General features: G+C 36.7%; 1 protein-coding gene across 3 annotated transcripts; it reads left to right on the top strand.

The window, feature by feature from the left end:
• Positions 1-37214: 37214 nt before the first annotated feature.
• CPEB4 (cytoplasmic polyadenylation element binding protein 4) lies at positions 37215-112514 on the top strand. Of its 3 annotated transcripts, XM_027841801.1 has the most exons (11): positions 37215-37445; positions 37585-39812; positions 62313-62394; positions 84493-84543; positions 98907-98930; positions 101492-101665; positions 105323-105412; positions 106234-106352; positions 108742-108856; positions 109542-109723; positions 111801-112514. In XM_027841801.1, exons 2-11 carry the CDS (start codon positions 38682-38684, stop codon positions 112026-112028), a joined length of 2196 nt encoding a protein of 731 aa, XP_027697602.1. In that variant the 5' UTR covers positions 37215-37445; positions 37585-38681; the 3' UTR covers positions 112029-112514. The 3 variants fall into 3 exon arrangements, with proteins under 3 accessions (XP_027697602.1, XP_027697603.1, XP_027697604.1); XM_027841802.1 differs by lacking the exon at positions 98907-98930; XM_027841803.1 differs by lacking the exons at positions 84493-84543; positions 98907-98930.
• Positions 112515-144179: the final 31665 nt, after the last annotated feature.

Here is a 144179-nt window from a genome sequence, read left to right as displayed (position 1 = left end):
GATCAAGCACCGTAACAGAATGATGTGGACAGTCTGCCCAGTCTGGAGTACAGTGGGGAAGAGTAGGTCCCTCCTTCAAGGGATTCTAGGGGCTCCTTCTTGTCACATGGCTCCAGGACCTCTCCATGCTATAGGTTCTGGCAAGGGTCCTTCCTCCCAACACACCTCTGGGCTCAGGAGTTACTCCAAAGCTGGGTTTGACCTGCTGTCAAACTGTGAGATTTCCCTATCTGATCAAACTACCCTATACTTCTTTACCTCTGCTTTGATTGTCCCAAGGCTAATCTTTGTTCTAACTACAACTTCCAGTCACTCTATTCTACTGTTCCTTCAATGTATTTCTCTATCTCTTACTTTACTTTTCTCTCTTCACAGTCTTGACTCTGTATTTAATCAGTTTAGCAATATGCTTTCCTCCACTCTTAAATCTCTTGCCTCATCCTCTTGCCAGACACACCTTGCCAAGCTTCAACCTTGAATAACCCCCATAGCAGGGGGATGCTGGTAAATGTTTAACAACTGGCTCTCCAAAAAGCACAACACAATTTATTCTGCCTCATTAGTATTTTCTCCATCACTTTCTTAAGTTTAATGAATGAAATAATGAAACAATAAATCAAGACCTGATTTGTGATTGATTTCTGTGATGTAAATATTCACACCGGAAATTTAACAACCAGCTCTTCCAAGCCAGTACAACTGCTTCCAGCATATCAATTAAGGCATGCAATTATGCATATACCAGAAATGCTGGTACAACCTGAGGAAGTATTTCCATTAGTCCTTTCCCTGGGGACATATTCAGCTATATCCTGGCCTCTTTTCTCTTCTCATTCTATTTCTCTCTTTGTGTTCTCACCTGCTTATATAAATTCAATTATAAATTCATCCCATATGACTCCTAAATCTATATATCCAAGTGTATATTTTCATTCCATGGCCATCTTCTCACCAATCACCTTACCTCCCATCCCCAAAACCATTCTCTGTTGGACCTTAGCTCTTTCATCCCCAGAAATTCCCACCTAGGGTATCACTGTCCTAATTGGCAGTTGCCTACTTCTAGGCTAGGCTCCAGCCACATTTTACTTCACTTCACAACCACCTTCTTAGCAGCCAATTTGTCCTAAAAGTGTATGTCAATCTACTCCCCTATGGCTCTAGTTATCATCATCCCTATAACTTTCCAAACCAAAATAACCCTCTATTGACAAAATTCCCCTATATTTATTGTTCCTTCCTATTAGAATGTAAGCAAATTGAATGCAGGCACCATCTTCACTTTTGTATCCCTATGCTTAGAACAATGCTTAGCACATACTAGTAATCACTTAGTAAATGCTTTTTTTCGTTCATTCATTCACACTCAGCCCCAATTTTTCTCATGAGTTTCTGGTATTCATTACCAACTTGTCTGTTGGTTATCTTTACCCATATGTCCTATCAGCATTTCAAACTCAACACATACAAATCAGAATTCATTGTCTTTACTCCTAAACTTTTCCACCTTTCCAAACGTCCCTATTCCTGTCTAGGGTATGAACATTCTCCAAGTAGTCAGATTTATAATCTTGGAATCTTTCTTGACTTGATTCCTCTTCTTTATTCTCTACATATAAAAAATCAGTTGGTCTGATTTTATTTTTTAATTTATATTTTATTTAAAATCTGGTCCATTCTATATCCATAATACCTCTCTTTTCTATTGCCTTCTCTTCACTCTTATTGTCATCACCCTAATTAAGACTTTCATCATTACTGTATAGCTTCTTAATTGTTCATCTGTCTCCAATCCATTCTCCACAAAGGATAATCAAAATAATCTTCCTAAGATATAGGTCTAATATCACTACCCTGCTCCAAAGCCTTCAGTGCATCCCTATTATATATGTAGTAAACAACACAAAGCCATTTGTGTTGTCATAAGGCCCTCTACAATCTAGCTCTTACCTAAATTTACAATCTTATCTTATACTACAGCTTAGCTGTTCCCTGGATTCAAAAGCCCATCTTATATCTGTCTTCATGCCACTCAGAGACTATTTCCTATCTCTTCCTTGCATAACCCACTCCTACCACATGCCTTAACATGCTTTTCTGTCTCTCAGCATCCTTGAATTTCCTCAAGGTTCAGCTAAAATGCTATTTCCTTCATGAAGTCTTCCCCCATCCATCCTGCCCTGAGTTGTTAATGCTCTCTCCTTCCTTAATTTACATTGTAATTATTGATTTGTGTTCATGCTGGGGTCCAACACTAACCCCCCTACTCCAACACACACACACACACACACACACACACCCCAAATACAAGCTCCTTGAGGGCAGGTACTCTTTCATTTTTGTTCTTACATCCCCAGAACCTAAAGTAGTTTTTTAAATGTAGAATTCACTTAGTCATGCTGGTTGGAGGCAGTGTAGTTCAACAGTTCAACAAAAAGAGCACTGACTTTGGCATCAGAAGACCAGGGTTTAATTCCATCATTGATGCTTATTGTCTTTGTGAACTTGGGCAACTCACTAAACCTCAATAAGCCTCAGTTTCCTCATCTGTATAATGAGAAGATTGGACTAAATGGCCTCTGAGGTACATTTCTGGTTCTAGGTCTGTGATTGAATTGAGGGCAATCTGTACATCCTTATGAAATACATGAGTCAATATGGCGCAGTGAAAGCCCTCATCATGCAGTTCAAGCCACTGTTATTTGAGGAAGGTGAAAAGTTAATAGCATTTTCAGACAACAGGAGAAACATATACATAAAACTCACTTGAAATGTATTAGAATAACCTTTTTATCACAGTAGTAATTCACATTTCTTTCACACTTTAAGCTTGATGAAACACTTTTTTTTTCAGAACAAAGCTGTAATCTAGGTAGTGTAATAGGTAGTGTGGTGTCTGTAATATCCCAATTTTACAAAAGAGGAGGAGACTGAGACTCAAAAAGGTTAGGTGATTTGCCCATGATTTTACATCTAGTAAGTATCAGAGCTGGATTCCAAGCCAGATCCTCTGACTGCAAGTCCAGTGCCCTTTCCTTTAAACCATTGTTTCTATTTTCCCTTCCATTTGCCTCAATGAAAATTAGGTATTATGTATAACATTGATCTAATATTGACACAGTAGAAGTAGCTGCTTGGACTAGACTTTTGGAGTCTGTCTCCACTATAGTAAAGAAAGAGGAGTCTGTGTTTTTACTGTGTCTGCTTACATCAGGATCTGCAGCTCCCCACTAATGCTGAAGAATCCCATCTCCACGTTCCCAAGCCATGTCCAACACTACCCAGGTTCATCGCCACATTCTAGCTTCTCCTTTGTAAAAAGCACTGGGTTCAAGTATAGAAAAAAACAAAGACATGAAAAATCTTTGTATCCCCTTTCCTTTGCAGTATACAAGCCTCATTGTTTCTACAGGAGTGACCAGATTCTACCTCAAGAAGAATGTTGGATGCCTCGGATGCCTCAGGAAAAAGTATATGAACACCAGAGGAGGACCATCGAAAACTGAGAAAACATAGCGTTACTGTCAGCCCTGAACTCATGTTTTCTCTTTTTCACATGGAGAAGTGGTGATAGCTGTTGAGAGCTCTAGCAAAAATGATTCTTTGACCAGTTCATAAACAACATCAGGGCATGATAAAATGAAAGTTAAATAATGGACTTGGAAGATAGATGTTGGAATAAGGAACTATTCCCAGCTTAGGTATCAAAGAAAGAAGTTATGATCCTTCCTCTTTGGGGTTAGGGAACCAAACTCAACAGAATGAAACTAAAACTATTTGAATCCATGCAGATAAAATTACTCACCCTGCTAAGTACTAAAGATAACATTGAATTTCATCTGGAACAGTGGGGAGGAAGAGGGGGAAAGTCCAACTATTTAATAATTTTTCTCACAAGATTGTTTTGTGAATGCATTCCTTTAAAAGAATAATCTGCAAAGGATTTATAAAAATGTATTTGTGTGTCCTAATCAAGACTTAAACTTGGAAGCATATTATGGAACTAATTATTTCTTAACTAACTAATCAACATGTTTCATTCATAAGTTGGGATTTATCAATATAACATATGAAAGGAAAGAACATATTATTATTTCAATTTAGATAATATGCAAAAAGCACTGTGTTTGTAATGACCTGCTTTCACTGAATATGATCAAGCTGCAAAGCTCTATTACAGTCTGGAAATAGCACCAGCTTTATTTTAATGAGATTTCTGGCTCTGGGCCCCAGCTGTTCTGCAGAAGGCACTCTCTTTGCTCTATGACCTACCAATGTGTGTGCTCACCAGTAATGAGACAGGACCTATTTCCTAACATGGGGAAAAATTGAAGAGCATGTGTTCATTCTGCTAATCTAACAGTTACACCCCTTTTTTCACTGTAGTGCCTGTTTATGATTGGGGCTACATTGGTGAGGTGATATATGTTTTCACTGGTTTTAAAAATACCCTGCATAACTCCTCAACTTATGTTAAGGGTAACGCTTAAACCCATAAGCAAGAGACTCCACTGGGACTGGTGATATAAATTTTGTCCCTTCCCCAACATAGCCTATCCCAAATGCAGTTTGTTTACTATGCAAATAAACACACCATTCTGGGATGTCTTGATAAAAGGATTCTCCAAATGTGGACATAATAAAAACAAATGAGAAATTCTTAATTTTGAATTGTATTTATTTTGTATGATTTAAATTGATTGAGAGCAGGGTCCTAAATTCAATCAAATGGGAAGTGTGGTATGGTTATAAAAGCACTTGGGGTCTTGGAGTTAAAAAACCTAGCTCTGACATCAATGACTCCGGGCAAGTCCCTTCATCTCTCTCAGGCCTCCTGTCTGTTATCTGCAGGTGGGGATAATGACATGTGAACTACCTGCTTCACGGGATAGTCAGGCAAGTCCTTTGTCTATGAAGTTCTATATAAATGTGAATTATCAAACATACAGCTTGTATACCTCCTTAATTTCTCGGGCCGTTCTGTCTAACTTTTCTTATGTACTGAAACATTTTAATTTGTTTCATAATTATTATTTTTTTTTGCTTTTTGGTGAGGCAATCAGGGTTAAGTGACTTGCCCAAGGTCACACAGCTAGTAAGTGTTAAGTGTCTGAGGCTGGATTGGAACTCAGGTCCTTCTGACTCCAAGGCCAGAGCTCTATTTACTGTGCCACCTAGCTGTCCCTGTTTCATAATTATTCACATTTACATAGCATGCTAAGGGTTTCAAAGTACTTTCCTCACAACTATGCAACACAGAAGGTACAAGTAATATCCCCATTTTACAGAAAGGAAACAGAAGCCCTGAGAGTTTAAATAATTTTCTCATTATCCCAGAGGTAATGTGTCTGAGGAGGGATTCAAATCCAGGTCTTCTGACTCCAAATACCATACTCTATTTACCTGTCTTGTTGCTTTCTTGTATACTTATTTCACCCTGCCTACTACTAGTCTAGGAGCTCTCAGAGACCAACACATTTTTTTTAATCTCTGTATCTCCAGTACCCTACATAGACCTTGTACATCTTAGATGCTCATTATTTAATTTTGAATTTTTGGACTATATTTTCTCCCACCCAACCCTACCACATCCTCAGTCATGCTTTTAATTTTACCATTTCTTGGAAAAGTTTAACTGATGTAAATAAGCCGAGACACCACCTCAACCAAAAAACACGATAGCTTTGCCAAGTAGAAAAATATGGCAGCCAAAAGCAACACCAGGTTTAAAACACAAAATCTTATGTGAAATATTACACAGAAGGATGATAGATTACGAGCAAGATTGTCTCGTAATATAACAAAAAGCAGGAAGCAAGGAAATGAACCTTTAGAAAATTTGACAAAAGACTCAATTAAGCCAAACCATACTAAAAGCCTTTATAGGTGAAACTGGGATGACTACATATAGATGGAAAATGAAACAGATCCATCAGCATTCCTTTAATAATCTAATCTCATTACTGATAAAAGTAGAATCACCAAATTTGGGCCCTAATACCTCTACAGTAATTGTGCTAGATAAGGAAATGGAAATGATTGTTTAAAAAATTGGCAGCAGCTTGACCAGAACAATTACATTATGAAGAAATCCATGTGCTGGAAATGATACAATATTGAAATTATTATAGAATTGATTTTAAATATATCTCAAAGTTTAGGGAATATACTTAATAACTGAAGTGAGGAGGGGAATTAGATAGTTGTTTGCATGTTGTCTCCCCCATTACACTTAGTTCCTTGACAATCGGAACCAGTTTTTGCCTTTTTTTGTATCCTCCATGCTTAGCATGATGCCTAGCACGGAGTTGGCTCTTAATAAATGTTTGACTTGTTGACACAATTGACTGAAAGATATAGAGAATACAAGAGCCCACTGCTTTTACTGTTGTTGATTTTGAAAAAATAAAAGGGAAAACAAAGTCTTTTCTCCTACATGGTATCCCCCATGTACATATAAAGTCATATAAAATTTCTTGAATCATATATACATATATATATTCACACATTATATATGCATATATATATATCTATCTTTTTTATAATCCTCTGAATATCAATATTAATCAAGGCATAAAACAAGAAGATAGATGCTTGCCAAAGGCATTTGTCGCTGTCATTAAGAATAAACAGAGTTCAGTTAAAGGAGGGATTCCCCATAGGTGGTCAGGTCCTCCAGATGTCCGTTTCTAAAGATAATGTTGTGCTGATCATATCAAGCTCCAGAATATTGCATGGCCTATTCAATGAGATATATACTCACTTGAGAGATTGATATAACCATCCATATTTGAAAAACCAAATGGATGAAAAATGCCTATAACCTAAAATATGACATGCAGTTGTATACATAGTTTATTGAGTTAACCCAGGAGACCTTATACCTTGAAAAGGAATTTCATATGGATAATGAGCTAGGTCTAAATTCTAATAAGAAAAAGAATCATAGAACCACAGAATTTGAGAGTTGGAAGAGCTCTTCCTAGCCAACCTGTACACAGAAGAAATCCCCCAATACCCATCTGACAACTTTTTGTCCATCTTCTGCCTAAAACTTTCAAGGAGTGGGGAGCCACCATCTTTAGATAAAGCCTATTTGACTTTTGGCCAGTTCAAATTATTAGGAAGGTTTTCCTAATAATCTAGAGAGCAGTCTGGATTTCTTTCAGGAAGTCACATAATACTTCAATGATTTCAAATTGTTCCCTATTACAAAATTCATATTTTAACATCAATATTCTCCTACTGATATTGAATGACACAAAAATCCTATTCAATGCCTCATTGTGGTATGGAGGTAACCCTATCTTCTCAAAGGCTTTGAAAAGAAAGCATAACCATAATGAAGAGACAAGATAAAAATGAATATATACAACATGAGCTACATACAGGATAAATAGGAAATAATCAACAGAGGGAAGGCACTGGAATTAAGAGGGGTTGGGGAAGGCTTCCTGTAGAGGGTGAGATTTTAGCTGGCACTTAAAGGAAGGCAAGGAGATCAGTAGTTGGAGCAGAGGAGGGAGAGTTCCAGGCATAGAAAACCACCAGAGAAAATACTTAGAGCTGAGAGATGGAGTGTCCTGTACAAAGAACAGTAGGATGCCAACGTAACTCAATCAAAGAGTATGCATTGAGGGGTAAGGTGTAAGAAGACTGGAAAGATAGGGAGGGGCTTGGTAGTGAAAGGCTTTGAAAGCCAAGTAGAGCATTTTTTTTTTTTTGGTGTTTGCTCCTTGAGGCAATAGGAAGCCACTGGAGTTTATTGAGGTGGAGGAAGGTGATATGATCATATTTTAGGAAAATCACTTTAGGGGCTGAATAGAGAATGGATTGGATTGGGGAGAGACTTGAGGTAGACAGAGCCACCAGCAGGCTAATACAAAGTCTAGGCATGAGGTGATGAGGGCCTACACTAGAGTGGTGGCAGCGTCAAAGAAGAAGAGGGCATGTTCAAGAGATGTTGCCAAAGTGAAATCTAAGGCCTTGGAAACAACTTGGATATGGGAGTGGGGACTGGGTTGGGGGGTGCAATGTGAGAGACAGTGAGGAATCCAGGATGACTCCTAGGTTGTAAGTCTAAAGGACTGAGAAGACAGTGCTACCGTCTTGTTGTTGATGTTCTTCATCCTTCATTCTTGAAGAGGACCAAAGATATCAGGAGGAGGATGTTTCAACTTGCAAGTGAATTAGATTTAAGTGAGGCAGAGCTATGCAAAGTCATCAACCCCACTCTCTCCTCCAGAGTCATCAGAATCCAGTGGCAAGATCCAGTGGTCAAGACAACTGGCAATGGCCCAGCTGTTGCCTTCTACAGCAATAGGGAAGGTAGGATGAGGGGAGGGTTTGGAGGGAAAAATAATGAGTTCTGTTTTGGATATATTTAGTTTACGATGTCTAGACATCCTATATGAGATATCTGAAAGGTAGTTGAAGATGCAAGTTTGGAGGTCAGCAGAGAGATTGGGGCAGGAAAGGTAGATTTGAGAATCATCAGCATTGGGATGATAATTAAATTCATGGGAGCTGACGAGATCCCCAAGTGAAGTAGTTGTTGTTGTTTGTCCTTCATTTTCAAAGAGGACTATGACATCAGGGAGGTGATGCCATGACATGCAAGTAAATTAGATTTAAGTGGGGGAAGGCTTTGCAAAGTCACCAGCCTCACTTTCTCCTCCAGAGTCATCTGGGTCCAGTGGTGAGATATAGATCAGGACAACTGGAGATGGCTCCAGATGCAATAGGAGGCCTTGGCCTTTTTTGAACTCAGGTATTTAACAGGCCTCAGTTTGACTGAGGCAACCCATTCAGTGATTAAGGCTAAATAAAAAATGAGACAGAGAATGGCCTCTTTACCTGGTTAAAAAAAAATATCAATCTGGGAGGGGAAAACCCTCAGGGTTTCTGGCCAAAACAGAAACAGTTGTTATTTATATTCACTCTGAGCCAACCAGAGCCCAAACAATGACCATGTAGGGCTGGCCTGGGACCTATCCTTGACCAATCATGGAGAGCCAGAGTGATTTGGGATAAGGTCGATCCTTACGAAAAGTGGTTTCAGAGATCAAAATTTACATTCCCTTTTGGCAGAGCACCAAAAGGTCCAGGTATGATAACCTAGGTGGACAGAGGGAAGAAGAAGAAAGGAAGGACAGAAAGAAGGAAGGAAGGGAGGAGGGAGGGAGGTAACTATGCTGCCCAACTGGCCAGTTCCAGTTGGGTCCCCAGTGGGGCAGCTCCTTTTCTACTCACAGAGGTTGTTGTTTGTCCTTCTTTCCTAAAGGACACAACATCAAGGAGGTGATACCATGACACACAAATGAATTGGATTTAAGTGATGGAGAGCTGTGCAAAGTCACCAGCTTCACTTTCTCCTCCAGAGCCATGTGGATCCAGCAGTGAGACATAGATCAGGACAACTAGAGATGGCTCAGGAAAGTAGTATAGAGAGAAAAGAGAAGAGAGCCCAGGATAGAGATTTGAGGGATACCTACTGTGTCATCTGGAGAAGGATCCAGCAAAAGTAACAGAAAAGGATCAGGCAGATAGGCAAGAAGAAATCCAGGAGAGAGAGGTATCCCAAAAACCTAAAGAGAAGAAAGTATCAGGGAGGAGAAGGTGATCAATAAAGGCTACAGAGAAGTCAAGGAGAATGAGGATTGAGAAAAGACCATTTGTATTTGGCAACTAAGAGATTACTAGTAACTTTGGAGAAAGCAATTTCAGTGAAATGATAAGGTTGGAAGCCAGATTATAAGAAGAGAGTGAGAGGAGAGAAAGTGGAAGCATCTATTATAAAAGGCCTTTTTGAGAAGTTATCTGCAAAGGGCAGAAGAGATATTGGACAATACCTAGCAGTGATGTAAGGATCAAGTGAGGATACAGGAGACATTGGGCATGTTTGAGAAAGACATATATATAAGTATATATATATATATATATATATATAGAGAGAGAGAGAGAGAGAGAGAGAGAGAGAGAGAGAGAGATTAAAAATAAGTGAAAGATGAGGGATGACAGAGGGGGGCCAATCTGTTGGAGATGGAATGAATGGGATTACTTAAACAAATAGATGAGTTAGCCTTGGTAAGAAAGAAGGCCATTTCATCATGTGAGACAGAGATGAAGGAGGAAAAGGTGGCAGAAGGAACCTGAGTGATAGGAGATGAGGAAGAGGGGAAAATAGGGAATTCACAGCAAATGGCTTTAATTTTTTCTGTAAAATATAAGGAAAGGTTCTCAGCTAAGACAGTGGGGAAAGGGGAAGCCATGGTAGTTTTGAAAAGGTTTGGAAGAGCCCCTGTGGGATAGCAAATAGATAACAGAGGTACAGAAGGATTGCCTAGTAAAAATGAGGGCCCATTTGAGGGTGTGTAACATAAATTTTTAGTGAACCCAGTCAGAATAGTTGTGTGATTTTCTCCACCTTTGTTCATTAGGGCATGTGTAAGAGAGAAGGCAATGAATGATGGAAATTGATCCAAGGCTGAGGCTTGGGTAGGTGTAATCAGTAATATAAGGGATTCAAGAGACGACTATAGAGTTGAATTGGTTCATCAAGGGGTCAATATGGGGAGAAGAGCAGAGTGGCTAGTTCAGGAGAGAAGGCCTGGGAGACAATTAAGGGGTCAAGATCTTGGAGGTCACAGTGTGGATGAAGAGCAAGGTTATATAAGGGAAGGCAGAGGGAGAGGTGATAAGTCAATAGATTATGGTCAGATAAGGGGATTTCAGAATTCTTGAACATTTAGGTGGGACATTTGTGAGTGACGGCAAAATCAAAGGAGTGACCATCTTTTGTGTAGCTCATGGGAAGTTAGTAGGTTAAGGAACTGAGTGATTAGGGTATTTGAGGGAGAATCAATATGTATATTGAAGTCCCCTAGTGTTGAGGTTTAGGGGTGCTGGGACCCCAAAATCACAACACACAGGTCCTGCCTGAAAGAATTCGACCCAAGCCTTCTTTCAGTGAATGACAAGGTTTATTAGAATGTCGTTCATATTGGGCAGACTCTTAAGGAGTCTGAATGTTAGTGAGCTACTGCTAGATTCTAAGAATCTGAGTCCATGGCTAGATTCTAAGAATCTGAGAGTTGTAATGGAGACAAGATGGACCTTATATACAGAAAGACTATGGGAGGGATCTAGGAGTGGCCAAGTAGTCTATGAGGTAATAGAACTCCAGGGACCTGGACCAAGTGGCCAGGGGAGAATGGAGCCTAGCTAGGATTAAAGGTGGGAAGTGGGGAGAGGGGGGAGATAGGGAGATAAGACAATAGAGGACTGGGCTAAGTTAAGGTTAACAGAGATTGGGTGTAGCCACAATGAAAGGCCAGTTGATGGGATTATGGCCTCAGGTGAAGCCAGAGTTTGGCCATATAGGAAAAGTCCAGGGTTTTTCCTTTTTGGAGTTCAGATCCCATCCTCATCATTCCCCCCCAAACAAATGAGACCCAAATTCTTTTGGGGTAAGGGGCGAAGGTCTTGGCTTCTGAAACTGCTTCCTGCTGGCAAGGGGTATAAAGCTGTCCCTGCCTCAAGGGGGTCCCAAAGAGGAGGTTGACTGGAACAGAGCACAGGCTGCATCCAGGGAACAATGGGAGGACATTGGCTGGTACCCACTGTTTGCTATCAGCTGTAGGTGAATGACTTGTAGTCTGGATGACACAAATCTGACAGAAAAGACTGCAGGGCCCAGATGTGACAGGATAAAACATCCTTAGCTCTGTTTGGATTCAGATAATTCAGTTTTCCAACCATGTAGTATTGATGAGATTTAGGGGTTCAGGGGTACTGGGACCCCAAAATCACAACACATGAGTCCTGCCTGAAAGAATTCTACCCAAGCCTTCTTTCAGCCAAAGACAAGGTTTATTAGAACATCCACCATATTGGCCAGACTCAAGGAATCTGAGCACCTGTGAGCTATTGGCTAGATTATAATAATCTAAGCACCTTAATAGAGACAAGATGAACCTTATATACAGAAAGACTGTGGGAGAGATCTAGGAGTGGCCAAGTAGTCTATGAGGTAATAGAACTCCAGGGACCTGGACCTAGGGAGAATGGAGCCTAGCTAGGATTAAGGGTGGGAAGTGGCCAGGAGCCATTGGGAGGTAAGACAATGGAGGGTTACCCACAATGTTAGCCACAATGAAAGGCCAATTGATGGGATTATAGCCTCAGCTGAACACCGAAATTTGGCCATGTAGGAAAGTCCAAGGTTTTTCCTTTTTGGGGTCTAGTTCCCATCCTCATTATTATCAAATCCACCTCATAGCCAGACTCAGGAACGGTAACAGGTGGGTAACATTCCTTTTCAAAGGAACCTATCCCCATTATGTTCAAAGTAATATAATGGGGAAACTGAGCCAGGAAGATCCCATCTTAGACTGAGGCTAAAATTGTCCTCTAAGCTTTTACTGGTGCTGACTCCCCACCAGTAGCAAATTCTCTCTGAATAACTTGTGGCATTTCTCTTAGATGGTGGATTATTGATTGTTGATGGATTACGATCCATCAGACAATTCAAAATAAAATCTCATAAGCTTTTTACCTCCAACAGCAAGTTTCACTAATCACAGTTTAGGAAAAACTTTTCCAAGATTTATATCTCAAATTTAAATTTGTCCTAGTATAAAAAGGCAAATGTTAGAGATTATTCCTATATAATTCCAAATTCTTAGCAAGACAAAACCCAAACAAGCTTTTCGGCAAGTTTACACATTAAAATAACCGATAATAGCCAAATTATTTTAATGGTAACCAAATTATGAATAGTTGCTTGACATAACTGATAGAAAAAGTTCACCAATTTGAAACTTGAAACAAACCATTACCAATCAGGTGACTTCAATTTTGTTAAATGCATTTCCAGATTACTTTACACAGAGAATTAACATCTCATTAACAGTTAAAACTACAGCTTTAAAAGTGCATGCTTACCCAAGTTCGGAGGCTAGCTTCTTTACCTTGAGCAGGATGTGCTGAACGTGGGTGGTTTCCAGGCAAAAGTTGCCCTAAAGCCCAAGGCCATTGCCAGGGGGATCCATGCTGTAGCTGCTGCCTCTCCCCGCTTCTTCCTTTCCCCAGGTGGGGGAGGGTGAAATCAAAGGTGATGGGGAAAGGATGAAACTCTCTTCTCCAGATACCCTCTTGATTTCTCAAGGGAAGGGAGTGGGAGAAAAGAGTGACCAGGGTTGTAAGGAGGAGTTTCAAAACTCCTTAATGACTGATCACAAAATCTCCAGAATCTGCTAAGATGTTTTTAGCTGTTCTAACTTTTCCCTGTAACCTCCATGAAGAAGGATTCAGGAGTGTAGAGGGGAGTAAGTAAGCCTCAGGAAACCAAAATGTAACTGCAGTTTTCCCCAATTCCCTAGCACCAAGAGAATTGACAGAATTGGGCATACACTTCCAGATAGGGCATCTGTCCTTGTCCTCTATGCTACGGAAGGTGTACCTAGGCCCATGGCCTTGAATTGAACCAGTGGACCAAGATCCTAAGAGTGTCAGGCCAAGTTCAAGACAACCTTGTAACTGTCTGTCCAAAAAGCACCTCCAAGCCTTGGTGCTTGGAAAGCGACCCCAACTGCAGAGCAAGAAGTGGGGGGCATACATACCTTCTAATCTTAGCTGGAGAAGAACTTGGGGTTAGGCAGTTTCCCCATATGGGCCACCAAAATGTTGAGGTTTAGGGATTCATGGGGTGCTGGAACCCCAAAATCACAACACACGAGTCCTGCCCAAAAGAATTTGACCCAAGCCTTCTTTCAGCCAAAGACAAGGTTTATTAAAGATCTGCCATGTTGGCCAGACTGTTAAGGAATCTGAGCACCTGTGAGCTGTTGGCTAGATTGTAATCTGAGCAGTGGCTAGATTTTAAGAATTCGAGCCTGATTCTATATATCTTACTAAATCTTACCACTTGTTTTTATAATGTGTGTATTTGGGAGAATGGAAAGTGGTTTTCAGTCGATTTCCCCCTAGCTCAACTAAGGTCATCACAAGTATATAAGGGGCAGATAATAGAGGTAATGGGGTATTAATATATCTGAGTGAAAAAATGTGTCTCCACTCTACAAAATGGGAGAAAAAAAAAGTTTTTTCTACTAATTGAAAGGAAGATTAGCATTTGTTGTTTGAATATTGGCCATACACCTGGTGACTTTTTAAAAGCTCATTTGGCCAGCCCTGGGATATTCAGGGCAAGAAGCAATTTCAAATATAACTTCTGGCAGCAGAGAAGAAAGGCAAGTATAGATTTAAGAGACGACTAGCTCAAGCAGTTGAGTCAAGCTGTGAAAACAAGCAGACCAAGGAAGCTCACTCAGCAGAAATGTTGCACACAAGGGAGAGCAATGAGAGAACATGGTGACTTTTCATTGCTGGAAGGTTCACATTCCTTAGTCACATACATTCCTCTCATGTGTACCATACTATCAGTATATTCTAAGTTTATTAGCATACTTCCAATGACTGCTTATGTATATTTATGGAAGAGTGCCCACCTCCACCCTACCCCCATTTATAAAAGGGAATGTTTTATAGCCATTCTTCTTAACTGTTTCATCTTTGTAAATGCCCATACTTTGAGTTAATTATGTCTACTGGTTTACTATTAAAGGTAAGCTTATTGGTGAAGGAGAATGAACTATAAACAATTTTGTTGCAATTTTCAGAGTATGGTCCTACAAAACATCCTTGAACTTTGGAATAGTGATTCCCTTGAGGATCCAATCTGCAAATCTGTGGTACTTGTTTTTTCCTACTTAGATTATTGCAACATTCTCCCCTACCAGATTCCATTTTCTTCACCACTTCTGCTAAAGTTGTATTCTCTGTTTTCCTTTTTGACCATAGTCTTTAAAACTCAATTTTAGTTTCCCATTATTCAACAGAACAAATGAAAAAAAAAAACTTCACCCTGAACTTGGATTTGAAAGATGTGTTTTACCCTACCTCTTCATCTCCCACCTTGTACTCTGTAAACATAATAAGTGCTTAATGAAGGTTAGTTGAATTGAACACAAATTGATGATACTCTAGATGGATTCACTTTTCTTGTCTTTTTTATACTATCTTATTCCTTCCACTGGATTCCAACACATCTAGTAAAAGTCTTCTTCATTTAGTAATCCTACTCCCATCTCTAAAATAAGTACCATATGCTTAAAATGCCAACCTTCTTTCTCTACTTCCAAATCTGCCACAATCCAAGTAGCTCCTGAAATCTTGGCTTCTCCATGAAGTCTTTTTACATGGATCAAAGAAATGATGTCTTCTGCTCAACCTCTTCTCCCTAATAATAATATCAATCTGCCACTACCACCAAAATAAAACATTTGCTCTGAAGACACATATAAAGCAGTCAGTATAAATATGACTGTTCTTTGAAAGAGATGTAATAGAAGGAACACTGAAATTAGAGTCAAGAGACCCGAGTTCAAATTAAGATTCTGATACTAGCTATTTCATATACTAGCTATAACTCTCAACAACTAATTTTAACTCTCTGAGGCTCAGTTAATTCATATTCCTCAAAAATGGGGAAGGAAACAAGTATTTATTAAGTACCTACTCTGTTCCAGACACTGTGCTAAGTGCTTTACAAATGTTAGCTCATTTGATCCTCACAACTCTATAAGCTAAGTGTTTTTATGGGCTTACATTTTACAGTTGAAGGAACTGAGGCCCGCAGAGGTTAGGTAATTTGCCCAAGGCTATACTTACAGCTAGTAAGTGTCTGTATTTGAACTTAGAACTTCCTGACTCCAGGGCCAGCACTCTATTCACTTCACCATCCAGCTGTCTCTGGAGATAATACCTGCCCCATCTACCTCGTATACTTGTGAAGAAAGTACTTTGTTAATTTAAAATGCTCTAGTAATGTGGGTTGTTTCTGTCTCCATTTCACTTAAGAGGAAACTGAGGCTGTGAGAGGTTGTGACCTAGCTTTATTGTTTGTTAAGTGTCTGAGTTGGCATACAAACAGCCAATCCAGTGTCAGAGATACATGGAATTCCCAAAGGAATCTCCTTGACCCATCCCAATTATGTATTTATTTTGCCTTCTTCAATTAAAGTGTATTTAAATACAGGTGGGCTAATCATGTTGCATAGGCTAGTGATAACTGATAGCCTCAGTGATACACTAGTCTCCATAAAAGAACTGGAGAAAGATATTTATCATTTTGGATTCTCTGTGGAAGATTTCTGGAAGTATATAGGCAAGAATCACAGGAAGAGAAGGAATGTGTGGGTTAGAATCTGTATTAATGGAAGGAATGCCCACAGCAATGAGATCATCTATACATTGAGGTATTGAAATCAATACCTTTATATGATACAAGTATTTCACTTTAGAATTATGTATTGTGTAAAGTTTACATTAATCTCATTATATTCTATTGTGCCTTATGTATATCTGTCCTAGGCAATAAACTCCTAGAATGGAGACTATGTCTATGGTGACAGAGAAATGTACCACTTAGCACAGTGCCTGACACAAAGTCGGTTCTGAATAAATATTTATTAACTGACTGGAAAGATGAACAATGTTTGACATTTTACTCTACTACCTATTACCAATATAACCTGGCAGTCATCTCCCCTATCCATTCCTGATTTTCTTTATCTATAAAATGAGTGTTAAAGTACGACAGCAAAGTTTCCTAGTGGTAGTTTCCCCTCACCACATGAAATTAAGAAGCTCCTAATTTCTGAAAATTCATCAATTATAAGAAGTCAAGAAGAGAAAGAACATACCATGATATCACTAAAAATATATATTTTGTTTTCATCAGCTAAGATCTACCTTCTAGGAAGAATTTATGACCAAACAAGAGAACATTATGAATGCAAAATGAATGATTTTGATTACATTAAATTGAAAAGGTTTTGCACAAACAAAGCCAATGTAACCAAGATTAGAAGGGAATCAGAAAACTGGGAAACAATTTTTTTTTAAAGCCAGTGTCTCTGATAAAGGCCTCATTTCTAAAATATATAGAAAACTGAGTCAAATTATAAGAATACAAATCATTCCACAATTAATAAATGATCAAACGATATGAACAGACAGTTTTCAGAGGAAGAAATTAAAGCTATCTATAGTCACATAAAAAAAATGCTCCAAATCACTGTTGATTAGAAAAATGCAAATCAAAACAACTCCGAGGTATGACCTCATACCTCTCAGATTGGCTAACATAACAAAACAGGAAAATGATAAATGTTGGAGGAGATGTGGGGAAATTGGAACACTAATGCTTTGTTGGTGGAGTTGTGAACTGATCCAACCATTCTGGAGAGCAATTTGGAATTATGCCCAAAGGGCTATAAAAATGTGCATACCCTTTGACCCAGCAATACCACTTCTAGGTCTATATCCCAAAGAGATCATAAAAACGGGAAAAGGACTCACATGTACAAAAATATTTATAGTAGCTCTTTTTGTGGTGGTAAAGAATTGGAAATTGAGGGGGTGTCCATCAATTGGGGAATGACTGAACAAGTTGTGGAATATGAATATAATGGAATACTCTTGTGCTATAAGACATAATGAGCAGGTGGACTTCAGAAAAACCTGAAAAGACTTATATGAACTGATGCTGAGTGAAGTGAGCAGAACCAGGAGAACATTTTACACAGTAACAGCCACATTGTGTGATGACTAACTTTGATAAACTTAGCTCTTCTCAGCAATGCAAGGATCTAAGACAAGTCCAAAAGACTCAAGATGGAATATGCTATGCACATCCAGAGAAAGAACTTAGGAGTCTGAATGCAAATGGAAGCATACTATTTGTTCTCCTTTTCTCTTGTTGTTTTGTTTCTTCTTTCTCATGGTTCCTCCTATTAGTTCTAATTCTTCTTTACATCATGACTAATGTGAAAATATATTTAATATGAATGTATAAAGTACAGCCTATATCACTTTGCTTGCCATCTTGGGGAGGGGAAGAAGATGAAGGGAGAAAAATTTAAAACTCAAAATCTGGAAGTGAATATTGAAAACTAAAAATAAATTAATTATAAAAAATGTAAAAAAAAAGATCTACCTTATCACCAATATAGCTCCACCTCTCATTGATAACATAAGAAAAACAAAACCCATAACAAGCATGAATAGTCAATCAAAACAAATTTTCAAAATGACCATATCTAAAAAAAAATGTCTCATTCTGCATTCTGAGTTCTTCACCTCTCTTTCAGGAAGCGTGTAGCATGTTTCATCATTAGTCCTCTAGAATCCTATTGGTCATTACACTCCTAAAAGTTCAGCACAATAGTATTCCATCACATTTATTTACCCTAATATTCTCATCTATTTCCCAGTTTATGGATGCCCCTCAGATTCTCATTCTTCGCCACCTCAAAAAAAAGTTATTAATATTTTTGTACATACTTAGAGTTTGTTTTGCTTAAAACTAATTCCTCTCTTAATGTACTTTCTCTCTAATTTCCCCTCCCCCCTTCTCTCCTTTCCCTCCTATTTTCCTATTGAATAAAATATATTTCTGTATCCAATTCTTTGTGTGTGTATTTTCCCTCCTTTGACCCATTCAGGAGAGTAAGATTCAAGTATCAGAAGCTCTCCCCATACTCTACTGCTCTTTGTTTTTATAGATGTAAGCTTGCATACCCTAATTATGTAACATAATTTTTCTTTAACCTTCCTTGCCCTTCCTCCTCCTTCTTCCTACTCCAGTGTATTCTTCTTCCTCTCTCTTTCCATTCTTTTCTGATGATCATTGAGACATTATAGAATCGCTCCTAGCCCTTATCTACTTGGACTCCCTCTATGAACTCTGATGATGATAAGCTTCAAAGGCGAGAAATGAATCATCTCCCCATATTTGAATGTAAGAAGTTGATATTTGTTTAGTCCTTTTTCATTGTTTATTTGTTCATTTGCCCTTTTATGTTTCTCTTCATTCTTGTGTTTGAACTGTAAAATTTCCCTTTAGCTTTGGTCTTTTCATCAGGAATGCCTAGAAGTTTTGCATTTAATTAAAAGTTCATTTTTCCCCTGTAGCTTTATGCTCAGTTTTGTGGGTTGTTAGTCTTTACTGTAAGCCTATATCTTTTGTCTTTTGGAATATCATACTCCATATTCTCTGCTCCATTATGATGGCAACTACTAAATCATGTGTGATCCTAACTGTGTCACATTGGTACTTGTTTTCTTTCTAGCTGCTTGCAGTATTTGTTCTTTCACCTGGGAGCTCTGGATTTTGGCTGTGATGTTCCTGGGAGTTTTCATTTTGGGCCTTCTTTCAGGTGGTAACTAGTAGATTCTATTTCCACTCTGCCCTCTGGTTCCAAGAGATCTGGTGGTTGTTGTCCTTTGTCCTTGAAGAGGACCAAAATTACATCACTATGTTGGGGTCAGGTTATAAAGGGCTTTGAATGCCAAACAAAGTTTAGAAAGAGACATTTTATAAATGAAGTAACAGTGCTAGAGAAAAGAAATGAGAGCTATGAAGGAAAAACTTGGAAGGAAAATTAATATCTTAGCACAAAAGGTACAAAACCTTACTGAGAAAGAGATCCCTTGACAGTTAGAATGGACCAAAAAAATTGAATAACTCTGAAAAAACAAAAAATAATAAAACAAAGCCAAAAGACTGAAAAAAAATGGGAGAAATCAATAGATATAGAAAAGGCTTTTGATAAGATCCAACACTCATTCCTATTAAATACTGGAAGACAAAGGAATAAATAATTCTTTCCTTAATATGATAAATATTATCTATCTAAAATCAAGAGCCAGCATTATATGTAATAGGGTTAACTTAGAGGACTTTCCAATAAAATCAAGGGTAAATCAAATGTACATTATTACCACTATCTTTTTATATAGTGCTAAAATGCTAACTATAGCAATAAGACAATAAAAAGAAATTGAGATAACAAGCATAGGCAGAGAAGAAATGAAATGAACCACTTTTTTCAGATGACATGATAGTTTGATTAGAGAATTTTAGAGTTTACTAAAAATTGAAACAATAAATTCAGCCAAATTATAGAGTATAAAATAAATTCATATAACATCAGAATTTCTGCCTATTACCAAACAAAGCCCATCAGGAAGAGATAAAAAAGAGAAATTTCCAACTAAAACAACAACAGAATCTATAAATTACTTGAGAGTCTACTTTCATGATACATACAAGAACCATAAGAATGTGACTTTATCAAAACATTCTTTATATAAATATAAAACTAAAAAATTGGAGAAATATTAATTGATCACAGGTAGGCCAAGTCAATAGAACAAAAAGGACAATACTACATTAATAAATTTACTTTTTCAATGCATATTAATGAAACTTCACAAAACTAAAAAAATAAATAAATAAAATTCTTACAGAGGCATCTCAAGGGTAATAATGTATAAAATGGGAAGAAGGGGGCCTAACAGTATCAGATCTCAAACTATACTACAAAGCAGAAACTATCAAAACAATTTGTTACTGGTTAAGATAAAGAGGTTCATCAGTGAAACATATTATTTATACAATATACAGAAGCAAATAAACATAGTAGCTTCACATTTAATAAACCCAAAGTCCCTGTTCACTCACTAGTAAGAACTCACTATTTAAAAAAAAACTGCTATAAAAACTGAGAATTCTGGCAGAAATTAGCTGTAAACCAACATCTCACATTATATACTAAGATAAGCTCTAAAAGAGTAAGTGACTTGGAAATAAAGGGTGAAATAATAAACAAATTAGAGGAATAAAGAAAAAGTTACCTTTTAGATTTATGGGCAGGGAAAGAGTTAATGACCAAATAAAAAGAGAGGATAATAGAGATTAAATGAACTTGTGTCCACATGAATTTTAAAAGTTTCTACACAAACAAAATCAATGTGGTTAAATTTTGAAGAGAAATAAATAACTGAGGAAAATGTTTGCAGCAAGTGTCACTGAGAAGGGTTTTATTTCCAAGATAGTTAAGCAACTCATTCAACTGCATAAGAGCCATTCCCCAATAGATAAATGGTCAGGGGATAAGAACAAGGGAAAACATACTCACTAGAAACAGCCAGTTGAAAAAAAAAACAAAACAATAATTAGAGAAATGCAAATTTAGGCAATACTGAGATTCTCCTTCATACCCATCAAATAGCAAAACTAATAAAAAAAGAAAAGAATAGTGACAAATCCTGAAAGAGCTGTGGGGGAAATGGTCACAAGAATGTACCATATTTATAAATTGGTCCAGCCATTCTGGAAAGCAATTTGGAACTATGTTCAAAAGGTTACTAAACTATGCATAATACCCTTTGACATAGTGATGCTACTTGTAGGCCTATACTCCAAAGAGAACAAAGAAAGAAAAGGATCCATAAGTACAAAAATATTTATGACAACTTTGTGTGTGTGTGTATGTGTGTTTGTATATGTGTGTGTTGGCAAAGAATTGGAAATGGCTGAATAAATTATAGGATATGAATAGAAAGTAACATTATAGTTCTGTAAGAAGTGATGGAAGAAATGGTTTTCAAGAAATCTGGAAAGATGTGTATGACCTGCTGAAGAGAAGGGAGGAGAACCAGGAGAACAATATATGCAATAGCAATAATATTGAAATAAGAAACATTGAAAAGCTTCAGAACTCTGATCAACACAAAGACCAACCATTATTCCAGACAACTAGTGATATGATGCTAAATGTTTAACAACTAGCTCTCTGAAAAAAAAAAGACTTCTTAATACACTTTTAATTTTTTAAGATTCATAATTTATTTATTTTTAGTTTTCAACATTCACTTCCACAAGATTTTGAGTTCCAAATTTTCTCCCCATCTCATTCCTCCCCCAACCCCAAGACAGCATACATTCTGAATACCTTTTCCCCTAATCTTCCCTCCCTTCTATCTCCTCCCCCTTCTCTTATCCCCTTCCTCACAGACTTTTCCTACTGACCTTCTAAGTTGTCTTTGGTGCTTGTGGGTTGAGAGTCTGGAAACTGATAGCCGCCCGTGATTCAGTCCTCTGAGGCTTGCTCCAGGTTTCCTGAGGCCTGGTTTTTGCCTGCATGCCCATGCTGAACTACCTTTTTCTCCCAGCCCAGCACATAAACCTTTCCAATCAACCATCCAGGTTGTCTTGGGCTAGAAATTTGTTTCACTCTGTCTTTTTGTGGGTTCTGCTGCGCTAGAATTTGTTTATAGCCATTTTTACAGATATTTTTAGGGGTTTGGGGGAGAGCTCAAGCAAATCACTGCTTTTATTCTGCCATCTTGGCCCATTTTTAATTTTAATATGCTGTATAAACATTTCCCCCGCCACTTTCTTAAGTCCAGACAATCACATCAATAAAATCAAGCTCTGATTTGTAGCATTTGCCAATTTCCTTATGCTGAAAATTTGCTCTGGGTAGCTGGTTTGAACTGGCTCCAGCACGCCTCTGCCTGCAATGAAACAACGTATGCACCTTTTCACAGAGAAGTGATGGAATCAGGGTACAGATTGAGACATATATTTTAGGGACAATGTGGGAAATTTATTTTGCTTGTCTATTCATAACCGTTACATTTTTTTCCCTCAAGGTGAGAGAAATAGGCCTGAGAAAAAATAGATTTTTGTTCACTGAAAAGAAATTAAATTAAATTAAATGTTAGTACTTGTGGTTAATTGATTAAGTTTTTATATTTCTACAAATATGTTTGAATTTCACACATATAACATAAGCAAAGACCTAGGCTCAGTTATCACTTTCATATATGTTTTATTTAGTTCAACAAACTTTTTTATGTACCTGCTTTCTACAAAGCATTGCTCTGGGCTCTGGGGGAACCACAAAGATTATATAGGATGCAGTCTTTGCCTTCATGGAACTTGAAATTACTAATATCTGTCATTACAAAATATAGGTCACAAACTAAAAATAATTACCCATCATATAAGAAATGCAGTATGTGATTGATTTCCATGCTTCTAATTAGCTGGAATACTTTTCTCTATTACTTCTATATGTGTTTGCATTATATATTTAGCTCACAGTTTTTGTGAGGCTTTGAGATAAAGTATGTACAATATTTTGCAAATTTTATAGTGTTATATAAATTATCAGTTTTACACACACACACACACACACACACACACATACATATATGCATGAGGGCAGTTAGATAGCTCAGTGGATACAGCGCTGGGCCTGGAGTCAGGAAGACCTGAGTTCAAATCCATCCTTAGACACTTACATGCTATGTGATCCTAGACAAGTCATTTAACTTCTAAATGGCAACCACTCCAGTATCTGCCAAGAAAATGCCATGGACAGCACTGGTGTGCTATGGTTCACAGGGTCATGAAGAGTCAGGCACAACTGAATGACTCAACAATAATATATAAACATAACAGAAATTTAATATCAATTAATGACATTAACCTTTTTGAATAGTTTCTAAAATATTATCAACTCAGATTCAATCTTGTAAGAGGTAAAAACAACTTATAAAATTAGTGAGTTCTAAGGTTATTTTTTCTTTTCATTTCTAGAATTTAAAATAACTAACTTGATGACTAACTAAAATGATTAACTTGATACTGAATTAAAAAATAATAATAATCTAAAAACCTGGAGAGAGGTCCTCTGTTTAGTTCCAACTCAAAGTTACAGCTGAATTACAACACCTCTGCACATCGCTGTTTCCAATTACCAAGCTTGCCAGGCTTTTAAATAACAGCAGCACAAAAACATGGCCATAATGCTACCTATTTCCATTGCTAAATTATTTATGCATTTATTATATTTTGCATGGGCTGTTGAACCTGGAGGCACTTCTGCAGGGCTAGGTCATCTCCAGAAACACATTATAAAGAATCAGATCAACTGCATTATGGGCTGGCAAACACAGTTGTATGTGATATTGCTCATTAATATTACATAATTACTGCATTTGAAATAGTTCTTTAGGTAGTGATAACTTTTTTGTGTGCAGTCCTAAGGCTTCAAGGCAATTCACTTCATTAAGAGGTTGTTTAACATTAAGGGTATATCAATAAATAGTACCTCGATGCAGTAGTGGAATCCTACCTATGATGACTTTGCCAAATGAAGCTATTACCATGTATAATGTGTTTTACACAAGATTTAAATGGTTTACTGAGTTCATAAAATCACTCTCCAGTATTACAAAGATTGATTTGTGATAAGATTTGCCGCATGGAAGCAGTTTTCAGCAAAGTATTAACTTCACATAAACCATTGGGTGATTCCATGCACCGCTCCCTAACACCTAACAAAACTTTTGATGCTTTTTTAAAGCTTTTACAAGAAATACTTTTTGCTAAATTCAACTTAATATATATTACTCAGGATTTATATAAGGCAGCATTATGTAATGAAAAGAGTGCTGGACTTAGAGTGGAAAGATCTGGGTTCATTTCTAGCTCTGAGAACTTAAAGCTCTGTGCTATTTACTAATATGGACTGTGTGAAATTTATTAGTGGACACTAACTATTCTGCTAATGCTAATTAGTGGACCCATACTTTAGGAAAATCACTTTGATGGCTGACTGGAGAACAGATTGGAGTGGAGAAAGACTTGAGGCAGGCAGACCTACTAGTAGGCTATTAACAATTAAGGTATGAGATGATGAGGGCCTGCACCTAAGTGATCGCAGTATCAGAGGAGAGAAGGGGAAATATCCAAGAGATGTTGCAAAGGTGAAACCATCAGGCCATGGCAACAGCTTGGATATAGGTGGTAAGAGATAGTGAGGAATCCAGGATGACTCCTAGATTGTGAGCCTGAGAGACTAGAAGGATGGTGGTACCCTCAACAGTAATAGCGAAGGTAGGAGAGGGATGGATTGGGGAGAAAAATCAGGAGTTCTGTTTTGGATATGTTGAGTTTATGATGTCTACTGGACATCCTGTTCAAGGTGTCCAGAAGGTAGTTGGAGATGTGAGACTGGAGGTCCACAGAGAAGTTAGGGCAGGATACACAAATTTGAGAATCATTAGCATAGAAGTGGTAATTTATGGGAAACCACACCTGAGTCCTTGCCCAGTCCACAAGGAGACGTCATGGGTGAAGCCACCACAGCAGCCTATCCCTTCTGGGCTCAAACTCTTGTGTGGCCACTGGTTGCTTCTCTTTAGCTTTTCTCTTTGATGTTTTGTGTAATAGCCCTTGTGTGTGTGTACCTTTGCCCTTCATTTCTCAGACTATCACACCGTATTCTCCCAACCTTTTCTGGCCTAGAGCTAATGAGCTAAGTCAACATAAATTTTACAGTAAAGCATGATCCCTGAGAGTTTAGACCAATGTACTATGTTAATTATTTTTTATTAAAAATATAAAGATCCAAAAAAAAAATCATGGGAACTGATGAGATCCCAAAGGAAGTAGTAATGAGGGGACTGAATGAACTCTGAGGGACACCTAGAGTTAGATGGCATGACTGGGAAGGGGCAGTCAGAGAGGTAGGAGGAGAACCAAGAGAGAGTAGTAGAAAGAAGAAATTATCATAGAGAAAAGGGTGATTAACAATATCCAAGGTCAAGCAGAACAAAAATTGAGAAAAGGCCTTTGGATTTGGCACTAAAAGGAGAGAGATCATTGGTATCTTTGGATAGAATAGTTTCAGTGGAATGATGAATTTGGAAGCTGGATTGTAAGAGGTTAAGAAGAGAGTGACAGGAGAGAAATTGGAGGCTCCTATTGTGGACGACCTTTTCAAGGAGTTTAGACACAAAGGGCAGAAGAGATATAGAACAATCTTTAATGTGGATGGAAGGATCAAGTGAGGATTTTTTGAAGATGGGGAACACATGAGTACATTTGTAGTCAACAGGGAAGGAATCAGTGGGGAAAGAGAGAGATTGAAAATAAGAGATGACAGCAGAGGCAATACGTTGGAGGAAACAGGATAGAATGGGCTCACTTGAGCAGTAGAGGGCTTAGCTTTGTGAAAAATAAGGAGTTAAGCCATCTCATGACCATGATGGACCAACCATTCTACCTCTCTTAGCCTCCTTTTCCACAAATATTTCTAGTCCTTTTCACAAAGAAAGGTGCCTCTGTGTCAGAACTATAATTCAGAATTACCAGTAGCTTGAACTTTGAGCAATAGCCTTTAAAGAGTTCTTCCTGCCTGCACTCTTTCCCTTCATCTAGCCTTTCATAAAGTTGCCAAAATTCTCTTTTTTACTTGTAGATCTAATCATATCATTCCTCTGTTTCAAAATCATCATTTGTTAAATCTCTAATGTCTACCATCAGCCTCTTTGCCTGGCATTTAAGGCCCTTCTCCTCCATACATTCTATGCTTCAGACAAACTGCACTACTCTCAGTCCCCTGAAAGTGCCTTTCACATTTAGGCCTCTGGGCTTTTGCCTACACTCTTTCCTATGCATGAAATATCCTCCCTTCTTCTTTTCACCCATATTTTAAAGTTCATCTCAAGTGACACTGTCATAAAGATTTTCTCATCCCTTCTCCTAATCCTCACATACACTTTGTACTTCCCCAAATTACTGATATAATAATAGCAATTAACATTTCAATAGTACTTTAAGGTTTACAAACTTTTCCTGGCCACAACCCAATGAACTAGGTAATACAAATATTATTATGCACATTTTACAGTTGAACAAACTTAAATTCTAAGAGATAAAGTGATTTATATAGCTACTGAATGTCCACTGCTACATCTTAACCCTGATCTCCCCATTCCAAATCCAGTGCTCTCTATACATTATGCCAGTGGTCTCTATAGTTGGATTTAGGGCCTTGTGCGGGACCATGATATGACGTTGAGGAGTGTGGGATCAACCAAGAAGATGGATTGCAGCATTCCACACTCTATGATAGCTAATTATGGGGCTTGTCTTCACACAACAACATTTACCTTATCCCACAAGCTTCCCCACTGTGCCCCACTCTCCACTGTGCAAACTCCCTCCCTGTGCAATATCTCTCTCTCTGAGTCAGGTGAGTGTCTCAATGAAGTTATAATCTAATCACCCTGCTACTAAGGTACATATAGCAGCAGCTGTGCAGATGCCATTGGGAAAATGCCCCACCCCAACCCCAGCAAACCCATCCCCTTGACCCTAAGATTACTTAGTGACTGTAACAGATGCCCTTCTGAGAGTGGGCTCTGCAATCTGGGGCAGTGATTCATAAGTCACACAGCATAAGTAAGAATGGAAAGATTGTGATTAATTGCAGATCTCATTTCATTATCTTTTTCCTCAAACCCATACCTCTTCCAAACTTCCCTATTACTATCAAGGACATTGACATCTTCCCAGTCACCTAGATTCACAACTCTCCATTTTCCCTCTCCCCACATATCTAGTAAGTTGACAAATCTTGTAATTTCTTGTAATTTTAACACCTCACACATCCTCTTCTCACTACTCACACATACACCATTCTAATTCATGTCATCATCACCTCTTGCCTGAACTATTGAAAGAACCTATTGATTGGTTGTCCTGCCTCACGTTTCTCCCTTCTTTAATTCATACTCAACATAGATGTCATGCCATGCTTATTTTGTATTATTGTTATTTGTGAATGAGTCATTCTATACTCCAAATATGCTATTTCTGGGTTTTTTAAGATTGCATATGTACCAGGATAGAACCTGTGCTACTACCCATTATCCTTCACTATTCTTACAAGAGAAAGAAAAAGTTGATATTATTTTATTGAATGAAATAGACATGAAATATGCATTTGTTTCTTTTTTTATAAACGTCCAGGGCAATAAAAATTCACATTTATAAAATTCTTTGAATTTTCTTAAGGCTTTCCTTATCAAAGTCCAGTAAGATAGAAAGGGCAAGTATTATTTCCTCCATTTTATAGATTGTAAGCTTCCTAAGATCATTGACAACTCAATTCAACTCAATTTAGTTCAGTTCTACTCCACAGGCATTTACTAAACTCTTACTATTTGCAAATCATCTAAGGTGAGGTGTTTGTTTGTTTTTTTTAACCCACCTGTGTTTTCATTGGTATGAGGAACTTCCATTGAGAAAACTTCCCCTAGCAATGAGACCAGAACATGCTCTCCAATTTATAATTTTAGTGAGTTCACTTAGAGGTAAAGCAGATTATCCTGGGTCACACTGCCAATATGCTCCAGAAGCAGGGACTGAACTCAGGACTTTGAAACTTCTCTGAGGTCTTCTCACTCCCCCCACTTTCAGGCATTGAAATTCCAAGACAAATAAACTGTTTGCACCTTGAAGGAACTTATATTTCACTATCTAGAATTTGGATATTTCCAAAACCTAGCATAGTGCTCTGTACACAGTAGGTTCTTAGTAAGTTGAATTGTACTGGTTGAATTAAATCCATGAAGTGACAGTAATTACACTTCACAGGAACAGGATAATATAAGTACTTTGCAAGCTTTGAAGCATTTTGCTAAAGAAAATTTATTGCTTTGGACTTTCAAAAAATGTGTTATCGATATTCTTCATTTCATATCACTGTCACTTCCAAATGATGCCCCCTCCTCTTAAAAAAACCCCCCAAAACCTGTCCTTTATAACAAATAAGTTCAAGCAAAGAAAACCTCATACTGGCCATGTTTGACAATGTGGAGCATGCCTGTAGGTCATACCTATCATCCTTCTGAACCTATAGTGTACCATCCCTCTGCCAAGAAGTGGGAAATGTGCTTCACTCTCAGGCCTCGATGTAAAGACTGGTCGCATCATACCAGTGAGAGTCTTCAAGTCTTTCAGTGTTGTTTTCCTTGACATTATTGTGGTCATTGTGTGGGGTGTTCTGGTTGTACTTACTTCATTCTGTATCAGTTCAAACAAGTCTAAAGTTTTTTCTGAATTTCTTGTCATCTCTTCACCATGCTTCCTGCTCTCTCACCATCTTCCTCATTCTTCCCCCAGGAACCTTGGAGTATATTCCCTTGGTCCCCCAGTTCTGATACTTGAGCTTTCACCTTATCTTGACAGGAATGAGGCCTCCAGGCTATTTCCTAGTGGCTCTGCATCCCACCTCCGCATCTTTCCACCACTCCTTTATATGTTGTCTTACCCCTTTAAAATGTAAACTTCTTGAGGGCAAAAACTATCTTGGTTTTATCCCTAGTACTTATCACAATTCCTGGCATGCAATAAACATTTAATAAATGGTCTTTTTAAAAAATCTATCTATCCATCTATCATATAATTATTTTCTTAAAATAAAATTATACTATGTTACAATCATATAACATATTTTTTAGCCATTCCTGAAATGATCAAAAACCCACTTTCCTTCCAATTCTTTGCTTTAACAAAAATGCTAACACAAATATTTTTGTACGTATGCAAGGGTGTGCTTGTAAATGTTTAACAACTACTTCTCTGAAAAGAATATTTGTAGGATTCATTCTTAAGTTTAATGTGCATTATTAACACTTTCTCCTCACTTTTTAAAAGTCTAGACATCAACAAAACAATAAATTGAGCCCTGATTTGTAGTTTGTTGGTTTTTGATGTGTAAGTGTTTACACTGAAAATATCACAATTGGCTCCAAAACACTCCTGTATAAAACCTCTCCCTCTGTCTTTGACCTCCTTGGGTTCCACTACCTAGTTGTGATATTTCTGGGCCAAAGAGTATGTAAATCCAAAAATGTTTCATTTAAATTCCAAATTATTTTCATGAATGGTTGCCCTAAAATCATATTTCTACCAATAGTGCGTTATACCAGTCTTCCCATAGTCCCTCCTATTTTTGCCATTTTCATCTTTTCCCATCTTTGTCAATTTGATAGATCTGAGTTAAAACCTCAGAATTATTTTAGTTTATATTTCTCTTTTGATTTGGTGCATTCTTTCATATGATTGTGAATAGTGCATATTTCTTTTGAAAAAATGCCTCTTCGTATCCTTTAATCAATTGTTTGTTAGGGAATGTCTTGTTTTTATGTTTTTGTATTAATCTTTCTTGGATCTTTTGTTTTTTCAGGAAAGAACAAATATGTATTCTATAAATGTTTTATTCTGTAAAATCACATCTTTTTTTGATCATGTAAGAAAGCTGGTAAAGATAACAGATGGATAATCCGATTGCTGCCCTGGTACCCATGTAATGTTAAAAAACCTAAAGGAAAACTGCCAGCAATTGGGTGGAGGATTTAGGGAGGAGGACATGAATAAAGTCTCACTGGGTAAGAAAAATGTGGATGGGCTTTGGTCTTTTAACTTTGAAGGGAGTACCAACATTAATCAGCTCACAGAACTACTGAAGCTTTAAAGTATAAGAATGTAAAGCTAATGACAATCTAAATGAAGGCTAAACTATAAACAGAAGTCAAATTGAGATCATTACCCAAAGGCAATGAGTCTCAAAGATAGCCCTGGTATACAGACTTCTAAAGACTGAGAAAGAATCACTTGCAAATTATCTTGTAAGAATTATAATTCTCATGGTGTGATCTAAGGAAAGTCTCTGAGACTGTTTCTTCATCTGTAAAATTAAAAATTCGTATTAAATGCACACTTAGCAATTCATAGAATTTAAGTAGCCTTTTATTTCTAAGAAGCTCTGACCTTAGAACTTTAAGCCAATGTTATATTTTGCCAGTCTTTAAAACAATCACCTTCAGAGGATAAGGAAAGATTATTTCCCCAACTTTATATATATACATATATATATATATATATACACACACACACACACACACATATATATACACACATACACATATGTATATATACACACATATATATGTATACATGTCCATACATACATACTCATACAGACATTATGTTGTCTTTAGAGTATAAAATAAAGATATCACCAAGCCAAAGGCTCAGGGACACCATTAATCATAGGCATTAGTCTAGGCATTTCACAGAAATATAAAATCTTAGCATCAGAAGAGATGTTGTAGGATATCTAGTCCAAGTCCTTTACAACATCATGACCATGGTCATCTAGGCACCACTTGAAACCACCTGCTACCTCCAACCTCACTGAAGCAGAATCTCTTGAGGCAGCCCATTCTACTTTGGAAAAGCTCTAATTTAGGATTTCTTAAGCTTTTTTTTGTGTCATGGACCTTTTTGGTAGTCTGGTGAAGCTATTGACCTCTCTAGGAAAAATGTTTTTAAATGCATAAAATAAAATACAAAGGAAACAATCATATTGAAATAGTTGTAAATATATCTCTTAAAAAACAAGTTCACAGATCCCAATTCCAAACACTAGACTACTTTTGCTTTTTATTTGTATCCACAGTGTTTTAGTACAGTGCTAAGCACATAGTAAGCATTTAGTAAATGCTTATTGGTTGATTGATTGCTCTAACCACACTGCTATGTTTATCTCTAATCTGTTAACTACCTGTGTGACCTTGGCCAAGTCACTTATCTTTCTAAGGCCTCAGTTATAAAATAAATGTATGACTAGAAGGCATCTGAGGTCACTTTCTGTTCTCTCTACAGATTCTTAGATTCTATGATTCTATTTTGTCCAATAGTTATTTCCATATGTATCACAACCTCCTAGTGCTGAACTATAAATTCTAGTTCTAATGTTCTTTCTGTTACAGATACTATGGCATTCCATTAGAGACCTCCCTCCAGCATTCATCCCAGAATTTAATACTGAGGATTAGTAGCATAAAGGATGAGGGAAGAGTATCGATGGAGGAACCAGGAACCAAGAAACAAAGAAAACCAGACCTTTTGATGCTGGGGTCCGGCAGCAGAAATTACTCCCTGGTGTTTTGTCTTTCAGGATATGCTGTTCTAATGTTTTCTACAATGCTGATACCATTAAAGGGCTCTTGGATATTTTTGCCTATTTTTTCAGTAGAGGGATGTGAAAGGGGGACATAAAAGGTAGAAATACTTATCAAATGATTAGTATACTTTGCAGCTTAGAAACTTAAAGGCACCCTTTCTGAAATTTTTACTTAAGGGAACAGAACTCAAACTTATGCCACCACTCCTGTTAAATGCTAGGTGTTATAATTATAACTGGCAATCAAATATCCCACTCAGGTTTACAAATCACTTTATATACACGATCACTTTTGGTCCTCCCAACAACCTTGTAAGGTATGTGTTCTTATTATTCCATTTTACAGATAAGAAACCTAAGACAGAGGTAAAGTGTCTTGACCAGGGTCACAAAGCTAGCATCTGAGGTAGGATTCAAACTCAGGTCTTCCTGAAGACAAATTTGGCATTTTATCTACTAAATAACATTGTCTTGCTATAAATACTTTTAGGAAATCTTACATATTTGTGTCTGATTAAAATTGGTTTACAAGGTGTTCTCATGAAAAGTTTTTGGCTTGCTTCAGAGCATCAGTTAGGGGGAAATGTAATAGGGAAAGATTCAGTAATTTACCTATGATGAAGATTTAAGCAATGGCCATATTAGTCATAGAACCCATATCTTATTACTCTAAATACAGTGTTCTATCTCATAGATTATTTGCTTCTTTTAAAACTATTACTTTTCTTTCAATTATTTCAATAAAATAATAGGGTTTTAGAACTGTCATTTTACAAATGAGGCCCAGAGAGGTTATAGTTCTCTTCTTCCTGAGGTCAATTAATTATTCAATTCATGAGCACTTATTAAGCTACTATGATATGCCAAGAAAGAGGATTGAAGAAAGGTCACTGGATTTAGCAATAAGGAATCATTGATGATTTTGGAGAAAATAGTTTTAGATTAGTGGTGGGGATAGATGCCAGTTTGCAAAGGTTTGAGAAGTATATGGGATGCAAACAATGAGGCAATGAAGGTAGACTGCTTTTCTTAAAAGTTTAGTTGGGTGGCAGCTAGGTGATGCAGTGAATAGAGCACTGGCCCTGAAGTTAGGAGAACCCGAGATCAAATGTGACCTCAGACACATAACACTTCAATAGCTATGTGACTCTGGGCAAGTCACTTAATCCCAATCCCCTCACATAAATAATAAAAAAGAAAAAAAGTTTGATTGGAAAAAGGTTACAGAATGATAGCTTAAGCTTTAGGGTAATGTTAGGGCCAAATGAAAAGTTTTTGTTTTGTTTTTGTTTTTTTAAGAATGGACAAGAATATTTGAATACAGCAGAGATGACAATAGGTAAGTAGAGGTTAAAAATTAGGGAGAACAAGAGGATGATCCAAGGGGTAAGGGAGGATAGAGGAGGAGATGGGATCAATAGCCCAAGTTCTTGACATTATCCAGAAGGGCCACTTCATCTTCAATGACAACAGCAGAGTAAGGGAGGATGGGAGATAATTGCTGAGGTGATTTGAAGTGTGCAATTGAGGAAGAGAAGGAGCTACTAAATGATGGGCTTATTTTTTTCAATGAAGTCTGAGTCAAAGTTCTTAGCTGAGCACACTCTCAGGTGAGAGAGCAGTATATGTGCACAAATTACCATGACCTGAGAAGGGAAGGGATGGTTTGAAACAACTTCTGAGTAGAATATGATGGAGTTGATAAAAGACCACAATGGAAAACAGATAACATCAGTTGGTAGTAGTCCTAGTATGCATGGTTGTATGACTTCTTCCACTGGTGTTCATCCCTACTTAGACAACTTAACTCAGATAATTTTATAGCTTCTATTGTTGTCATAGATTTTATACATGTTAAAGATGGAAATCATTTGGTCTGTCCGCCTATGGGGTGTACTTCAACAAGCAGTTATTCAGTCGTATCACTTTGCCATACTTTCAAAACAGAAAGTGAAGTGTATCCAATCCAAGGAGTAATCTGTGTCAACAGTACAATACAGTCCAGTACAGGTGGTTGGAACCAGTCCAGGATATGTCATCTTGGGAGATTTCAGTCATTGTTTGGAAGTTATACTCCTACTGTTCTAGCTGATCTGTCTTTGCTTACACTAAGGCTTTGCCAAGGTGTGCCTGAATTTAAATTTAAAGCATGCCTAGGTCTTAGTCCCTTCCAGACCATTTATTCAGAAACATTTCAGCTGAAGAGCTGCATTCACCAATCTGTTGACAAAAGGGCGTGTTAATTGTGAACCTATATTAATAAAATATAGTAGCTGGGAAAGTTGGGGGGGAAGCGGCAGAAATAATGTTTAAAACTCAGAGAGCTTGCAATAATTGCAAAACAGCAAACAAAAGGAAAAAATGTAACCTAGTAATTAAGTGCTGGCAAATAATGGCCCTTCCTAAGTAAACATGTATACTTTCAAATAGTAACAGGACGTGTACCAGAGGAGTAGTTTAATAGAATGCACTATCTGTACTTGGTTTCAAAATGCCTGTATCCTGTTCCTTAATTACCTACTATATTATACTATGGTTTAAACTTCCCAATAACGTTGGAATGGATGATGCCTGAGAAGTAAATCAATCTTTCTAGCACCTTTCTTCCCCATCTCAAACACTAAAAAGTGACTGTTCTATTTGGAAAAATATTGGACTGAAAGAATTGGTAATGTGTTTCTAGTTGCTTTGAAATAAAGATGACATTAGGCAAATCACTTAACCCTCTTTGCCTCAGTTTCTTCATCTTCAAAATGAACTGGAGAAGGAAATGGCAAACCACTCCAACATGTTTGCCAAGAAAACCCCAAATGGGGTCATGAAGAGTTGGACACAACTGAAATGACTCACAAACAATGTTTACTTGTGATCTTGAATTTGCTGATAGATTTCAAGGGAGGGGGAATGTGAACTTGTATAGAAAAAAAGTTATATTTTTATTTTCATTAATGCTTGTTTCTTTTATAATTCTATGTATTTTATTTTATGCTTTTAAAAACATCATTCTACGGAGTCCTTAGACTTTACGAGATGGTGAAAGAGGTCCACAACACAAAAAAATTTAAGAACCCTTGCTTTAAAATATGCTTTACAGATGCATCAGAACACTTATTAGCATTCTCAGAGAAGGACACTGACTAGTATTACTCTCTAGGGGTGGTGGACAGAATACCTGCTCAGACCTGTCTTCTGACTATTGCATTCCAGTTAAGACTCACACCAAGAACACTAAGTCCTATAATTCTGTAACTGATTACCAAACTCCAAAGCAATATTGTGATTTGAATATTTTTACATATAATTAGTTTCATATAAACCAAGATGACTGCTGCTTTTTAGGTATATTCTTAATTAGTATAATGTACCCCAGTGCCTGAAGGGAATGAACTAAGGAATATTTAAGGTGATCTGGCAGACCCTGAAAAACTAGGATCTGGTTCTTTGGAAAAGAATACCCCACATCTGCTAAGGAGAGTTAGAAGGTCACCATGGCATGGGGCTTTACAAGTGTACATGTGTTCACTAACCATGATCCACCAGTTTCTGGACAGGAAGTATTCCAGAAGATGAGGATTAGTGTCTTTAAAAAGACGCTGATGTTTTATAAGATGGGACTTCAGAAATTTTTTTTAAAAGAGTAGAGAAGTGCCCTACTCTACGATGGGGGTAGCAAGCAGAAGTTAGGCCTCCCATTGAGCTAAGTAGGTTGAATTTATAGTTGATCTAATAAATACCTATTTTTTAAAAATAATTGTTTCACATAATGCCTTCCAGACCAGAGGGAGTGTTTTAATTTCTGGTATTTTCCTTGGTTCTGTTGTCTCTAACCCAATTGACCCCAAACATGTATTTATATTTTGTCTAAATTAGCCTTAGATTATAATTTTAAAGTAAAATAGTAGAAAAAGCACTGGAACTAGGTGCCACCAGACCTGGATTCTGGAACAAGGTTTGCTGTGAATTAGCTGTGAAACCTTAGAGAAGTCACTTCCTTCTCTGGCTTTTAGCTTCCTTCAACACAGAAGGAGGGATTTGGACTAAATGATCCCTTTTAATGTCCATTGCACCATCATGCCCTTATACTCTTAAAACTGGCTTTATGCTTGGATTCGCTTCAATAATATCTGGGTATCTGACAAAAATCAGGGTAGAGGATGCCAACAGGATGTGGGTTTAAATTCCAGATTTGCTATTTTGTACCTCTATAAACAAGGGTAAATGATGCGGAGGCCTTTTTCCTTATCAAATCTCCCCCCTCCCCCCACCCAAGGTGATCTTTCACATCCCTTTTATCTCTGATATTGTATTATCCTAGGAACATAAACCAGCATTTTGAAAGCCTGGCAAAAAGGTGCTGCAAGCCATTAGGAAGTAGCATTTAAGAGTAAGGCTGCTAGCTATGTGACCTTGAACAGGGTCACTTTCTTTGGCTGGGCCTGTTCTAGATTTGTCAAAGGAGGGCTTGGGTTAGACAATGATTTTGAACTTCAGCCGTGATGTTCAGTACTTCTGTGATCTTGGGTAAATTTCTTAGGGTTTTCGGAGGGGTGGAGGGATGGGTCTAGTTCACGTGCAGAGTCCCTGCCAGTTCTAAATCTGCGATCCTAAGCCCTAGGACAAGTCATTTAACTTTTCTGTAAATAAAAGGGCAGACATCCCAGGTCCATTCCTAAACCGGGATAAGGTGCGGTCCGGGCCCTGGCAGGGATCACTTCCACTCGGCTCTAAGAGGCAGCCCACCCGCCACCGCTACTGTGCAAGTCATCCAAGATCCCTCGGCCAAGAAGGCGGGGCCTGTAGCACAAGGTGCCGGGCCTCGGGGTCAACCGCAGTCAAGGAGGCCACACGCCCAGCCAGGCCCTGCCCGGTCACAGGCCTACAGCCGAGGCCAGAAGAAACGCAGCTCTCAGCACAGCTGGGTTGCAGCTCTGACCTTTCCAGCTGCGCAGGCAGGGCAGGCAGGGCAGGCAGGGCAGGCACCGCCTCGCCTTCCAGAGCCCTCCGGGGCGGAGCCGGGACTGGCGCACGTGACGCCCGGGGCGCCACCTTGACTATGGGCAACGCCGCTCCCCGGCTTTTCGCAGGTCGTCGGTTCAGTTCCTTAACACCCCGCCTTCATGCCTCAGGTGGCAGAGGGGTCTAGGTCTCTCCCACTCGGGTCACTCTTCTTCAGTCGCCTCCCAGTCAGAGAAAGGAATCAGCAATGGATTCCTTTGCCCTCACCTAAGATGGCGACGGGTCGAGTTTACTGAGAGGGTGGGGGAGGGGAAATCCAATCTAATGACCTTAATGGGCGGGTTCCAGTTTGCTTGGGCGTCACCGGAGGTATCTTTTCGACCTTCTTGGGCGGGGCCCAAATGGGGACGGGGTGTGGTCACCACAGAACCCGCTCTCAGACTGGCCTTTTGGTGGGTGGGCGGGGGTTCGCGGGGCGCCCCGCCCCTCCTTCCCCGAACCGGAAGTGTCTCTTGGTCTTTCCAGCTGGTTGTCATTTCACTCGGCTCGGTCCTGAGGAGGAGTCGGTGGCGGCTGCAGGGAGACCGGGCACCGGGAGGCGGTGGCGGTGGAGACATCAGAGGAGGAGGAGGAGGAAGAAGAGAAACCTAAGAGGAAGGAGAAGGCCGCGGTAAAGACGGCACTGACTACGGGGCCAGGAGAGACGGCGGCTGCGCCGGCCCAGGAACCGTGAGGAGAAAAACTGTAAATAATTATTTAAATTTTTCGGGGGGCAGAAAAGAAAGAAAGGGGGGCATTTCTCCATTAGAATAATCGCAGTGTTGGTTTTTTTGTTTTTGTTTTGTTTGTTTGTTTGTTTTTTTGTTTTTTTCTTCCTGCGGAGAATCGAACTGAGAAACCGAACAAACCGCCCCCGGGTCCCATGAGGGAAAAAAAACCCCGGAGCCGCAGAGAGGGGACGAGGCAGAAACCGCAGCAGCAGCGGCAGGACCTTCCTTCCAGATCGCCCCAATTCCCCCCGCACACCTCGGCCGGCGGCTGCTGAGGCCCCCCGTATTGTTTTGCCCCCCCTCCCCTCACAGTGAATCGCTTTAATCCTTTTTTAATCTCTGTCCCCCCTAGAGAGAAACGGGTGTTTTCAGCCCATTTCATGGGGGAGAGGAGGTGGGGGGGAGACCAGAAGCAGGAAAAACAGGAGCAGCAACAGCAAGAACTGCACCAGGAGCAGGAAGAGCAGCAGCAACAAAAACAGCCCCAGGAGCAAAAACTGCACCAGGAGCAGCAGAAAGAGCAAAAACAGTACCAGGAACAGCAGAAACCTTCCTGCAACCCTCCCATTCCTATTCAATGCTGATTTCCTCGGCTGAAATTTTATTTCCCGGAACCAGGAATTCACCCCATTTCTTTCTTTCTCTCCACATAACATAATATCTTTATACATAAATATATAATATATAATGTTCTTAAATTATTCCTGATTTAAAAAAAAATTTTTTTTGAGCTGCCAAGAAAAGACGTCTTCTCCCCTAATCCTTAAAAGATTTCATATGTGGGTGAGTCAAAACTGCTGAGGAAGAACATATGATTGTTAAATTATAGATATATTTTTTACTCTGCGCAATGCTTATTCTTCTACATCCTTAAATGCTTAAGAAGCTCTGTTTTTGTCATTCATGTGCATTTTCCTTTGGAAAAAGAAACCACCTATTTTACTAACCAAAGACTTGATTTTTTTCCCCTTCCTACCCTCTCCCTTAGAAATAAACACAATTTGACTCATGTCCATATCTTAAGAGAGATTTTTTAGGTTTTCAGATACCAGAATTCCAAATCAGAAATATTTAGGGTGGGGATAAGCTGGGATCACTGAGCTATAATAAGACATTTCTAAAACACTCATTTTGGGTTGGAGGAAAGGAGGCAGACTTAAGCACTAGGTTGTCATTTTTGTTGTAAGAATTCATATCATAAAAATAATAAATGGGGGATTACGGGTTTGGAGTGCTGGTGCAAAACAATACTGGGAATAAATCAGCTTTTCCAGTCAGATTTCATCCACATCTGCAGCCTCCACACCATCATCAAAATGCAACCCCCAGCCCTGCTGCTTTTATAAATAATAACACAGCTGCCAATGGCAGTAATGCTGGGTCAGCTTGGCTCTTTCCTGCTCCAGCTGCCCATAACATTCAGGATGAGATTCTGGGGTCAGAAAAATCTAAAACTCAGCAACAGCAACAGGAACAGCAAGATTCTCTAGAAAAGCAGCAGCTTTCCCCCAGTCAAGGTCAGGAAGCAGGGATACTGCCTGAACCCGAGAAAGCTAAATCTGAAGAAAATCAAGGAGATAGCTCTTCAGAAAATGGCAATGGGAAGGAAAAAATAAGAATAGAATCACCAGTGTTGACAGGATTTGACTACCAAGAGGCTGCAGGGTTAGGTACTTCAACTCAACCCTTAACATCCAGTGCATCCTCTCTTACTGGTTTCAGTAACTGGTCAGCAGCTATTGCTCCTTCTTCCTCTACAATAATCAATGAAGATGCAAGTTTTTTTCACCAGGGAGGTGTCCCTGCTGCTTCAGCTAATAATGGTGCTCTGCTGTTTCAAAATTTTCCGCATCACGTCAGCCCTGGCTTTGGTGGCAGCTTTTCCCCTCAGATAGGACCCCTTTCTCAGCACCACCCTCATCATCCTCATTTTCAACATCATCACAATCAGCATCAGCAGCAGAGGAGGTCTCCTGCTAGTCCTCATCCACCTCCATTTACACACCGAAATGCTGCTTTTAATCAGCTGCCTCATTTGGCTAATAATCTAAACAAGCCACCCTCTCCGTGGAGCAGCTACCAAAGTCCTTCACCTACACCATCTTCTTCATGGAGCCCCGGTGGCGGTGGATATGGTGGCTGGGGAGGCTCTCAAGGCCGAGATCACCGCAGAGGACTCAATGGAGGAATAACACCTCTCAACTCCATTTCACCCCTGAAGAAAAATTTTGCAAGCAATCATATTCAGCTACAGAAATATGCTCGGCCCAGCTCGGCTTTTGCTCCCAAATCTTGGATGGAAGAGAGTTTGAACAGAGCTGACAACATTTTTCCTTTTCCGGTGAGATTCTACCCCATTGATAAATTAAAATTAGAAAAAATATAAAATTACATACATTTTAACCAAGAGGATTTTGATTATATACTCATCAGATCTTTTTAATTTTGTAATCAATTTATATGATATGAATTTTTGTAGTAGCAGAAAAATGAAAAAAAAAACCCAAAATTCAACTAATTCATTGATATTTTATAATTGTAATCAGTCTTTTCTGATTATATTCCTGAAGATAATCTTTTGAAATTGGCATGAATATCAGATAGCTTTCAGCAATTGCAGATGTGAATTATAATACCTTCTTGAATTGAATTAAGAGTGATAGATTTTTTTCCTATGTATTAGGTAATAAGAAGTAGACTAAATGTTAAATCTATGTGTATATATTTATATATTAAATATATTTCATTTTAGAGCTAATTAACATTCTCTGCACATGCAGCAAATAAGTAATCCAATCCAATTGCATGTTTTACTGTAGTGTTAATGAGAATAAATTGAAAGTGATTTTTTCATCAGTTTTCTTACTGTTTAAAGTTTAAATATAAAATCTCTGAAGCAATTTATTTGAACAAGTCTAAATTGACAAGTTCAATGACACTAAATTAAAAAAAAACAAACCTGTATTACAAAATCCATTTTCTACCTTGGGCTAGCAAGGACTCAGAGTAGGAAATAATCTGAATGTTTTCTTTAGCCATGTTTAGTTCTATGTACTTTGAAACAGTTGAAAGCACAGTGACTATTTTGTGATGATTTTAACTCATTTACTTATGTTTTGATAGCAATATTAGGTTGTAGAAAAAGAAGCCACTACTAAAAATAGACCTGGTCTAAGTAATATCACTTGTTGGTTTTCTCTGTGCCAGTATAGCCTTACACCATCAGGAGTGCAGGTTTTTTGACATTTTGAATTAATGAGCAATAAATATAGTTTGTGGAAGTTTAAAGCTGTTTCATAAAAGAAGTATTGGTTTAGATCATGTGAATGAGAAAGTCAATTCAACAGCAGATGTATAAACAACTATATATCTCTGGGTGTGTGTGTGTGTGTGTGTGTGTGTGTGTGTGTGTGTGTGTGTGTGTAGTTTTTCAGGATCTTTCAAGCAAGGATAAAAACAGATTGCAAAATAATTTCAGTTTCTAGATCCAGTGTCAGCATAAGTTGGATGACCTATTTTAATAAATAATTTTGGGGTAAGAGATCATTAGATAAAAGGAGCCCTATGTTCTTTAGTGTCAGTAATTATCTACTCATTGTACCTCAAGATGAAAAATCTTTCATAAGGACCAGTTTTAATGGAGTACCTGGTCTTTAATGATTACCTTAAATTCTATTTCATTTTGTTTCATGATAGGCCTAACTGTCTTAGCTGTCCTTGGCAGGAGGCTTCTGGTAGTAGAGTTTAGGAAGGATTTTTGATACTTGAACTGTGTAATAATCATAGAATTTTAACAATTAGTAAGAATATTTAAGACATTGCAGCGGATGTGAAGGTTATTGGAGTGGGAAAGCTTTTAATTCCTGGCTGTTGAATCTTTTAAAGGGAACAAGTATTGCAAAGGTAATTTTATGAACTATTAATTATTTTATTAAAAAATTTAAATATATAAGGTGACATTTTACATTTTAACTGCACTAAGGTTTAGGTCATAGTTTAATTAGGTCATTAATTTAATTCCCTATAAATGTTTTCATATTGCTGCTGTATTCTGATAGTGAACTTGTTTGACCTTGTGGTAAGTACGACATACCCAGGTATTTTGGCATTGGTAAAAAATGTTTGGGGAGAAAGACAATTTGAGAAAAGAAGTAAACCAAATGATATATTCTTGAGATTTTTGCTTATTTGCTTATGAGGTTAGTGGAATGTTTGAAATTTATAGTCTTGATGACCAAAGCTCTTTCTAGGTGATTAAAAAGAAAAAGGATGAATATAAGATAGAGATCTAGAATTCAAGACCATTGTTGCATTTTAATACCTCAAAAAGCTGATATAAACTGATTCCTCTGTTAGAATTAGTTATGTGTTATTCTGGAAGGAGAAAAATGCAGGGCTGTTGCGTATACTTCAGCTATTACAAGTTTAGAAAGAGCACTGCCAGATTTCAAATCCCTTTTACAGGGTGAGAGGTTTAAAAGAAAACAAATTAAAAAACTTTGACTTTAAGTTCTTGATGGTTTTGAAAATCAAAAGTAATTTGAGCTGACTATAAATTCATAATTCACTAGATACAATTTTTGTTGGGGATTAAATTTGTATATTTGAATTGATTGTGTCTTGTGCTTCTCAAAATTTTGAGAATGAAATTGTTTATGGATTAACACTCTGAGTAATCTGCTAGTTTCCTGCTTGCAAAGAATAGGGTTGATTTTTTTGTTTGTTTGGCTTTTTTATGTTGATCACAGTGGTGGTTGTGTGAATAGAGAGTCATTGCGTGTCAGAGATGTTCGGGAAATATAAATGGCAAACACCAAAGTTATGAACAGGAGATGGGAAGAATGGTGATATTTTCTATAGAAAGAGGAAGTTTGGAAAAAGGGTGGATCTTTTTGTTTATGTGTTGGGATGAGTTGGGACACCTAGTCTGAAATGTTTGATAGTTGGGAAGAGCTCTCGGCCTGGAGTCAGGAAGACCCGAGTTCAAATAAGGCCTCAGACACTTACTAACAGTGTGACCCTGGGCAAGTCATTTAACTTACTTTTTGCCTTAATCCACTGGAGAAGGAAATGGCAAACCACTGCAGTATCTTTGCCAAGAAAACCCTATGGACAGTATTGGTATGTTGTGGTCCACAGGGTCAGGAAGAATCAGATATGATTGAATGATTGAACAGCAATTCAGGAGTGAAGCACAAGGGAGAGACTAAATATTTAAATGTGTAAATCACAGAGATGATGCTAAAACCTATGGAAGTTAATGAAGTAACCAAGAGAAACAGGGTAGAGTGAAGAGGTCCCAGTATTGGTAACACCTGCAGAGGATTTGATATAACAGTAGAGTCAACTGTGTAGACAACTTTTAATAGGACTTTGCTTTAGAAATGGAGGAGAGATGTAGGATAACTTGAGGGAGAAATAGGGCTTAGGGAAGGTTTTGTTGTTGTTGTTTTGTTGTTTTTTTTTTTGTTTTTTGTTTTTTTAGGAATGGGGAAGCTTGGCTATGTGTGAAGGGAGAGATTAAAGGTTAGAGAGAAGGGAAGATTGAAGGTACTATTTGACAAGACTGGAGTTAATGGGATCAAAGTACATGCAGAGGGGTTGTATTTGGCAAAGATAGGAGCTATCTTATCAGAGACTAGAAGAAAGAAGGAGAGACTGGGAATGATATCTAGGAGTTTTGAGAAGAGAAGTGGTGAACAGTGTGCTCAGAGCAAATGGTCCCAATTTTCTTTTTAAAGTATTCAAGATTCTCTGTTGAGAGGGCATGGACTGGCATGGGAGGCTTGAAAGAAGTTTGGAATAGCTTCTGTGGGGAATGAGATAGGGAATCAATTAGGGAGGAAGCAAAGGATTACCTTGCTGCAGGAAAGCCTCAATTGAAAAACGATAGCATAAATTTGTAATGCGTTTAGTCAGCATGATTGTGTGACTTCCTCCAGTTATGTTCAGCACCATCCCTAGGAATAGAGTAGGTAGATGGGAGTAATCCAGGGCTGGTGTTTGGCAAGGATAAGTGTTAATAGCACAGGAGGTAAAGAATTTGAGAGTACAGAACAAGTAGAGTCCAATTGGTTAATTGTAGGATCAGAATTGGGAAGGAAGGAAAGTGAAATCAGAGTTGACCTGATAGGATGGAGAGATTGGAGACCTCAAGGAGAGTCAATAGGTTTAGTAGGGATGTAGCATAAGAAGAGATGGGATGATAGAAGGTTATTGTCAAATTGAGTAATGTCAAAGTTTTTGATCAAGGAAATAGAACATTTGTGGGTAAGGCGAAAACCATGGTGTGACCATCACTGTGTATAGCTGAGGTGGAGTGGAAGATTAGATGTTAGGATCTGAGGAGATTGAGGAACTGGGAGCTTAAGAATATCTGAAGGAGCATCAGCATGAGTATTGAAAGGCTATAGTCTAGGAAGAGAAGTCAATGATGACCCAGGTAGTGAATGTGAGAAAAGAGAGCAAATGGCCTGTGTGTTTGGTAGACAACAGCTGAACTGATCTACATAAGGCAAAACATTTTAATGAGTGAACTTTAAAGGAGGAGAGGCTGCTGGCAAGATGGTGGAAAGGAGGGAGTTCGGAAGTGGCAGTATATGAGGCACTGGTGTTTGGGTTGAAGAGGGGTATAAGTGAAGGTATAGGCAGTAGTGAAGAGGCTACCCCAAGATGCAGTACTGCATGGTCTCAATGAAAGCAAATAGATGGAAGGATTATGATAGATATTAGGCAGCTAGATGGTGCAGCAGATAGAATGCTGGGTCTAAAGTCAGGAAGACCGAATTCAAATGTGGCCTCAACTACTTATTAGCTGTGTGAGTCTGGGCAAGTCATTTAACCTCTATCTGCCTCAGTTTCCTTAACTGGGGATAATAATGGAATCCACCTTTCAGGGTTGTTGTGAGCATCAAATGAGGTAATATTTACAAGACACTTAGCAATATGCTTAATAAATAAATATGCTTATTCCCTTACCTTGCCTTCATTATGGGGCAGCTAGGTGGCATAGTGGATAGAGTGCCAAGTCTGGAGCCAAGAAGACTCATCTTCCTGAGTTCAAATCTGGCCTCAGATACTTGTTATCTGTGTCATCTGGGCAAGTCACTTAACCCTGTTTGCCTCAGTTTCCTCATCTATAAAATGAGCTGGAGAAGGAAATGGCAAACCATTCCAGTATCTTTGCCAAGAAAACTCTAAATGGAGTCACAAAGAGTTGGACAAGACTAAAACAATTGAACAATAACAAACCTTCATTATGGAATAGGAATTCCAAAGGGCAAAGTGGAAAGGTTGGGCAGAATTAGAGTGGGACATATGTACATAATACATATAAAGACTGAAAAGGGATGGTTGACAGTATTTTATTTCTATATAGCCTATGATTAAGTAATATGGGGATAGGGAAAATAACAGGTGGTAGGAATTTGCTAGTCATAGGAGTAGTATTTGGTGACAGATGAATTATAATACTTATAGTCATCACAGTGTAATTATTGCTGTGGGGCAGTCTTGGTTAAGGTCTGCTTCTTTTTTGCTGGGTGGGTGTTGGGCAGTTAGTGTTGCAGAGGCATAAGAAGGTACCAGGTCAAATAGAGCCTTGGTGGTGTTCTTGCTTCCACAGGCTCAGTTGAAATGGTACAACTGCAAATTGAGATTCTTTCTTCTCATCACCACTTAAGTCTTTGCTTTAGAGATGCTGACTTTGACAGGAAACCTGTTTCAAAGTGTGTAAGAAATGGGCAGCTACACATGTAATTCAGTTTAATATTAGGAAATTTTTCATGTACTACAGGAAGCATTTCAAACAATAATAGAGTATTTAAAAGTAATATAGCTTAATGAAATAGATGCTTTATGATGGTGGCTTTGTGAAGAATATCATGGTATTTAATATTAAGGAGAAAACTGCAGAAGTCATGTTAATACCACTCAGTGCTTATTTTAGACTTGGAATTAATCGAGTGGAATTTGACAGCTACATAGTACAGTGGATAGAGTGTTGGACTTGAAGTCAGGAAGTTCTGGGTTCAAATTCAGCCTCAGACATTTATTAGCTGTGTGTCCCTGGGCAAGTCAGTTAATTTCTCTGTGCCTCAATTTCTTCATCTGTAAAATGGGGGATAATACACCTCCCTCCCAGAGAATCAAATGAGCTAATATTTGTAAAGTGCTTTGCAAAGCTTAAAGTTCTATAGAAATTCTATTATTATTATTTTCATTATTTTGTTCCAGTATTTGTAGATATTCATTTTTGTATTGCTAGTGAAAATGCAAATTTAATTAATTTGGCTAATTCCTTCACTCCAATGGGTTAGGGAAGAGTATTATGTTTGAATATGTGTTCCATACTAAGGGAGTAGGAAGCAGTAGTAGTCCAAAAGAATGAATAATCTCCAAAGTATAGCTATTTGACTTTGGGAATGAATATTTAGGGAATTGTTGACATTATAGATTTATTTTCCAAAGCATCTTTTATTTTGATCAAGATCATTCTAATAGAGCTTATTTTAACATGGATCCAAATTTAACAAATATTTATTAAGTACCTATTATATGCAAGGACTGGAGATAAAAGATAAAAAAGAAAATAATCCTACTTTCAAAGAGTTTACTTTTTAACCATTCAGATTGCATCCCTCAGATATAACCACCTAAAGTGTAATCTTTATTTTAAATACATCCTAACTGACATTGGGGAAGGCCTAACAGTAAGTAATGTGCTGGTTGTCAGGGGGAAGTCAGTTGCCTCGGATTAAAAATTAGCTATAGATAAAAATTGACTATAGATTAATTGTTGGAAGTAGAAAGATCACAGTATATGTTTAGTTCTTGTCTTTCATGGATTATTTAATAACATAAATTAAAAATAAACTTTGGTGCTATTTTCTAGAATTTTGCTGTAGAGTATTTTCTTGTTTTAGATAGGTGGCTGGGCTAGCTATTAAAGACCCCTTCTATTCTTTGAAATAGTCGCTTTAGTGAGAAATTTCCAAGAAATTTATCGTTGTTACTTCAGTTTATAATGTAATTGTGGACAAATTTTTCTAACACTTTGGTCAATGTTTTTGTGTTTTATACATTTTAAAACTTGAATATTGAAGTCTTGAAGAATGGGAAACTTTTTTGAAAAAAAATTTCAGATTAGGTAAAAATAATTTAATGTTACAACAAATCATTAGTTAGATACTATAGCAAGAGTTTGGGGAAAATGTGGAGAAAACTGGTGGAGGGGTCTTACTCAGTAGATAACATGTTTTTCTTTGTAGTAGCTATACTAATGAAATCTAAATGAAGGTAACAATGTATAATTTTTTCCCCCTGATGAATTGTATGCTGGGTGGGGGGTGTATTTTCTTATTTTTTTGTTCTCCTTAGCAAAGCCACAGAGGATGAATGAGACATCTGCTGCAACATCTTTCAAGAAAAACTTATCTATTAAATGCTTCTTAATGTAGTTATTATTGGTTACAGCTAGGAAGATGTTACTTTGTTTATTAATTAAGCTTTCAAGAAGATTTCTTGTTGATGTTCATAATTGAGTTTTTCCAAGTGCTCTAAGTTATTAATGTATGACTATACTGAATTTAAATATCCAAAAATTACTGTGTCTAGTTTCTTTACCTGTTTCACCATAATAAAAACAAGACTGTAAGTACAGTAAAATCACATAATAAAGTTCCACAGTCTACTTGCAGGTAAAATCATCTACCTTTTGTAGATAGTGATATATACCATAATACCATTGGAAAGAATTTTAGTTCTCAATTTTAGAAATTATTTTTGGCCTTCAAACAGTGTGTAGAGGGCTTCTAATAATACATATTTATAAAAGCTATTTTATCATTTGTAAACTAAGAGAATATCAAATTGTCTTTTATATCAATTATCTAATGCTTTATGAAACTAAAACCCAGTTTGAAGTTTTTTAATATTGAAAAATGGTAAGAAAGATGGTGTAAGATAGTAGTAAGAAAGAGGTGAACTGTATTTTTTCTAGTAGCTTTTTCCAATAACTAGTAGGAAAAAGTAGTTTTATTTATAACAGTGCCCAATATTAGAATAATAAAATCTGAAAAGAAGTTCATTAAAATATTTTAGAATCTTCCTATAAGCAAAATAACTGATGGTTGATTATTTTATTACTGATATTTCATTTCTTGAAAGCTTCATTTTTGGAGTTTTAGCTTTGCTGTTAATCAAATTGTCATATTCAGACAGGTAACCAGTTTTATGTTGTTATTCAGTCATTTTCAGTCGTGTAGGACTCTTCATGACCTATTTGATGTTTTCTTGGCAAAGATACTGGAGTAGTTTGCCTTTTCCTTGTCCAGCTCATTTTACAGATGAGGAAACTGAGGCAAACAGGGTTAAGTAACTTGTTCAGGGTCACACAGCTAGTAAGTATCTTGAGGCAGATGTGAACTCAAGAATAGGAGTCTTCCTGACTCCTGACCCCATGCTCTGTCCATTGTGCCACCTACCTGCCCAACCAGTTTTATAGTTGTATAGTGTTTGTCTTCCTTTGTCAATTTTAAGTTCTTAGCTGACAAGTTAATTTTATCTTATTCTGTGATGCTTACTATTATATATGATTTTATTTTAAGCCATATTGGTGATGTAGCTACAAATTAAACATTTATGTACTTTCATGTGGACTTTATATAGTTTCAATTTAGAGAGAAATATAGTCTTTAGACATTTAAGATCATTGGTTTTAGAATTAGATAAGACTTTGTTGTTGTTGTTCAGATGTTTCCGACTCTTCATGACCCCATTTGGGGTTTTCTTGGCAAAGATACTAGAGTGGTTTGCCATTTCCTTCTCCAGCTCATTTTACAGATGAGGAAACAGGGTTTAAATGACTTGTTCAGGATCACACAGCTAGTAAGTGTTTGAAACTAGATTTGAAGTTGGGTCCTGCTGACTCCAGACCTAGCACTCTACCCACTGTACCACCTAGGATCTTAAGACACCGTCTACTCCAACTTCCTCATTTCACTGAGAAGGAAACTTAAGAACTTAATCAGAAAAACTTATTCTGAAGAACTAAACTTTACTGGTTCTAAATATAACCAAATTTAAGCCTTTTAAGAAAATTATATTATTTCCCTGTATGATCTTAACCTTTCTCTTTTTTGTAGGGAGAGTAAGATAATGGGGGTGGGGAGATAGTATAATAGATCTATGATTTCATTGGTATAGGCAATTCATGATGAGGAAATTATCTCTATTAATTCATATCAGCAATTGAGTTGCCTGAAGCACTGAGAGGTTTTTACTTGCCAAGTGTTATAACACCAGTATGGTACAGTGCATAACTTGAATTCAGGTCTTTCTTGATTCAGAGACAAGCTATGCTACTTATTTCATAACTACTGAACTTGCTCTAAACAATCCTTTCCTTCTCGTCATCTTTCACTCCCCATTTTCCCATGCCAAAAAGAATTTTTTTTTAGTCAGTGAGTTGGTTAAACATCAACTCCAAATATGCAGAGTCCACCATAAAATCTGAATGCATTTTTAAAATGTCAATAACATGGGTAATAGAAATATTCTGTAACTCTCAAAAGCAAATGTCTAAAACAACTACTTTATACAGTATACTTTAGGATTTGGTGTTAAAAAGTTTATAGTAGATGAGAAGGTAAATGATCTTTTGGCTAGCAGAATTGAAATACATATTGGTTGAAAGAAAAGTCAAAGTTGTCTTTAATAAGTAGCATCTGTTATACTCATAACTAGAGTTATTAAAGTTTTAAAGGTTTAGGAGTTTAAACATTATACTACTTTATGAAAACTCTTTGCTATGTAAAGCAGAGATACTCACTGTTGCCTAGTCTTTATTTGAATCTTTTTTTAACTTTGTGTACGGCCTTAGACATGTTTTCACATTAATAACATAGCTTCCAAAAGCCCAAAGTCACCTTAATACCACTATGGGATATTCAAATAGTGCTACTTTAATACAAGAAAATTATAGGTACAAATATGAAAACTTGTTCCTGCTTTATATGGTGAATATATGGATTTGTGTAATCAGCATGTCACATATTTGGGTGAGGCATTCACAACAAGAAATTAAATGTAGTTTAATAATCTGAACCTTTTGTGAAAAGCACTGTGCTAAGCAGTGTAGGTACAAATAAAAAAGTAAGACAATCCTTGCTCTCAGGGAACTCATATTCTAATGAGAGGAGATAAGACATGGAAGGTTTCAGTTGCAAGTCAGAAGGAAGGGTCCCATAGTCTTAATACTTAAGTCTAACTTAAATATTTTTATATAGGTTCATTGATTTTCAGTATCATTATTCTCAAACAAAAATAGGCTATAATTAATGGTTATTGAAGCTGAATTTATCCCTCAGTAAGTTTAAAAATATTGGCTATTATACTAATTTAATCATTAATATCATGCATATCGTGTCTTCATTTTAGTGTATCTTTTTTTCTTAGTAGTGAATTTAGCCACTAAGAAAGCAAGGAAAGAAATGGAAATGTGAAACAAATAGAAGTTTAATAAAATGTCTGTCTTGATTGGAATAGGCAAATTCTTATTACATACAAACTACTATGTGAAGGATGTGCCAATATGAAATTACCTATTGTGAGCATGTCTGTGCTGTTTTATAGTCATATAGTGAAATCATCATGGGCAATGTAGAATTACCAGTGATCTCATTGATTTGGTCCTGAGTAGCTCTTGTCCATGTTCTTCCATAAATTTAACACAGGAAATATCCTTCTAGTAGGCTGGAGACTTTCTGGCTTCCTTTTGACCTTGCAAGAGTGCATTGGAACACTTTGTCCATCTGTCATCTTTCTTAGCACATGACCAAACCCATTTTCTCTTTCCATTTTATAATTCCTGGATGTCATCTTTTATTCCTGTTCGTTGGAGTTCCTCTTTGGTTATGTGTTTTAGCCTGTTCACATACTACAGAAACCTCTCCATTACCCTTTGTGTGATACTAATTTTTAATTTTTCACAGATAGTTGTATGCCTCCTTGTGGCAACACTAGTAGACTGTTAGTAATAAAAAGATGGACCTTTGTTTTCATGGAAAGTTTGCAGTCAGAAAAAAGAACTTTTCATTTTCTTGAAAGCCAGCTAGTCCATTATCCTCCTTCTTTTCAACTTTGGGCCCAATCCATTGTCCATCTGTTCTGTGTCCTAGTATTTTTACTGATGAACGAGTTCTAGAGGGTCTTCACTTCTACCAAAAGACAGTTTACGTCCTCTTGGTTTTCTTGTATGGATGGACATGTTTAGTGGTAGTAGCAAAGTGAGACAGTCCTGATGCCTCTAACAATACTGGAAAATTAATTTGCCAGCTCTTGATTTTTTTTTTCTTCTTTTACCTCGAGTTCTAAAGGTACAGGAAAACTGATACTGAAGACAGGAAACTTCTCTATTGCATCTGCTCACTGTATCCAGTCAACTATAAAATGACATTATTGTCTGTAGTGAATAAGACTGTACTACTGCTTTTTCTTTTGTCATTCCCTAGCATCGTTCAGTGCTTATAACCTGGAAATAAGGAAAAAAATCAGAGGTGCTGGGATAAAGTGATGGATAATCACCTGAAGATTCTGTAAGGACAGAAAAAAAAAAATCTTTATTGCTCACTGCTTAGATTTTGGAACTGGTAAAAGTTTTCCTTCAGAGCATCTAAGCCCTAAATCTGAGGGCTCATTTTCAGGAAGGAGAACTGCTACCAGTATTGCATGTTAATTTCTTTTGATGGAGTTATATTTTCAGATATTACAATTAAAATTGATTATCTGTAACATGGGATATATAGGAAAAGCTATAAGATAGTTGAACTTATCAAATGATTAAAGTAGGTTTTTGTATTTATTTCAATTTTTTTTTGTAACCTCCTTTTCCTAGAGTATGTTAAGTAGTAAAGTAGATTTAAATTTCACATATTATTCCTCTACTCCAGGATGGGGATAGGAGAGGAGGAAATAAGTGCTTACTATGTAAGATTTTTACAAATATCTCATTTGATCCTCACAACTGTGAGGTAGGTGTTTTAACCTCCCCCCCTTTTTTTTTCTTTACAGCTGAAGAAACTGAGGCAGAGTTTAAATGATTTGCCCAAGGTCACATAGCTAGTATCTGAGGCCTGATTTGAATTCAGGGCTTCCTTACTGCAGGCCCAGAGTTCTATCTACTGCACCACCTAGCTAGGAAAGGGAGAGATCAGGCGTTGTTAACTAGCAATGTAACTGTTTATTAAGTAGATAATTAGAAGGAAAGCTGGAGACAAGATAATACAGAAACTATGTAGTCAGGTGTCCCATTGCCCAAAGTCAACATGTTCAAGGCAGAACTGATGACCTCTCCTGCCCAGACCTATTCCTTATCCAAACTTTAATGTGTCTGTTAAGAGCATCCTTATCTTTCTAGTCATCCAGGTTTGTAACCTTGGTCATCCTTGCCTCCTCGTTCTCTTTCCCTTCCCCCCCCCCCCCCCCCCCATAGCCAATCCACTGCCAAGTTTTATCTATTCTGCTTCTACAAAATCTTTTTCATTCATCTCCTCTCCATTCCCAGGACCAGTTTAGGCTTTGATTTTGCCTGGACTGTTGTAACAACAGTAATAGTCCAAAACTATTTCCATGCTTCTGGTTTTTCCTCTTTCCAATCAATCTTACACACAGTTACCAAAATAATTTTCCTAAAGCTTTATGTCACTACCTTAAACAAAAAATCCTCCGTGTCCTTCATAGCCTTTAGGGTAAAATACAAAGTCATCATTCAGGCATTTAGGGCCTTCTGCAATCTGGATCCACTCATATTAGTACCATTCATCCAAGTGTTCCAAACTGAATTACTAGCTGGTTCTTGAAACTTGACATTTCCATCTACTGCCTTTGTGCATTTGCAGAAGCCATCCCTCAGCCTGGAATGTACTCATCTCTGATTCTCAGAATCTTTATCTTCCTTCAAAGCCCACTGTAGGTATAGCTTCTTCTCCAACATCTTTCCTGACCTTCCCACTCCCCAAAACCTAATTATTAGTATTCTCTTCCTTCTCAAATTGCCTTGTATTTACTTTATTTATGTACATGGCATGCACTTGAAAGGTTGCGGTAGTTTTACTTTTTTTTTTTGTTTGTTTAAATACTCAGTCTCTTGCATATAGTCGGTGCTTAATAAATGTTGAATTGAACTATGAAACTGTCTTTCAATGGTAATTTTCTTTAACAGGATAAGCATTAAGTGAGAAGTGCTCATCCCCTTTTGGATTTTTGGTGATCACAATGAGTGTCAGTTACTTAGTGAAGTTAGAAATAAATATAAGGCAACATAACGTGCCTTAGTGCCTAAACCACTAGACTTAGCAATTAGGAAACTGATTTCTAGTCTTAGCTTTGTCCCCAGCTAGCTGACTGTGGACAAGTTCGTTTCATCTCTCTGGTCTACAGTACCTCATTTGTAAAATGGACTAGATTGTCTTTAATATTGGCTTTATATTCCATGATTCTAAAAATCAAATCCATTTAAGTACAATGGTTATAGGAATCTTGACTATCACTGCATAAGAGCTATGTAATATACAGTAAGTGGAAGAGTAAGAAAGTAAAAGCTGTTCAGTAAAGTCTGAGATAACTTTATCATTTTTGCCTAAAATTGGCCATTAGTTTTCATAAGGCAAATATTAGGTTTAGCATTACTAACATTCTGATTTACATATATAACCAAACCTGTGACCAAAATAGGACCAAGGGATTAAAAATACAATAACTCTTTCTTTGTATATGGAGATGTTTTGTTGCATTTTACTTTGACTCTTTTGTGGATAGAATATTGCACGTTATATCAGTTGCTATGAAGAGATGTTTAGTAATAACAGAAGAAACAAACCTGTTAGGTTACAGAGACAAGTTCCAAAAAATATTCAGTTAACATATGATAGAAAGTGACATATAGGCAATGGAATAAAATTTCTTTAGATAAGATTTGGAAAATGAATGATGCGTTTTTAAAACTAATAATGATCAAGGGTAGACTCTGTGTATCTAGCACTAGATTGCTGATTCCCAAGTATGTCTGAAACGAATATAAACTAATTTCTATAATTTAGGCAGCCCACATAACTGACGTATTGAAGGGAAGTAGCATAGTGTTTAAAGGAAGGAAGAAAATGAAATGTTCCTTTCCCCTTCTTTAATATCTTCGTATCTTCTCCCATGTGACTTCTATTTTCTCCTATGTTGTCCTATTTAATATGACCTTTTCATATTGGGTTTCCCCCTTCTCCTGTTGGTGTTATGAACCTTGGCTGTCATGGGGCACATACTTTAGTTTTGTAGGTTGTTGAGAGAAGTAGGCAACAGTGAGTTAAGACTAGAAAAAATATTTTTCTCATTTAATTTTCTTTTTAAAAATTCAGTAAATAATTGAGTACCTACTTTATACAAACCATTGTTACTTTTTTGTTATCAGCATCATTTAGAAATAAGCCTTAAATAACTACTTATATTAAGTATAGCTGAATGAAAACTATATGGCATGTTTTTAAGACAGTGCAGCAGTAGCTTTATTGATCTGTACCATAATTTTTTACTTCTATTTTATGTTGGGTAGCAGAAAACCTAGATATGTCCCTCTCAGTCACATTCTTGTGATTTATATGTCGTAGTCATAATGATCAATTATTAAATCTTAGAAGTACAAGAAACTAGAATTCCTATTCAGTATTTTTAAAATTCATTCATTTTTAGTTTTCAACATTCACTTCCGTAAGATTTTGAGTTCTAAATTTTCTCATCTCTTCCCTCACTCCACCCCAAGATGATGTGCAATTTGATATAGGCTGTACATATACATTCATATTGAACCCATTTTCACATTAGTCATGTTCTAAAGAAGAATTAGAACCAATGGGAGAAACCATGAGAAAGAAAAAAAAAAGAAAAAAGAGAGAGCACATTATGCTTCAATCTGCATTCAAACTTCATAGTTCTTTTTCTGGATGTAGACAGCATTTTCCATCATGAGTCCTTTGGAGTTGTCTTGGATCCTTGCAAGGATAAGAAGAGATAAGTCTATCAAAGTTAGTCATCGAACATGTGTACAATGTTCTAGTTCTCATTTCACTCAGCATCAGTTCATTCAAGTCTTTCCAGGTTTTTCTGAAGTCTGCTGCTCATCATTTCTTTTCTTTTCTTTTTTTTTGGGGGGGGGGGGGGGGGGAGAGGCAATTGGAGTTAAGTGACTTGCCCAGAATCACACAGCTAGTAAGTGTTATGTGTCTGAGGCTGCATTTGAGATCAGGTTCTCCTGACTCCAGGGCCAGTGCTTTATCCTGCTCATCATTTCTTATAGCACAATAGTATTGCATTGCATTCATATACCACAACTTGTTCAGCCATTCCCCAGTTGATGGACATCCCTTCAATTTCCAATTCTTTGCCACCACAAAAAGAGCTGCTATAAATATTTTTGTACATGTGGGTCCTTTTCCCATTTGTATGATCTCTTTGGGATATAGACCTAGAAGTGATATTGCTGAGTCAAAGGGCATGCACAGTTTTATAGCCCTTTGTGCAAAGAAACTAGAATCTTTAAGGAACTGGTAATAATGATCACTTAATTAGGAGATAAAAGTTACAAAGATTCTTAGAAATTTTCTTCTCCAGACTCCCCATTTTGCAGATGATAAAATTGAAGTTGGGAGAATGATCCAAATGAATCCAAGATTATACAGATAGCTGCAGATTCTGTATTCTGATTTGACCAGAGATTAGAATTTACATCTTCTGAATCCCAATATTCATTTATAGTTCTACTCTCCTATCTTTAAGTGAATAATTGAATTTCATTTGAGGTCAGTTATACAAGTGAGAGGTAAAAGGTTTTGTAGTTAGCTTATTTTTTAGACAATAAGTCCTAATTACTGAGTAAATTGTCATAGCTTTATTATTTACAAACAAAGCTGTCTTAAGATCATTTCCTCCCATTTATATTGTACATATCTAGTATTTATATGATTGTTTTCCAGTTGTCTTCCCCATTAGAATATGAGCTCCTTGGGGGCAGAGACTTTTTTTCCCCTTTCTTTTTATCTCCAGCCTGGCAGAAAGCAAGTACTTAATGTGTGCTTGTTGATAATAATATTGGTCAAAGGAATGACTGGTGAAAATCAAACCACTGTGTATCCTAAATGGTCCCTATATATACATGGATGGAAAAATAGAAATCACTTCATTTGTAGTGTTCTTGTTCCCCAGGCTTATCTATTGGCCCCTTTTAGCTAACCCTAAAATTACCAAGTTGCTAAAACTTGGACCAAAAGAAAAAGTCAATGAGAGATTACACTGAAAAGATACATTATAATAACCAGATAAACTTTTTGCTCCAACTGTTAATTGTTCTATGTATCAAGATAAAAAAATTAACTCTATTGTTTATACTTTTCAAAGCATTTTGTTGTTTTAAAGTGCTATACATATATAAGCTATTTATTATGCTAAGTGAGGGAGCTTGGTGAGGGAGAGGAGGAATTCTTAGGCCAATAAAAATTCAAAGGAAAAATGAGTTAGTGTAAAGAAATTATAGAAATTTTAATCCTGTAAAAAAGCATTAAAATTTAAAAGCTAGTGAACATAGTTTTAGATTTTTCAAAGTTTTAATTTTGTCACTCCTCTTCTGTTAGAAAATTCACCATCTCTACTCTCTCACCAAACTATTCACTTCTCCCTTACAATCTTCTTACTTCAATACCTACAGCATTGTAGAAATAGGTCTCACAAAAATCACCAGTCTAATCACCAAATCTCATGGTCTTTTCTCAAGCCTTATATTGTTTAATCTTTCTATAAGCATTTGACCTTGACATTGGTGACCTTGAAATTCTCTCCTTTAGCTTCTCTACTCATTCTCTTTGTTTTCTTTGGGTATTTCCTCTTGTTCCATACTTTTGTTTTCTCCCAGTCTCATCTACTCACACCCATACCTTCCACTATTACTTTTCTGGATATGACTTCCAAATCTGTATCTCTAACTTCATAGGTAGACCTGAGTTTTCAGTTGTCTCCCTGATGACTACACGTGGATGTCCTACAGGTACCCAAACATCATCTCACCTCCCAACCCGCTAGCTTGTCCCCAAAACAGCAAACAAAAACAAAAACATTCATTCTTGCTTGCGACCTTTAGTATGCCTTTTAATGGCACCATTATCCTTCTAGTCACCTATGCTTACTTATCATCTTTAAATTTTTCCTTTTCCTTGACCCTGTATCTAACTAGTCAACAGTCATTCCTACCACTGACTTTTTTATTTCCAGTGCTAATTCAGCTCTTTGCTCTGATCGTTATAGTAGTTTACCATCTGGTGTCCTCACTTCAAATTTTAATCCCCCTCCCCCATCCATTCTAAGAACTTCTAACATTAATCTTCTAAATTAGTAAAGTATTGATTGTATATCACTTCTCTGCTTAAATTTTTTTTAGTGATTAATGAGCTACCAAGTAAAGTTCAAACTTTTTATCCTGGCCCTCCATGATCTGCCCCTAAATGTACATTTATAACCTTACCTCCCATTATTCCTCTTCATACAAATGAAAAACATTCCCAAAATACACTCTTTGTTTTCAAGCCTGTATGCCTTCTCTGATGCCTGCGCTGTTTCCCTGACTATTTCTCTGAGCTCTACCTGTCTAAGACCTACCCTTTATTGCATTATTGGGGACCTTGGGCAAATCACCCTGTCCGAGGCTGTTTTCTCATCTTTGAAATGGAGATAGTACAACTAGTATGTAACTCACAGAGTTGTGACATTCAAGTGACATAATGCAGGTAAAGTTTTATGCAAACTTTAAAGAACTGTATGTCAGCTGTTGTTATTCATTCAAAGTCCAAGCCATGAAACCTTTCCTGATATACCCCAATAGAAAGCATTCTCTTCTACCTCTGCATTTTCAGAATCTTTTTCATGTGTTGGTACATTTTTATATTCTATTATTCAGTTCATATCAGTGATCATTTATTAAATACTTACCCTGTGCAGATCACTATTGTAGGCATATGGGAAGATACAAAATTTTTAAAGATTTAGTCCCTTTTAATTATTAGTGTACATGTTGTATCTCTTCTAGCTTGCCAGATACATGAAAGCAAGAACTATATGACTCACTCTTCTTTGTATTCATCACAAGACCTTGCATAAGTTAGGTATTTAATAAATATTTATTTAATTAATTTAGCTCTTTACTTGAGTTTTAGTAGAAAATATCAATATCACACTTGGGAAATTTGCTAGTGCGTTATTTTGGAATTGGCTTCTCATCTTAATGGCTGCATAGGACATGAAACAAAATGGAAATATATGTATAAACTGCTACTTTCCACAAGGTATCTCAAAAGTCATAATTGTCCAAATTCCTTTTGTCATTCTAAGAAAGGAATGGTCTAAGTTCTGCGTTTCACATTTATTTATTTTAGTAGTTTTCATCAAAGGAATAGTAATATATAGAAAAGGGGGAAAATATACAGACAAGAACTGGATAGGGGATGTTACAAAAGAAGAAATGTCTGAGCAATTAAAATATACTTGAATTTAAAATATACTTTGATTCCTAGACTTGTTTGTCCCACATTGGATGTGGAAATTTCAGAGGATGTAAGGTAACATACAGAAAAGATCGCATTACTGTAGCTGTGTTCCTCCCCAACTAGCTATAAAAATTTAAAAGTAGCTTAAAAGCCGTTGCATTCTGTGGTACTGTGAATGAGAGATTATTCTAGATTTATCATCTTCTATTAACCCTCATGTCTTTCTAATTGTGTGACTGAAATCTTTACTTCAGAAAAATTTATGAAAATGTAATTTGAAAGAAAGGAAACTAAAAACATCCTTTCATGTCTACCCTGACAATAACCCTTTCTAATCTGGATCACATCCTCCTACCCATCTAAAGATGAAGAGATTCAATCAGTAAGCATTTGTTATGAACTTACTATGTGCCAGGCACTGTTCTGGATGCTGTGGATACAAAGACTAAAAACGAAGTAATCCCTCGGGGAGTTTGCATGTTATTGTGAGAGCATGTACATAGAAAATTAATAAAAAATACAGGGTAGTTTTAGGGAGGAAGGGGCACAGTCAGCTGAGGGAATCAGGAAAGATTTCGTAAAGAAGTCAGTCTTAAATTGAATCTTGAGGGAAGAGGTTCTGTGAGGTAGTGGTAAAGTGGAGGACATTCCGGGCATAGAGTATTATACAGTGCAAAGGCACCCATATGGGCAATGGATAGAGTGCTGTTTGCAAAGAATAGCAATAAAGCCAGTTTGGCTAGACCTTAAGAGTATGGAGAGGGGAATCTTTTATAATAAAGATGAAAAAGTAGGTTCCGGCCAGGCTATAAATGGCTTTGAAATCTAAAATAGTTTGTATTTGATCCTCAACAATTGTTTGCCACTGGAGTTTATTGAATAGGGGAGGGAAATGGTCAGACCTGGGCTTAAGGAAAATGACTTTTGTGGCTATGTGGATGATAGACTGGAGACTAATCTGTGGAAAATAAATTTATATTCATACTGCAACAAACTTCAGGATTCTTCTGAACGCTTTATTTACTGAGTGAAAATTAGAAGTTGAAAGGAGGTATGATAAAGTCAGTATCTTGGGTAAGTGAACACTAATATCAGGTGAGAAAGTGAATGCAGAGAGCTCAAGTAGATCAAGTGTATGTTTAAACTAATCAGTGGAAAGTTTATTTTTGTTTAAGAGAAACATAAAAGAAAATAGAATTAAATGAAAGGGGAAAGAATTGACTTTAGAAAATGTAAGGAATGAACTCTTTCTTTAAGGTTGTATTGGAGGTATGTGTGTTGTGTTTGAATGTGTGTGTGTTTTGTAGATGCAAGTTTTTCTGCTGCTTACTTTTAAAATGTAATTTTGAAATATTTTTATCTCTTCCTCCAAACCTAACAAGCTTTAGTTTTTCTATTCCCCTTCATCTAGAAAAAAATCCAAAGCAATTTGTACACTGTGTATTTTAGAATTCCTTGCCCACTTTTGAATGAATCTTCCTTATGCCAGGAATATAGTCCAGCAGGTGTTTTTTTTTTTTCTTCAGCACCATTTTTAAATAAAGGGAAGTAAAAATAAATAATTACTTTACTAGTGGAGGGGGAAAAAACAGAATTGAGATATAGTCATTTGCATTACTAAATTTTTAGTTGTGTCAACCCTTTATACACAAAACTTTGGTGGGGGGAGGACAACTTGCTCATCTAATTTGAAAGAAGATGTTTCGGCAGATTCATCTACCCTTTAGTAAGATCTTGATTTGTTAAAGCTTAGAGGGAACGGCTGCCTGACAAATCTTAAACATACTGTCCTACAGCATCCCAGCTTTTCCTTGAAGGAGGTTTCATCAGAATAATGAGACTAGCCTCTGCTTGGGTTAAGATATTGAAATCATGTCCCAATGCACTCAGAACTCATTATGCCAGATTTCTTTTTTATAGTGTGGGGCAGCATGTGTTTTTATTGTCTTCCCATTTAGGTTACTGACCTTGAAAATAAATCAACAATATTATAGAGCGACAGTCAAGGCTATCTGATATTTGGTAAAAAGTAGAAAACTAGAGCAATGGAAGAAAATAGGAATCACATAAAAATGCAAATTGGTACAAATGGTTGATATACAATAAAGCTATTGTTGTTAAATGATAGGGAAGGAAATCATTCAATAAATCCTGTTATAAAAATTGGGCACCAATATGTGGGAAAATACAATAAATAACAGGCAAATTGATGAGTTAAAATCGAAGAATGTAGAAAAATGCCTTATTTTCAAATATAGAAGAGTGTTGAAATTACTGGAGACAGGATTGATGGATTTGGTTATATAAGAATAAACATTTTTCAAGGTGAATTCAATTCATCCAAAACAAAATTAAGACTAGTAATTCATGAGATTTTTTATGACTAATGTTAATGTTACATCAGAATTTACATAACAAATTATTATCTAGTTTCAAATGGACAAATAGACAAAAGATAACAGGCAGTTTACCATGGGGCAACCCAAACACTTGAAAAAAAAATAACAGCCTCACTAGTCATTAAAGAAAGAAAAGCTAAAACATTTATAAGGTATCATTTCACACCCATCAATTAGGTAAAAATAATTAAAAGTTATAAAATTCAATATTAGTGGGAGAAATGGGTACACTGATGGCATTAGAAATTGTTATAATCTTTTTGGAAAGCCATCTTGTCATTCAAGATGAGTTGTAGGACAGGTTAGAAATGCATCTCAAGAAAATAAATTAAAAAAAAACAATTACTTAAACAAAGATGTTTATTGTAGCATTATTTTAATAGTAAAAATATTGAAAGCAATGTAAATTCCTAGTTGGGGAATTTCAAAGCAAACTGCACTAAAACAATGTAATTGAGGACTCTATTGCCATGAAGCATGAAAAATAAGAAGGATATATGCAAATATGGAACAATCTAAAGAAAATGCTACAGAATGAAAAAAGTAGAACTAGGCATGCTGCATGTGCACTACTATGAACATGTAAGATTCATATATTTAAAAATATCCAAATACATGCGTGTAAAAGGATGCCTTTTTGAACAGATGCTGTGAAGGTGTTTACCTAGTTCAATTAAACAATAGCAGTTGGTCAATAACAGGAAAAAAATATGTTTATGAGAATGTTCCTTTAAAATAGTTGCAGTAGCTTGCTTTAAATCATAAATACAACAGGGTTGCAGTGGGTATTAAGTTGCTTTTGATACTTAAATGTTTAAGTTGATTAAGGCCAGAGAGATAAAACAATTTTACTAATCTCTACTGCCTCTGTTTAGAAAATGATAATGTATTATATTTAAGGACAACTTTGACTATATGTAAGGATAAAACAATTCATAATTTTTGTTTTTCTTAGACTGTGTAAAAATAAAGATATCATTTGTTATTTATATTTCTAGTATTCCAGCAAGCATTTGGTGGCTTTGCAATTTAAAGATTTGAGTTGTGGGAAAATTCTCATTGTGAAAAATACCTTCAGGGAGGCAGTATAGCATTCAGTGAGTAGAATTCTGGGCTTAGAGTCAGGAAATCCTAGCTTTAAATCCTTCCTCTGACACTAGCTGAACAACTGAGACTTAATTTATTCATGTATAAATAGGGATAATAATGCTTTTAATATCTACCTCAGAGAGATATTATGGGATCATATAACATCAGAAAATGTACAGCACTTTGTAAGTTTTAAAGTGCCATATATCAGGCTGTTATGACTTACTGGCCCAGTTAATCCTGTTGCTGTGAGGAACTTTTGGTGAGGAAACTCCTTCAACAGTGTGGATGCGCACCTGTAGTGCAACAGGGTCTGAGAGAGTGCGTGGGGACACTGAGGCTAAGGGCATTTTCCCTGTGTCCCACAATCATTTGGTCCTGATTCTGAGGTTTGGTTCCTTATCCAGTACACAAACCTCACTATAATTATGATGACATGGATGCTGGCATGTACCTACTTAACCCTACTAAATAAACAGTAACAGTTGGTTAGGAAAATTTAAACTTTTTTTTTAATTTCTATAGTTTGTGTAGAATATATAATAGTGTTTTTGATGAAGTCATTGATAGGGATTTATTTTATTCTACTCCTTGCTGGCTCATTGTAGTATTAAAGTTTTGAAATATTAATACAGACAATTTGATTTTGGCTTTCTTACAAAGAAACTGATTTTTGATTCTACATGGACAAGAGTGAAGTTGCCACTTTAGTTTATGCCATACTTAAATATTCAAATAATAAATTTTTTAAAAGTGGTTTGTCAATGTTTTTGTTTTCAGGAGCGCCCAAGGACATTTGACATGCACTCATTAGAGAGCTCACTCATTGATATAATGAGAGCTGAAAATGATTCACTTAAAGGTAAATATAACTATTTTCCTTTAACAAGTAGTTAAAAGTAATAGTATGTCTATGGAATAAAACTAATACCCTGTGATGGCAAATGTGATAGATAACGTACTGCAGCTTTTCAGTTTTATCAATTTGACACACGTGGCTTTTTTCCTATCTGAGGCAAAACATGCTTAGTGCACATGATGATATGTTTATCTGAGATAGTGAATATAAGCCAGGTGTAGTTTAAATGTCTACAGTTAGGGTTTGGTTTTTTCCCCTCCATTTTTGTTTAAGTGGGTAGCATATCACGATTTAAAATGAAAGTTTTATAACCTCAGAATTATTTTCTAAGTAGTTTTCTGAAAGATCACTGAAACCTGGGAGTTGAGAGATCTAGATTGTTTTAGTCCTTTCAACCAAGTTTTGTGACCTTGGGCAACTCATTTAATCCCTCTGGGCCTCAGTTTCCTTCTCTCTCTTAAAATTAGGGGGTTGGACTAGCTGATCTCTGAAGATCTCTGAAAATCTAACAATAAATGACCGTAAACCCTCTGAAACAGAAATCATTTCCTCTCATAAAAGCTGTCTTTGATTTAAACAAACAAATCTTCTAATCAATTAAACATATCTATATATTTGGTCATTTTAATTTCTCCTTGGACTTTGTTATATAAAACTAGTTTTTCAAAAGAGTGATAGCTATATTTTCAAAGTTTCTTTTAAATATATATGGAAAAGAAATATGTATATGGTGCTAAAATTTGAATTCCATGAAAAAATTTTGTGATTATGGACTTTGAAGAGGGTTTTTACTGAATGTTTCAGAGACTTCTAGTTTCTTTTGAATAATTTAGTAATTCAAAATGAAGCTCATTGAAAAACTAATTCAATGTAAGATGTATATGAAGTTACTCAATAAATATGCACTAATTACAGCTAACAATTATTTGTTATGATTTAATGATTAAAGTTTTAAAGATAAAGTTGCAGGCAGAATAATAAGGTTGTTTTAGAAGCAGCTACTTAACTATATGTTTATTCCTCGGCAAGTCACTGAGTCTGTTTGAGCTTTCCTTTCTTCTCCACCACTATCCCCTACACTTTAACATTAAGGTTTTGAACTAAATGACTATGTAGTCTCTTCTGGGTCTAAATCTTATAAGCCTAGATACAGTAAATCAGCTATAACTACCAAATAGGGAACTACCTTACTGGTACTTACCAATAGTTGTGAGTTAATAGTAAGTAATAGCTAATAATAATAATAGCTAGCATTTATATAGCACTTTAAGGATTGTAAAGTGCTTTACAAAGTATCTCGTTCTCACAACAACACTGTGTGCTATTATTATCCCCATTTTATAGACAAGGAAACTGAGGCAAATGAGAGTTAAGTGATTTACCTGGGTGTTGTACAGCTAGGAAAATCTGACACTGTATTTGAACTTGGATCTTCTTGATTTCAGGTTCCCTGCTCTACCTACTATCTAGCTGTAGTTAATACTATAGGCATATCAACATGATTAGATTGAGCAAATTAGCTTATGCTGCTTTTTTAGTCCACGTTTAATCCCTTAATCTATATATTTGTGTTTTTATCATATCTTTTTTCTTTTCTTTCCTACTGTGACCAAAATTAAGTTGCCTAAAGTTAATTCTGAAAAAGGGATGCTTAAATATATTATGAACATAAATGTCTCTTCAGATTGTTACTGAATACCTGTGTTCTCATGCTTATCACACAAACCTGATTTTAGTACAACATTGCATTTTGTTAACTGCCCTAAAATATCCTATGCATGTCAAATGATTTTTTCTGTGTTGTTTTTAAAGTTAAAAAGAAAAAAAACCTAAGGTTTCATATATAGAGTTAAAGTGTTGATTTGTGTTGATCTTAGATTATTATCTCAAATAGTTTACTTTATAATATTTGATATTTGTTACTGGACTAGTATCAACAAAAACTAGGTTTTGCTCTGGGCTGTTCTTATTATGGTTTCCATTCTAATTCAGTTGTACAGAGCTACTGTAGATATGGGTAAGTTACTCTTTAAAGAACAGAGCCCTGTAGTAGTCATGAAAATGTACCTAATGTGACAGCGTTTCTATTTTGAGAATCAGCTTGGAGGTATTTTAAAAATTGAATAGCCGCAGCTCACTTCTTACTATAAGAATCCAATTCCTTTCCATGTGCCCTATTTCACCCTGGACATTCTGGGCATTGGTTCTGTGAGGTCAGCAATGAAATATGTACCTTCTTTAGAACTAGTACTTTTAAGGCCTGAAAACTTAATTAAAATAAAATTAATTTCAGAGGTTTTAAAATATAATGTCTTTGAAGGCAAGTTTGTGTTTAGCTTTTTGGCTTTGCTATTCTGATCTTTCCAAAAATAACTTGAGCATGTTCTGCAAGTAGTAATTAAAGTTATTCTGTTTATTTTTCCTCTTTACTCTTCATTGGCAATTCATATGCATATGATTCCTTTTTGGCTTTATTACTGTAAAGCCTGTGCTTAACAAGAAGATTCAAAGTTAAATAACAATTTGATAGAACATTGTGGTTTCAGGGTGTTTTGGTTTTTTTTTTAAGCATGAACTTATTTCTCCTGTTCTAGTTAGAAATCATAGTTAATGTAATGACAGCTTTCTACCACATACACAAAAGGTGACATTTCTATAATCCTCCTTCACACTTCATAGCATGAGTTTATTATTGAATTTCTTTAAATAAATGTTGCCAGTCCAGGATGACTCATAATAAAATATTCAAATCAAGAATTATTTTATATTGTGTTTTGATAAAAGTTGAAGAGAAGTCAGTTACTCATTCAGAGAAGAGCATGAAGTGCCTTGTTGCATGGCACTGTGCTGCTTGCTAGAAGATGCCACAAAAACACTTAAATCTTCTACTTTAATAAGCTTTACTATCTAGTAACATGTTCTGATATGCAAATAATTGTTGCAGTATATACTTCAAAATTTTCGTAATAAAGTTTAGTTTTAAAACATATAAAAATTTGAAGGATATTTTCTTTTTCTATGTGAGGATTTTTTCGTCTGTCTCCTTCCTTCCTTCCTTCTTTCCTCCCTCCCTCCCTGTCTCCCTCCCTCTGTCCCTTCCTTCCTTCCTCCCTTTCTTTCTTCCTTCCTTCCTTCCTTTCTTTCTTTCTTTCTTTCCTTTCTTTCTTTCTTTCTTTCTTTCTTTCTTTCTTTCTTTCTTTCTTTCTTTCTTTCTTTCTTTCTTTCTTTCTTTCTTTCTTTCTTTCTTCCTTCCTTCCTTCCTTCCTTCCTTCCTTCCTTCCTTTTCTTTTTTCCTTTCTTTTCTTTCCTTTCTTTCTTCCCTTTCTTTCTCTCCCTATGTCTTATCTCCATATCCTTTTTCTGGGCAGCTGCCACTTCTGTATGTTATTTTTATCCCAGAGATTGTGTGTTGCCTTCTGCATAACCAATGCCAGTGATGATCTGCAGAAGCCCTTCCCTAGAGACTAATTTCATCTTCTTTACAGCATACTCAGCCTTCAGGAGCTAAGAGCCTGAGAGAGAGGGAATAATTCTGAATTTGGATGCTCCAGATGGTAGTTTTTGTCCTGCTGCAGTCTTATTAGGCTTCTCAAGTATTTTCTTCACCTGGAAAGAAATCTTATTCTACCAGTATAGAAGCTGAGATGATTAGTTAGTGAGTGTTATGGTTTTTATATCTCTTATGTTTGTTCTTGGCGGAGAAGTTGGTTACCGCTTAGATACAGCAGCATGAAATAGATTAAAGCCACATGTGCATACATCTGTTTTTTGAACTTTAAAACATAGATTATAAGCTGCCAAATGATTCATGAAAACCTATTATACTGAATATAGTGGGGAATATCTTTGTATATTAAGTAGTATTTGGGGGTGGGGCATGGATAAGAAGCTGAGCTTGATATTAAAAAAAGGGAGTCAGCTGAGGTGAAACAATTTATTGTATGGATGGAAAGGAAACAAAAGATTCAGTATCTGAGAGAAGAAACAGAAGAATGTGCATTAAATGTAATTAGAGACCAAACAGAATTAAAAAATAGATGATTTCTTAGTGTCTTAATAATCCATAATTTGTTCCTCAATGATACACCAGAAACCTAAAGTAAAAATCCAGCAAAGTAACTTAAGAAAATGCCATAGTTGTTATTTAGAGACTAATTGACTTAATTGTGGGAAAGGGTCACAGTATGTATATTTTTCTCCCAGATATTATGGAATATTTTCTGCTTTGTATAATGTAGATGAAAGTACAACTTTCATGTTCTTATACTTAAACTCATTTGTTGTGCTGAGTTTTAAATAATTTCGGAATTTTTCATTGGAATTAATGATTGTAATTATATCCAGAAATTGAGATGACACAATAAAGCTTCAGTGTTTTGCATTTATCAGTGGAATCCAGGGAGCTGACTCCAATCTTGATATATGTATAATATTATGTTGTGGGTGTGGTTAATGCATGGTTAAGTACATTGCCACCTCCACACCTTTGTTATCTCTTGTTCACCTCTGCTCTTTTAGTGTTATTTCAAGAGAGGTGGATGTATTCCAAAGACATTGTGTGTTACTCCTGGTATCTGAAGGAGTTTGGACCTTGCTTTACTAACTGCCTTATGTATTTTATCCCTTTTCTTACCTTATGCAGTAATTTTTAGAGTTCCTATTTTTAATTGCTGTGGATTGGTTTGAAATAAATACATATGTGAGTGAGCAACTGATGATCCATCTGTACCTCTTTGCTGCTAAGCACAAAATTTTATAAAAAGCACCTCAAAGAAAATGAACTTTAGTTCAAAGTTTAATAAACCAAAACTTATTTCATTTACTTCAGATTAATCTTCTCACTCCAACTGGCTTTTTTTTTTTGGTGGTGATGTATTTTATGTCACTAAAGGAGAATGACAATTATAGTTACTTCACATTTTCTAACTTTATGCCTAGAAAGAATTTGGCCTACTTAGACTTTAAGCCATCCTATGATCTGGCATTGTACTAAATTTTCCTTTCATACAAAATTTTAGTACAAACTGCCATCCCTCAATTCTTCTCAGCCTTTCCTTTTCCAAGGAGTACTATATACACATCTTCAACATTATACACATATATCCAGATTGCACTCTGCTCCATGTAGTCCACTGATGCACTCAAAACATTGGAAATTTATTTGCCACCTGAATTTCTAGTTGTAATTACAACTCTTAAGTCTAATGAAAAAATTTTGTAACTACTTAAAACTCACTATAACAGATAAAGAGAGTCCTTCTCAGAATATAGAGACCAGGGGCAGCTAGGTGGCGCAGTGGATAGAGCACTGGCCCTGAAGTCAGGAGTACCTGAGTTCCAATGCGGCCTCAGACCAAAACTTGACGCTTACTAGCTGTGTGACCCTGGGCAAGTCACTTAACCCCAATTGCCTTAAAAAAAAAAAAAGAATATAGAGACCAATTGACTTAACTAGGTCAAGGATAATAAAGCTTTTGCATTTGTAGATATTTGTGATCACCCATTAGTTGATAAGATAACTGAATTGAACTGACTTTATCATCCTATAATATATTTGAACCATCCTATGAGTAAATTTAATTAGAAAACCTCAGTGGAACCAATGATAAAATGAGTGGTTTTAGTTTTCTTTGCTTATAATAAGAAACTAGCACAAATGGGTGGAGAGAATGCAGTTTCTCATGTGGTGACAGAACTGCTTTGTCTCTATTTAATTCTTTTTGCCATAGGTAATTTAAAAGGGAATCTCTCGACAAAAAGTGCTCAAATGGACCTTTTCATTTAAAGGAACTTAATGGATCATGTAACAAGAACTTCAAAGAAGTAGATAATAGAAACTAGCTAATTTATACCTGAATTTGTAATCACATTTCTCCTTCAAAAAAATTACAAATACATGACAGCAAATGTCTTCTGGCTAAAAGTAGGAATTGTGAGAATCTCAAAAAACTTCAACTGGTAGAACATGCTGACTTAAAATACAAAATAAAAATATTTCATGAAGACCAGAGACAACTTAACTTTCTATGATTAACTTGAAATAATTAGCTTTGTTTTCTTTCTTTTTTTAAGACAAGGAAGAAATGTGGAATTAATTAACAACACAGTGATCTCAACAATAATTCTAGCTTATATTTGTATAAGAGGACAGCTAAGTGGTACAGTGACAGAGTGCCAGGCCTGCAGTCAGGAAGACCTGAGTTCAAATGTGACCTCAGACACTTACTAGTTGTGTGGTCTTGGGCCAGTCACTTAACCCTATTTGTCTCAGTTTTCTCATCTTTAAAATGAGTTGGAGAAGGAAATGGCAAACCAGTATCTTTGCTAAGAAAATCCCAAATGAGGTTATGAAGAGTTGGACATGACGAAAATGATTGAACGACAACAACATATTTGCATAATACTTTTAAGGTTTATAAAACTCTATATGAGTCATTCGTTAAGCTTTTCTCCTTGTAATTATTCACTTTCCTCCATGAAATTGATTGTCCAAAGAAAGACTTAAAGAAAATTTCTTCTGGCTATGTTATAGTGTCTGTAGAAGTTATCTATTCTTGACATCTATTCATAGTCTTTGTTCATTTTTGTTTTAAAATATTTAAGAAAATGCACTTTCAGAATATTTCTGAAGTTTTGAATTTAAGAATATGTATCCTCTTCTCCTTTTACTTTAGTCTCTGAAGAGATAACTTTTACCTTTTGCAAGGCATATGTTGTTGATCTCAGCCAAGATCCTTTTGAATCTTCTCAGCCAGTATGTTGGCTATCCCTCCCAACTTTGTGTAGTTCTATGTTCTAATATATTAGCCCCTATAATCATTCCCCCCCCCCCCCCCGTTTTAATCTTCAGTCTTATCCTGTGTATTGGTCCCTTCTTTGATGTCTCTAAACATGATCAATGACCCTCTATATTTAAAAATCCCTCATTTAGAATCTACTGATCTCTCAAATTATTGTCCTAAATCAATTCTCCCATTCATAGCCATAATCTAGAAAAAGAGTTATGATGATGCTAGCATTTATATAACACTATAAAGTTTGTGGAAAATACTCTGTGTGTGTGTGTGTGTGTGTATGTGTATAAAATCAGAATGAGCCTAACAAATACCCTGTGAAGTAGCTGCTATGATTCTCCCCATTTTACAGATGAGGAAACTTGAGTCTTAGAGAGACCAAGTGACTTGCCTAGACTCACACAGCTAGAAACTGTTTGAGGCAAGGTTTGCACTCAGTTTTTCTTGACTTCAGGTCTAGCACTCCACCTGCTGTGCTACCTGGCTGCCCTAATGCTTTGCTGCTACTTTTCCTCTCACTTGGATTCAAATTTACAATGTGGCTTCTGGTCTTATTTATTTCCTGCTATCTCCTGAATTACCTGTGAGATCTTTTCTGTGTGTGTGTGTGTGTGTGTGTGTGTGTCTGTCTGTCTGTCTCTCCCTCTGTCTCTCCTTCCCTCCCTCCCTCTCCCCTCTGGACTTTCTTCCCTTCTCCTACTTTCCTTCCTCCTCCTTTCCCCCCACTCCTCTCCTTTTTTCTCTCCTACCCTCTCTCCCTCTATATCTCCTCTCTCTCCCTCTCTGCCCCTTCTCAGTTGTCAAATCTGACCTGTTCTCAGTCTGATCTCTTCATCATTTAATACTGTTGAACAGACTTTCCTCCTGCACACTCTTTTTCTCCCTGGGTTTTAGTGACACAGATTTCTACTCATTCTTCTTCTACCTGTCTGGCAATTCTTTAGTCTCCTTTGATGATTCTTCAGGTATATCATGACCTCTAACTGGAGGTTTATTCCAAGGTTCTGTCCTAGGCTTCCTTCTCTTTCTGCATGGATTGAGTTGTCTCTATATTATTGACTTCTAGATCTATATATCTAATCCCGCCTGAACCTCAAGTGTGCATCCCAACTGCCTGTTGGACATGTCAAACTGGATGTCCCAGAGACATCTTAAATATAATGTGGCCAAAACATCTCCAGAACTCATTATCTTTTCCCCAAAATCTATCCTTTCAAATATCCCCATTTTTCTCAAAGGTATCGCCATCTTTCTAGTCCCCTAGGTGTACAACCTTGGCCTTATCTTCAGTTCCTCAGTCTCCATCATACCAATTGTCAGATGTTATTTTGTCAACACAATATCTCTTATATCTGTCCCTTTCTCTCTGTTCACATGACCACTATTCTAGTTTAGGCCCTAATCACCACTTGCTTGGACAGCTGTTATGGTCTTATAATTGTTCTTCCTGTGTCAAGTTTCTCCCTATGTTAATTCATCATTCACAAAACTACTAAAGAGGTTTTCTTAAATTTTGACCGTGTTACTTCCCTACACAAACTCTAATAGTGCCTTCTTTCCTTTAGCATCAAACATAACTTCTCATGTTTGTCTTTTAAAGCCCTTCATACCCTGGCCCCAACCTGCCTTTCCAACCTTGTTATACTTTATTCCCCTTCTCACACACTAGAGTCACTAGAGTCTCATACACTACATGAGACCTTCCCCAGCTGCTAATATCCTTGCCACCACAATGATTGTATTTGTGATATATGTGTGTATATGTATATGTGTCACACACACAATGTGCATACATATTCATACATATAACATATATGTCCACAGTATACTCTATGCATACACATACACACGTCTCCTTTAACAAGCTTCTCAAGGGTAGGGATTGTTTCATTTTTATCTTGGTATCTGTAGCTCTCCAGCACAGTGCAGTGCTCAGTATATGCCTAGTTAGGCACTTAATGATTAATATCTCATACTGTTTTTGAAAAGGTAATTCTTTTGTTCATAAATGATCTAGATAAACATATTCAGAATATGTGCCCTTTCAAAATGGCTATCTTTATTCCTTCTTTTCCTAAAGAGAACTGGATTTATAGTCAGAGGACTTAGGTTCAAATCCCAGTTCTGCTACTAAATACCTGTTTGACTTTAGGCAAGGCACTTTCTCCCCCTTCCTTGATTTCATTTTCTTTAAAAAAAAAACTCTAAATCCTAATTTATTCCTTAGGCATTTATTTCTTTTCCATTTCAATTACGTATTTTATTTATTCTTTTGACCAGGTGTTTTGTGTCCATCATTAAACTTTTCACGTGGTTCAACTCTTTCCATTAAGTAGACTTGATAATAAAGAGCTCATGTCAGTGAAGCGCTTTCCTCACAAGTCTATAAAGTACGTAATTAGAGTACTGTTATCCCTGTTTAACAGATAGAGACACAGGTTCTGAGGTTAAATGATTTTCCATTCTTCGAAAAGGGGCAAGTGTCTGATGAAAAGATGCAAACCCTCATCCAGACCCAAGTCCTGTGTTTGTACATGTTTTGCCAGGATAGTTTTAGGTCACTTTTTAATTAATATCTTGTTGAGATTAAAAAAAAAATATGTAAAGGAAACAAGAAGTAGTTTAATTTAGGAACAGCTGGTAAAGAAGACTAAACTGGAAGTAAGGAGACCTGGACTCTGATCCTTACTCTTCGCTCAATTGTCTGTGTCATTATGAGCAAGGAACTTTATTTCTCCGATGTCAGTTTGTTCCCTAGCGTATGGCACATAATAAGCACTTATTAAATGTTTGTTGGTTGGTTAATATAAAGTAAGGAGGTTGGACTAGGTGACTTGTACCCTCCCTTTTAGTTCTAAGTTTTTATCATTCTAGGTGCCTGTATATTTTGGAGCCAAAAGAGAAGTTAAAAGCTGTTAACATGGGCTTCATGTGGCTAAACTTCCTGAACTCATCTGGCTCTTTCTTGAACGGTTTGGAAGATACCAAGTGATACAAACCATAGGAGGGGAGCTCTCAAAAACTGTTCAAAAGTGGAAATTTACTCAGTACTTAGGATCTTCATAAATAATAGCATGAAGAATATATCAAAGTAGTCATTAACTTTTAAAGTAGATGTTTAGGAAAGAAGTAGGTTTTTGTTTCTTTCTTCCTGCACGCCCCCACATGTTGCTGTTGTAATGGAACATCCTAAAATTTCCTTTTCTTTGGGCCTTTGATTAGTGCTGCTGTGTCTGCCTTCCTGATGGGATCTGGGATTCCTTTTTGAGGTAACCTTGTGGGTGAGGAAAAAAGAGGGGTAAATTAAGGTGTGGCACATATTTTGTTTTTATTACTGGAGTGAGATTTTTGGCTGACTTGAAGCCATCATCAGCTTTCTTGTTTGCTTTAGAAGAGAATTTGTATGATTCTTTAGAGAGTGTGTTCTGTGCAGGCAGGGATTACTATATTGGAATTGTTGATTGCTAAAGTTGATATACTTTTACCCTTTTACATATTACATATTTACATACTTTTACAGATTGTATTTGCAGTAGTATTTTGGTTAAAATGCCAGGGAAGACCCTAAGAGTTGTTTTTGAACTTTGGTATATTCTTTTGATTGGGTTAAAGAGCTCCTCAGGCTTTGGCACGTAAACACTGAGTTTTAGTACTTCATGTATATTTCTAGATGCTGATCTGACCTATTTGCATATTATCTACTATTAAGGTCTGGAAGAAGCCTAGGAATTTACTATTTTTTTCTCCTATCCACAAATTTTGTGAACAAAATTATAGGTAAATATGCTTGACCCCTGAACTGTCTCTCTATTTCTATTGCTATTTCTGTTTTCATATACACATGTATATATGTATATACATATATCTATATAAATATATATTTATAACATGTCTATTATATATAACATATTACATATGTATATTATGTACAATGTGCACATATATTACAAATATGTGTGTTATAAATATGTATATTACATATATAATGTATTTATTATATACATATATTATAAGCATATGATAAATATGTATGTCATAGATGCCCATTATGTATAATATATACAACATATAATATGCATGATAAAACATACATAGAATATATCATATATAACAAAATGTATTATGCACTGTATATAGATATATAGAGATATATGCTATGTATTAGCAAATACTGTTTGATTGTAATGCTAAATTGGTGAAGAGCACAGCATAAAAATAATAATCACTTTATAATATGGGTTCAGCGTCACTTAATTTTAAAACTGAATGAGGAACTTGTTTTTGTTCAAGGAATAAATGATTTTCATTCTCAAAATCTTATTTCATTGTTGCCCTTAGTGATTGCATGAGGGGAGTAAAATACAGCTGATTAAGTTTAGAATATTAGAATATGAGCATTACATAAATACTTTACCTTTTTTTGACAGTTCATTTTGTATTGAGCTATTTTGTGGGATACAGTAGGACCTTCAGTAAGAATTAAATGTAAGATTTCATGGCCCTTGCAACCTAAATGATTTTATTTGGATACCTCTCAGGATTCTAAGATATGGTATGATATGTCAGAGTACAAGAAAAAAAAATAGGTGTGATAATTTTCAGAGAAATATTAGTGATAAATTGACAAGCTTCTTTTTTGTTTGTTCTTGTATTTGAAATTAGCACTATGCAGTCATTCTTTAATATCATTGTACACATCTTACCATATGTACAAACTAAATGGCAGTATTTTCCTCAGGCAAAATTTGAATGCTGCATGTTTAGTTTTCCAAAGTTTGTCATGTATAGAGATTTAAGGGAATTTTTAATGTGTAAAAATGATGACATATCCAGTTTACCTCATATCTAGATTACTTAAGTACTTCAGTGGATCTGTTTACCTTCATTGATGTGGGGACACCCGTCAGTGATGCAGATCACTGTGACCCTTGTCATGTCTTTTTGTAAATCCTCTATAGGAGATTTACACAGTATGCCTGAGAGCCTTCCTCTAGATCCCTTTGCATTGCATGGATACCTGTGGGCCACACAGGATATCCACTGATTGTTTCTCACAGTTGCTACATGACCAGCCTTTTTTTTTTTTTCTGGTTATAACATCTCTAGTGGCATCCTTGATACTTCTGTGTAATTATATTTGTTTACCCATATTATCTGTAATTTTCATTTTATCAGTATCAATATGTCTTCTAAACTGTAAGTTCTTAGAGGTTACTGTCATTCTATCTAAATTGTTGTACCCCTTCTAGGACAGAATCAGATATAAGGGTCAAGTAAAAGCTTTTTGTGGTGGAATTAATCCAACAGGGAATTACCCAAAGTCTTTAAGTCTTTCACTGATTCTGTTACATAATCTTGGCAAATGTTATTTGGTAACTTTTATTGGAAGAGAAGCTTATAATGCAAAGGCACCTATCCTATAGGTCTTATATTCAAGACTTTTTTTGCATTTTATTTGGCAATAAGGAGGAACGAGTTGAACAACCATGGCTACCAAATTATTACTTGATAGGGGTTTCTACCTAAAACTCTTATACAGTTTATTTTTGTTATTCGGAAACTATATACCCATTTTGTGAATTATGTCTTTTTATTCTCTATCTTCTTCCTCCTCCCATTATGATTTATAAAACTCATATCAGTCTAATTGTTGTTTATTAATAGTAAATGGTTTGGTGAAGGAAGAGCCTGCAACAACAAAATTAAAATGTACTCTTTGAGTCAAGATTTCATTTATCTGTGCTATATCTGGCTTTATGTAGAATTGAAGATTGATTTTATTTAGTTACATGTTATGGCTCCTTGCTAAAAACAAAACTTGCTTAGTTCCAAGTGTCACCTGGTAACCAGCCAATTAAAAACATTAGTGGGGCTCTGAAGGGAACCTGGCTCCCTAGCCTCTTTAAAGGTAGCTATGATGATGCCAGTTGCTGCATATAGGGAAAGGGAAGAAGACAGCTAATTAGTAGAGATTTTTCTTTTTAGTTCCCGAGAAGCCAAAAGCAAATGCAAGTAACTTATTCTGGAGAAAAACCGTACTTGAAGAAAAATATTCGCTATTGAACTTTGTATTCTGCCTGAACTACACACCGTCTCTAGAACTATGATTATGTGAACCAAGATATGGTTTCTGTTTCTGATTAATTGCCAAGGAAGTATTTGGTAAAACAATGAGTAAAGGTTGTTAGTTTATTACCAAACCTTCCTATGTATCAAGAAATTGAAGAGGAAAAAGAGATACAGTGCCATAAAAAGAGCCCTTGACTTGGGAGTCATGGTGCTAGTGCCTGCTCTGCTACCAATTAGTCATAATTCATCAAAAGTTAGAACCAGACAGGACCTACTTTACAAGATGATTTATTTCAATATTCCTTTTGTTCTAGATGTTAACTCTAAGGCCAAAAGAGTTTTGTCCCAGCCATATAGCAAATTAGTGGTAGAACTAGAACTCGAACTCTATTTTTCTAACATAAACTTTATACCACACTCTTAGGCAAGTCACTCAATTAAGTGCCCTAGCCTTTGGTTTCCTTGTTTATAAAAAAGAGGACATCACGTAATCCATATGATCATTACTAAGTTTTAGTTTGAAACAAGTGCTATGTCTTAATGGGTGTATATGGTGTGGAAGTCTTACTCATCTATAGCCAAGTGGTATAGTGGATAGAGCACTGGGCCTGGAGTCAGGAAGACTTGAGTTCAGTGTGGTCTCAGATACTAGCTATGACCCTGGGCAAGTCACTTATCCTCTTTGCCTCAGTTTCTTTAACTGTAAAATGGGAATAATAGCAGCACATACCTTTCAGAGTTGTTTTATCAAATGAGATATTTGCAAAGCATTTAGGACAGTGTCTAGCACATAGTAGGCACTATCCAAATATTTGTTCCTTGCCCCCTCCGTTCCTCCCTTTCATTCACCTATTTTCTGAAGAGAAGCCATCTACCACATGATTAACCAGCAAGGTATGTAGTATTTTTGCTACCATGCACTCTCTAACCACCAGCCCTGTGGCTGTGTCAAAGGTTAATTGGTGTGTATGTATACACTTTCTCAATGGCTACAGTATCTTCATTTTTCACTAGAGGTTACTTACTTGCAAACTCTTAAGACTACCTCTACCATCTCACTGAGTTCAAAGGCTCAGTGACTAGGCTTAGTTCTTTAAAGATCTGCAAGTATGACCGGCTGTATGCTCAAACATTATGAAAAAGGGGGAAAAAATTGTTCTGAACCTTCATTTCATCTTAGAGAAACCTTTCATGACCTCTAACACCATTCATAGGACTTAGATGATTAATGGCCATATGATTCATTGAAGCATAAGAAGTTAACTATGAGTGATTCCCCTCTGTTCCCATGCTGCTGGTCCCACTTGTGTTCCAGGTGGGACCTGTCTTGAGATCCCTGCCTCAACAACCATAGCTTTCTAAGATCATTTCTAGCTCTTCTGTACTGTCCACCTGAGCTGTAGAGCCATTGGTAAGATGTGGGATGTCTTTCTCCAGGACTCTGAACATAACTAAGGGGTGGGGTAGGGGTGTGGAGAGTCCATGTGAGTAGAGGAGACCTGAATGTCTATAGGATAAATCTTGCCCTGACACCTGATGTCTTACTTGGGGTTCAGTGTAAACCCTACCACTATTATTATTCTAATTAATAGAATTTTGAAAACTTGTAGTTTTAACAGTTTGAGCTATCACCTGGGAGGCTGAAATTCTGCCCCAGCCAGAGACGAGTGACCTGGGAGGGCATCAGAGGGCATGCTTTTCCACCCCAACCTTCCAAATGCTTCCATCTAACAGGCCTGATATTTCCCTGTCCCTTTCATGTGTCATAGACTGTCGTCTTTCCATGTTCTGTGGCTGTGATGGCCATAAACACTCCTCTTTTTCAGGATGTCTTCTCACAGTAAGGGAACACTTTGTCATCTCCATTTGCGTCCTCCATGGCCTCCTCACCATTCATACCAAATCCTGGGACCCATTCTCACGATTAGTTAGAGCCTCTCCAGAAAATTCTTCAGGAATCTCTTCAGGAAAAGTCCCATCCAGGCTTCACTTCACCCTCTCATGCCACCTCCTTCATAACTTCGTCTGCAATCTCCTTTTCACTAGCTAAACCTGCATACCCTTTCCAACATGCCTCCAGTGATTCTAGCTCTGTAACCTTGGACTATAATCAGATCAGCTCTGTCAGTGCTCTTAGGTGTGGTCTTCTCCATCCCAACTACTGTTCTCATTCCATTGACCTCTCTTTCTAATATACCTCAGTCATACATAGGATTGATTATACTTTAGAACAACCACTTTCCCCTACCCCCACATTCACCCCCATTGAATTTGTTCCAGGTGCCAAGTTGTTAGTTATAGCTCATTCACCTTATTTGGATTTGCCTATTCTGTCAACAAACATTGTTAAATGTGTATAGTAAATGAAACATTGTGATAGGTATTAATGGGGAGGTAGGAAGTTATGGTAAAAACAAGTTAAGAGCTACTATAATAGAATAGTCACTGGGCTTAGAGTCAGGATGGGATGGAATCCTGTTCTAGTTAAGTCACATACCTTCCATGCACCTCAGGTGCTAATTTCTAAAAAGGAGATAATACTTTGATAGCCATCCTCATGGAGCTGTTATGAATGAAGCCCACTGTAAACCCTAAAGAACTATGTGAAATGAATTATTGTTAGGCAAGTGACATTTCCTGCCTTTGTGGATGCGATAGTGAGGTAGAGGCCTAAGACAAAAATACGCAACTGTAATTCACAGTAATGTGAAAGTGTGGTAGAGAAGTTCAAAACCAAATTCTCTGTGGGGTTTGGGTGGAGATCAGCAAAAGTTTTGTGCAGGAGATGATATTTTTTAAGTTGGGCTCTAAAAGTGGAGTCAGAATTTAGCAGGTTCAGTAAGGACACTCCAGGCTTGGGGAACAGTGTGAGTCACACAGGGAGTCATAGAAGTACAGGGCATGTTTGGGGCAATATTTGAGTCTGATGTTTATAAAGGGCAGTGAATGTGAGAAAGACTGGGAAGGCAGGGCAGTGCCAAGTTGTGGAGGGCTTTAATGCCAGCAAAGAAGCTTGAACTTTGCTCAGTTGGGAGGCTCTGAAGAACTTGGAGCAAAAGAGCAGCATGACCAAAGTTATGCATGACAGAGATTGTTTTGGCATCAGTCTGAAGAATGGTGAATCTGTCACATGAGCCTGGGTGCAGCAGTATTACTGTGTCATAACTTGTGCTGGGAGAGAGGTACAAAGATAATCTACATTAAAACTTTTAAGTTAGGTTTTTCATAATTGAGCTTTAATTGTTTGTAGACGAAAATTTTCTTTTCTTTCTTTTTTCTTTTTTTTTTTTAAGGAATACCCAGAAATACTTTGTGTAGAAAACAATTACATCTCCACATTTCTGTCAACAAAGAAACCTACTATATGTCATATAGGTGCTCATAAAGTTCAGTAGCTACTGAGAGCTCTACTAGCTCTAGTCTCTTCCTGGAATAACATCACATGGTTAAGATTGAGATGAAGGAAGCTACTCCAAATATTTGTTGGACCTAATCGGCAGCTAGTGAAAGTGATTAGGCCTTGGGCCTGGAGTCAGGAAGACTTGAGTTCAAATGTAACCTCAGGAACTCACTAGCTCTGTGACCCTGGGCCAGTCATTTAAACCTCTGTTTGCCTCAGTTTCCTCAACTGTAAAATGAAGGTAATATTAGCACCTACCTTACAGGGTCAAATGAAATTCTGATAGATGATATTCAGATATAGTCACTAAACAAGATAAGGAAAGCGAGGCATTTAGATAAAACAAATGCTTAGTGTTATTTGCCATGTAAGCAAATATAAATAATGATTTTTTAAATTGTTCTTCATAACTTTGAATATTAGTGTCAAGACCATATCCTTCTATTTTTTGTAAGTAAGAGTAGTTTGGCATGACTTTTCTCTGTGTTAGAGTAATGCTCTGTTTTTGGAAAATAATGGTTACAAAGGAAGTAACCTTTTATTTTTTATGGTTTTTATGGTAAACCAGGGGGAAATATGTTATTTTGTCTCTGAGTTCATTTGAAGAATGTACCAATATATTTTGTCTCTGAAGTTCTTGATCTTTTAAAAGTGACATAGCTTGTCTATAAAAATTTGATAAGCTTATAGTTAGCCCTTTTTCATAAACCATTCAGTTCAGATAACTGGTTTTCAGTTGTTTGTGACACTTATCTAGTTTCTCCTTAATTTTTCGTATTACATTTTATTAAAAAAATCAACAGCCATTTCTTTTCTTTTCTTCTCTTCTTCTGTCTCCTTCACACACATGAAAAAGAGAGTGGGGGGACGCTTTGTAACAAATATCCAGAATTGAGCAAAACAAGTTCTCACATTGGCTATGACCAAAAATGTTTGTCCTATTCTATATATTTTAATCTGTCACCCTTCTGTCAGGTGGTGGTTTCTCAGTTTTGATAGGTCTAATTTGATTGCTAACTACTATGCATACTTATTGATTATATTGAAATTTGCATTAATTACTGTTATAAGTTTCATTTCGGGGTTGCTTTGTCTTGGAGATGTAATATCCATAAGTACAGCTGACCTCTGTGAAGTGCCTAAAAATACCATTGTATCCCCATTGACTTATTTTGGGGGTTACTGGCAGCCTTAATGTTTAGGAATGCTTACTTGGGCCATCTTCCCGTTGATTTTTGTCCTTTTGTCTTCTTATTGCCTCAAATCTTAGAATCTTTGAAACCATGCATTTTCTGGGTTAAAACCAGAATCTTTTTCTATCCACGCCCTTAAAAATTTAAGTATCCCTTCCTAATAAGTTCTTTTCATTGTTTTGTGAATGAGGAAAGTATCTTTGCCTCTAAGTAGATTTGACTCTAGGCAGTGTGTGAAAAATGTTGATGGGAGATGAGAAGAGATGTCTCAGATGTTTATTTGTGCCACAAGATGGAATTAGGTTGTTGGAATAGTGTTGAGTTAGAATATGGGACAGTATTAGTGAAAGATGCTTAACATATGAAAAAAAATGTATGAGGATAGATATTTGCTAGATTTTTCTTTAGTTTTAAAGTGTAAACTTTGATGTTAATGGAATAAGAATTTGGGTAAAAGATTAAAAGCTATTGTCTCTTGAAGAAAGGTAACAACAAACTATAACAGAAATTTTGAACAAATTATTTTAACTCTAATACTATGGTTGTACAAGCTTTTCATGTTATAAGCTTGATCTTTACAAATGCATTGTTACAAAATTTATAAAGTAGAAAGTAAATTTGATGCATGCCTTATGAACCTTACATACTTTTTCAGATCCCTCTGGTATTATTTTGCTGTCAATAGTAGGTCAGGCCTATGGTCTAGTTCAAAGTAGAGCCAGCGAAAAATAGAAGATGGAAAAGGGAAAGACAGGTGGAGATCTTGCACTATACTTTTGATTGTAGGCTAATTTTATAAAAGAGTATAGTTTTGATATGCCTTAAAGTGAAATCTAATAAAGCTGTGAAACTGGACCCCATATTAATTAGCTCTTCCCTTTTGCTAGAATTTTTCAGTACTTTGCTGAGGATTATCCTGTAGGAGTATCTTTTTTGGTTTTAGGGTATAAGTCAGTAGAAAACATAGTTAGATTTAATAGAATTTTTACTGCCAGTTTATAGGAAGACATTTCTTTAACACTTTGGCATTTCATTTGCACATAATGACACCTGTGCCTATATAAGCAAATTAAGTTCAGAAACACTAATGTCTTGGGTTACATTCTGATCATGAAATTATTTTCAAAGTATTTTTGTTTTTGGTTTTGTTTTTTTGAGTCAATCAGGGTTAAGTGACTTCCCTAGGGTCACACTACTAGTAAGTGTCTGAAGCTCTATTTGAACTCAGGTCGTCCTGATTCCAGGGGCCGGGGCTCTATCCACCATACCATCTAGCTGCCCCAAGGGTTTATAATCTAATATAGAGAAGACTTCAGGAAGTAATTGAAATATTTAACTGTATAGGTTAAACATTGAAATATTAAAGATATATATAGAATTTGGTAGGAAAATATTCCCAAATTCTCTAGAGAAGCTTATTTAGGCATTCCCTGTCTTCTCTTCCTTCTTTCTCCCTTCCCTTATCAGCATAAGCCTATAGTATAGGCAACATTCTATCCCCATAGTACCCTGCCTGTCCAATGACAGGAAGATGGCATATTGCCTTATCTCTTTCCATAGGTACAGATTAGTTACTATCATTACACAGTGTTCAGGGTTTTTGCTGTTTTATCCCTGTATTGTGCTCTACACACACACGCGCACACACACACACACGTTCTGTTTCACTTTGCATTAATTCATAAATTTTCTCATTTCTCCAGATTCCTCATATTTGCCTTACAACACTGTCATGTTCCATTAAATTAGAGTGTATGACATAATTTGTTTAGCGATTCCGTAATTGATAGTCACCCACTTTCATTTTTTTGCTGCCACAAAGGTGTTGCCATGACCACTGGTATATTTGGGACCTTTCTTTCTGTCTTCGATATGCTTGGAGTATGGGCTAGCAGTGGTATCTCTGGGTCAAAGAGCATTAACTGTTCAATCACTTTTTTTACATGATTCCAAATTGTTTTCCAGAAATGTTAGACCAATTCACAACTGCCAACAGCTTATTAATATATCTGTCTTCTGGGAGAAATTTTATTTGAGGATATGGACCCAAAGAAGGACTTGGAATGATGAATGTGTCAGACTAATAGGATAAAGGAGACTATCTCAGATGAAGGGTGGCAGTAGTAATTTACTTCTTTTAGCTAGGGAGAAGGGAATGCAGGAGACAAAGTGAAACTGACTTGCACAACAGATTAGAGAGTCACAATAGAGAGTTGAGGAGAACAAGGGAGAATGTTGAACTTGTGTAAAATTTTAAAGACTAAAGTTATGTATATAGTAGTCAGCATGAAGACAATAGAAGGTTTTCGGAAGGGTGGGATATAGTCAAGCTAGTGGACACAAATAGGTGATTTTTTGGTCTTTTCTTCGTTTGAGGACTGGAGGGTATAGAGGTGAGAAGAACTTGTGAGGAAGGCATTAGGAAAGGTCAGGAAAAATGTTCTTATTCCACTGATTATATTTTTGGTGAAATATCGCAGTTGAAATTGTGGAGGAGTAGTAATGTAATGCTAATTTTCCAAAATAGCACAGGCTGCCTTCATCCAACCACCACTTTCCCTCACAATACTTATGAGTTTGTATTCCAAACTGATTAGACTGGTTTAGAAAGATTTGATTTTAAAAGAGTTGCCCTAAGAAGGATGTAAATGATTTTCCTGGTGTCATTACTGAGTTTAAGCAAAGAATCCTTCCCAAAATTGAAAAGCAAAAAGTTAACTACAGTTTCATTCTTAAAATAAATGCTTCAATAGATTTTCAAGGAAAAACAAAAACTTTGAGAAGTATGCATTTTTGTTCCTGTCAGATTTAACTATTCTTAGTATTATTAGTTCCTTTAAAAGTTTCCAGCAGGCTTGTTTTTGATAAATGGTTTATGTATTTGTTAGGGCTAACTAGCTTTGGTAGATTTTCTTTGTGATTCTTGTTGCTAATTCACTTACTCTATGACCATCAAGTTAGTTAAAAGAGATGTTCCCATTTAGCTATATTTTATATGACTTCAGTTATATGACGAACAATGGATTATATCTACTCTAATGAGATTTCTTTAAAGTTGGACTATCTTTTCAGTAATTATGGTATTTTATTTTTAACCTATTTAGGGACCAAAAAAAAAAATCTTTGGAACAACATGTTGTCAATAACAAATATTTTATCTAATATTTCATTAGCAGGAAGATTTTAAAGTTATATAGGTTGCCTAAAGTATATTCTCTGTGTTTGGACCCATAGAGAGTTGGCTGCAGTTCATATAAAGTGATTTCAGCATCTGTTTTTACCCAGATTTAAACAGTCATCAATCTTGTTCCTAAAATCTCTCTCTCCCCTAAGGTACTTATATATTTGACAAATCATGAGATCTATGCTGTTGTTAAAAAAAAAAAAAAAGAAAAAAAATTTCCTGAAGTTGGTTACTTTGAAGATTATGTTAGCATGTAAAGATGTTGTTGACAATGGAGTATCTTTTCTGCGGTAGAGTGTCATTTTTTTTCCCACTCCCATACCCTTGGAGACTCTGGCAGGGCTCTGGATGTGAGTTCTATAATTAAGGTTCCCTAGTGTGGCTCAGAACTACCTAAGATATTTTCAAAATTTTTGCAGTACCTTGGAAGTTACAAAATGCTGAGGCCAAAATTTTCTTGTATCGACTCCCCTGTCGATGCAGATTTGAATGTCAGGAGTATTTGTTGATGGTTTTCTATCACTTGCACTTAGAGAACCTCAATTAGATGTGTGGTAACTTGGAAAAGTGGTCATAGTGACATTATAAAATTTAATGTAACTTCCTGCACACAGATAATGAATAATCTTTGTATTTTATTTAATACACTCTTATAAGACTCAGACATTAGCCATTTTACCAAAACACAAATGTAATTAAGCAAAATTATTCATTCTCGAAGACAAAAGAATACCATATATAATCTGTTCCATTTTCTTGAGCCTGTATATTTAGAATGATCAGAGAAAGGGAAATTTTATGTTGTTTTAGAGGATTACTGATTTAGAATTTTTTTTTTGCAAAGATGAGTTAAATTTATATTTGGTCTAGTTCATGAATAAAAATTTATATTATTCTCTCCTTGTACATATTTAAAACTTAAAGGATTCCAAAATGCCTGGGCAGTCTTTTGTATTGATTGAGTCATGTGCCACAATCATACTCCTAAGTGATGTGCCTTAAGGCAAAAAAATGTACATACAAATAAAAAAAAGTATACTCAAGATAAAAAAAATGTAGATTGTATATGTTAATTTGGGACATGAGCTTATAATTTGTAATAGTGCTGGAAATAGTTTATAGAAAAGTGTGTTATGTAGAGATTTGGAAGTAAAGAATGATCTTATATTTTCATGGAAATACTTTTTAATTTATCTGACTATCCTGTTTTAAAATCATATATAAAAAGGCTAATGGATATGTCCACTGACACACACTTGTTACGATTGCTATCTGATATAAGAAAACTTGTTAGCCATCTCTTGAAATTATCATTAATTACAAAACAAATTCCTTCCCAAATATAACTTATTTATATCTTAGTACCTGAAGAGCTATCAGTTTTCAACCTAATATATCTAAGCTATTTGAGCACCAATTTTACAAAAAATGAATTTAGTAATGGCCTTCTTTTACCTTCAGGTCGTCTAAACTATTCATATCCAGGATCTGATAGTTCTCTGCTTATTAATGGTAAGTGCTAATTGTCTTAAGTTAGTGAAGTTCAATGAACTAGAAAAATTAGTAGCTCGTGAGGAAGTATAGTAGTTCTACATGCAGCTCAATCAGAAAATAAGTTTTATGAAAATAACTTGGTATTATGTAGATTTAAAATAATTTGAGGATACTAATTTTAATTCACTTTTAATTGTCACAGAAAATTACCATAAAGATTTGAGAAAAGACTGAATTGCTAGAATATGTTGGCAATTAAAAGAAATGAAAATCCCTTAATGGTATATAGAGTTTTACAGCATATTAGAGCCAAACAAAATTATCAAGATCTACTCTACTCCTCTAGTTTTATATATTAGGAGTGTAAGAATTGTTGTTGAGTCATGTATAACTCTTCATGACCTCATTTGGGGTTTTCTTGTCAAAGGTACTGGAGTGGATTGCCATTTCCTTCTCCAGCTCATTTTACAGATGAGCAAACTGAGACAAACAGGATTAAGTGACTTGCCCAGGGTCACATTGCTAGTAAGTGTTCTGAGGCCAGATTTGAACTTAGGAAGGTGAATCTTCCTGATTCCATGCCCACTACTTCCATTGTGCCACCTAGCTGCCCCAACTGACATGAGTGTTGCCTCAGACAGACTGAGACCTAGGAAAGACCTTAGCTTAAAAAGACCAAGTCTCCCACTACATCTAGGCTCATCTCCAGTAGTCCTGAACTGTGGCTTGCCCTGGACTCAGATGACCCTGGAGGAGAGAGTGAGGCTGATGACTTTGTACAGCCCTGCCTCACTTAAATCCAGTTCAGTTGCAAATCAAGACACCCTCCTGATGTCATTGGTCCTCTTTGAGAATGAAGGACAAACAGCAACACCTACCCCACTCCCCACCCGCATTCTGTAATTGTAATCTTAAAAATGTTGGCTGGATTGGCATTTTCATAAAGAAGTGTGGCATGGTGGTTGATACTTAAAGACAAGAACTATCTTGTTTCATATCTTTATCAGTGTGCATTGTACATAATAACAGTAGCAGGCATTTATATAGTGCTTTAAAGTTTACAAAGCACTTTCCATACATTATTAGAGTTTCACAATAACCCTATGTGGTGGTAGGTAGTAATAGTGCTGTTACTGCTATTCCTTTTTTTTGTATGTGGGAACTAAGGTTCAGAATACGTAAGTGATTTGCTAATGGTCAGGTTATCAGAGAGATTGGAACCTGAGTCTTCCTGACTCAGTCCAGCCCTCTATCTGTTATTCTGTCCAGTAAGCACTTGATAATTGTTAACTGAATCCACTTAAATAATGGCTAAATATATAATCAAGTATTTAAAACCAGAAAAGGCATATTTATTATCAATATCACTAAAACACTAGAGAAGATGTTATAGTATGTAAGCTATAATGTGAGGAAGACAAGGACAAAGTTCCAGTGAGTATGGTAGTGGCTTTATTTGCTGTAACTGTGTTAAATTATCATGTATTTAAACATCATTAATCAGACAAGGGTTCTTTTTCTGTAAGGATTCTATTAAGTTCTAAAAAAATTTACCTAATTTTACCTAATATATTGAGTATACGGTAAATGTTATCTTTCACTTATGTCGGCTTTGAATATTTGATAATTAGGAAGTATATCCTAAAACTATTATGACAAACTCCAAAGGGAAGCAAAATGAAAAATTCATATAAATTTACTCATTGACTGTCATTTTTAACTAAGTCAAAATCCTATGGCAACTTTTAGAACTCAAACATTTATAAATGAAGAATAAAACCCAGAAAGAGTAAAGAACATCTCTTGCCTTTCTGTGTCCCATAGAGAACTAGCTAGTTAATGTGAAGCAGAGGTGGTTTCTTGATGAGTCATCTCCTGACTGCATGTGGAGTACAAGATCTTTGAGAGAAGAGGGAAAGGCCTCATCTGACCTTCAGCTTCCACTCTCTACAGAAATAGACACTTCTGTCTATACTCGTTTCATTGAAGCTATTTAGGTACAGCAGGGCCTTAAAATAACCCTAAAGTTTGGAGAAATCCCCTCATCCTGCCACCACCCTTTTGAACCTGTACTTTGCATATAGGTAGTACCACAAATTGTAGTGGAACTTTAAAAATCTCAGAGCTTATACTAGTGATAAAAATAGTCTAACAAAAGACCTATAGAACCCTGGTGGCTCAAGGGATCACCAGTAGAATCCACCTTACATCTCGTGGACAACAGGCTGTCTGTCTGTCTGTCTGTCTCTCTGTCTCTGTCTCTCTGTCTCTCTGTCTCTCTCTCTCTTTCTCTTTCTTTCTCTCTCTCTCTTTCTCTCGGCCAGAAATGCATATTGCTGTTCCCAGAGCATTATATCTTGGTTTTAACACAGGTGTGGTTCTTCATTATAGAAGAGTGAAAAAACACCCTATATACTTTTCTCATCTCAGCCTGTAGATTATAAGGAATAAGTTGAGGATAGGGAGAGGACTTCTGTGGTTTTAGACAGTTGCAGGTAAGAGCTTTGACATTTCCTCATTTTGCATTCTACAACAGTAAAATCACATGTCTGAACCAAAAATAAAATTACTTCTATTTTTTGAGATATATTTATTATGGTATTTGAAAGCACTACATATGATATTTAGTTCTTAGGAAGGAAGATGCAGTGAAAATTTAAATTTTTATTTAATAATAAAACAAAGTAAACCCTTATAGTTAGTGCATGCTTCTGTCCTAAAGATCCTCTAATGGCTTTCCATTGTATACCTTGTCAAAACTTAGGTCCTTTAGTAGCTACTACTCTTAGGTGAATATACTCAATTTTTCTATTATGCTTTCTTTTATTGATTTAACAAATATTGTTTGCTTGTTGCAGAGCATGGTGCTAAGTGCTAGGGGAGATACAATTTTTAAAATAAGACATAGTACCTGCACTCATAGAAGCTCATAAAGATAATATATAAACAGAAAAATAAACAATATTTTATAAGTGCCTTTGAAAGTTAGGAAGGCTTAATGGAGTAAGTTGTATTTGCATTGGGACTTAAACAATGGGTAGGAATTAAACAGGAAAGTAAAATAATATATGTAAAGTACTTTGCAAACCTTAAAATGGTATATAAGTGTTAGCTGTTAAATATTAGGTGTTGGAAGGACATTCCAGACATATAAAAAAGTGGAAGCAAAGTATAGGGGCATAGAGACCAGTTTGGCAGTCATCCCACATCTTTCCCTGAGCCTTCACTCAGGCTATTTCCTTTACTAGAAAGATTACCTTTCTTTGCTCACCAAATTCACTCCTCATTTGGCATTTAAATGCTGTCTCCTTCTAGCCCAGATACAATAGCATTTTTCTCTTCTCTCTTCTCATGCTCCTCTCTCCCCAGTGAACTTACTCCATTGCTTATGCATAATGTAAAAGACTTTTGGGGGGGAAGAGGTGGAAGGAGGAGACCAGATATGGGATTTCCCTGGTGTAGGGAGCTCCTGATAAGGCAGCTTAAAATAGTTGAAATATCTAATATTCAGTTTACATCTTTCACGTATTGCATTTGTTTAAAACAGCAAGCTTTTGGAATACTGGAACAGTTTGGTGTTCAGTATATGATGGTAACTAAAATATTAGTCCTAGTGTTTTTGTCATTTCTTCTATATGAAATATGAGTTCCTATTTCCATTAGTTGATTGTAGATTGATTTTTCTCTTGATTAAAAATAAAAACAGAAGATAGTGTAACATAATGGACTTGTGTGTTTAAAGAATTCTAGATTTGGCTCTGCTGCTCATTTGCTGTGTGACATTGGGGTAGTTTCTCAGTGCTTTCTGGACATAAGAGGTGCTAAGTAAATGTTTTAATTTGAATTTCAACTTCAGTTTCCTTATCTGTGAGTAACACTAGCTGATTTTTAAGACGTCTTGAAGCTCTAAATTTTTTTGTCTTATAAATCTCACAGTTTTGTTGTAGTCCAGGGTGCCTAAAATGAGAAATGTGTATAGAAAAACTTACTGTTGAATCACCGCAAAATAATTAGCTATTGCTAAATACTACTAGGGAAGTAACATGGTACAGTGAATAGATTACAGATTTTAAAAGTCTGGAGCACCTGGATTTGTATCACACAGTTATAGCTAGGTAACTTTATCAAATCAAGTCATTTAAGGTCACAGAGTCCCAGTTTCCTCATCTATAAAATCAGGATAGTATGTACCTCACAGGGTTGTTGGGAGGCTCAAATAAAATAATGTATATAGAGTTTTACAGAGATTAAAGCATTATAAAAATGTTGCTGTTGTTAAAATTTTATGTAGACTTGTGATCTCTTAGCCCATTGAGCATTAAATGTCAAGAAAATAAGATGTCTCTTCTCCCCTTCCCCCTCCCCCCAAATGTACAAAATAATACAAGTCAAGTCAAGTTGATCTAGCAGTATTTAGGATTACCATGTACCTGATGGCTCAGAGTTAAGCCCTGGGTTTACAAAGAAAGGCTAAAATACTCCCTGCCTTCAAGGAGCTCACATTGTAATGGAGAAGCTAACATGTAAGCAGCTGTGTACAAACAAAATATATACCTGATAAACTGGAGGCCATCTCCAAGGAAAGGTTTGAAAGGAGATAAGTAAAGACTTCTTGAAGAACGTGAGTTTTTAGCTGGAAATTTGAAGCCAGGAAGTAGATATGAAGAGGGAGAGAATTCCAGGCTTGGCCAATAGCTGGTCAAAATACAGAGGATCAGGAAATGGATCTTATTCAAGGAACAGCAAAGAGGCCAGCACTACTAAATCAAAGAGTACATAGGAAGAATAAAGTTGAAGAAGACTAGAAAGGTAGGAAGGGGCCAGTTTATGAAGGGATTTAAAAGCCAAACAAGATTTTATATTTGACTCTGGAAGTAGTAGGGAGCCACTAGAGCTTATTGGGGCTAACTCTCTAAGAAGAGGTAATAACATGATTAGACTGGTTTCTCAAAGGCAATGCCAGTAGAGCACAAGCTGAGTCAGGTCCTACAAACTGGAAAATTTCAAGTATGAACCTATGTCTCTAGCCTAGCCTACTGAAAGTAAAGCCTTAAAAAGCACAGTGGTGATCGCTAAAAGGTTGTCAACCAAGTAATCCATTTTCTCATCTATAGCCTCATGATGATTTGAGGGTTTGTTCTCTATGTTAGAGGAATACCCACACTGATGAAATCAAAGATTCCCTGAAGTATTGAAGAAATTATTTCATCATTCCTGTAATATTTCCAGGTTTCACATATATGACTTTATATGATATATTTTTATTTTAACATTAAATTGGATCTAATTGTTAACAATTCTTAATTTTTAGAAGCTGGTTGTTCTGGTTGTGTGATTGTCAAAGCATAAGCCTTCATTTTTCTTCATACGTGCCATATTTTGGCCTTTATCACTCAAAGTTCTGGGCAACTCTAAGACTGCTGTTCCTCCTTCATTCTCAAAGAGGACCAATGACATCACCAGTGTGATGTTTTGACTTGCTCCTGCATTGGGTTTGAGTGAGGTAGAGCTATGCAAAGTCATCAGCCTCACCCTCTCCTCCACAGTCATCAAAGTACAGTGGCAAGACAAGTCAAGATGACTGGCAGTGGCCCAAGATGCAGTGGGTGACCTTGGCCTTTCTAAATTAAGGTCTTTCCCACATCTCAGTTTGTCTGAGGCCACACCATTCAATCCTCTAAGACTCTACGGTGCAGACAAAGTGTTTGCCTGCATTGGTAGGTAGAGAGAGTTTCCTCTTCTGAGAGTTTCCAAAAACCAATGAAAGAAATCACAGGTCTAGTTTCTATCTCTATATACATTGCCATTTAAATGCCAGCTCTTACTGTAAAATAGTAGTTGTGTTGTGGAAAGAACACTGGATTTTGAATTAGAAGACATGAGCTTGAATCTGGGCTCTTAACTATAACTATAATCTATGTTTGATATCAGGCATGTCATTTAACTCCAAAGTTCCATTCCCGCATTCCAATTCCCACAGAGTGCTTGACATTTGGTAGGCCCTTAATAAATATTTAATGATTGATTATTCATCTGTAAAATCAGAATAATAAACACTTGAACTAAAATGAGGTAAAGTATTTCATTCTGTAAACCGGCACTAAAAATCACTAAGATAAGTGGAAGCTAGCTTTTATTGTTATTTCTCACAGTGCCTGTTTTGTGTTTTTCTTAATGAAAAGCCAACTGATTATTCTCTGTTAAGAAAATATATTTTTCCTTTGTACTGCTAGCCTTTTGGGCACTCAGTTTCCTATGCCACTGGTCTTATGTTGAAAACACTTGACTGTTTCAAATGAAATAATATTTGTATAACATTTAGCACAATGTCTAGCATATAGGTCCTTAATAAAGGTTTAATAAATGCTTAATAAATCCTTTATCACTGTAGTTCTAACAGAGCTGTCCTAAAATTTTTATGCTAGATTACAGGGGTGATTACCCCTTCTAAACTTGACATTAGTTTTAAACTAATCAAACAGACTGGCTAGATTGACTAGAGTCAGTCAAAGTGATGGGCTTGTTGACCTGGGCCTTAGGTTTATAGGAGTTCATGGGATTTAGAGTCAGAAGGGACTATAGAGATCATCCAACCACCTCATTTTCAGTTTCATCTTAAAATCAATACTGACACTGTACAAAAGGCTAGATTCTACATCACTAGTATATTTTACACAAAAAGTCAAGAAAATCATTTGTTCAATTATTCCCCTGTAAAAAAATTACTTTGTTTTTATAGTAATGTGTACATTTTCATATATCTTCATAATTTTTTAAAATATGTCTAGGAGGGCAGCTAGGTGGCGTAGTGGATAGAGCACCGGCCCTAGAGGACCTGAGTTCAAATCTGGCCTCAGACACATAATACTTCCCAGCTGTGTGACTCTGGGCAAGTCACTTAATCCCGGTTGTCTCAGTTAAAAAAAAAAAAAAGAGAGAGAGAGAGAAAAATATATTTAGGAACCTCAAAAGCTACAAGTGACCAGTGCTTCTTAGAACTTCTGTGAGTTTTTGAGCATTCTCCAATAAGGTAGTCCTGACCAATGTTATTTCACATTAACTCAATACTTACATAATTTTTATCAAATCACTTAACTGCTCTCTCTGATACAATTTCCTAAATTCATTGAACCATTAGATACTGTATGGCTGGTAGCCTTTAAGGGTAGTGTTGAGAGTATTGCTTTATGCTACATCTATAAGATGAATATTAGATGAATGACCTGAAGGAAAATGGTTAGATAAACCTTAATATAATATTGCAAAATCCCACTCTAGTGATTGGTCACCCATCTGTGTCATTGTTCCTATCGAATTTATTATGCCAGATTATGTTTTCCCACTTAACATGTTTTTGTGAAACCATTTAATGTTTCATGAGGTTTGTCTGACCAATATTAAACATAGTTTAACATATAACAGTTTAATACTTTGAATGTAACAGTAGATTCTACTTACGGTGGAGGGATTTCTCTTCATTTCATTTGGAAAGATTGTACAGGAGTTATAAAGGACTTGGATAAGTAGAGACTGTATAGATTCTGAGGAAACCTAGAATTACCATTATTTGAGTCATAGAATCTTAAATGAACAAAAGGTATCAAGATGCTTAATAGAATTTTGAATTAGGGAAGGAGATGGGAGGGTGAATGGTATAGTTTATATTGTTCAGCAGCAATAAAAACAAAACTTCTGTAAAGTCATCAGAGAGTTTTTCGGGAAGCAGAAGAATCTATTCTGTTTTTATATACATATATATATATAATTAATTTATTTTTAGTTTTCAAAATTCATTTCCATAAGATTGTGAGTTTTAAATTTTCTCCTCCTCCCACTCCTCTACCCCCCAAGATGGCGTGTAATATGATATAGGCTCTACTTATACATTCATATTAAGCATATTTTCCCGTTAGTCATGATGTAAAGAACAATTAGAACTAAATCTATTCTGTTTTTAAGGTCTTTTCAAGGAACTGATTCTAAGGCTACCCTCTAATTTATAGCCATCATTCTCCCAATTTTTCCTTATATTCCAAGTCTTTTAAGCTTCAATTTAAGCTCACTTCTTCTTTTGTTTAATGAAAATATAGGATAGCCAGTTAGTATTCTTGGCATGTAACAGTTTTGAGAGGGAGTTAACATTTGAAAAAGCTGAAGAGCATCTAGATGGGGTAGTCAAGGTGTTGAAGGGGCTCAGGGTGGTACCATTAGAGGATCAGTTGAAAGAATGGTGGATTCAGCTTCTTGAAAATAGGACCTAGCACAGCATCAAGCACAAAGTAGGCATTAAATAAATACATCTTGGTTAATGTTTAGCCTGGAAAAGAGAGGATGGACTGGCCTCAAGTAATTGAAAGATTGTTATGTGAAAGACTTAACTAGATTTGTTTTGCTTGGCCCCGGAGGACCAAAACTAGGAGCAATGGGTATTAAGTTGTTCAGAAGCAGATTTAGGTTTTGATGTAATAAAGAAAAAAAACTTCCTAATAGTTTTATTCAGTAGTGCCATGGGTTACTTCTGGATTCTCCTTCATTAAAAGTCTTCAAAGACTGAATGATCACTTGCTGGGGATATTATAGGTGGTGCCCTTGTATATACATGGATCAGACTAGATAGCCTCGGAGATTCTGTGATAATATAATTTAGTTTATGTTTCTTGCATTGCAATTTGACCTTCAACAGTTTGTGTTGTATTCTGGGTTTATATATGAGTAGATAAAAGATAGCTGTAATCAAAGTGCTTTTTTTTCTCCCATATACTAAATCATGAGCTTCCAAGCAAATTACCATCATGTACCTCTGGAAACCTCTAAAGGCAGTGTTGAGTATATTATGCTATAATGTTGGTATCATTTCACTTATTTCAGAGTTGTTTGGAAAAAATAGAAATCTTGAAAAACATGCTGACTATGATTCATTGTGTTGGGTTTTTTTCTTTGCTTTTAGTGATATGAGAATGTGAAACTTTCCAGATATTTTCAAATGCCCATTTGCAATTCTATGAGAAGTAATTAGTATCTCTAGGGTACAGATGGAGAAAAGTAGATGAAGAAAACTTGAAAAATTATGGAAGTACAATCAGCTAACTGTGTGAGACTTAGAATTTTGAAAATGGTTTTGTATACGTTTAAAGTCATCAAATGTTTACTAATTATCTTCTGTATTTAAAAGTACTGTGCTGGGTACTGGGGCTGCAAAGATGAAAACTGATGGTCTCTGCTCTCAAGGACCTCATAGTCGAATGGAGGGGAAACATATTTAATTTACACAAATAAGTGGGGTAGAAGGGAGAATATGATTCTGTCACACAAGAGAACCAAGCTTCCTCCAGTTAAATTTGAAGAAAGGGGAGATGTCTCTTTCAGCTGGACGTGTCGTAGAGTAGATGGCACCCTCATGCCTTAAAGGAAAAGGATTTCAAGAACCTAAGAAACCAGACTCCTGAAGTGTTTCTAGCTTTCATGCTTTAGAGATACAGGTTGAACTAAGCTCACTTAAGACTTCTTCCATTTCTCATTCTATAACATGTGATAAGCTAAATTTAGTGGTTCTGGTTTGGACTTCACTAAGGAATCTGTGGTCTTATCTTGCCCCAAGACAGAAATGACATAATGAGTTTTGTTAACCACTTTTTGAAGTCAGGAATGTTTTTTGAAGTCCTAGGTAATATCAGAAGGACCAGGGAATGTTCATTTTCTTTTGCCTAATATATTTTATGGAATATTGCCTCAGAGAGCTGTAAGATTTTTCCTGCCTCTGTGCAAAAGCAATCATCCTTATTAGTGTGTGGGGGGGGTGGTATTTTGTTGTTCTCCTGTTCTCTATTTTAGTTATTCTACCAATTTTCCTCTACAAAATTAGCTGTTATACCAAAACTTATAAAGTCAAAAATATTAATGAAATGTTAAGGTGTTCTCTGTGTGTGTATACTTACATACATATATACACACATACATATACACACATATTTCTTTGCCTCTGAGTATTTAAGAGCATTTTGAAGCATTAAGTAACCACGTTAGCTGCTGTGGGAAAATTAATAAGAGATAAAATAGTTTGATTATATCTGCACTGAGAGGGTTAAATGCCTATTAGGAAAAGTCCATTCAAAACAAGAATTATTTCAGCCAAGAGGAATCCATTGAGCCCATATAATATAGTGTGGTTTTGGTGTTCTAGAGCTGAGGTTCTTAACCTTATTTTGTGTCATGGACCCCTTTGGCAATTTGGTGAAACCTACGCCCCTCTTCTCAGAATTATGTTTTGAATGTATATAATAAAATACATAGGATTACAAAGGAAATCAATTAAATTAAAATTTAGTTTTCAAAATATGTTTTTTAAACCAAGTTGACAAACCCTAGGTTAAGAACTCCAGCTCTTGAGTTAAATTTAAAGATCAAGTATGATCTTTTGCCCTCAAGGATCTTGCAACCTAATCATAGGACATAGAATGAATAGGACATAGTATACATAATGCTAATTTTTACCAAGTTTTATTCTCTAACCTCTCAAACAAGTAGAGCTTTACTAATTATTTTATATCTTAACTTCAAGGTGACATTTTGATTGGTGTGATTTACTCAAGGAACATCATAGCAGTAAACTAATGCATTTACATTTCATTTGAAGCCACAGCCATAGATGTAGAAATCTAAATTTTTAAACATACAATATAGTTTCATTATTAACCAGCTTAATTAGATATTTGCTTTACAAAAGAATTCAACATTAATATCTTTCAATAGTTAGCTTCATTTGGACATTTTCTGTAAAATAATTGCTTTTATTTTCAAGGATTTTAATGCATTTTTGACCGTGCTGTGATATTTTAAAAATAGCATTGTGTCTGGTTTGTCCTTTCTTTTCATAAATGTAGTTTTGTTCTGTAATTAATTGGACTCTCTGGCTTTCTAGTTATCTCTTCCTACATAGCATGGTATGATGGAAAAAGCATTGAATTTGAAGTCAGAACTAGGTTTCTGTGTCTTCTTTGCCCTTTCCCAGCAGTATGACTTTAGGTAAATCTCTTCATTTCTCTGTGCTTCAACTCATTCATCTATAAAATGAAGGGGTATCAAGTGATTAGCCTCAACTCCCAATTCCAAATCTTTGATTATATTTATTTGACCATACTAATGCTTTTTCATCCCTCTTGAAGAATGAATTCTTTGAAATATTTTAATGAAAGCTCTTTCTACTCTTCAGATTTAAGAAGCCTTTGCACTACAATATCTAGCCTTGTCTTTATTGGTTGGGGGGATAGGAGGTAGAGAATGAACTGAGGTGAGGTATAGATATTAGAATAGCCTGAATATGGTCATAACTCTTCCTACTCCCAAGCCTGTCTTCCACTTAGCTGTCAAAAGTGATTTTCCTAAAGCTCGGGTCTGGCCATGTTACGCTTAAACACACACACACAAACACACACACACACACACCCCTTTCCCCTAGTCCCCCTTCTCAGTGACTCCCCATCACCTTCAGGATCAAATATAAAATCTTCTTTTTTAAAGGCCTTAATAACCTGGCCCCTCTTACCTTTTCAGCCTTCTTACCCTTTGCACATATCATGTATTCTGTGATCCACTGACACTGGCTTTCTTGCTGTTCTTCAAACAAGATACTCCATCTCCCAACTTCAGGCATTTCTCTGGCAGTCCTCAGTGCCTGGAATACTCACCCTCCTCTTCTTTCCCCTCTTCATTCAAGTCCCAGCTGAAATCCCAAATTCTACAGGAAGCCTTTCCTGATGCACCTTATTTCTACTGCCTTACTCTCTCTGTTGATTATTTCCATTTTGTCTTGTATAAAGTTGTTTGTTTCTTGTCTCCTCCATTGGACTATGAGCTTCTTGAGAGCAGGGATTGCCTTTTGCCTTACTTTGTATTCCTTAGACAGTACTTAGCACAGAGTAAATACCAAATAAATGTTTATTGATTGACTACAAAATAATACAATAATAAATCTTAATTTGAATTTTTCTGTATCCATTTTGTGATGATGTCCTGCTTACCAGAAATTCTTAGGCATAATTTAAATTTATATTGAGTTTCAGGCATAATTATTGCCAAAATTATCTTCCAAATTAAATTGTTAAGTAGTTTAAAAACCAAAAACAAATTTATTGATAGTGGGGAAAAGGCCTAACTATTATTTAGAAGGTATCACTTCAGTTCTAATTGATGGAGTTTGTAGGATTTTTATGCTTTACTAAGAAAATAATGATTTTTTTCTTCTTTTAGTAGTTGCTTTTATTGAGTAGAGTTTTTCAGTTGATATTTAACTAGACTGTTCCCCCTACTCTCCAAAAAAAGATTTCCTCAAAGCAAATAATAGGTACTCAGTAGGATGCAAGTATGTCAGTGGCGTTCCTATTTGCTAGATATGCAGTATTTTCTGTTAGAGGGCAAGAAACACTTGACAGTCATGAGGGTGGAGTGAATGGTTGTTTTTTGAAAAAAATTATTGCCAGATATTTCACAAGCATAGTAGCTTAACCTTTTGAGTTCAAGTATAAATTGAAATAGGCAAAATAGGGACAGTACTAAATACTATGATACATAATGAAGGGGCAGGATTTAATTTCAAATTTTTAACCAGTAGATTTTTGGGTAGTTTTATCTATTGTTTTTGTTTTATGGAGTTCAGAAGTTTGAGATTTCTTTAGCTTTTGCTCTCTACAGAAATGCTGTTCCTGGTGCTGTATTTATTTTTTAAGTAATTGAAAACTGGAAGCCTTTTTTTATAATGAAACTTAGTTTAGAAAAGCTTATTTATAGTCAGGCTTTCTGTTTGCTTCCATAGCCCTTAAAAATTTGTTTAAATAACTAAAATTCATGAATCCAAAAACTTCATAGTATTGAATTGGCCTTAGACTCTGGTGTTTGAAACAAGAATATGAATGGATTAGCTTATACTTTGAGTTTTGAATCTTTTCAACAGTTGTCTACGTGACCCCCCCCAAAAAAAAGGAATAAAGAAAATTATTTTCCCCTTAAATTTAAGACCTTATTAAGTATGTTAGTTATTTTCAGACTTAAAAATTGATCAGTAGGTCTCATTTTGTTTTAACTTGTTCAGTTCATTCATTCGTTTATCTGTCTATCTATCTCTTTATTTATTGGACAATGCTCTTCCTGATTAGTAAAAACCAGCACTATCTATACATGGAAAAAAATGTATTTTATCACAAGTGATTTTTTTTTAAATATTTAGCTGTCTTGGTGCCTTCTAATACAATTTAATATATCTTCTCATTTAATATTATTTACGAGATAACTGGAAACAAATTCCTGTCCATTGCTTTTATGGATATAGTCAAGGTCTGAGAATGTAGTTACTAAACATTCCTCAATAACATTGCTATATTCCCAGATTTCCCAAGTTGCCTAAATGAATTGAAGGTGCTGCCACTACCATGAGCTTCACGCTCTGTTGGTAAACTTGGCAGGCAATTTCATGGTGGTTATTGGGGATAAATTAAATTGGAGTGATATTTGTCAATGCCATTCAATGTTGAGGTAAGATATCACAGAGATAAACAATTTTCCCCTAAAATTGAGTTATCCAGTAGTGGAATGGGCCATCTTGAGAGGTTATTCTCCCCACCCCCATCTTTTTCAAGGTCTTTAAGAAAAGGATAAATGGCCCCTTGTTAGGTATGTTGTAGAGGGACTTGTATGTTCTCAATTCAAATATTTAGGAGCTGCTTATCCACTTTTGGTTAGCTTGCTTTGCTGGCCTTTTTGAGATAAAACCCCAGAACTATGAACTTTGCTACTATTTATTTATAGTTGTAGGTTTGATGAAGCATAACATTTCAAACTACTGCAAAAAAATGTAGTTTGGGGGTGGTTTGAGCATTGGAGTTATCAGCATTGTGTTCCCTTTAGTCAGTTGAGAGCCAGTTATGGTTATATATGAAAATTGCTGAGTATCTTGTGTGACAAAATGTGAATAAAGTACTATAATATCACCTAATTGCTGGTAGGCAGCTGTGAGAAAAAGTTAGAAAGTAAGAGCAGTATTAAGAACACATTTAATTCTAACTTGGACATCTGATTATCATAGCAGAGATGATGTTGAGGAGATGCTCACTTTTTTTTTTTTTTTTTGAAATATATGTTGAGTGTGTGGGGGTAGGGAGTTGGAGGGATGTGACCTTGTTCTTCAAAAATGTTTTTTTTTAAAAAACTAATGCCTAGATTTGCATTATAATCTATAATCTTTAATATATAATTTTGCGATACTGCAGCCAAGGAGTGAGAAATATGGTCAGACATGTCATGGCAATTTTATAAGTCATGAGATGAAAGCACGTTTAATACTTATAACAGTGTTTGAAAGGTTGTTTTTTTTTTTCTCATTTGACATGCAGCAAGGACATATGGGCGGAGGCGAGGTAACATTACTATTTTTAACTTACTAATGTATAAATTGTATCATGACAAATCACTTAATTTGCTTAATCCTTAGTAACTTTATAAAAAAGAGGAAACCTCTCTTTGATCCAAACTTAGTTTATGTACTGCAATAATATGAGACAGAACAATTTTTGTAAATTAAATTAATGTATAAAACAGAATGATAAGGTGTTGATTTTAAAAATAATCAATTCATCATCCTTATATTTAATAATGCATTTCAACTTTCTTTTCAAAAGCAATTAAAAAGAAAAGAAACTTTATCCTTAAGAGTAAGTTTTTAACTCCACAAAATTAAACTTACTTTCACATAGAAAATTATCGTATTCACTCTGATACTTTTTCTAAAAGAACATAGTAATTAGTTTTTGAAAAACTTTGTAGTGAAACCCCAAAAGAATATTGAGATATTTCAACAAATCTCAGCTTACTGTCAGAGTAACTGACAGAGTAACTGGTAAACGTTACACTGTCAGCTTTTCCAAAATGTGCATGTATATGTATGTGTATAACATTTAAATTTAATCTGCATTATTAATTTTTTCGACTACTTTCTTCGATCTAGAAATTAACAAAAAGAAATCAAGCCCTGATTTGTAGTGTGTCCATTTCCAAGGTATAAATGCTCCCATAGAAAATTTAATCAATAGGCTTTTGAGGCAGCACTACTGGCCATTCTCTGAATTTTTAAGATCCAGTCCTGTCTCTCCCTCCACCCTTATGCACATGTTGATGTGCCAAAGTATCTATAACCCACTCTGTATAATATATGTAGATGTCATCCTTGTCACACAATATTTGAGATATATAAAAAAGTTCCACAGTTCTTTTATATTTGATTCAATATGGAATTTCATAACTTGATGTGTGTGTCTTGTTTTTGTTTGTATGTCTGTTTTTTGAGACTGAGTCTGTGTATCTGGCCCAGCCTGTAAGTGTAGCTAGCACTCATGGGCCTGATCCCACTACTGATTGGCATGGGCCATTTCTAACGTGAGGCCTTTCCTTACTTAGGCAGCCTGATGACCCCCTTCTTCTGGGGGCTTACCATATTTGGTGGGGATGCCCTAATCAGCTTTAGCCCACTGCAGCTCAAAATTGCTGAGCTCTAGTGATCTACTATCCTCAGCCTGTCTGGTAGCTGGAATTACAGGTGTGTACCACCACACCTAGCCCAGCTCGTTATTTTTTTTAAATAATCTTTTAATCTTTCATAACTCCTGGTTTCCAAACTAAGAGCTGAACAAATGATTCTCATCCTATGAAGTAGATCTCAGACTTGAATGCAGCTATGTAAATGCTAGGAAAATATCCAATAACATCAGTAAGTGAAGAAATTTTTTTCCTAGAAGGATTTGTGATTATAATATTGTTTATCTCTAATTTGACAGTTGTGATGTAGCATTAAATAATTATTTAGCTATGCTAACATATAAAAAAATCAAGACACTGGGAATAACTAAAAAGAAAGTTGTAGTTATTTGACATGTAAATATTTCTAGAGAGTAGGTGTTATGGGATAGATTGTTAAAATATGAATTTACACAGAGAAAATTAAAAGGAAAACAAGATTTGTAGCAAAAGGACATCGGGGTGTTTCAACCGAGAACATGCTTGTGACAGACTCCTAGGAATTTAGTTCATTAATAAATTTATTTCATAACCCCTGACAGTAAACTGTCAAGGTTACTAGTGACAAAAACAAAGCTTGCTTGTAGTTATTTATAATATATCTTGCTTTTCTTACTTTAGTATTTTTATTTGTGGTTTAAATATTTTGTTTGGTTTTCAAGTGACTGTTACAGGTGTTAGACATTGCTCTGACCAATTTCACATATATCTTCTGAATGATATAATTCTCAGATAATAAATTTAATGTTCACATTTTAGAATTAAATTTCCTCCTAAGAAAACAGTTAAACAGTTCAGCTAAAAAGTCTTTCCTTGAGTGCTGTATAGAGAATCTTAATTTGGTGAGACCAGGCACAGTAAAGTTACATAGCAGCTCTTCCTCAAAGTGTTCTGCTTATGTCTAATTAAGGTAAATTAAGAGAAACATTCACTTATCCAAACAATTGACTTGCTGTCCATTTTAAACAAAATTTTATATTGAAAGTGTTTTTTGAAAAATGTGATCTTAGCTCTCTGAAAAACTTCATCTGATCAAGGTTCCAATTGTCCAGTAGTGGACTCCAGCAGCACATCTGTGTTGGCAGTATCTGTGGAGTTCTGGCAAAATAGTAGCCATCTAGTGCCAGCCACTCACAGAAAGGTGCCCTTCTCACTTTGCTTTAACCCAGCTGGAGTTTCAGGATTCCAGTGGAATACTTGAGTAGCCTTCTATATAACTGTGCATTTCCTTTCTCAAAGAATTAGGAATGTAAGGTGATGGAAATTTAAGAGCACATTTAAGCAATTTTATTTTCTATCCAACGAGTATGAGAACATTAGTTTTTCCAAATTAGGACTCTTCATATGGTTTATGTGTGGAGCCCTGGATACATTTTTCTGTTAGCATCTTTCATATTCTCTCTTCTAGGCCAATCTTCACTGTTTCCAATGGAAGATGGGTTTTTGGATGATGGACGTGGGGATCAGCCCCTACATGGTGGCTTAGGGTCACCTCACTGCTTCACTCATCAAAATGGGGAAAGAGTGGAACGATATTCCCGCAAAGTTTTTGTGGGTGGATTGCCTCCTGACATTGATGAAGGTATGTTTAGAAGTAGTGGTCGATAGCAAAGATCTCCTTGAATTAGTACCTATAATTGTTCTTATATTAAATTAGTGCAGAAAAAAAAAATGTAGCTGTTCAAATTATTTTTGGCCTACCTCACTAGGTAGATGTGTATGTGCCCTTCAAAATGGAATATAATAGATATCATTTACATATAGTGCTTTTAAAAAATAATCAACACTTATTAAGTGCCTACTGTATACCAGGTACTATGCTACTTGCTAGGGATATGAAGAAAAGCAAAAGACAGTTCCTGCTCTAGAGGAGCTCACAATCTAATGCAGGAAGCAACATGTAAATACTTATGTACAAATAAGCTATGTACAGGTTAAATAGGAAGTAATCAATATAGGGAAAGGGAAGGGAATAAACATTTTATATAGTGCCTATTACATGCCAGGCACCATACCAAGGGTTTTTATAAATATCATCTCATTTGATCCTTACAACAATTCTGCAAGGTAGGTGCTTTTATCCCTATTTTACAATTGAGGAAACTAAGACAAACAGGTTAAGTGACTTGCATAGAGTCACACAACTAGTGAGTGTCTGAGGCCATATTTGAACTCAGCTCTTCTTTACTCCAAGGCCAGCGCTCTACTCACTGTGCCACCTAGCTGCCTCTAAAAAGTACTAGCTGTAAGAGAGATTGGGAAAGGCTTCTTATAGCAGGTGAGATTTTAGTTGGGACTTGAAGGAAGTCAGGGAAACCAGGAGGAGGATGGTTTAATTGATTAATTAGAAGATCAAGATGTTTGGAGGAAAGTGAGGCCATAATTGAAGTGATGGCCTTGGGAAATAGAGTACTTGGAAGTAAGGATGACAAATAGGTCTAGTATGAGTGAAGCATAGGGATGGGATAATAGAATAGATAATAGATGAAATGATAGATTAAATAGATAAAAATGGGATAATGGAATAGATAATAGAGGAATTTCAGAGTTGAAGACTGTGAAGGTAGAGCACTTATAACCACAAGGTTCAGTGTATAAACATCTCTTTGTGTGGCTGAGGTGGAGTGAAGTTATGTTATGCAATATCATGGGAGTTAAAGAGGTTGATAGAACCGGAAAGCAAAGCTATTTGAACATCAGCATGTAAATTTAAGACCTTAAGTATAAGGGTAGGGTTTAGAGTTTAGAGAAAGAGTCTGCTTTTATGAGGCAACTGCTGTACTCTTTTCTCTCTCTAGAGGGAAGAGATACTATTCAGAGACTGACAGATGTGAGCCACCAGGATCTTTGTAGGGTGACATGTGAATTGACTAAACTAAAAAGGAGGTTTGCTCGGTGATAGTAGTAAGAAAAGAGTCAACAAGTATGAATGAAGAATAAAAAGCATGCCTTCTCCTCCTGGTCTAGTATGTTAGAATGAGAAGGTATATCTAGTACTAGAGGGTGTTGCTAGAGATATGATCTTAGGTTCGATGGGAGCAGGTTTTCATGGATGTCAGGAGAAATGGAAGGAACAGGAGAGGAAGAAGTACAAGATGAAGGGCAGTTTGTTAACAATAGAATAGGTCTTCCAGAAGACAGAGTGGAAAGGGAGGGTAGAATGGGAAAAGGGATATAGGAATAATGGGGCTGACATGGATGAGAATGAAGGAGCAATCAGTGGGTAACTAGAGAAGGGTCTGACCAAACTATACTTTGCTGCTCCATGTGGTCCTTAATCTTTGCCCACCTGTAGACTCTCAGTTTAATTATCTTGTGTTTCTTGGATCATAGAAGTATGTTGAGTATTCAGCCCTAACACCAGGCCTGCGTCTACAATGCTATATAGTTAATTCAGATACTGATTAGGAGCAGGATGTTGTGTGCCAGCTAAAACGGGGCATTGTTTTATGAAGAGTAAAGCCTGGTAAATAACATTTTCCAAGGTTTTAGTGATTTCGAACCAACTCCAGTAATGTCTATCTTTTTTTGTACTTCATTTATAGTCATGGAATTTTGCCTTCCCTTTTTCTTCCTATTGCCATTGTTCAGAGTGTTACAGTGAACTGCCTACCTCAAATCCAACAAGACTAAAGAACCAATGTGGGGAACTTTGCCATAGTCACTGAGAGAAAAGATGTCCCTAAGCTCTTATCTTTGGAGGGATTGGCAATACAGGTGGATGAAATGTAAACCCAACCTACTTCTCCAGCCTTGTTTTTCTTAACTTTATTCTAAGTGAACCCTTTGTTGCAGTCAGATTGGCCTACCTACCATCTGCATTCTTACATTGTGATTTTTCTTATGCCATTCCCTTCTGACCATAATTTCCCTTCTCTTTTCTGCTTACTTAAATTCTACCATTCCATGATAGCCTAGTATAAGTCTCACCTGTTCCTGAAATTTCCCCTGAGCTATAGGAGTCCCTTTTCCCCCCTGAACTTGGACCACTTGTTTAACATTTAAAATTTCATATCTAATACTGTTAACTTTTTATGTATATCTCCTTTTCTCCTAATTAACTTGTTACCTCCTTGAATTTGATTTTATATCTTTTTCTACTGCTAGTTTCTAGTACAGTGTCTTACCTGCACAGAGAAGAGGTACACAGTAGATAGTACCACTTGGATGAAAATCTAAATCCAAAGAGGAAAGAGTGGAGCTGTCCCTTCCAGCTCTAGATTTATGATCCTATCATCTGTTTGTTGAAGTCCTCTTCTTTCAAGGCTTTGTGCCATGATTACCTATGAAGTCTTCCTGGATTCTCTAAGCTGAAAGTGACTGCTTCCTCCTGTTTCATAGAGTAGGTGTTAAAAGAGTCCATTCCTGGAATGATGACCTGTGCAAATGTACAGAGGTGAGAGTGTCTAGTACAAAATCATGGAAGGACTAGTAGCCCAGAGTGGTTAGAATATAAAGCATTGAGGGCAGCAGAGATCAGAAAGGATGATTGGAGTCAAATTGTGGAAAGCCTTGTATTTTATTCTAGAAGCAGTATATAGCTACTGGAGGTTTTTGAAGATGGGAGTACCATAGTCAGACCTGTATATTGCATTATTTGGGTTTGGTTTGCAGAATTAAGATAGAAATGGAACAATTAGCCTATCTTAAAAATTAGAAATGTCCAAAGTTCACTTCAAATTTTAGAATTGGAGAATGTTTTCTTTAAGCTTGTGTAAGTTCTGTACTCACATAGAACATCAGTAGTAATTTTAATGGTGCTTTCACATTTGTCTAAGAGTCAAGCTTGGATAATGTGAACAAGAGTGGCAGTTTGAATAAAGCATAAATGAGTATTGTGATATTATTTTGCTTTTTACCTTCTTGGTGTGTTGACAACTCAGTATCAATCTGTGACAAATGTAAGAATCACTTAAAATAGAATAGAGACATAATGTAGGTAATGTTCTGAAAGCCAGTGAGCAAAAATCTATTTTATTAACTTTTTTTGAAGGGGCTAAAACCACTAGCTTTATATTTTGAATACATTCTCTCTTCATTTTCTGGGCACCCTCCTCCCCTCTCACCACCTGCAGATTCTCTCTGGACTTACCATGGAAGTTCTTCCATGAAATAGCTGGCTCTTCAAATGGATAACATGGCATAAACATGTGCCACCCAAAATATTTGTCAAAAATTATTTGAAAACCTTTTCAGAGGTTTAAAATTGCTCACATTTTCTTGTTTTGCTTTTGATCAGATGAAATCACAGCCAGTTTTCGTCGTTTTGGTCCTTTGATTGTGGACTGGCCTCATAAAGCAGAAAGCAAATCCTACTTTCCTCCTAAAGGTATTTTTCAAGTTTTGAAATATTGTATTTTTTTTAGTTTTAAAAATAATTGTTTAACTATTAGCATTATAATAAAATGCTTCACTTTTAATAATTCACATTTCCATACTGCTATAAGAGTTACAAAGAGTTCTCTTCACAGTAACTCTGTGAGATATATAGTTCAAATATTATTAGTCCCATTTTATAGGTGAGGAATCTGAGGTTCAGAAAGATTATGATTTGCCTAGGGTTATACCAGTAACCAAGTGGTAGAGCAGAGGCTAGAACCCAGATCTTCTAGATTTAAATTTATTGCTCTTTCTGCCACACCATACTTGCTGCCTCCTAATAGTGTGTTTCCTGATTAGACTTTGGTTTTTACAAATGTCTCCTAAAAAGTTTCACCATAGATTTTGAACATAACTTTTATTTTAAAAGGTGCTTCATTATTTGGGGAGAAGGGGGAATTCATTAGGAAGCTTAGTGTATTCCATAGTATTATCAGATTTCCAGTCAAAAAACTTGTCTTGGATATTATTTTAAGTTTCTTTTTGGATTTTCCTCTCCCTTCCCATGTTCAGGCCTAATCCCTTAATCAGTGTGAATTGCTAATACTATTTCTATAGTGCTTCACATTTTTCAAGGAATTTTCCTCACAACAGCTCTGTAAGGAATGTAGTACAAGTTTTATCCCCATTTTACATAAGAGGAAACAAGGAGAGATTAAATGCCATCCTCATTTGCACTGATAATATAGATATGATTTATTGATAAAATTTATTATAAATTTGAATCCTGAGAAAATGCTGCCATTCATCTCTTTTTTTCCCCTCTCTCAGGATATGCATTTTTGCTGTTCCAAGATGAAAGCTCTGTTCAGGCTTTGATTGATGCTTGTATTGAAGAAGATGGGAAACTCTACCTTTGTGTATCCAGTCCCACTATCAAGGATAAGCCAGTAAGTCAGAGTTCACTGAAACTATAGGATCTGGCTCCAAATAGATATAAGTTTTCTTTGCTATCTGCAGACTTTGAAAAAATTTAACCAATCTGATATGACCTGTATGATTAATATGTTTTTAGGTAGAATTCAAACCAAAAATCATTATAGGTCCTAGAACATTTTAAAATATATTTTTGATCTGTTTATTTTTATATTGTCTACATTTCCATTTGTATCCCTCCCAGATAGCCATCTCTTATAACAAAGAATTTAGGGGGAAAAAAGAAGAAAGAGAGGAAAAGAAAAATAGTCAGTAAAACCTGTCAAAACCAGTGGAAAAAAATAGGACATTATATGACCACGTACTTTCTCTTATTTCTTCTTTAGGACAAAACTTTTTTTTAAAATAATTTCACAACATTCATTGTCTGCCTGTTTTGTGGCTGTTGTCCTTTCCATTTACATTGTTGTTGTCATTCATGTGGATTATTTTCCTGGCTCTGCTTCCTAGTACATTCTTTAAGAAGTTCTTTTTACAGGCAGCTTCTGTGTCCCTTTCTTATGAATGGCTCTAGGAACCTTTCCTCCCTGCCCTTGTGCAATTTCCCTTCATTTTTCTCTTCCCTCATCTTCTCTGTTTTGGGTTTATCTGGTTTTGTCTCTAGGGTCACACCACCAGTGAGTGGTATAGCAGGGACTAGAACCCAGGGCTTGTTCTAAATCCATTGCTCTGTATACCCTTTGGATTGATCTGGAGCCTATGAAGGTTAGCTTCATGACTGGCAATTGCTTGGGCTAGGAGTCCTCCCAGACTGATTTTGTTGCTATTCAAGGTTGTTCTGGAGCCTAGTAAGTCTGGAGTTCTCTATAATCTTAGTAAAGTATGCGTGCTGGAAATACTCTCCCAACAAACTTTTATGTATTCTGTGAGGTCACTGTGCCGACTTTGAGATATCTCACTGTCATGGTATATTCAAGGAAAAATCTTAGTAGATATTGGCACATAGTCTTAAATACCCTATGCTACCACTTTTTTGTGTATCTTTTATATTGTAGAGGAAAATGAGTGTAATCAAAAAGTAGGTAATGAAAATTATATTTGACTTTGAAAATATACTATGAACTTTCTCTAGCACCAGTTTTATACTGCTACTGCTTTTGCATAGATAAATATTGAAATTAATTTGCATTTCCTGGGCATATACTAGTTGATCAGTGGTTATTAGGGGATGCCAGCCCTTATGTGATTAAAAAGTATTACATATGTATGAGAAAGGGGGATGTGATTTCCATTCCCCTAACTCACAATAGTCACAGAATGTCACAAGTGATGAGGTAATGAGGATTAAACAAGGTGTTAACACCTGAACACCTGCTGTTACCTTTATGATATGGAAACGCTTCTCTGATTAAGTCAGAGATGGGAACAATTTGATTGGCTGAGCAAACAAATTAGCTGCAAAACCATGGGGGAAGGGAGAAGAAGGGACAAGGAGGAAAGAGAATTTCCCTCTCTCCCACTCCTTGCGGAAGATCTCCTCCACAGGCAGCTCCCTACTTGCAATTCTGACCTCCCCAGAACTTAGGTCCTAAAGCCTTGTAAAGGCATGTCCAATTTTTGCTCTTCCAATGAAGTGACTCCTTCACAGTCCATGAAGGGCTTACCAAGGGTGGCTATAATTTTACAGTTAGTTTAACACCTGGTTACCACATTAAAACCTCGTCATCTGTGATTAAACTCTGTGACTGCCTCTCCTGAGTTGGGGGTATCATCGCGTAGGACCCAGCTCACATGTCTCTGGACAGCTATTTCATGAATGATGAGTGAATGAATCATTGATCCAGAGCTGGGTAGGGCCTCAGAGGCTGTCTGGTTCAATTCCTTCATTCCACTGATGAGGGAGGTTAAGTGACTTGCTGGGAGGTCACATAGGTAGCATTAATACGAGCTAACATTTTGATGAGTGTTAGTGTTTACAAAGCACTTTATGTTTATTATCTTTTTTGATCCTCACACCAACCCAGTGAGAGGTAAGTGCAATTATTATCCTCATTTTGCAAAGTAATTGAGGCTAAGAGAACTTAAAGACTTGGTCGAGGTCATACAACTAGTAAGTGTCTAAGGTAGGAGTCAAATTTATGTCTTCCTGACTCCAAGAACTGCATTCTGTCCAATACCTCAAGCTGCCTTGGAAGCCTCATCTGTGGAATTCCTGAACACAAGTTCTCCAGAGGAGTCTGATGTTGGTTCATGTGCATATCAAATAAATAGCCATTTAAAAAGCTTCAGATATGCAAATTGGGGAATAAATATTTTGGATATAAAATGTTTGTAATTTTAAAAACAATTCTTGTTAACAAATCTGTATTAGAAATGATAAATTCTTGTTTTGGAAACCTCCAGGTACAGATACGACCTTGGAATCTCAGTGATAGTGACTTTGTGATGGATGGTTCTCAACCTCTTGATCCACGAAAAACCATTTTTGTTGGTGGTGTTCCTCGGCCATTACGAGCTGGTATGCTTAGAAGAATAACGTTTTAGAAGAGTGTCTGTAACATAAAAGTAACTGCTTTTTAAAAAAACTTCAAGATGAAGCGGATTGTTTATATTTAATGTTTAGTGTTTGTGTTCATTTCACTAGTCAAAACAATAACTATTCATTGAATTCTGAATGACAGTGTTCAGAGTATGTTCCAGACTTATGGAGCTCTAATTATAGAATGAGCAAAACCTGTCTTCAGGAAACTTAGAATTTAATAGAGAAGCATATAAAAAACAGAATTCTGATTACAAAATTATAAAACATAATAGAAGAAAAAGTACATTGTCTTTGTCTGATGTGTACTGCAAATTTAGCAAATAGTACTGAACTTGAGGTAGATAAATATGGCCATAAAATTTCCCACTTTATAGGAATACCTGACAAGATTCCAACCAATGAATGTCTTTGTGCTTTCCATCATTGGTTGATTGTTTTAAGACTCCTGTGTTCCTGGTTCATGCCATAGTATCATATAAATGAGTAATTAAAGAAAATAATTCATTTAATGCTGGTAGTACCTGATACTAATACTAATGAAGAGACCCCAGCATATAAATAAACATATGAAATGTTTTCCAAGACATTCCTTGTGCCAAAGTAGGTTTTGTGAGACACAAACATGTTTTCTTAAATGTCTTTATGATGCTTTCTGATTTAGTGGAGCTTGCAATGATAATGGATCGACTTTATGGAGGTGTGTGCTATGCTGGAATTGACACTGATCCTGAGCTGAAGTATCCAAAAGGAGCTGGGCGGGTTGCATTTTCGAATCAACAGAGTTACATAGCTGCTATCAGTGCACGCTTTGTCCAGCTGCAGCATGGCGAGATTGATAAACGGGTAAGAGCTAAAGCATACTCTAAATTGAAATAAAGATGCTTTCTCTCTAAATGCATCCCTGCAAAGATTTGATCCTGATAAATTGGCAGGTAACATTTGCAGCATACATATACACCTATTCCATAATATTTAATATTTCATGTAATGTTCTATATATTTTTCAAAATATTTTATCCTCCATCTTCCCCAGTCAGTCTAATGAGGCCTAATTAAAATTAACTCAAGAGCCAAGCTATGCTTTTTTAAGATATTTAAAAGGGAATTTTCTTTTCTATGAGTGGCCTAACCACTTTTATCTATAATATTCAACTGTGTTTGATTTGTCATTTTTAAGGCTTATGGCAATGGAGAAGAGTCTGGTTGGGTTCATGTAATTATTTTTATTGTCTATTGTTTATTATTGTTTATTAGGACCATCAGCTTCATTAGAGAGGGCAGTTAGGTTTATTCCAATGAATAAATCCTACTTTTCTGACCCACTTGAGACAAGGTAGTAGCTTCCTTGTAACATCATACCTCCATCTTCACAATACTGAAGTCTTTGGAAACTCATGCATTATTGATTTTATTTAAATTTTTATATTCTTGTTGAAGTCTTTTCTAAATAGGGGAGAAAAAAATTTAATGTCATAGTTGTGGCATATGTTTTTTTTTTTCCTTCTAGCATCCTTCTCCTGATTCTTCCCCTTATATCATCAGTTCATGTTTGTTGAGTCTCCTCATTAGCATTTAAGGAGTTAGGCAATGCCCTACTGTAACTTCCCTTCCCTACTCTGACTTCCTTCCTTTCCTCTCTTTCTTCTCCTTCACCTCTTGCTCTTTCATCTTCGTAACCCTTAGACGTAAAAGATAATTTACCTGGCAGATCTAGTTGGTAAAGTAATAGCTAGACTATATTTGTTCCTGAGAGGTTCAGGTGATGGGTTTGGTCTATACACAGTGTATTGGGCCTAGTTTCAGATATCCGCCTCTCACTTTTAGCCTCCCAAAGACAGAGAGCATCCTTGTTAGAACTGAAAATCATTGTGCTCAGATGTCAGTCTATGGAGAAAGTTGATCCATACTCTCAAATGGCCATTTTTCTGCCTTTTTTTTTTTTTGGTGGTTTGAATGTAATAAAGGTGAGTTGAACCTTATAACAACTTAGCAGCAGAACTTTTGCTGAAATTCTTAAGCTTGTGCTTCCTGATCTACCTGCCAGATGAAGTTTATACAAAGCACATTCCACTGATAAAAATCCCAGTTCATTATTTCAAATGTCTATTTTCATAAACCTCTCAAATAGGTTTAATTGACATTTTTCTGATTTAATAGCTAGCTTTGCTCTATGATCCCTGATGAAGTCATGCCATGTTTTGCAAATATTTAATAATTTACAACAGAAATGTGATTGTGATGGATCTAAAAGTCTTAAAAGTTTTTTAGAGGTTAGTCATTCTCTATTTTGTGGTTGTTGGGTTGTTTCAGTCATGTTTGACTCTGGGACTGCTTTTGGGGTTTTCTTGGCAAAGATACTGGAGTGGTTTGCCATTTCCTTCTCCAGCTCATTTTACAGATGAGGAACTCAGGCAAACAGGATTAAATGACTTGCCCAAGATCACACAGCTAGTAAATATATGAAGTCAGATTTGAACTCAGAAAGATGAGTCTTCCTGATTCCAACCCTCCATCCCCATCCCTCTAAGCATAGCTAGATGGTGCAGTAGATAGAACACTGGGCTTGGAATCAGAAAGACTCATCTTCCTGAGTTCAAACCTGTCCCCAGACACTTACTAGAACTATGTCCCAGGCAAGTCACTTAACTCTGTTTGCCTCAGTTCCTCATATGTAAAATGAGTGAGAGAAGGAAATGGCAAACCACTGCAGTATCTTTGCCAAGATAACCCCAAAAGCAGTCACAGAGAGACAAAAACAACTGAACAATAACATTCTTTACTTTGGGAGATAGAACTCTTGACCTTTTGTGTGTAGTCACCTTGAGAAAAAATTCATTTAGACAAGTGATAAAGACTGATATGTATGGTAAACTATTGCTTCATGCTGCCACTGAAAAATACATTTTTTTTTTTATTGCAGGTGGAAGTTAAGCCATATGTCTTGGATGATCAGCTGTGCGATGAATGTCAGGGGGCCCGTTGTGGGGGGAAATTTGCTCCATTCTTCTGTGCTAATGTTACCTGTCTACAGTATTACTGTGAATATTGCTGGGCTGCTATTCATTCTCGCGCTGGCAGGGAATTCCACAAGCCCCTGGTGAAGGAAGGGGGAGATCGTCCTAGACATATTTCATTCCGCTGGAACTAAATGATTACTGCAGTACTTATTTGCAGGCCTCAAAATAAGTGCACTCTTCTGTTGATCCAGACCCCTTCCCCTCCCCCTTCAAAATAGCATGTCCTTTTGTAGTAGGCTGTAACTTAACAATAGTATAATGAAAAGAATGACCTATAATATAGGTATTTTGTAGATTCTTGTGTCATTGAAAACTGTATTGAACTCCTTTTCGTATCGATATCATGTTGCACAGAAGTTTTGTTCTCTTGTTTTTGCCAAACCAAGAGGATGCAAACCTTGTGCAACATTTTCTTAGAGGAGAGAGAAATATTAAAAAGAGAAATGAAACAATAGAGTATTTTGGTTTTTTAATTAAATTATTGTTAATAATATAACATATAAGAATACTTTTATTAAAATAACCATGCAACAATAACACTATCAGTCTATTCTGACACTTTTTCCCCAGGGAAGTGCTTTTTTGCCTTTTCCTTTTATGCTTTTTTCCCCCTTTTTTTTTTTAAATCTTAACAGCAATGGAAGAAGGTAACAATTACCTTTTAACAGGAAAGAGCATGGTAAAGTGATACAAATGCATGAGCAAGGTTGAAGCAGCATTATAATTAATGTTTTAAGGTTTGGAGGCTGAATATAATTTTGTTGTGCCTCTGAGTTACTACCACATCAAAAAAATAGTAAAGTAGGCAGAGCTAGATATATTTCCATCTAAACACTTTAAAAAGCTTCGAATGTAAAAAAAAAATTGGGTCAAGTTACTACTGAGGGGGGAGTGCACTTATTTATTTTTAAGCTAAATTATCTGGTTACAGCCCCAGGAATCCTACCAAAGCTAGAATCACGGACAACTAGTGGAAAGACTAGCATTTCCTCTCCCGACGAACAAATGTATAGATTTTATTTTTGATGTTATATATAACTCTATATCCTAATTTACTAACATGCATCAGGTGCCAGCCTTTGATCTCCATTTTGACATGAAGAAAAAAAAACAAAAAATAAAACCTAGAGATACCTCAAGGATATCAGTCTGATTTTGTGCTACAGTGACTGCACTGAATAGCAGAAACTCAGAAAAAAAAAATTAATACCATCATAGAAATTGGCTGCTGATTGGCTTACTCTTAGATGTAAAGTCACTTTGAATATCCTGTAATGTAGTTGTGACATAGAAGATGAATATGAAAAAGCTAAGTAGTTGCAAAGTGTTTTGCACTGTTTGAGCTCAACAATAGCTGTGTAAATCTGTGCAAAGGTACATATGTCTATCTTTACTCTTCCTATAGAATAAATAACAGTACAATTTCAGAACTTAGCATGAGACATAGTCACAATGTTTGAAGTGCCAACTTCATTGAGTAATGCATGCTTTATTATAAATAAATTCTAGCTTGGAAAGGTATTATAACATGTTGAACAGTATGCTTCAAGGGGTATGCTTAAAATAGTCTCTTGAAGCTCTGGTAGTGAGATTAACTTTTATTTGAATTGACATTCTCTTACTAATGCCCTGTTCATCATTAAAAGGATCCTTCAGCAGTGTGTGATACATAGAAAAAATTGGACTGCAATTTTGCTAGCTGTGCTACCTAAAAGTACCATCTTAGACATTTAAAAACCAAAGACTTGCTTCAGCACTGCTGTGGAAACACCTGGTCTGTGACCCCCCCCCTCCTCCCAACCCCACCCAATTATCTTTCTGAGAAGCAGTCGTTTCTTTCTTTCTTTCTTTTTTTTTTTCAATACGGGCTTTAATGAACTATACCTGTTAATTTCCAAAGGTCAAAATGGAGACATTTGCTGTCTTAAGTAGTCAAGTATAGAAAGGGAGCTGCTTTTAGTGAAATCCCTGAAAATATGGACAGCTGTAATGCAAATGGAGGGTGCTCTTATTGTAGATTGTCAGGGACTTTTCCTTTTCTCCTGAACTACATAATTATAGGTTGGTCATTTACCTTTTTTTTTTTCCTTTTTCTTTCTTTTTCTTAATGCTTGTAGGTGGCTTGGGGTGTGCTACTGTGCTGTTCCTACTCAGTAAACAGGTGTGATGAGTTAACATTACAAGAGATAACACTGTTTGAGAACTAGCTTTGAATAATAATTTTCCCTTTGTACATGACCTGCTGAATTTCGGTACAGTGTTTTTGTAGCTAACTTATTTTGTCATGCACATAATGTATATTTGTTATGCACTACTTTTGTATATCTTGTTTTTCCAACAGTGAGCATTTTTAGGCACACTTTTCACTGACGGGATATCTCTTTATGCAATACCTCAATTTTTCATATTGCAAAGAGTAGCTTTTTGTACTTTTATTACTGAGAGATCTTCATATACTTCATTTTTTAATATAAATAATTTTAATAAATTTTATTTTCTTATATTCTGCTTTTTATACATTTCAGTGCTCTGCATACATTTGGAATTATGGATGTTGTGCACTGGCAATGCTATTTTAGAATCTGCAGAGAAGAGAAAGCATGTTGCTTAAACATCCTAGCCCAGCACCAGCTATTTGGTGTACATATAATTTAAGAAATAGTATATGTAAAGTTATGAATTAAAGGAAAAAAAGCATGAAAGTGACAGATAACACTGTAGTTCCTCGAAAATTAAATGCGTAAGTGTAGGGTAGAAATTTAAAGTAACATCAAAATTGTCTACAGCTTCTTACTAAGTTTTTTAAATTATACACAATGCAGACGTTTTTGGTGAATGTTTAACCATTTTTAATATTAACAAATTGATGTTCGGTGTTTGATTCAGAGATGTCTGCTCTTTTAAATTATATTTAAGAAAAACTGAGCCTGCCATGTGGTAGGTATGTAATGTTAGTATGCATGACTAATGTAAGAAATTGTTATTCTACTAATATCCACTTGTGGTGATTGTGTGACAAGCGTGTTTGCAGATTATTTGGTTACACTTCAATTTACAGGGCATAAACAATTATATCTATTACTCTGGACTTTAGCGGTGACATGTCCTTCGGATTACATGGGATTGTAGTTGGGAGTTACCATGTAACTCAAAACATAATTAACATGTAATTAGTTTACAGATCTTAGGGTATCACTTCAATTTCCCAAGCATGTAGTTCTAGCGCACTAGCATGGCACCAGCCATGTATTTACAATGTAGTTACAGAGTAATTACATGGTTATTTTTGCAATGTAAAATAAAGTGTTTCTGATTATTTTCTATGTAAAGGAACCCTCTCCCTATCCCTCTGGCCCCATGCTTTGGTATAGTATATATACTTCTCCATACACAGACCTCTGCAGAATGCAAAATAAAACTTGCAGTGAATGAATTTAGCATTTTATAAGAGTGCTGTTGGAAAGACTTGATAATTCACCCCTTTTGTTTTGAAGAGTTGAACCTTCTGTTAAAAGGTGATTTAAAACTTGAATGTGATGAATTGTGGCAAGTTAACTTCAAGTTGTTATGTGCAATACTTATTTCAGACTTTTGAAAGATCTTTGCAGTGTACTTCTTTGTTTTTAATTGCAGACATTTAAAAATGTCATTTTCTACTGTTATAGTAATCCTCTTTCTTGCTGGTGTTTCTAAAGAAAAGAATCAGAAATCAATCTTTCTACTAATGTAAATTTGAGATTATTTTTAAAAAATGGAATAAAAGAGGTTTTGGTCATTTGCTTTATTTTATTATCTTATTTTCAAGCTACTGTGATTGATAGCATTGTAAGAATTGGGACAATATTGTATTCAACTGTTTTATTTTTTATATTTTTAAATTTTAAAGTATAATTAGTTTTTATAATTTTCATCAGATTTTTGTTATATTTTTTGGAAGTGAAACTTTTAGCAAGTGGGTGTCTAGTTTTTACTAATCCCTGATGTTTTTTTTTCCAATGTATTGCTCATATTATCAGGAGGAAAAGTTATTTAAGTATGTCGGTTAATTGTACTACTTGGCTGAATTTCCATATAGTTTTTACTGTGTATGGGGAGGTTGTAGTATTTATTATAGCATTTTAAATAAGGGTAATTCATTTTTTATTAAAGTCATTTTCACGTTAAGTTCATATTTTTGTATGTTCTATTCTAAGTTATATAACACAGTTCCTTTTTTTAAAGAGTTCATTTGTTGAAGTGCTAGTGAAAATTAATGTTATTAAATAGTTTGCAAATGACTATTTATACCAGTATGCATATAATTTTTAAATATTTGTAATGTGAGATGTTGAATGAATAAAACTTTTAACTCAAATGTCTTTTTAGACACTTGTTTGTTTTGCACACATGAATGCATTGTAGTCCCATAGAATTGAGTGTGCCTTTAGAGAAGGATATTAGAAAGGTTCCATGTGGACTTGTCAGCACCCCACCAACACAAAGGAACCTTTCACCTTATTACAAATGGCTATCAGACACACATTACATGAATGTTATAGCCAAGGGATGTTATATCAATTTGGTATTCAAGAAAATTGAGCTCTTTTATTGATGACTGGAACACCATGATTTTGAATTAAATGCCCCCCTCCCCAGCACACATGCCCTACCCATTTACATTTATCACACTATCAATCATTTTTACTTGAGAGGCCATTGATATTTAAGTCAGGCCTAAATATAGCAGTCCAGCCTGCTTCCATTAGCTAAAGAAAATATAAGGTATAATGTTATTTTAAAAGTGAGAGTCATTGGAATGAGCAGAGTGTCTGGGAAGTTCAGCTTTGGGATGTTGTCACTGAAGAGCCACTACTGTTTTCCCTGATTCTGTTAGAAATTATGCCTCCATATTCCCAAGTCCCTGGCTAAAACCAAAGCTGCCATCACTCAGATCTAAATAGAGACTTGGCGTCTTCAACATACAACTTAAAGTCCTGTTTCAGGACTAATATATACTCTGGTGTAATAACCTTGATCTTATGCAAGTAACATGACCTCAGTTTCCTCATCTGTAAACCAAGAGTGTTGAACTCAATACTTAGTCATTTTCTGCTCTAAATCTTATGTATAACAAGTTTCTGTTACAAGGCCAAGAGTTGAGCATTTAATTCAAGACTTTATAATTAAGCATACTGTCTCAGAATACATTACTTAATAAACTTACTAATAATAATTTGATCTCAAAGATTAAAATTGAAAAAAATTCTTCATCTTCCAGTGTGTAGATCATAGCACTGCTAAGACAATAGTAAGCAATGCCTGTAGGGTGAGGGGACAGAGCTTTCATTCTACTTAGCTCTGAACCACTTGTCCCTAATTGTCATAATCCCTCATGCAGAAGGAAGGTTACCCCCAATATAGGAGTAAGCATGAAGATATTTAGGTCTACCTGAACAGTTCTACAATATGAAAGGTTAAGCCCTGACTTTTTCTCCCCTTTCACTAATGCAGTATATGTGGCTTCCTTATAGGAATAGATAGCAAGGCCAAAGGTCTGCTGTGATTGGGTAGAAACCAGTGTAAAACAAATGAAGGTTCAAGTTGTTTGCCATCTCATAGGTGATGTGGTAGAATGGAAACAGTGCTGAGTTTGGAGTTTGGTGATCTAGGTTCAAGTCCTGTCTCTTCTACTTACCAGGTGACTGGACAAGTCACTGCATCTGTCTAGGCCTCAGTTCCTTACATGAAAGATGAGAGATTTGAACTGGATGGACTCTGAGGTCATTTCCAAATCTGCGATCCTAAGTCATGGTTAACATTCTGAGACGACTTCAACTTGATTTTAAGCCATTTGAGGAAAGTAATAGGAAGCCATCTCTTCCTGGTTTGACATGCCCAACATAAGAGTACTGTACACTTTGGCTTAGAAAGCACTGTAGATTTAGAATTCACTGGGTTTGGAAATTGCCACCTTTTGTAATCTCAGGATTATGATGTGTGAAATATTAATGCCAGTATCCATTAATGCAATATCACTGGTGCCTAAATTCTAGAATATTAGTACAGGAAGGAATTATGCTAAGTTGTGAGAAATTTTATTTATGGGTAGATCTGCCCTTAAATTACATAAAAAATATAATTACCCATTCTTAATCTTCATTTAATTCAATTCAACTACCATTAATTTCTGTGCAAAATACTCATTTGGATGCTGGTATGACCAACGGGGCCTACTCACAGGGAGCTTACCTCTCCAGTGGGAGGACAGGTACAAAAACAACATAGAAACTACTACATATAAACAAACTATAGGAAAAACAAATTGGAGATAAGAGATGGAAGGCACTGAATTAAGGGGGATCAAAAAAGGCTTCTTATGAGGTGAAACTTAAGGGAGTCAGAGAAGCCAGGAGGCAGAGATGAGGAACAAGAGAATTCTTGGCATGGGAAGATAGCCAGTATCTAGTTTGAAGAACACCAAGGAGGCCAGTGTCACTGGATCACAGAGTACATGGTAGGATGTAAGTTGTAAGAAGATGAGAATGGTGGTGGTGGTGAATACCAGAAGATTTTATATGTGATCCTGGAGGAGATAGAGAGCCACCAGAATATGGAGTAGGGGAGGGAGGTAACATGGTCAGATCTGCCCTTTAGGAAGATTACATTGATAGCTGATTTGAGGATGGACTGGAGTGGGGAAGACTCGTCACAGGGAGGCTAACCAGCAGGCCATTCCTATATGGGGTAATGAGAGCTTGCGGCAAGCTGATGGTAGCGTCAGAGGAGAAAAGGTGGTCTATATGACAGCTATTACTAAGGTAAAATTGACTTAACAACACATTAAATATGGGGTGGGGTGAGAGTGAGGCATCAAGGATGACATCTCAGTTCTGAGCTTGGGTGACTGAAAGGATAGTGGTACCCAGAAAAGTAATAAGGAAGTTAGGAAAAGGAGAAGGTTTGAGAGGAAAGATAATGAATTCAGTTTTGGATTCATATTGAGTTTGAGATGTTTACTAGATAATCCAGTTTGAAATATCCAATAGGCAGTTGGAGATTTGAGTGTAGATGTCAGCAGAGAGGGCTGGATAAGTAGATTTGAGAATTCTCAGCATAGGATAATTGAATCCATAGGAACTGATGAGATCACTAAGTGAAACAGTATAAGGAGAGATGAGAAAAGGGCCTAGAGTCCTTGGGGGACACCCATGGTTAGTGGGCATGACCTGGATGAAAAGCCTGCAAAAGAGTGAGGGGTGGTCATAGGAGGTAGAGAGTAGTGTCAAGAAAACCTAGAGAGAAAAGAATATCAAGGAGAAGAGGGTGATGAACAGTGTCAACTGCTGCAAAGAGAATAAGAAAGGTGTGGATTAAAAAAAAGCCATTAGATTTGGCAATTCAGAGATCTTTAATAACTTTAAAGAGACCAGCTTTGGTTGAATGATGTGAGCAGAAGCTAAACTGTAGAGAGTTAAGAAACGAGAGGAAAGGAAGCAGAGAGAATTATTGTAGATGGTTTTCTCAAGGTATTTAGCCACAAAAAGAAGAGATATGAGATGCTAGTGGGAATGGATAGATTAAATCATGTTTGTTTTTTTTTTGTTTTGTTTTGTTTGTTTTTGAGGATGGAGAGGGGTGTGTTTGTAGGCAATAAGGAAGCAACCAATGACTGGGGAGAGATTGAAGATAAGTGAAAGTGTGGAAATGAAAGATGGAAAGATAAAATCTGCCAGAGAAGACAGGATGCAATGCAATCACTTGTGCACATAGAAGGATTTGCCTGGGCAAGGAAAAGGGCTACTTCATTATGTGAGACAGGAGTGGTCAGAAATAGTGACAAACCGTCTGGATGGTATGAGAGGAGAAGGGAAGATAGTGAAGCTCTCAGCTTCAGCAAACTATGAGGCAAAGTTCTCGGCTGAGAGGGTGAAGAGAGGAGGAGCTATGGGAAGTTTGAAAAGGAACTAAAGGGTTTAGAAAAGCTGCTGTGGTAAGTTTGCCTTGCAGGAGTAAGGGTCCATTTGAGGTTATAGAACATAAATTTGTATTGGAGCAAGTTAGCCCAGTTTGGGGGTTTTCTCCAGCTTTGTTCAATGGTATGTGAACAAGAGTATAGGCCTAGGATGGTGAGTGTGATCCAGGGCTGAAGTATGGCACGGCAAGATCAGCAACAGGATAAAGGGGGCAAGAGAGTCAAGAAAAGAGAATAAGGTAGAATCGAACTAATTCATTAATGGATCAAGAACAGGAAAGGAAAGAGTGTGTAACCAGTGCAGGGGTGATGGCCTGGAAAAGAACTAAGGGGTCAAGGGATTAGATGTCACAGGATAAAAAACAGGATCTAAGGTTACAAAGAAGAGGGAAAGGTGAAACGACAACAAATTGTGGTTAGAAAAGGGAATTTTAGCGTTCATAAACATGGAAGTGGAGCTTTTGTGAGTGATGCCAAGATCAAGAATAGCAAGAATGAGCAAGTTGAGAAACTGGGAGATAAGGATGTTTGAGGGAGTATCAATATGTATGGTGAAATCTCCTATAATGAGGGAAGGAGTTGGGAAGACTGGAAAGACTGTGAGCCAGGCACTGAACTCATTGAGGAAAGAAGGGGAGTTCTGTAGACAATAGTTATCAGAATTTTGATTGGGTGGTATTTATGGATTGAGTGAACCTCAAAGGAAGAGAGGATACTGAACGACAGAAGAAGAGAAAAGCCTGGAAATAGGGAACAAGGAATATTCCAATTTCTCAAATTCTACCATCCAGTCAGGGGAGTGAGAGCAACCAGAGCTGAAAGGGTGGCCAAACACTACAAAGTTGATCGCAGAGATTGAATATGGAAACATAAACTTAGAGTTAGCATGTGATAATTAAGCAGGTACTTTTCTTCTACTGTAAGAAAATGGGATGGCCAGGGCAGAAAAATGAACCGGGGTCCCCCTTCCTGGAAGGTAAACAATTACCCTTCTGTTCATCTATGTGGTCAATGGACATGAAGGTGCTGAGTTTGACAACTCAAACAAAGTTTATTAAACTAGTAATTTTGTTTTGATTTTTTAGAAGGGAGAAGTATCTGCTTATTTAAATAAAACCTGAAAATCGAGGTAATTGTGTACTAAATGAAAGAAGTTCAGCCAGACCTAGTTGATAGAGGTTTGATTTTGCTGCTCGCTTCCCATGTGACCTCAATGACCTTTTACTTCCCTGGGCCTCTGTTTCCTTTTTTGTAAATGAGAGTCCAATTAGATTGTCTTTTAAGGCCTAGTATCATTTTCCCTTTTTTTTATACTCTGGAGTGGGAATTTAGAGCTCTGTAAATAGGCACTTGAGGTTTGTTGAATAAAATAAGAAATCCTATGAAAGAAAGTGATGAGCTGAGTGAAAAAAATTTTGTTCTGTTTTTAAAACAGAAATTTAGTTTCCCTCCTTGCCTTGCTTTCAGTCACGATATAAATACTTCGTATTTTGAAGTCTAAAATATAGATATGAGAAAAGATGAAATAGTTGAACAAATCAATTTTACAAACAATTATTATTTTCTATGGGCCAGGCAGTATGTTCAGGAAACAGATGAAAGAGGCATCTCAGCCCTTGCCCTCAAAGAGCTCACGGTCTGATAGAGAAAAAAGATAAATCATGTACATAGAAGAACCAGAGTCAAGGCAGAATGGGAAAAGAGCAAAAGAGAAGACTGACAAAGTGCTATGAAAACTTTGAGCAAAGAGGAACCATTCAGGGATGGCACCTGAGCTGGCATCTAAGGAACAGAATGATTTCAATTTACAGAGACGAGGAAGTATGATCTAGACACTAGGGACTGAGGAAACTGAAATTGGGTGTGTGTATGTGTGGGGAGATGGTGGGGAGGGAGCAGCCTGTGCAAACATTGAGAAAGTAGGTTGAAATTGGGGCATAGCTGGAATGTCGAGCGAGCTAAAAGGCAGTGGTGTGAGATAAGGCTGGGAAGGAAGGTTGGAGGCAGATTATGGAGGGTCCTGAGTGCCAAGAATTTGTAGGTAATAGAGTCTTGTATTCTCTACTTCCAGAAGTGAGAGCTCCACTTTTATGGACTCTTTATTATGTGGCTTTATTGGGTACAGGCCAGAATGTAGGAGACTTCACAGACTATAGAACCTGCTCGCTCAAAACCACCCTGTTTCTAGCCTTCGGGAAAGCCTGTTGTGTATAAGGCATTCTAATGGGAGAGTTGGGGAGCAGTCCTGGTATCTGAGAACATTTGTAAGATAGGAATTTATCTGGGGACTTTCAGCAGGCTTTGCCTCAGAGTCAAAGAGTCTTTTCTTATAACTACAGAAAAAATCAGTGAAAAGCATGAGTTGTAAAGCACCATTCTGAAACTAATCAATCATTTATTAAGTTCCTACTCTGAGTCAGGCATTGTAGATACAAAGGAGACTGAGGATACAAAAACAAAAATGAAATATTCCTACTTTTAAGAAGCTTACATTTTATTGGGTGGGGACATGGGAGGGAGAAGATCGTTCATATATATATATATATATATATATATGTATGTAAATACAAAATGAATACAAGGTAATTTTGAGTGGGTTGGGGAAGGAGGCACTAGCAGCTAGGAATCGGCAAAATCCTTCATGTAGGAGGTGGCATTCAAGATGAGTCTTGAATGAATCTAGAGATTCTAAGAAGCAGAGATGAGGATGGAGGGCATTCCAGATACAGGGGAAAGCCAGTATGAAGATAAGAAGACAGGAGATCAAATGGAATATTATCTCATTTGATCCTCATAACAATCTTGGGATAAGTGCTATTATTTATCCCTATTTTATGGTTGAGGAAACTGAGGCAAACAGAAGTTAAGTGACTTGCCCAGAGTCATACAGTTAGTAAGTGTCTGAAGCCGGATTTGAACTCAAGTCTTCCTGACTCCAAGCCCAGCACTTTCTCCACTGCACCATCTAGCTAGACTAATAATGGCTAAATAGACGACAGCTTTAAACATCTCACTTTTATCATAGGGGATAGTAATAAGTCATGGTCTTAGCTTCCTTTATATCATATTATGAGCACTGTGGTCTGGGGAAACACGAGTCCAACTCACTGGAATCAGAGAAATACAGGAATCTAAAAACGTGTGTGTGAAGGAGGTTGGGAAGAAGGGATGAGATCTGAGAAGGAAGGTCAAGGAATCAGGAAATGCTTCTTGGAGAAGTGGTCATATGTGCTGGCCTTTAAAAGATGAATAAGTGTTCCATTCCTGAAAATGGAAGAAGGAAGAGCATTTCAGGCATGGGGAACAACCAAATGAAGCCATGGAAACAAAGTCTATTGCATGCTTGGGATTAGCAAAAAACTGCCCAGTGATTGGAGGTTAGAGTGTATGGTTGAGAGGTATACAAGATGTCCCAAAAATCTTAGCGTAGTTTTAAGCTTTAATAACTTCAGAAGTATAAATGATACAAACTTAACCAAAAAAACCCCATAATTTCAAAGTTCAAATTTTAAAATCTTTGACACTTATTTAGGTTCGTGAATTCTAAATAACAAATCTTTAGTTTTAATTTTAACAAGATGAGCATCTTGTCAGGTATTTCATGTGTGACAATTTCTGGATAACATTTTTTCAGACTGGTGGATGTCCCTCTTGTATGGCCTCCTTGGTCTCTCTCATCTATCTCCACTGGGGTTTCCTTGTTGGGTCACATTAAAACTGTCATGTATTCATAGAAACCTTACTCTTTGGAAGATCCTAATGCTAGAATTACAAATGCTATCTTTAGGTCACTGAGCAGCAGCCAGTGAAAGTTTTTAACAAAGTCTAAAAAGCAACTAGAGTGAAGTATAACATAAAACAGTAGTTATATTGAATTTCAATAAGAAATATGGCAATATTGTAAAATTATAAACAATTAAATTTCAAATTTTTTGTAAGTTTGTAACATTTATCCTTCTGAAGTTATTGAAGCTTAAAATTATACTAAGACTTTTGGTACATGCTTATGAGATGAGGATGGTAAGACAAAGTGTTGACAAGCTGTAGAGGTCCTTGAAATGCTAAGTGTTTAATCTTTATGCAGTAGACAACAGGGAGATGCTGAAATTTTTTGAAAAGATGAATAATGTTGACCAGATCTGTATGTAAGTAATACTATTTTGGTAGAGATACCGAGGATGGATTGCAGGGGCAAAGAGCTTTAAAGAGCTCAATAATCCATGTGAGTGATGAGGGTCTAAATTAGAGAGGTAGCAGTAGATATAGAGAAGAGGGGATAAGTGTGAAAGGTGTCATAGAGATGGAATTAATTCAATTCATCTAGTTAATAACTGGATATGAGAGGAAAGGATCAAAGATGATCCTATGTTTATGAACAGGATAGAGAGTGAAAGGTGGTGCCAAAGAACGAAAATAATTGTCAGAAGAGTGAACAAGTTTAGGAGGGAAAAAAAATAAACTTGGTTTTGACTTTGCTGAGTTCAAGGGCCTGGTAGGATACCCAAGTGGGAATGTTTTGTAAGTAGTTGAAGATTTAGGTCTGGAGTTCAGAAGATGAGTTAGGATTATAGACATAAATTTGAGAATCGTTTACTTAAAAGATTGAAGCCAGGGGGGAAAAAATAGATCGCCAAAAGAAAGTATAGAGAGAAAATAAAAGAGGACCAAACACAGACCCTCGGGAAACTCCCACAGTAAGGGATCTGGAAGCCAGCAAAAGAAGTATAGGAAAGATTAAAGAGGGAGAAGGTGAAGCCAGGCAAATGTGGTGTCTATGAAGTCAAGTAAAGAGTGACTATCCAATAGAAGTTGACAGTGTTAAAAGTTACAGAGAAATCAAGGATGAAGAATAGGGGGCCAGGGAAGTAGTTGAATTTTGTGATTGGGAAGGCAGCAACTTCACAGAGAATTGTTTCAGTGCAGTGGTGGGGGTAACATCTGATGGTAAGGGCTTGAGGACAGAATAGGTGGTAAGAGAAGTGGGGACATCAAGTGACTTTTTAAAGAAATTTAGCAGTCAAAGAAAGGATGTGAGACAATGCCTGGATGGGAGAGAAGGGACAACATAAAACAGGGTTCTTTTAGATTTGGAGAGATTTGTGCATATTTGTAAGCAGGGAGAAAGTAATTACTGATGAAGGAAAAATAGAAACTGCAGGTTCAATTCTAAAATACTTATCAAATATGAGAGGAGGGATGACTACTAGGACAAAATCCCAGGGGGGAGAAAGGGAATGAGATCGAGGGTTCAGGTAGAGGTACCTAGTGAGGAGAAAGGATATCTCTTCCTCTATGACCAGATGCAAAGAAGAAAGAGAAGGCATTGGTAGTAAGAAGCACTGAAAAATGAGGATGAAAAGTAGGCAGGTCATACTTCCTAATAATTAGAACTATACCAAAGTGGCAATGAGGTGGCATAGGAGTCAGGAAGATTTGAGTTCAAATCCAACCCAGACACTTACTAACTAGCTGTGTGACCTTGGGCAAGTCACTTAACCCCTATTTGCCTGGGTTCCTCAACTGTAAAATGGTGTCATACTGGAAAAGGAAATGGCAAGGAAGGAAATGGTTTTCTTTGACAAGAAAACCCCATGGACACGACTAAACAACAAGAACAAATCAAAGTGGAATGGGCTGCCTTCAGAGGTGATGGATTCCTCCTGGTTGAAAGTCTTCAAGAAGAGCCTGGCTCAAGCTGTCTGTACTTCTTGCCTCCATTTTCCTACCTTATGATCACTTTTCCACCCCTTGCAGTCTAATTTCCAACAACATCCTTAACTAAAATTATTCTCCCCAAGGTTTACAATGACCTTTCCATTGCCAAATCTGATGGCCTTTTATCAATATTTGCTTCTTGATCAACCTTTACTTTTTTTTTTAAATCTATCTTTACTTCTTGATTCCTTGCCTGTAACTTGACATAATTGCCCACCTCCTCCTAAACGTGTTTCCTTTCCTGGGTTTTTGTGACACTGTTCTCTCCTGGTTCTCTTCCCAGCTCAGTAGCTTCTCAGTCTCCTTTCCAGTAGACTTGTCTTCCTTACATCATCCTTATCTCATCCCCTATTCATGATGGACCCCAAGGTGCTATCCCTGAATGTTTTCTCTTCTCTCACTAAGCTCTCTAAGATATCACATCAGCCCCTACTAAATCAACTATCATCTCACTGTAGACAATTTCCAGATCTGACCAGCTCTAATTTTTCTCCAGAACTCCAGTCCCATATCATCAATGCTTAGTGACCTACTCCCAAAAATTATTGTGGATATATTTTATATTAAATTTTCGATGTGCATGTTATCTACTCCCAATACTACTTCTCTCCCATATAAGCTTTTTGAGAGCAATGGTTATTTATTTTTGTCTTTATATATTTATCACTTACCTCTAGTGCTTGGTACATAGTAAATACTTGTAAACACTTGTTAAATTGAATTTAATTCCCTCCTCCCACTTCCCTTCCTTTTCCTTCTGTGCTTATCTTCCTTTCCTTTCCTTCCTTTAGGTTCCCCCTTTCCATAACTATTTGGTTCTTGTACCTTGGAAAAGATAGCATTCTTAATGGAATGTGTGCTATTGAATTTGGAATCAAAACATCTGGGCTTCAGTTATGGTTTTGGTACAAATCAGTTTTCCCCTCCCTGAACTTCAGTTTCCTCATCCATTAAACAAGGGCTTCGCTCAGATCATTGTTGTTGTTTAGTCATTCAGTTCTTGTCCAAACAAGACAAAGTCCATGGTAAAGATACTGGAGTGGTTTGCCATTTCCTTTTCCAGTTTGTTTCCATTTTACAGGTGAGGAACTGAGGCAAATAGGGATTAAGTGACTTGCCCAGGGTCACACAGCTAGTAAATGTCTGAGGCTCGATAAGAACTCAGATCTTTCTGACTATAGGCCTGGTGCTCTATCCACTGTGCCACTTAGCTGGTTCAGATCAACAATTCTTAAACTTGTGCCATGGATCCCTATGGCAGTCTAGGGAACCCTACAGAATCCTCAGAATTATATTTTAAATGCATAAAAATAAAATGTATAGGATTACAAAGGAAGCCAATTATATTGAAATAGTCATAAAAATGTATTTTGTAAAGTTCATGCACCCTAGGATAAGAACCTCTGGTTTATATGCTCTCTAAGGTCTCTTCCCAATCGGAATCCTGTAAGAAGCCAGGGAGTGTCATCCTTTTTTCCCCTTTAAAAATTGTTGCTATCATTTATTTTTGTATCACCTATATTTTTCTAATCAATTCCCTTCCTTCTCCCCCACCCTGCCTCATAACAAAGAATTTAAAAAAAAAACAACTTACAAAACTAGTTCATCTATATTAACCAAAGCACTAAAAAAAGGTCTGGCATTTAAATGCAATGTTGCACACTGACAGTCTCCCACTTCCACAAAGAAGGAGCCAAGGCCTGGCACTACTTTGAGCAGTGATTGCCCTGTGGCCCTGACCCCTACTGGGTTTTCTAGGCTGAAAGTAGGCACTAGAGACAGAGTTTGCTGAGCCAGCTGTGCCAAACTCATCCACCTTTTAAAAATCTACCTATGGGAGAATGGTCTGGGTTTGTAGGGAAGGAAGGGAGCAAAAAGAAGGGGGGATTTATTCCTTTGTGGAGACTTCAACAACGCTGTCCTCTTTCTCTGCCTGTTCCTGTTTCCATCTGTCTCTCTCTCTCTCTCTGTCTCTCTCTCTCTCTCTCTCTCTCTCTCTCTCTCTCTCTCTCTCTTCCTCTCTTTTCCTCTCTCTGTATCTGTCTTTCTTTTTTAAATCTAATAAAGATTTATTAGGCACCTACTATTTGTAAGGAACTATATTAGATACTGGGAATACAAAGACAAAAGAAAAATAGTCCTTGTCTTTAAAGAGCTTTTGTTTACTTCTGCTATCTAGGGTTGCCATCCATCTAGTATTTGGCCATCATGATTGGTATTTTATCTCAAAAAGTGATTTTTTAATGTTGTGTCTTATTTTGACAATATATACATACATGTGTATGAATATACAATTTTAATTTAGGTAACCTATCCCTAAAACAAAGGCCATGGTAAAGGGTGTGGCCAGGTATATTATTTAGTTCCAATTCCTATTTTCCATGACATAATAAAGTATTCCTCTCACAAGAGAGGCAACCCTGTATTCTATTTTTAGAATAAAGGGCTAACCTGGGAGTCAGGCATACCTGAGTTCAATTTCTGACAAGTGTGATTTGACTATAGGTAAGTCCCTTAACCCTATGTTAGCCTAGGCAGCCCTCTGTTGGCAACCCTCAATAGCCAGTTGCTGATCTGCATTGCTGGAGAAAGTTTCCATAGTGGGAGAGTCTTACACTTATGAAATTTCAGGTTCAGATCAAAAAGCAAAAGAAAAATAAAAGAAAACTTGCTGATACAGAGTGGGAAATGGAAAATGAAATTTATCTTAGCTCTCTGTCTTTCCATTAAGGGTGGAAAAAGCTAAGGGCATTTGCTGCAGATATATGTGTATGTGGGTGTAATATGGGGTATGTATGTTATTTGCATGTATTTATATGTGAGAATGTGGGAGGGGTATGTGGGTGTGGAGCATATATCTTGTGTGGGAGTATGTATGTATGGGAGTATAGGTGAGTATGGGGATGTAAGTGGGTGTTTGTGTGTGTGTATGTGAGGATGTGTGTGTAAGGATGTGTTTTCTCTTAAAAGCCTCTTTCTTGAATTGTGAGTGCTGCAGCTGAAGAGTATGTATCCCATTACACTCTACTTTTATGAACTATCTGCCTCATCTGTCAAAAGTGGGGGCTGGATCAGATGAGCTCTAGTTAAAGCAGGCCCCTTCCTGTTATAACATTTCATGAATCTTCCTTCAAGATTTTCTCCTTGTATTCTTTTCTCTAAATGGTACCCTGAACTGCTATGTGCTATTCACCCCTGCTGTGTGTGTAGACTAGGGACCTTTCATTGATATGCCTGAGTTACTTCAGTGATGCATGTCCTGCAAAACCCCTGTATTTCCCCCGTGAGATGAGATTCTCATGCATATAAAAAAGCCATGGAAATACTGGGCTTGTGGAAAACCTCACAGAGGGGAATGATTTCTATAAAGCAGTAAATGAAAGATATTTATTTGCAGGCCCTGGTATCTTTTGAATATATAGATGTCTCTGCTTGACCTCACCTTCTCTCTTATAAGGCCTCATTATTTGCTATGTTGTGCAGTTTGGGTCCTCTCCCCACCAAAATAGGCCTTTGAGCTGGAAGAAGAAAAGAGTTTCTTATTTACTGCTGTTTTCTGGGTGAGGCCTAAAACAGCACTTGAACATTTTGCTTCTAGATTGGAACAGTACGTTTGAGGAATTAAAATAGATTTCTAGAGCAAATTTGTATCCCTAATGTGAGTTTGAGTTTAGATTCTGACATTTAAAAAAAGCCACAGTCATGCCGTTTTTAGAGCCTTAGAGGATCATAAGCTCTGGCAAACAGCTCAGATCTTTGCCGCAGCCTGACCAGCTGTTCTTGAACAGATGTTATTCTGTATAGGCTGGCAGAAATAACTGAGTTCTCTGATAAATAGCAAGGATGAATGTTTGAATGTAGGTTTTCAGAGGGATGGAGTTTTGACTAAGATTAGTTAATTCAGGATACCAGAACAGTAGTCAGCATTTTCATTTGTTTTTCTTTTATCTTTTTCTTAAAAAAAAAAAAGAATTCCAACATTAAAAGTAATTCATAGAAATGGTAAGGTTAAAATACATCGAGCAATAACCTAATCCATCCCCTTCCCAGGCCACACCTAAGCCATCCAAATGCCATCCATCCCTAGGGTGTGGCAAATTGGAGGCTCTCTCCTCATGAGAACTAGGTGGTCAGAGTCGCCTAGTGATTCAGAGAAGCAAAAGGGAAGCAGGAGAAGAGGCTTCGGCATACAGTAGAATACAATTAGCAAATACAATTAGTGTCAGTATGTACAACCCCCTCCCTTCATCCATCACTAAGGCAACACAGCACTGGCACAGTCCTGCCTTCCCCATCCCTACCTCCCTCCCACATGCCCTTGAGATTCATTTTAACCGGATTCCAGCCTGATAAAAATGTTCATGGGCTTTGTCCTGGGCCCTGAACCTTTTTAGAGGTAGCTTCTACCATAAAGATCAGTGTTGAATAAGGCTATTCTCAAAGGATATCGGGAATCTCATAAAAGGCCCTTCTAAGACGAGATATCTGGAAAAGAGAAGTGATACCAAACAGTGGGATAGAAGCAAGCAAGCAGTGGAAAACCAGGCTGAATTTGAGGTCAGAAGACCTGGGGGCAATTACTGATTCTGCCACTTGCTGCTGTGTAGGCCTGGGTAAGCGACCTAACAACCTCTTTAGGCCCCAGTTTTCTCATCTATAAAATGAGGGAGTTGGACTAGATGCCCCTTTAAGGTCCCTTCCAACTCTCAATTTATAATGCTACGGTTTGGGCAACTTATTTCCATAGGTCCTTGATCTCACCGATGTGGCTATTACCTCTGCTAGGGCAGATTGCTGCTGATCTATACCCTTTGTATTGTGTGATTCTCATTCCTGTCTTGCTTATGACTCAGTTCTCCAAACCCAATACACTTGGGCCTTTTAATATTATTTAATAATAGTACAACACTCTGAGTCTACCTGTTCTCTCTTATCTCACCCTATTATTGACTTACCTCCTTTTTTAGTCATATGTGACCTGGGTGATATATTTTATGCCACTTCTTAAGCACAAATTAGGGATTGTGAATAATGATTATAAATACCTCTCTATTATGTTCTAAAGTTTACAAAACACTTTCCTCATAAAAACAGTTTATGAAAGGCAGTGTGAGAAGCAATTCTCCCTTTTATAAATGGGAAAACAGAGGCTCAAAGAAACGAAACAATTTTGCTTATGGCTAAACAGCAAGTAAGTGTCAGAGATGAAATTTGTACCCTGTTCTCCTGATTCCTGATTCTAATCCACCACTCTTTACAGAACAACACTGTAGCTTCATAAACACCTCTGTGATTTATACCTTAAAAAAAAAGTTCCCTCTCTAGAAAACTCATAAGGGTAAGTAACTAGGTCAAAACAAGTCTCCAGACACAAGCTCTGAACCATCTATATTTCTCCATCTGAAGCAGAGAGTTCTGAACCTTTTTTGTGTCATAGACCCTTTTGACAGTTTGGTGAAGCCTATGGACCCCTTCTCAGAAAAATTTTTTTACTGCACAAAATATCAGGGATTACAAAGGGAATCAGGCAGCTAGCTAGGTGGCATTGTAGATAGAGTGCCAGGCCTGCAGTCAGAAGACTCATCTTTGGAGTTCAAATCTGGCTTCAGACACTTACTAGCTGTGTGACCCTGGGCAAGTCACTTAACCCTGTTTACCCCAGTTTCCTCACCTGAAAATGAGTTGGAGAAGGAAATGGCAAACCACTCTAGTATCTTTGCCAAGAAAACCCCAAATGGGGTTACAAAGAGTCAGACACGACTGAAATGACTGAATGACAACAGCAAAGTAAATCAATTACACTGAAATATAGTTATAAAAATTACTCTTTAAAAAACAAGTTCATGGACCCCATATTAAGAGCCCCTGATTTGGACAAATTTGATTCTGCGGAGACAGGGCATGTAGTGAAAAGAGCACAGGATAAGGAGTCAGGAGATGAGGCTGGAGCTCCTGCCCTACTGTGCCCTTGGTCAAGGTCCCTTCCCCTCCCTGAGTCTCAGTTGACTAATCTGTCTGTCAAAGGAGGGATTGGACTTAGTGGTCCCTAAGGCCCTTCCAGCTCTCAGATTCCACAACTCTATCCTCTGTTTTGTGTACTTGCATTCCATTAGTCCCCTCTTCTTGCTACCTCCCACAACTGTTGCCATGGCCACGCGGAGAAGACAGCACACTTCTAAGTGCTGACTGCAATGCTGCAGTGAAACCTTATTGCCTTTCCACCATTTTAAAAAATCCTGTTTTCCTGATGTGTATGTTCCATCCATCTCTGAAATGTACAGGGAGGAGGGCCTGTGGCCTATACTTTTAACCTTTACACAAACATCAGAATGATAGTGACCACAATGATTATAGTAAGAGCACTAGCTAACATTTATATTCTCGGGGTGTAGCAGGAGGAGCCCCAGGCTCTAAATCAGGCCTCTATGCTTTACCAGTGGCTACTCTAATAGATTGTCTGCTGTTCAACAGTAGGCCAGATGACACGGAGGGTAGATTTCCATTCACCTTGGTTTTCCTGCTCTCGTTGGCTATAAATACTTTGATGTGTTACTTTTTTCTTTATAATAACACAAAAAAACAACAATAACAATAAACATTTATTAAGTGCTTACTATGTGCCAGGAATTGTGCTTAGCCCTGGGGATACAAAGAAAGACAAAAGGAACTCATAGTCTAATGGGTGAGACAATATGCAAATCACTATGTATCTACAATATATATACACAGTAAACTGGAGGTAATTTCAGATGGTCATAGTAATTGAGCATAAGCCACATTTATTTTTACTTGTGCTCATCACGAGTCTTGCAAGTAAGGGTAACTAAGTGTCTCATAAAATGGGATTTCTTATTGACTTTCAACTTGCAATGAAACCAGCTTTGCCAAGTGCTTTGTATTTGACTTTCCAAAGAGAAAATCCAGAAAGTTCTGCTTCAAAGTATCATCATGGCATCGAAATGATAATAGAACTTAGAAGATCATACTGTTTGAGCAAAAGCTTACAAGGTTTCAAGATGGTTCCGATGATGCATTGAGTCTGCTATCTGGAAACCAATCTAGGGAGGTAGGGTGAAGGGTTGTCATGAGTTGGTTGGTTCTAGGTAATTAGATAATTATTTGGCAATGATAACCTAGTAAACAAAGAAAATTAATAAATAGCCCTTTGTCCTGTGAGGGCCTTTATGTTTCCACAGTGAAAAAGTGTTGGAAAAGGGAGCAGAGAAGGCTAAGAATCTCAGTGTATAGACTACCTAGAAGCACTAAATTAACTATCAGCACACTAAATGTGAAATCTTTGTTCAATAGACCCACTACTAGAAGAACTGAACATCAATACTGATTTTTCTCCTGATAAATGAAACTGGAAGACAAAAGAAAGTTGAAGTCAAACAGAAGGCTCACATGGAAAAAGGCACCAAGAAACAATTTCATGGGACGCTTGATCACCTTGACTTTCAGTGCTTATGATAAACACACACAAAAAGATGATCATAAAGATAATTGCAGCTTATGCAGCAACATCTGTTACATAGGATTAGATAGAGAAATTCTCTAAAGAACTTAATAAGATCCTGTAAACTAAGTCAATATATACTTTGTGACTTCTGTACAAAGGTGGGTACAGGAGTGAAAAGCATATTGGGAAATAAGAGACCCAAGGAGTGTAGACTATTTAGAAACCTCCTGCTTATATACATATATACATATATATAGTGTATATATATATATATATGATAAATATCTGCTTTCAGAAAAGATTCAAAAGGTTCTAGATATGATGAGCACTGAACTTCAGGTCTTCAATAATTTCATTGGTGTGGGTAGTACCTTCATTGCTGTAAAGTGAAACTCCTCTATTACTTAGTATATGGTATTAGAAAGTTGCTTTAATTGAACAACAATCTTTCCTATGAACCTTTCCAAATATAGCTGAGCTGGTCTTTGGGCAACAGACACATAGTTCATCATTGATCCTGCTCTCAAAGCTTGGCTGGTTTAGAGAAGAAGTATTGTTCATGTCAGGGTCACTCTCATTCCACAAGTAGAACATTGCAACATCATTGCAAAAAAAAATTCCAATATTAATTAAATGTTGACACACAAGAAATGATAGTTACTGATATGGGAGTCACATCAGAATCAGTAGTTTCTGAAGTCAGAGCATCAACTAGTTAAAGTAACAGTCAAAATTAACATCAAATGAGAAGAAAGGCTACACATGAGAAAGACGATCCTCATACAGCTTCACCCCAGCCTGTCACAATAAACCAACAATGCCAAAAAATGGTAAATGGGAAAAGGGTAAAAATTATTGACTTAGATTATTACCACTTCCTGAAAAACTTACCCAATGAAAAGTAGCCCCTACAACAAGGATGAAAAAGAGTTCAGAAAATATCTTAGTCTTAGAAAATTACTTCAGTCATTGAGAGATAAAGTCACTTGCTCAGGGTCACACAGCCAAAATATGTCAGAGTTCGGACTTGAATCCAGGTCATCTTGGCTCCCTATTCACTCCACCATCCTGTCTTCTGTGGAAGATTATGACCCTTTTATCTACATACACACTCTTAAAATGAGAAGTAGTAGAAGCAAATGCAAGTTGACAGAAAGCTTGGCATAAGACCCAGCTAAGTGGCATCATCCCAAGAGCATTCAAGATGGAATTGGCAGAAGGATAGTGAATAGACAGAAAATGGGACAAATTTGTCAACATTTCTATAAAGATCTGTTTTCATCATCAATTATAATGGAAATATCACATTTGGAGCCTAATACCTCAGACTCCAATGTGCTACATAAGGAAGTAGAAATAACACTTAAGAAGATGAAGTCAGGAAGAACAGGCAGACAAGACCAGGTACATAATCAAGGAAATTAATGCTAGAGGTGACAATCTTAAAAATGTTGAGAAATTGTTTCATAAGATATTTCAGGGTGGAGATTTCCCCCCAGAGAAAATCACAGATATTATTATTCCCAAATAATGGGGGAAGACAACATCAGTAACCACTGACCAAAATGCCTTTTTTCATATACATATAAATGTACATATATACACATATAAAACATACTACATATAATTTGCTATGTATTACATTATGTAATTATCACATTATTAGATATGTGAAAATTATATTATTTATCTGCATGTGTGCATAATGACATATATCGTATAATGTTCCTATATGGACACATATATAATCTTTATGAGAATAATCTAATACATATTGAGGGTATATTTAATCAAAATATGAGAAAGGACTAGAGAGACTTTTGCAAATGATTTTCTACATTAGAACACATTTTTACAGCCATACTGTAGAGACTGAAAGATGCAATGACTACAAGGTATTGCCATGTTTATTGAGTCAAATGCTTTTTTGTAATCAATAGAATAAAACACAGCTTTAAAGGCTTTGTTTCACCAGGAGCCTCTCATGTCTCTGCTAAGATCATACATCATATCTTGGTAAGTGCAATCATATCAATGACTCTATTCAATATATCTCTGATTATTAATGTCAATTAAAGCATAAAATGGGAAGAGATTTGTTGCTACTTTTATGAACATTCATTCCTGTGTGAAGTACAAATGGAAGAGGGATTCCATATAGGTGCTCTGATTTGTGGATGATATTGTGCCCACTACATCAATTCCTAGAATAAAATAGGAGCCTCCACAATGTGATACATGTTTATTCAAAATAGATTTGTCTAATAATCCACACCAAAAAAACTAAATGGATGAAAAAAATGCCTATTGTTCAGATTATCATACGTAGTTGCATGGCTAGTCTACTGAATTAGTGCATTAATACATATATCTGGGATGGGAAGTAAAGATAGTAAGTTTGGCCCAGAATTGAATAAGAAGAGAGTAGGTTTGACTGTATTTGGGAAATTGTGCAATACTTTGTACCATCTCAAAAACCCATATTTAAATATACTTGGTAATGCTACCTGGTTATAAATCTTGGAACACAATCTCTGAAGATCCAAAGGCACAGTTAGCCCAAAGGACAATGGAGAGACACATGGTGGGCACAAGCGTGCTACAGAATACTTGCAATGATGACTTTGGGCAGAGAAATGGTTCAAGAAATATTTATAGAATGTATAAATACAAGAGGGTCTTAAATGCCAAAAAATGAGTTCATATTTTAACTTAGAAGCAATAAGGAATTGCTAGAACTTTTTGCACAGGCAGCTGTATAGAGAACAAATTAGAAACGAGAGAGACAAGAGGCTGGGAGATAAATCAGGAGGCTGTTGTAATACTCTAGGCAAGAAGTGTCATGTGGGCCTGAACTAGGGGAATGGAAATGTGAGTACAGAGAATGCGGCAGATGTGGTAGATGATGTGAAGATAGAACTGATAAGACTTGGCATTTAATTGGAGGGAGTAATGAGGGAGAGGAAAGAATCAAGGATGACTCTGATATTGTGAAACTGGATGATTAAAAGAATGAAGATGCTTTCAGAAGAAATAGGGAAGTTAGAAAAATGGATATTTTTGTGGGAAAGTAAAGGCAACAATACAGTGGGAAAAAATCCCAACTGATTTTTTTGGAGTCAATGGACCTGAGTTCAAATCCCAGTTCTGCCACTTACTGACAGCTTGGGCAGGTAGGTTAAATGAGCTTTTCACTTCTATGGATTTTAGTTTCCTCATTTCCAAAATAAGGCATTTAGCTTTTACTTTTAATGTCCTTTCCAGCTTTAAATCTATGGTCCAATGATAGTGAGGTTTATTTTGAATATGTTAAGTTTGAGATGCATAGGATATATTTAGGGATTGGTAAATATATTTAGGGAAATATTCAATAGCCTGTTGGTGATGTGGAACCAGTGATCAGTAAAGAGTAGGTCTGCATATAGAGATAAGGGAATCCTCTGAATAGAAATCATAATTGAATCTATTCAGCTGAAAAGATCACCAGGAGAAAGAGAGTACAAAAAAAGAAGTGGAGATGGTCCAGGACAGCACCTTGGCATACACTCGTGGTCAGGGGTTGGGGCATAGATGATGAGCAAAGGACACAGAATGGCCAAAAAGGAAGGAGAAGAGCCAGAAGAGAGTAGTGTTATGAAAACCTAGAGAGGGGAACATATCCAGGAAGAGACAGTCCCTAATCAACAGCAGTGTCAAATGCATCAGAGAGATTAAAAAGGATGAGGACTGAGAAAAGGACATTGGAGCACTACCAACTATTGAAAGGCTGAGGGGACAGCAGAGCCATGAACACAAGCATAATCTAAATTATGATGGCCTTTGCTGAAACCTACCTGTTCTGTCAAAATTTTCTACTAAAAAAATCCCTTACATGGGAGCAGCCCCGAAGTGGACTGTGTCAGGTTCTTAGGGACAAACTACTTGCAGACTTTTGTGTGAAATGTGAATGTTGGAATGTCCAAAGATCACAATGACTAAGACAAGTTACACAATCCTGGCACCATACTTTCATTGATCAAACTTAGTGGAAGTGGGGTAGAAGGGCCAAGTTGTATGCAGAGCATCCATCTGAGAAATCAGGGGGTTGGCTTAGAAGATCTTTGTGATCTTTTTCTAGTTCTAAATCCTCTGGTCTGTGTCCTATCCAAGCAAGAAGTCAATAATTCATTTTTAGTTCCCAGGAGAAAGATGTGGGCCAAAGGAGAAAGAGGAACAAAGGTAGATGTAGCATCAGAAGCTAAGGAAGCAGAAGGACAGGTCTGGTGGGATTGAAGAGCTCAGATCTACTGCTCTTGGAGTTTATTGCAGGAACACAAATAATCTAACTGTCTCTTTGTGAGAGATGAATCAAGGATTTATTAATAATAGCTAGCATTTATATACAACCTACTATGTTCTGGGCACTGTGGTAAGCAGTGTACAAATATTATCTTATTTGATCCTCACAACAACCGTGGGAAGGAGGTGCTATTATTATCCCCATTTTACGGTTGAGGAAACTGAAGCAAACCAAGGTTAAGTGACTTGCCCAGGGTTAAATAAGTAGTGTCTGAGACTAGATTTGAACTCAGGTCTTGCTGATCCCAGGGCCAGTGTCTGTGTGTTGTGCCACTTGGCTGCCTCATTTTGGTAGTGACTTGGAACACCTATAACCAAAGATAGCAACTGTGCAAAGTCCAGCTCCAATAAAGATTAGCGGCGAGTCTGTGTCACTACATTTGGAATGAAAAGAACCCACAATTCAATACTTTATTTGAAAGAGGAAGAAGAGATCAAGACCTGTGATTTCATTGATAAACTTTTTCTTCCAGTGCAGACTGGCAACTGTTCTGTAATGTAATAGTTTTAGGGAATTGCCTGGGAACACCAAGAGATCAAAGGACTTGCCTAGAATTACATAGCTAATATGTGTCAGAGTCAGGATTTGAACTTGGGCTTTCTTGATCTTGAGCCCAGCTTCCTATGTAGTTCATCATGCAGTCTTCCCCACGATGGCCCTCTACCTTTCTTTAGAAGTTACTGATATGGTCAGAAATGGTACACGCCCAAGGCATGTCAGAATGCAATAATTTCTAATTCTTTATTATTTATGATCCTGCATTGATATGGTACATTCCAACGTAACGTGACTAGAGAAGGCAATCTGTGAGACACGGGAGAGGTTGGCGGGCAGGGCCCATTTGCACAAATTCCCTCATCTTCATCTGAAGTCTTTCATTGCAATTCCCTTATAGTTTGAAGTGCCAGGAGATCCTGGATGAACATGTAATAAATGATACTTACATTCATTGAACGAGGCTTTCATTCTGATAAAATATTACTTTGATAAAGAAAGGTTAAGAAGAGGCTTCAAGCGATAACATAGGCAATTAAACTCAGAGGATCAAGGTCAAACAATGGATATGGGGATGGAGGAGTAGGGAGAAGGGAAGTGGTCACAGAGAACTGCCAACCAGCTTTTATACCACCTAACACAAGGAGGTAAATGAGAAGTGGAGTCATAGACCATTAGAATCAAAAGGGACTCTTGAACTTAGCCCAGCTCCCACATTTTTCATGAGTCAACTGAATTTAAATTTTAGGATCTGGATCCTGAAGGAAACTTAGAGATCACAGGACACTATATTTAGAACTGCAAGAGACAGATGAGATCATCTAGTCTAACCCCCTCATTTTATAGATTGGGGAAACTGAAGCCCAGAGAACTTAAGTGATGTGCTCAAGGTCAGCAGGTCAATCAATGACTGAGTAGCTACTATGATGCTGGTATCCTTATTTCTAGTTCCAGGGTGTTTCCACTACATTACATCCTGAAATATGAGGATTCTGGGTAGCAATGAGCAGTTTCACTTGGCAGTACTCTGTCTACCCTTATGAAGGAAATTGCCATTTCCTCTTTCTCATGGAAGTAGTACAAAAAAAATGGAACTTGGGGCTGGGTCAGCTCCTTTCAAGCTCTTGTGCCTCAGGGGCCAGAAATTTGCCAGTTCCTCACTGAGATCGGTTTCATTTTCCCAACCTTACAAATAACATGGGCAGTAGTTAAGTGGGCAGAAGGAGATGAGCCAATGGCAAAGGAGGTGGATGATGGAACCAGTGGAGGGTGAAAGAACAGCATTAGGAGCACAGATGCTTATGGTAGCAAGGGTTTGGACTGCCTTTTATGACTGCCATCCATATATACACATTCAGGGGGCCATATGTTCCACGCTGACTGCTGGGTGCCAAATGGAATTCATGACCAGAAATACTCAGCCTTAAGTTTTTGCCTTATCATTCCTTGCAGCTGCAGGGGTTCAGAAAAGAAAAGAAGCTCCCCCTTACAGTCTGCAATGGCATCTTCCATGATTTATACGCATTTGAATATTGTATATTACAGCATACCCATAGATTGCCTGTATGTCTCTTCATACTATGTAGCAACTTCTCTATATTATTTTAGAGCTCATTGACTCATGAATAGTCAGAGATGAAAGGCTTTTAGAGATTAGTTCTCCTCATTTTTACAGGGGAAGAAACGTAAGCCCGGAGAGAGGAAGTGAGTATCTTGACATCACAAAGCTAATCTCAGAGCTTTGGGACGCCAAACGAAGTCTCCTGACACCAGGACTGGTGTTTTTCTTTCATACTAAACTACTTTTTGCTATTTGGTTGCCTCATATTGTGCTTCTGCCAATGGGTTATTTGCCAAACTTTCAAACCTAAGGCAGTATATACACTGTTTTGTATCAATAGCATTTTTTTTCCCTTTCAAATTTTAAACATACCAATTTATGTGAGGGGTTTGACTGCCATCTGGTGGACCACAGTAGAAAAGCATTACTAAGGCTCCTTGATAATGGTAAGAGTTATCAGAACTATGCAATGCAACTAACATTTCTTGAATCCTGGTTAGCAAAGGCCTGGGCTAGACTAAGATCCAGATGCAAAGATCAAATGACAGACACTCACCTCCCAGAGAGCTTACAGTCTACTAGAGGAAAAGATGTGTACACAATTCACTACAGTGTTAATTGCTCCTATGTCAGCAGGTTGAAGGATAAAAGGATGTGACATAGAAGTAAAGGCAGGACCACTGAATATGTGGAAACATAGATAGGATGCTTTTCACATAGAGAGAGGACCTGGACTCGTTGAGGAGGAAGCGAGCAGATTTTTTAAGTAATTAAAATTTGGATCAGCTGCCTATAGCAGGGAGAGCTCATCCAGAAAGGGTCAGCAGAAGAAGAGATGAGAAGAGGTGGTTGATCACTCCATGTGAGTGCTACCCAAGTGTCTACTTATTGATTTGACACTAAAAATAGAGAAGACTACTGCCTTTCCTGAGCATCTGGTTGAGGATATGACAGAGAGACTCCTGAGATTTGTCAAATCTAATAACTGCTACCTGCATATGGTCCATTTGAAGATTCATGTAAGGGTAAATAATTCTGTCAGCAACAACTTATATAACATTACTAGAGATTATGAAATTTTAGGCAAGAAAAAATAATTTAGGGACACAGATGATTCTTTTTATCACTGCTGCCAATTTTCCTGAGTTCTCTCTGTCTACTATACTTTTTAATTTGGTGACCTCACCAGCTTTTGTGGGTTTAATTAACATCTTCATGCAAATAACTCCCAGATTTATTTATCCAGCCCTAGTCTCTCTTGTGATCAGTCTTACACTACCAACTGCCCATTGGATATTTCAAACCGGAGGCCCACAAGCATCTCAAACTCATCATGTCCAAAATAGAACTCATTATTTTTTCTTCAAAATCCACCCCCTACCAAGCTTCCCTATTTCTCCAGAGGGAATCACCATGCTTCCAGTCTCTCAGGTTTATAACCTTGCTGTTACCCTGAATTTACATTTCCTTATCCCATATGTCCAATCGTTTCCAAGCTGGTCATTTCTACCTCACAACATCACAACAACTAAGTCTTCCTCCTTCTTTCTACTCACATAGGCAACACCCTAGTTCCAGCCCTTGTTACCTCACTCCTGAATTTTTGTAATAGCCTCCTAATTTGCCTTCCTTCCTCGTTTCTCTCCTTTATAATCTTCTATCCTACCTTCTTTCCTTTTCTATCTTCCCCACAATTACCAAAGTGATTTTCCTAAAGCACAGGTATGACCATGCCACTTCCTTTCTTAGTAAACTCTATTGCTTTTAGGATCAAATATGAAATCCTCTGTTTTGTCCTTAAAGACTTTTACAACCTGGCCCCAGCCAACCTCATTAATTACTCACCTCCATTCACTCTGTAGTACAGCCAAACTCACTTACTTACTGTTCCCTTATAAGTGACACCCTATCTTCCCTCTTCTTGCTCCTGTACAGCCTGTACCCCACTCCTGGAATACACTCCCTCCATCCCTCTGCCTTTCTGAATCCCCCTTTTCCTTCAAAACTCATCTCAATACCACCCTCTACCTGAAGCCCTTCTTGATTCCCCCTAGCCTTTTATGCCATAATCATCTTGTATTCATTTTGTCTATAATTATATGTGTATGTGTTATGTTTCCCATTAGAATGTAAACTTCCTGAAGGCAGGAGCTATTTTGTTTGTCTTTATATCCTTTGTTTCATTTTGGTTTTAAGAAAGAACAGAGACTATCATCCCTATCACATGATATATAGCACATAAGAGATACTTGATACATGCTTGTTGATTGATTGAAAAAAGTTAGTTTAAGGAGATTGTATTTGAAAATGGGATTTGGTTGTCCAAACTATGGCTTAAAATATAGAAATGACTGGTTCTTGCCATGGATGCAGTATATCTAAAAAAGGTTGGCTATATATACATATATACATATATACACATATGTATATGTATATATATATGTATATGTGTGTATGTATGTATGTATATGTGTGTATATACATGTATATACATATATATATATACACACACACATATATTTTTTTTTCATGGAGTCTTGACATCTTAAGTAGGACTTAAAGGGAAGCTAAGTGGAAGGAAAGGAGAACTACACAACATGACTGCCACGCTAAGTACTACAAAGAGTAGCAGGTAAAGAATAATGTCAGCAGAGAAGTCTCAAAGAAGACAGTAACTTAGAACCAGAAACAAAACCAGTGATGTCATAAATTTATGTACAAAAGCACAAAGAATGGGTGATAAACACTGATCTAGAGATCCCAATACAAGCAATTAAATTTGACTTCACAGTTATCAAAGAACTTGTGAGATAGGACTCATGACTGAAATATGACTGTTCCGGGCTAAATTTTATTCAAACGGAACAAATAGATCAAAGGACATTGTACATTAAGAACATATACCTATGCACCTCTTCCTCTATCATATTAAACCATTGTAATAAAGGAAAATAGTTACGCATTTGACAAAAATGACTATCTGACAGTATATGCAATGCTCTGCTTCTATAGTCCCTCACCTCTCTATCATGAGGAGGAAAATGTATTGCATCATACATTCTCTAATGCTAAGATTCCTCTTTAAAATTAATGAGTTCTTCTGCCACTTAGTGCCTTATTTTCGTTACTGTAGTAATATAGTGCCAGCTACGTGATGCAGTGGATGACCCAGGCTGGAGCCAAGAACACTTGAGTTCAAATGTCACCTCAGATGCTAGCTGTGTGATCCTGGCAAAGTCACTTAACCTCTGTTTGTCTTAGTTTCCTTATCTGTAAAATGTGTAGCTTCAATGTATTAGAGAGCCATCAGAGAGCCACAAAGAAGAGAACCAGAAGATAGCAGTACAGTAATGAAAAATGGTTAGCAGCAAAGTAGAGAAGGTAGCAGGCAGCTGCAGCAGGGATAGACAGGAGGTCCAGCTAGGATGAAGCCCAGTGTTTCCTGGTCATGCATATTTGCCCCATGTTGGTCTCAGCCAGTAGTGGTCTTGGAACGTGTAGGGGAGTACCTCTGTATATACAGGGACAGTTCCCTTGCTATGCCAGTTGAATGCATCTTGCTGTAAACTAATATCCTCTTGTTGGTCTGGGAAAAGAGAAACACTGATTGGGCATACTAAATTGAGGGTTTGACTAGATGTTGACCCAAATCCCTTGAATTTGAGGTGGCTTTCAGGATCCTAAATTCACTGGCCTTTGATCTACATAGACAACAGGGAGAAAGCAGAACAAATCAATTCTTGCTTCACTTTGTTTGTTCTGTTAAGGAGAATGATATTTGAACTGGGAAGAATGAACAAAAATGGTTAACAGGGACTTGAAATCCAAGATAGGGGAGGAGATGGAAATAAAAGACCTAATTGCTCTCGATGAATGCAAACCATTAGGCACAGATGAAATATATTCCATTTTAGTTAAATAATGTGATTATTCAGTTGCTAAAAATTATTTTTGAAAAATGCTGATAGACGGGGGAGAATTGCCACAGTACTGAGGGAAGAGGGTAGAATATTCTAGTTATAGGCTAGTGAACTTGTGCCAATTCCTGGCAAAATTCTAGACCCTATTAAAGTGTGATCATTTTGAATTGGGAATATTTATTACTTAAAGGCAGCATGGCCTCTTCAAAAACAGGCCATGCTAGCCTAATCTTATTTACTTTTTTGATAGGAATACTTTACCTGGATTTTAACAAAGCATTTGACAAGCCTCTTCTGCTATCCTTCTGGATGAAATGATGATAGTGAATGAAGTGATGATACAGTTATTGATGACACCAATTTGGATTGGTAGAATGATGGGACCCAAGAAATAGATATTAATGGGCTGATGTCACTTTGAAGGGAGGTCATTAGGAGAGTGACCCAGGGATTTAATACTTTGATGACAGAGTCAAGTTGCCCCAAAATCTTAACAGACTAGAGAAATGGGCCAAAGCAAATATGATGGAATTTAATAGGGATCAGTGTAAAGTTTTCTACTTGGTTTCAAATAACTTCACAAAAATAGAATGGGGAAGCTGTTGCTAGACGACAGATCATATAAGAAAAATCTGTGGAGTTTATTGAACTGTATTTTAAGAAGCCAAATGGGCAACCAAGAAAGGTCTACAAGAAGCCTTTTGATTGTTCTCCCAGCTAGAGTCCCCCTGCCCCAAAATGACTTTTTTGTACACATACTGTATTTACTTATTTTGGTATTGTTTCTTCCAAGTAGAAAGTAGGTTATCTGAGGGTAGGTACTGTTGTGGCTTATATTTGTG

Source organism: Vombatus ursinus, unplaced genomic scaffold, assembly GCF_900497805.2.
Source record: "Vombatus ursinus unplaced genomic scaffold, bare-nosed wombat genome assembly UNPS02014863.1, whole genome shotgun sequence".
Classification (NCBI taxonomy): Eukaryota; Metazoa; Chordata; class Mammalia; order Diprotodontia; family Vombatidae; genus Vombatus; species Vombatus ursinus.
This window is presented reverse-complemented; position numbering and strand designations above follow the sequence as displayed.

What these genes read in the sequence shown, in the direction of transcription:
- CPEB4 (XM_027841801.1), top strand. Translation starts at nt 38,682, where the DNA reads ATGGGGGATTACGGGTTTGGAGTGCTGGTGCAAAACAATACTGGGAAT. An exon ending in ATCCTACTTTCCTCCTAAAG is followed by an intron (nt 105,413 to 106,233) that starts GTATTTTTCAAG and finishes CCCCTCTCTCAG; the next exon opens with GATATGCATTTTTGCTGTTC. An exon ending in ATGGCGAGATTGATAAACGG is followed by an intron (nt 109,724 to 111,800) that starts GTAAGAGCTAAA and finishes TTTTTATTGCAG; the next exon opens with GTGGAAGTTAAGCCATATGT.